The sequence below is a fragment of the Salmo trutta genome, chromosome 25 (assembly GCF_901001165.1).
Source record: "Salmo trutta chromosome 25, fSalTru1.1, whole genome shotgun sequence".
Classification (NCBI taxonomy): Eukaryota; Metazoa; Chordata; class Actinopteri; order Salmoniformes; family Salmonidae; genus Salmo; species Salmo trutta.
In genome coordinates this window covers 37721335-37865513 of record NC_042981.1, presented here as the reverse complement: position 1 = coordinate 37865513, position 144179 = coordinate 37721335, and the positions used below count along the sequence as shown (strand labels likewise).

General features: G+C 43.4%; 2 protein-coding genes and 1 long non-coding RNA gene across 12 annotated transcripts; 1 reads left to right on the top strand and 2 right to left on the bottom strand.

The window, feature by feature from the left end:
- Positions 1–29133: 29133 nt before the first annotated feature.
- On the top strand, positions 29134–109316 carry LOC115162520 (kinesin-like protein KIF13B). 6 transcript variants are annotated; one of them, XM_029713891.1, is made up of 40 exons: positions 29134–29305; positions 29819–30176; positions 36598–36691; positions 67701–67713; positions 68059–68119; positions 68628–68720; positions 69037–69217; positions 69926–70013; positions 70685–70819; positions 78983–79095; positions 79269–79380; positions 79598–79810; positions 80190–80300; positions 80525–80659; positions 82339–82469; positions 85491–85577; positions 85723–85916; positions 86126–86414; positions 86581–86743; positions 86871–87017; positions 90704–90853; positions 91255–91380; positions 92596–92769; positions 93154–93311; positions 93658–93790; positions 95646–95795; positions 96983–97012; positions 97117–97216; positions 97394–97520; positions 97669–97724; positions 97911–98035; positions 98207–98482; positions 98925–99077; positions 99367–99444; positions 99589–99639; positions 99805–99922; positions 101660–101760; positions 106485–106547; positions 106885–107584; positions 107818–109316. In XM_029713891.1, the coding sequence occupies exons 2-40, from the start codon at positions 30107–30109 to the stop codon at positions 108024–108026; spliced, it is 5508 nt and encodes a 1835-aa protein (XP_029569751.1). In that variant the 5' UTR covers positions 29134–29305; positions 29819–30106; the 3' UTR covers positions 108027–109316. The 6 variants fall into 6 exon arrangements, with proteins under 6 accessions (XP_029569751.1, XP_029569747.1, XP_029569752.1 ...); XM_029713887.1 differs by having other exon boundaries at positions 101627–101760; XM_029713889.1 differs by having other exon boundaries at positions 29145–29214; positions 101627–101760.
- Positions 109317–112718: 3402 nt separating this feature from the next.
- On the bottom strand, positions 112719–143694 carry LOC115162521 (homeobox-containing protein 1). Of its 5 annotated transcripts, none has more exons than XM_029713896.1 (10): positions 143468–143694; positions 125023–125607; positions 123181–123266; positions 122797–122907; positions 119400–119556; positions 119134–119216; positions 118939–119034; positions 118716–118813; positions 117986–118063; positions 112719–117516 (listed from the first exon to the last, which is right to left on the bottom strand). In XM_029713896.1, exons 2-10 carry the CDS (start codon positions 125604–125606, stop codon positions 117160–117162), a joined length of 1650 nt encoding a protein of 549 aa, XP_029569756.1. In that variant the 5' UTR covers position 125607; positions 143468–143694; the 3' UTR covers positions 112719–117159. The 5 variants fall into 5 exon arrangements, with proteins under 5 accessions (XP_029569756.1, XP_029569754.1, XP_029569755.1 ...); XM_029713894.1 differs by lacking the exon at positions 143468–143694 and adding an exon at positions 142131–142485; XM_029713895.1 differs by lacking the exon at positions 143468–143694 and adding an exon at positions 142131–142485 and having other exon boundaries at positions 118716–118810.
- LOC115162522 (uncharacterized) lies at positions 138194–138553 on the bottom strand. Its single transcript, XR_003869567.1, has 2 exons — positions 138400–138553; positions 138194–138302 (listed from the first exon to the last, which is right to left on the bottom strand). It is a non-coding gene; the product is annotated as an uncharacterized LOC115162522 (long non-coding RNA).
- Positions 143695–144179: the final 485 nt, after the last annotated feature.

The window sequence follows — 144179 nt, the reverse complement described above, 5'->3', positions numbered from 1 at the left end:
GAAGGTAGGCCTTGAAATACATCCACAGGTACACCTCCAATTGACTGAAATTATGTCAATTAGCCTATCAGAAGCTTCTAAAGCCATGACATAATTTTCTGGAATTTTCCAAGCTGTTTAAAGGCACAGTCAACTTCGTGTATGTAAACTTCTGACCCACTGGAATCGTGATACAGTGAATTATAAGTGAAATAATCTGTCTGTAAACAATTGTTGGAAAATTACTTATGTCATGCACAAAGTAGATGTCCTAGCTGACTTGCCAAAACTATAGTTTGTTAACAAGAAATTTGTGGAGTGGTTTAAAAGCGAGTTTTAATGACTCCAACCTAAGTGTATGTAAACTTCCGACTTCAACTGTATCTTGGCATGCATCATTCAGGACTAAGTTTAAATTGTGTGCAGCGCAATGGACATATATTGCACAATATATCAGGCAGTGGGGTCCATCCTACTCAGTGATAAAAAAATAAACAATTTTAGTGAAACATTCACAAGTTGTCCTTTTCAGATAAAACTATAGTAAATATATTCACATCACCAAATAACTGATTAAAACACACTGTTTTATAAATGAAGGTCTACGGTAGCCTCAACAGCATCTGTAGGGTAGCACCATGGTGTAGCTGGTGGACAGCTAGTTTCCGTCCTCCTCTGGGTACATTGACCTCTATACAAAATTGAGGAGGCTCATGGTTCTCACCCCCTTCCATAAACTTACAGAGTAATTATGACGACTTCCGGAGGATGTCCTCCAACCTATCAGAACTCTTGCATTATGAACTGACATGTTTTCCATCCAATCAAAAGATCAGAGAATGAATCTAGTACTGAAAGCATAAGCTACAGCTAGCTATCACTGCAGTAAATCAAATGTGGTGACTAGTTGACTCAAAGAGAGAGAAAGACAATAGTTGAACAGTTTTGAAACAAATTATTTCTTAAAAAATGTATTAGCAGCAGCAGAGAGAGATTTTGTGTTTTTTATTTTATTTCACTAACTTAGCTAGCTACTGCAGCTAATTTAGCCTACTCAACAACCTGACTCAATCAGAGAGTAATGGTATTTATCACAGCTAGCTGGCTAAGGTTATCCAACACTTCCAACTCAAGGTAAGCTTTCGGTTTTATTCATTTATTGCCACCGGGGCCCACCGGTGTAACTGCTTGCTGTACACTGTACTGCATGATTGTACACATGGATTGGATTGTGGGTTTACTAATGCATTTGTTCTACACTGAACAAAAACATAAATGCAACATGCAGTAATTTAAAAGATGTTACTGTGTTACAGTTCATATGAGGAAGTCAGTCAATTGAAATAAATAAATGAGGCCCTAATCTATGGATTTCACATGACTGGGCCTCACAATAGCCTCAGGATCTCATCACTGTATTTTTGTGCATTCAAATTGCCATCGATAAAATGCAATTGTGTTCATTGTCCGTAGCTTATGCCTGCCCATGCCATAACCCCAATGCCACAATAGGGCACTCTGTACCACGACGTTGACATCAGCAAACCGCTCGCCTAAACAACACCATCCACGTGTTCTGTGGTTGTGAGGCCGGTTGGACGTACTGCCAAATTCTCTAAAACGACGTTGGAGGCGGCTTATGGTAGAGAAATTAACATTAAATTATCTGGCAACAGCTCTGGTGGACATAAATGCAGTCAGCATGTCAATTGCACACTCCCTCAACACTTGAGACATCTGTGGCATTGTGTTGTGTGACAAAACACCACATTTTAGTGGCCTTTTATTGTCCCTAGCACAAGGTGCACATATGTGTAATAATCAGGCTTCTTGACATGTCACACCTGTCAGGTGGATGGATTATCTTGGCACAGGAGAAATGCTCACTAACAGGGAAGTAAACAAATTTGTGCACAAAATTTCAGCAAAATAAGCTTTTTGTGTGTATGGAAAATTTCTGGGATGTTTTATTTCAGCTCATGAAACACGGGACCAACACTTTACATGTTGCATTTATATTTTTGTTCAGTGTAGAAGCTATGTTGACTATGACGTTACTTTAGCTAATATGGTAACGACGATGTAGACTGTGTGTATGTCACGTATACTCCCTCTCCAGGCCTCTAGGTCATCAGGCTGCTGATTATCCCACACACCTGTCACATCGTCTCGCGCACCAGCGCCTCATGACACTCACCTGGACTCCATCACCTCCTTGATTATCCTCCCTATATCTGTCACTCCCCTTGGTTCCTTCCTCAGGTGTTATTGACTCTGTTTTCATGTTGGTGTGTTTTGTGTTAATTGTTGCATTTATTTATTACAACACTCAAGCCCTGAACTTGCTTCCCGACTCTCAGCGCACTCGTTACAGTGTAGCGGTTTGAAGGTTTGGCTTGGATAGGTGTTTTTGCCTGGTCACAGGCAGCTGTTGTGTGGTGCATTGAAGTCCACAAGTGAAGGGAAAATGTGAGAGGAGGAGAGCACGTAGACGTGATGATGCTGTTTGTATGGCTATTGTGAACGGTGTGTGCAGGTGATCAAGGGTGTATTCATTCAGCTGATTCTGTTGCAAAACGTTTCTTAAACGGGAGCAAATGGAAGGAACGGGGATGGACCTATCTGAATTTGTCCAATAGAAACTCTCGTTTTAGTTTCGACTAATGAATACACCCTAGATCAGCTCGATGCAGGCAAGTGTGTGTGCAAGGCGGTATTGGATGTGTTACTGTCTGTCACCTTGATTACTCCAATTTTGTCTCTCAACCTGTGCACCTTTATAGACTTTAATTTGTAGTCTAGGTTGTAGCAACCTCATGATGGGTATCAAGTAGTAGCCTAAACCTATCGATGCTGCATTGAACTGGGTGAATGGAATATGAATGACAGTCATCCAATTTCATGTAATAGAAATAAGGCCATGATCATTAAAATGTTTTATTGTCCTCCCTAAACTTCAACGGAAACACTTGTCAATACTTAGTATACAAAACAGTCTGGCCACAACCTGGGTCTACAGGCCATGATGAAAACATTTCCACACAAGAATGCAAGGCGACGCAGTCACATTCTGTAGCTACTAAAGAAAAAAGAGAAGCACAGACAAACTTATTTCTAATATAAAGAGACACAGAACGACGCAGCAAGGAATACTTCAAGATAATTATTAGGCTATTTGATGTGTACTTTTTATTGAAAAGTTTATAAATAGCAGCTTAATACTGTAGCGATATAGTAGGCTACTGTCACGATTGTGTGGAGAGACGGACCAAGGCGCAGCGTGATTAAAGTTCCACATCTTTATTTAGTGCCAACTTCCAAACAAAACAAGTAAACAATCAACGAACTGTGACATCAGAGGTCTCACGTGCACTAACTCAAAACAATATCCCACAAAACACAGGTGGGAAAAAACCTACCTAAATATGATCCCCAATTAGAGGCAACAATTACCACCTCTAATTGGGAACCATACCAAGCACACCAACATAGAAATAATAAACCTAGAACACCCCCTAGTCATGCCCTGACCTACTATACCATAGAGAACCAAGGGGCTTTCTATGGTCAGGGCGTGACAGCTACACTGCATAATGAAACAATCCCGAGTAAGCTAGTGTTTAGAGGGTGGACTGACTGTATTATTTGGCATTAATAGACTGGTTTTTATGCACCACAACTTTCTATCCCAGCTGGAAGAGCGCGCGAGGACGGCTCATGTCATGCAGGTTCAGGTAGGCCATAAAGCTCAGTTGTATATTTAAAAATATATATATATTGGTAACTGATTAGTATGCTGTTGCATCCCAAATACATTTTACAATCTGCATTGTTTGAATTTCCAACGTTAATTACTGAACAAGTAGTTACATTATTGCCGCCAGCCAGCAGTCTAAATGTCAGCATTGTGACACCCTTTGTATCTTTGAAACGTTAGACTTAAAATTAGAAAATTATGACCAAATAGGCCCAGCAATAAACATTTATCCATTAGCTGAAGCAATTTGAAAGGCATCGATTCGATTGGCAGCCGCATAGACGTGTCACAATTACAGCACCATGGACAACGATCGGTAGTCTATACTTTGTGAGTGGCTGTCTGGCACATTCGATTTTCTATTTTTATTTTAGGGAAGGGAGTGGGGGGTGAACTCCGACCTTGTGGGGGGTCCAGGGAAACTGCATTACGCTAGTGGTCAGGAGGGGAGAAGTCCTAAACTTCAAAACTTTAGCTTACCTCACTGTACTCACTACTGCCCTTGTTTGTTGTTATTGAATGGCAAGGACACACCCAAGAAACACCCATATAAAACCACACTCCCAAGACAACTCTCGTTTGGCTTCAGTCATGGCCGCTATCATATCTTAATGACCAAGCATTAAAATGAGGCCAGATCAGGTTCAAGTTCAGTCGCTCTTTAAGCTTAACAGTCCAAAAACATATGGTGAGGCCCTATAAACACGGCATCCATATTAGGAAGTCATCACACAAAACTCCCTGATGACTTCTTGATATGGAATGCCATAATCCTGGCTTTGGGCATCTTTCTCATTAGAGCTATCATTGCTACCAGGGAATAGGGCGAGGGCGTTGGAGCAAGACATGCTACACCTGTCGACACACAGAGACACCTGGCGACACAGATAACCACCCTCTCAGTTGGCCTAGCTTACCCCACTAATGGTGCACAGGTGGTGGGGGCAGAACGAGGGATGGGGAGGTGAGGAGTGGAGTGGAGTGGAGGAGGAAGAAGTGTGATAGAGGCCAGATTTGTTTTCCCAGTCATCTGAACAGATAGGGTTAAACTCTGCCACTCTGAGTTTGAAACAAATGTGCTTGATTTGATGAGAGCGTTGGACCACATTTGAATAAGGGGGGAATTCAGTATGTGCCCAGTATCTGGTAGTTCTCTCTGTCTCACTCACACATACACACACACACACACACACACACACACACACACACACACACACACACACACACACACACACACACACACACACACACACTCTCTGTCTCACTCACACACACACACACACACACACACACACACACACACAGTTCGTCCTTCCTTCCTGTCCTTATCGGAGCTACAGGAAGTGATTGCTCTCTTATCTCTGAGCGTTCCCTCGATAGCTGGGTGGCTGTCCGGCTCCTCACACATACAAACACGCACACACGCTCTTACAGGCACAGACCGGTTAGGAGGTACGGGGCCACACACAGTGCATGTGTGGAACAGCTTACCTGAGTTAGGCGAGCAGACAGTGTTTAACATGAAGTTAAATCTTTATTCTCCAAGCGTGAAGATTACCATGGGATGGCGGTGGACAGGAAGGGGGACGTGAGGCAGGAGATTTACAGTATGTCACAACAAAACTGGAGTGGGGCTGTGTTCAGAAGCAAGGAAACGTATCAAACTTTTAAATGATCTACCACGGGTGTCCTGGACTTTGGATTTCAATATTACATTCGTAATGACATTACGTAAGGTTTTTTCCCAGTTAAAGCTCCATTCTTTCTATCTTTTGTGTCTCTCTTTCTCTCTGTTTCCTGGTCTCTCTCTCGCTCTCCCCATCTTTCCCCCTCTCTTGCTGTTCTCCCCTTCCTTCTCTCTCTACGTCCATCTCTCTCTTAGAGCACGGCTCCCGTCTAAGTTGTGACGTGTGTGCAGGATATGGCAGGATGGCGAATCGATGGGGCAAGCTGGCGACTCAATACGAAAGATCAATCGGATGTCGATGCTGTCTTATCACAATCTGTCTCATCCTGCCACCCCTCGTCCCCGCACGTACGCAACATACACACACACTTTACAGTGAGCATGTTGAGTGTCACTCCTCATCCCAATACCACAAGACTGGCACCACACACACATCCCCTAAAAATAAACTGTCCCTCTTGCACCGTAGTGCGTGATTGGCTGATAACAAAGTAGGAGAAGGAGAGGAGCAATGCATGTGTGTTATCTGTGTTCCCTATGGAATCAGTTACTGTTACTAAACAGGCTACAACACAACTATATTCTTCCATTATGCTCAAGTCTCACAGGACAGCAACATCCAGGTGATGCCTAATTAGTTTGATCATTTTCACTCAATGCATGATTTGCTGTCTAATGACTGTCACTCAATGAGAAAATTCTCCAGTCGCTGTTGTCCTATTACAGATTACAGTGCCGTATTGGATCGAGTATTCTTTTGAAGGGCACTACCACTGTTTAGAACGACACTATGACACTGAAGTGAGGGAGAGACGGTGAGAATTGTGGAGAGGTTCGGAGACGGTGAATGGAAGAGAGGATGAGGGGAGGATAGAGGACGACAGAGAGAAAGAGTGCAAACCCTCCACGGTAAGGGAACTAATCAATGCAGTGTTATACTCACAAACAAAGGGACAATCTTTGTTTTCATTGAGGAGATTTTTTCACCACTTTTTTCCACATGATGAATATTAAAATACATCTCTCACAGCAGATGAAAAAGATGATCAGTATGTGTCTATTTTTTTCCATCTCCCCGGCCTCTAAACCCACAGGGGACCCCTCCGGGACAAATTGACCCACAATGCCATTCTGTGTGACCCGCGGGCAGCGGTGAGACAACAGATTCGATTCTCTTGCTTAAGTAATGACCCCCTACCCATAAACCCTCTCAATTCATCCGTCTTAATAGAACCCTGGGTAATGGGAGTCTATACGGTCATCGCTGGCTGCAGCCAAAGACCATAAAAGACTATCGTCTGCATCACACCGCTCTCAGTCTCGATCACCCAACATTTAGGATATTAGCCACTCTGAGGTAACTGAAGAAAATGGCTTCATTTTTTTTCTTCTTTCATATTGAAATGAAATGGAGCTGCAATCAGAAGTTGGGCCATGAATGGAATAGATATGGCGATTAGGATGGATGGAGGAAAGGGAGGAAAATAGAGGATGATGATGGAGAAAAGGGAGGAGGGAAGTTGCCGTCTAAGCTTTAAAGGCCCAGTGCAGTCAAAGACCTGATTTTCCTGTGTTTTATATACACTCAGTGACCTGTTTATTAGGTACACCCATCTACACTCATCTAAAAAGAAAAGGTTCCTGGAGTATCCTTTAGGGGTTCTTCAAATTGAAACTGTGGGGGAACCCCTTTAAGTACATTTTTGAACTACCGCCCCTCCCCATTACTATTATTATTAATAATACTAATAATATGCATAACAATAACACAATATTTTAGTTGTCAGTGTTGTGTTTATTATGATTTTAGTGGCAAAGCAGAATAAAAAAATCGAAATATGAGGTAAACTCCCAGCAGAGCCCCAAGTCCAATGGGTATATCCTCTGGTCTGTTGATGTTGATGTTCTCCGTATCCATAGCCAGAATAATTTTGCAGTGCAAGGTGATCGAACAGGTTTCCTGTTATATTCATCAGAGGTGTAGGAAGGGGAAGTCTGTGAATCCCAAAAATTAGTAATTATACAGATGATTAACAAAATATGCACACGACAGTATTCACACCTAGGTTTTTGTGGTAAATATGAATGAAAAGAAAACTGTTTTGATAATGGTTTTCATACACATACCTTGTCCATAATGAGGCTTATGGGATATTTATTGACGAGGTAAGAGAGGAAGATGGTAAATGTGATCTGCATAACATACCAATAACAATTGACATACATTTGTATGCCTCCTCGTCTGTATACCTGCAGACAGACATAAAAGTGAACAGTTCAGTCATCTGCACCCAATACAGCTAGCCTTCAACATATTCTTATAGCCTACATATTCTTACCTCTTTGTTGATTGATATCCATTGAATTGTGTCCATTTTCTGTTTTACAAAGATTTGCACAAATATGAAAAGATAGATACTATCATCATAAAACAATATCAATTTAGATCATACAAGGGACAAACCTTACCTTAAATTGAGGAGATCTTAAAATTGTCCAGTTTGTGCCTGCACCTGCTGTCCTTTCAAATTAAAATCAAAATGTTTCAGTTGGACAGTTAGGTTCCTGCAAGAACCCCCACCAACTAAGGAGGTTCCTCGATGAACCCCACCTCCTATGGGGTTATTGGAATAACCTTTTGGGGGAAATTTCCAGTGCCAAGAACCCTAAGATTATTCGAAGAATGTTTGAGGATCTCAGAAGAACCCTTGTGGAACCCCTAATTTTTAGAGTGTAGTACCGGGTTGGACCACCCCTTTGCCTCCATAACAGCCTGAATTCTTCAGGGCATGGATTCTACAAGGTGTGGCATTCAAATGTTGCTCAATTGGTATCAAGGGACCAATTGGATGGGGCCATGGAATTATCCTGACTCTGCCATCAGTAACCGGGATTCATCGGACAGGCAATGTTTTTCCATCACCTGGTCCCACTGGAGCCACTTCTTCTTGTTTTAGCTGATAGGAGTGGGACCCGGTGTGGTCATCTGCTGCAATAGCTCATCCGTGACAAGGACCGACGAGTTGTGCATTCCGAGATGCCGGTTCTGGTATGATCGTCGGTGGCACACACCACGCTCAAAGTCGCTTAAGTGACTCGTTTTGCACATTCTAAAGTTCATTCAAACAGTAACTGAATGCCTCGATTCCTGTCTGCCTGCTTTATATAGCAAGCTACGGCCACGTGACTCACTGTCTGTAGGAGTGAACCATTTGCGTGAACATGGAGTACCTAATAAATCTGAGTGTATATTTCAATACTATGAGGTTGGAATAATACTGTGAAATGGTGAAAGTGAATATAATGCCCTTTTAGTGTAAGAGCTGCTCGAAAAGACCACCTGAAATGTCTGCCTGTTCTGGTGGGATGGAGTTTTGGTCTGCCTTGGCGGTATATTAGTTAATAGACCAATAAAAAAGAGTTCCAAACCTCTCTGCCAATAACAGCTAGTTTTCAGTTTTCCCTTACCAATTGCTCTTTGCTAAGAAGCTATTTTCATTTATTTTATTTTTACCATTTTAATTGATTATAATTACAGTAAGGTGCTTAATTGTTACCCAGAATTGATTTGATATTGAGATAAAAACGGCTGCATTGGACCTTTAAATAGAGAATTAGGAACTGTGTCTGCGTGCTGCTTTTCAACATAGAGTTGAAGTCGGAAGTTTACAGACACTTAGGTTGGAGTCATTAAAACTCGTTTTACAACCACTCCACAAATTTCTTGTTAACAAACTATAGTTTTGGCAAGTCGGTTAGGACATCTACTTTGTGCATGACACAAGTAATTTTTCCAACAATTGTTTACAGACAGATTATTTCACTTATAATTCACTGCATCACAATTCCAGTGGGTCAGAAGTTTACGTACACCAAGTTGACTGTGCCTTTAAACAGCTTGGAAAAATGTCCTCTGGTCTGATGAAAACAAAAATTGAACTGTTTGGCCATAATGACCATCGTTATGTTTGGAGGAAAAAGGAGGAGGCTTGCAAGCCGAAGAACACCATCCCAACCGTGAAGCACAGGGGTGGCAGCATCATGTTGTGAGGGTGCTTTGCTGCAGGAGGGACTGGTGCATATCACAAAATAGATGGCATCAGGAAAATGATGTGGATATATTGAAGCAACATCTCAAGACATCAGTCAGGAAGTTAAAGCTTGGTCGCAAATGGGTCTTCCAAATGGACAATGACCCCAAGCATACTTCCAAAGTTGTGGCAAAATGGCTTAAGGACAACAAAGTCAAGGTATTGGAGTGGCCATCACAAAGCCCTGAACTCAACCCTACAGAAAATTTGTGGGCAGAACTGAAAAAGCGTGTGTGAGCAAGGAGGCCTACAAACCTGACTCAGTTACACCAGCTCTGTCAGGAGGAATGGGCCAAAATTCACCCAACTTGTGAGAAGCTTGTGGAAGGCTACCCAAAACGTTTGACCCAAGTTAAACAATTTAAAGGCAATGCTACCAAATACTAATTGAGTGTATGTAAACTTCTGACCCACTGGGAATGTGATGAAAGAAATAAAAGCTGAAATAAATCATTCTCTCTGCTATTATTCTGACATTTCACATTCTTAAAATAAAGTGGTGATCCTAACTGATCTAAGACAGGGAATTTTTACTTGGAATAAATATCAGGAATTGTGAAAAACTCAGTTTAAATGTATTTGGCTAAGGTGTATGTAAACTGTAAGTAACCCTCAAATAATGTAAAGTGCTTTGAGACCCATACAAAAATGCTAGACATCTACTCACTCTATCACAATGAACTCACACACACACACTCTTTTTGATTCTTCCCTCACCGTGAGAAGATGGGCATTCACCTCTGACTCTCCACGCTTCTGCTTCCAAAACACTAATCCAGTTTTTGGACAAAAGCATTTTGGGCCTGCATAACTCATTTTGACACACACAAACACATACATGCTCGCTTGCACGCACGCACGCACACACACACACACACACACACACACACACACACACACACACACACACACACACACACACACACACACACACACACACACACACACACACACACACACACACACACACACACACACACACACACACACACACACATATCTGTAGGGCGGCAGGTAGCCTGGCGGGTAAGAGCGTCGGGCCAGTAATTGAAAGATTGCTGGATCGAATCCTCGAGCTGACAAGGTAAAAATCTGTCGTTCTGCCCCTGAGCAAGGCAGTTAACCCACTGTTCCCGTGCGCCGATGACGTGGATGTCGATGAAGGCAGCACTCCGCACCTCTCTGATTCAGAGGGGTTGGGTTAAATGTGGAAGACACATTTCAGTTGAATGCATTCAGTTGCACAACTGACCAGGTATTCCCCTTTCTGTAATTGTAGTGGAACAAAATAGCACAGCATTGCACTGGATGAATGAGATTTCTCTTTAAATTATGCTCTCTCCTCTCCGTTTCTGTTTCGGGACCACAAATAGACTGCGGTTTCTATTTACTTCTCAAAGGTTAATCAAACCTTTGACCCAGTTACTTACCAATTACAAACCTGGTTTTCAAGGCCAACTCTACAGTGGGTATCATAATTATTCACCCCCTTTCTTTACTTTTCATTGTGTTACAAAGTGGGATTAAAATTGATTTTATTGTCATTTTTTTGTCAATGATCAAGACAAAATACAGTGCAATGTCATAGTAGAAGAAAAATTCTAACTTAAAAAAAAGATGAATTAAAAATAAAACACTAATGTACCTTGATTAGATAAGTATTCACCCCTGAGTCAATACATGTTACAAACACCTTTGGCAGCTATTACAGCTGTCCGTCTTCTTGGGTAAGTCTCTACGAGCTTTGAAGACCTGCATTGTTCAATATTTGCCCATTATTGTTTTAAAAATTCTTGCCACAGATTTAAGCAGAGTTAAGTCAAAACATTCACTATCTTCTTGGTAAGCAACTCCAATATAGATTTGTCCTTGTGTTGTAGGTTATGTTGCCTGCTGAAAGGTGAATTCCTCTCCCAGTGTCTGGTGTAAAGCAGGCTGAAGCAGGATTTATCCTGAAACACTCCTCAGTCTTTGCCGATATCAAGCATACCCATATCATGATGCAGCCACCACCATGCTTGAAAATAAGGAGGCAGTTACTCAGTGATCTGTTAGATTTGCCCTAAACAAAAGGCTTTAAGTTTAGCCCAGAAAGTCTATTCCTTTGCTCTGTTTTCTTGCATTATTACTTTAGTGCCTTGTTGCATACAGCATGTATGTTTTGGAATATATGTATCGTTATTCTATTCTTCTTTTCATTAGGTCATTATTGAGGAGTCACTACAATGTTGTTGATCCATCCTGAGTTTCCTCCCATCACAGCCATTGAATTCCGTAGCTGTTTTTAAATGACCAATGGCCTCATGGTGACATCCCTAAGCAGTTTCCTTCCTGTACTACAGCTCAGAAGGACTGTATATTTGATGCGTCTGGATGGTTTGATACATGACCCACAGTAAAATAATTAACTTGACCATGCTGAAAGAGATATTCAACGTCTGCTTTGTTATCGTTACCCGTATATCAATCACTGCCCGTCATTACGAGGCTTTTGAAGAGCTCCCTGCTCTTTATAGTTGAATCAGCGCTTGAACTTCAATACTTGACTGAAGGACCTTACATTCCCATATGTATGGGGGACAGAGGAAGGGTTAGTCATTCTAAAGTCATGTCAACCCCTATTATTTCACATTTCCATGTAACTTATTTATCAGGGCACAAGGCGGGACCCAGATGCAGACCCAGGACGCAGATGGTTGGAGTCTTAGATGTTTATTGATCCAAAAAGGGGTAGGCAAGAGAATGGTCGTGGACAGGCAAAAGGTCAAAACCAGTTCAGAGTCCAGGAGGTACAGAGTGGCAGGCAGGCTCGAGGTCAAGGCAGGCAAAATGGTCAAGCAGGCGGGTACAGAGTCTAGAAACAGGCAAGGGTCAAACCGTGAGGACTAGCAAAAAGAGAATAGACAAGGCAGGTGCACGGGAAACCACGCTGGTCGACTTGGACATACAAGACGAACTGGCACAGAGAGACAGGAAACACAGGGATAAATACACTGGGGAAAACAAGCGACACCTGGAGGGGGTGGAGACAATCACAAGAACAGGTGAAACAGATCAGGGTGTGACATTATGTGATTTGTTATGCCACATTTTACTCCTGAACTAATTTAGGCTTGCCTAAACAAAAGGGGTGAATACTTATGCAATGACAAGATTTTAGTTATTTTACACATTTGTAGAAAGTATTTATTTTCACTTTACAAAAAATTACAATTAAATCTATTTCAATCCCACTTTGTAATGCAACAAAATGTGAAAAAAATCCAAGGGGGGTGAATACTGATACCCACTTACCCACTGTATATGTGGTTCCCCATTTGATCTGAAGGTGCATCAGTTGAGGCTGAACGGTTCTTAAGTGGGAGAAAGTGGTTCTGCATTCACTGACCTTCACATGCTAAGAGGATAAAGATATCCAAAGAAAACCAGTAGTGGCAACATTTTTGCCTGATTCACATATGTAGGGATGCGCCAAGCCAAGCTTTACTGGGCTGGCCTGGTTCCGCATCCCACCATAGTTGCTGGAACCATGCACAGGGTTGAGGAGTAACGGATTACAAAAATCTAAGGGATTGCAAAAAACGGTAACAGTAATCCGTTACATTACCAGCAAAAACATTGTAATCAGATTACAGATGCTTTTGAAAAACTAGATGATTACTTCGAGGGTTACTTTTAAATTTAGAAAGGATGTTGGGGAAAAAAAATCTTGGACGCAAATGTAAGTTTGTTCCACCCGAGCGATTCTGAGCACAAATCAGAGACCACTATGATGACACACCAATGTGTTTGATGGATCGCGGGAAAAGAGCAGAAATAGGCTTTTGTAGACTACAGTCCAAGCTATGTCTTCCAATGGTGCGACTGCTGTCGGCATCCAAACGCTTGGAGGTAAGGATGACAGCAGTGGTGTAGTCTACGGCGATACGGATTTCAATTATTATTGACATCTACATAGCGCATTGATGTGAATCACACTGCTGCTCTCTCGTTTAACTATTTGCGCCTTACGGATTGTGGTTGTTGTGGATGGCTGTTCACAAATCTAAATGTGTATTTGAACCCAATAATGGTTGAATTCAAGAAGTTTAAGCTGCCTATCAATCATTGTTTTTGAAACCAGTGGACAGCCACTGAGAAATGCGCTCTTGCAGCATCTGCATAGTGCAGATCCCAGCCTATAGAATAAAACTGGGGCTTTTATTGCTCAATCTAATTAATGCTGATATTTTTTTTTAAATCCATGCATGTGTCCAGGCTTATGGACACATGCTCAAACTCGCACACTTTTGATAGACTTAAAAGGGCAAACTTTTTGGACATATATATATATCCATTGATTCTTGAAGAATATAACTTATAAATGCATCATGAGCTCTAAATATAAGCTTATTTTTCTCCAATGTTTGTAAACGTAGGGCGGCGCACAATTGGCCCAGCGGTGTCCGGGTTTGGCCGGTGTAGGCCGTTCTTGTAAATAAGAATTTGTTCTTAACCGACTTGCCTAGTTAAATAACAGTTGAAAGAAAAACACACAAAAAAAACATTGTAAATGTAAACAAACACTGTATAGCCTCATAACATGGTGAGAACAATAATGTTGATATCATGGAATCTTGCATCCATAGCTCTGTGTATTAATCTGAGAATGGTTATATTTCTCCAAGCCCATCCCTCAGTATTTTACCCCAAACATTTTTTTCATCTGTGGATTTGCCCTTTAAACAGCTGCATATTATCAAGATATCAAAGTGCAACCAACAAAAAGGTAAACAATAGGCCTATAGCAAATGCAGTATATGGCATTCATTTTTCACATGTAAATAGCACTTTTCAGTAGTGCTCAAAGCATGCCATTCCATGAGCACGGAATTTATTTTTCAACTCAAATCAATGAGCCCAATCAATTCTCCATGACAACAAAATCATAAACAACATAGTAGGGCTGGCTAAAAAGTCCTTAGCTTTGGGGTTATGCTCAGGTAAAACAATTTGGCTGATCTATACTTTCATATTTCCAAGTCCTTTTCTTGAAGTTTAATAAGGGGTATAACATTTATTGGAATGACTGGAATTCTGATAGACTTTGGTTTTTAATGTAAAAGTATAATTTAGTAGAAAGCGATGGGTTAGAAGAAGCCTACATAACCAACCCATAAAGGAAAATGTAACATCCATATATGGCCAGCTATGTAAACTTTCACATTGATTTATCCTGAAATAGATGTTGTTCAATTGGTAACATACATTTTTGTCTTCTTCTAATGCCTCTTAAGGGGAAAGTAATCTAAAAGTAACTGAAAGTAATTAAATTACGTTACTGAGCTTGGTTAATCCAAAAGTTACATTACTGATTACGATTTTGGACAGGTAACTAGTATTTGTAACGGATTACATTTAGAAAGTAACCTACCCAACCCTGACCGTACAGTGCTGAAAAATCATACAACATTTTCACCTGTGTGTTACCCACTGGGAGATAGCTATTCCTTATCCCACACCATGCTACTTTTGGGTCTGATTTGTAGCTGAATTTTGAGTAATATTGAAATCTCAGTCTGGCACCCCTACTCTTCTTTGCTCTCTGGACTGTCAAAGGAAAGATAAGGCTCATTCTTAAAATCAATCAACACTGCCCCTTTCTCTGTGCAGCTCACTCACACACACACAAAGACACACACACACACACACACGTCCGCTGCCATGCTTCCGTCTGATTAGTGGCCGGAACAATTACTCTAATCATGTCATCTTAACGAAGCAACTGATAAGTCGAGACTGTGCTGGCCTCCTAATCCAGGAGACCTTCGCCTACTCCCAATTTCAGCTGCTGTCATCACACACACACATAAGCGCACACACGTGGACAACTACGCACAAACAAGATACAAAATCATAGTACATACAGACACTTAGGATGTCCTGAGACTCCACGTCCACTCTAACTTGATAAGAAAAAACATCTACATAAGGGACAAATTCTGTCTAGTCATTTTGAGGGAGAAGAAGAGAGGGTCGTTCCACCGTAAAAAGCACAAGAAAGAGGAATAACACCCACCATCTCAAATTGTTCTGGAATTCTTTCTGTTGTTAGAAACAGACAAGATTAGCATTCCTGCAACATTATTCTGTTGAAATATGATTTCATCTCTGAGAAATTACGCTAATTGAGTGCATCCAAATTGACCATTTTAATTCATAGGATTCATATAATAATCAATAAATATAGTACCTGGCCTGCTGAAATGACCCGAGAGAGAGAAGGAGAGAGAGGTAAGCAGAGAGGGAGAGGTTGAGTCCGTGACACTGGAAAGGAGCCCGGGTTCAAAGCCCTTGCCCTTTGCCCAGGGAAACCCCTCGGCGCTTGGCTGCCCACATCACAGCCTCTCATTCCCAGTTCATGCCAGGGTGTCGCGGTTACCACCGGCTACAGCAGCCATAACATTTACATTAAATTAGCCAGCTTCAAAGACTGTCTGAGTCTCTACACACACCGTCTGTAAACACACACACACCCACACTGATGAGAGACATTTCAAACGTCTCATCTCTAATCAATCCCTCAGGTCACGGCGGCATTTTTGCGAGAAAGGGAGTTGAACCCTTCAACCACTGCAGCTACACAAAGCCACTGACTGTAGGTCTCTGTTAGTGGAGTTCCACAGACCAACTTTGTTTGGCAGAACTTCACTTTGGTTCAAAAGGCTTTTGTGAGTCATAAGCAGTGGAGGAGAGGATGGAGACACCTTATCGCAATAACACACACACCACTGCATTAACTTACTGCACAGCTCTGTCTGCCCTTGTAATTTCCGTCTATTAGTGGGTCTGTAGCGCTCTAAGCCGCTCGCGTTACACAATGAAAATGTCCTTCAACATATTACTCAACCGACAGCCTTTTGCTCTATGGTAGACCAGGGAACAAGGTAGCAGCAAGGACATTTATGAGCGAGAGCACGAGCGAGAGAGCGAGCGAGAGAGCGAGAGAGAGACTTATGTGAAGAAAAGAATCACTCATCTCAAATGTGTTGTTTGCGGACCTGAAGACACAAGCCTCCGCCATTGCTTCCACATGTCCAATCCCTTCAAATATGCCAACGCTGAATGGGCAAGGGCAAGAGGGGTTTTCTAAAGACTTAGGAGATCATGATTCAATAATTCAAACCTTTGTAAGATTATGGTAGTCCCCCGTATTGGTTATGGGAGTGTCTAGCACCTTCACACAAACATTTAATTTGAACTAATAAGAAGGATGACAGCAATAGTATTCTCTGAAGATGAAAGCAATATAATAGTGATGTTCTGATTCTGGTAGCATGGTGCCCTCTAGTGCAGACTTGTGTAGCACTACATCTTTTACTAACTAGTGGTAGTCCCAATGCGTTTTGACTAGAAGACAGAAGAGAGGAGGCGAATAATGAAGGAAATACAATTGAGATTCACCCGCTGGTTGCAATCTGATTCTCAACCGTCGCCCTTACATGTGCACTTGTTAATGACAGAGTTTCCACTCCAATCTATTCCTTTAAAATTAGTGAAGGGGTGCAAACTTCACTGTATGGTTATCACCAGCAGGTGTTGCCATACCACTGTAAAAGATTCCCTTCAACTGTATAATCATAAGCAGCAGTTCCCCCATGTCCAATTGTTTTGACACAATTGCATTAGTTTGCGAAGCTCTTTATCACTGAGCCATGCAGGTCAACTACCTGGTTGCACAAGGTCCCAGCGGTCCTTAGTCTCTGATATCCCAGACCTTGGAGCATTGTAAATGGCACAACGTCTGGGGAGGATGTTGGATTCTCTCTGTCATTTCAAAAGGGACAACAACAAAAAAACGTGTCCCGGAGAGAGTCCTCTTCAGACAGAAGAGCTCTCCCAACAAATCACGAGTTTGGGTAGGCGGGGGCTTAAAATGCTAAGGAGAATTGTGCTCATGTTTAGCTAGGACAGCAAGCGTATACCGCTGTGATGTTACCAGTGACGCGCTTCGCATTTCCGACTCTCTGTCCCAGCGACGTCTCAACTTGTACAGACGTGTTAAGAATGAGCACTGATAGGTTGCTTTCGGCAATGTGTCTGTCTTTGTCACGTCCTGGCCAGTATATAAGGTTAATTGTTTTGTAGTTTGGTCAAGGCGTGACAGAGGGTATTTGTTTTATGTGGTTCAGGGTGGGTGATTGTTCTGTGTTCAGCCCTAGGCTTTGCCAGACTGTTTGTTGTTCGTTCGTTTTCGTGTTTTGTTGTTTTGGAGTGTTCTTTTGATAGTTAAATAAAAGTCAAAATGAGCATACACGTACCTGCTGCATTTTGGTCCTCTTTCACCGACGACAACCGTGACAGAATCACCCACCACTCAAGGACCAAGCAGCAGAGGAGGGAGCAGACGGCGTTCGAGTTGGACTGGCGGGAGAAGTGGACTTGGGAAGAAATTCTGGACGGGGCCGGACCTTGGCATCAGGCTGGGGATTATCAGCGCCCGCAGTGGGAAATTGAGGCAGCCAAGGCGGAGAGGCGATGGTACGAGGCCAGAGACGCGCTGAGGGAGAAGCACGAGAGGCACCCCCAAGAATTTTTTTGGGGGGGGCACACGGGTAGTTTGGCTAGGCGAAGGAAGAGCCGGAAGCCAGCTACCCGTGGTTATATGGAGGAGCGTATGAGGTGGGGAGCGCCATGTTTTGCTGAGAAGCGCACTATCTCACCCATACGCACGCACAGTCCGGTGCGAGTTATTCCAGCCCCTCGCAGGTGCCGTGCTAGAGCGGGCATCCAGCCTGGTAGGAGGATGTCTGCGCAGCGCATCTGGTCGCCGGTACGCCTCCGAGGACCAGGCTACCCAACTCCCGCTCTACGCACGGCTACCATCAGGCCCCTGCACAGCCCAGTCTGCCCTGTACGAGCACTCCGCTCGTGCAGGGCTACTAGTTCCATCCAGCCAAGGCGGGTTGTGCAGGAGGTAAGATCTAGACCGGCTGTGCGCCTCCATAGCCCTGGGTTTCCAGCTCCTGTCTCTCGTGCGGACCCGGAAGTGCGTCCACCCAGTCCGACTCGTCCTGTTCCCGCTCCCCGCACTAAACGGCAAGTGCGTAAACCCAGCCTCGCCAGTCAACAGTCGTCGGAGCTGCCCGCCAGTCAACAGTCGTCGGAGCTGCCCGCCAGTCAACAGTCGTCGGAGCTGCCCGCCAGTCAACAGTCGTCGGAGCTGCCCGCCAGTCAACAGTCGTCGGAGCTGCCCGCCAGTCAACAGTCGTCGGAGCTGCCCGTCAGTCAACAGTCGTCGGAGCTGCCCGTCAGTCAACAGTCGTCGGAGCTGCCCGTCAGTCAACAGTCGTCGGAGCTGCCCGTCAGTCAACAGTCGCCGGAGTGGTCAGACTGCACTGAACTGCCGGAGTGGCCAGACTGCGCTGAACTGCCGGAGTGGCCAGACTGCGCTGAACTGCCGGAGTGGCCAGACTGCGCTGAACTGCCGGAGTGGCCAGACTGCGCTGAACTGCCGGAGTGGCCAGACTGCCCTGAACTGCCGGAGTGGCCAGACTGCCCTGAACTGCCGGAGTGGCCAGACTGCCCTGAACTGCCGGAGTGGCCAGACTGCCCAGACTGTCCCGAGTGGCCAGACTGCCCAGACTGTCCCGAGTTGCCAGACTGCCCAGACTGTCCCGAGTGGCCAGACTGCCCAGACTGTCCCGAGTGGCCAGACTGCCCAGGCTGTCCCGAGTGGCCAGACTGTCCTGAGTGGCCAGACTGCCCAGACTGTCCCGAGTTGCCAGACTGCCCAGACTGTCCCGAGTTGCCAGACTGCCCAGACTGTCCCGAGTTGCCAGACTGCCCAGACTGTCCCGAGTTGCCAGACTGCCCAGACTGTCCCGAGCTGCCAGACTGCCCAGACTGTCCCGAGCTGCCAGACTGCCCAGACTGTCCCGAGCTGCCAGACTGCCCAGACTGTCCCGAGCTGCCAGACTGCCCAGACTGTCCCGAGCTGCCAGACTGCCCAGACAGCCTGGAACGGCCTGAGCCGGAGCCACCTCCAAAAATAGGTGGGTTGGGGAGGGGGGGTGTAGCACAGTGCCGTCGTTGACGGCAGCCACCCTCCCTTCCCTCCCTTTAGTAAGGGGGAATTTTTCTTTTGGGTATTGTTTGGGGGTATTTTTTTTTTGTTAAGGTGCTTCCGGGGTAGCACCTTTAAGGGGGGGGTACTGTCACGTCCTGGCCAGTATATAAGGTTAATTGTTTTGTAGTTTGGTCAGGGCGTGACAGAGGGTATTTGTTTTATGTGGTTCAGGGTGGGTGATTGTTCTGTGTTCAGCCCTAGGCTTTGCCAGACTGTTTGTTGTTCGTTCGTTTTCGTGTTTTGTTGTTTTGGAGTGTTCTTTTGATAGTTAAATAAAAGTCAAAATGAGCATACACGTACCTGCTGCATTTTGGTCCTCTTTCACCGACGACAACCGTGACAGTCTAGAGCACAGGAGGCTGCTGAGGGGAGAACAGAGCTAATGTAATGGCATCAAATACCTGGAAACCATGTGTTTGATACCATTCCACTAATTCTGCTCCAGTAATTACCATGAGCCCGTTCTCCCCAATTAAGCAGCCACCAACCTCCTGTGGTCTAGAGAGACTAAACCCTTGTTCACACTGGCAGTTTGAAGTGACTAAAACCCTATGTTTTGGGAATTCTGATTTGAATTTGATCTTTATCCTGTCTGAACAGTCTGAACAGCCAAAAAGCACATGGAATCAGATATTTCAAGCAACATTTCAAACCACCTCCATAGGTGGTTTGAAATCAGATACAAAGCTGATTCCTGGCCATATCAAATCTGATTTATTTGCCCCTAAGTGTTTTTTTAGACTGTTATTTATCATATCTTGTTTCTTGCTACTGTAGTTACTCTGACAGCTTGACAAGAATATTTGGTAGCTAACTAGCTGAGTGAATGTACAAGCAAACAAAAAAACTAGATAGCTAGTTGACTGTTGTGATTAGCCAAAAAGGACTCGTTTTGAAAGTTGGATCAAAGCAACTGAGAAACTTCCATTCTAGGCATTACTGTCACCTGAGTTTGCTGCACAACGACTTCAGAGTGAGAGGAAGCAACAAGCACCACTACCAATCAGCCTCATTACCATGACAACTAGCATAGCCATGTCAGCAAATGACTGCTGTCTGAACACGAACAAATCTGATTTGGTCACTTGTAACTTTACGTGTGGACAGTCAGTATACCAAAATGGATTTGAAAACCAAAACCGATTTGAGCATTAAGGCCGTTCAGTGTGAACAGGACTTAAAGGGAAATGTCACTATTGCTCTATTTCACTGTATATGTCCATTAATATGTTATTAACATATCATATGTGTCATACAAATCGAGAATTTCCTCACTACACACAAATATGAGCGTTTCTGCACCTCACCGGTAGAAACAGCTATCTACATTTCCTGGTTGTAAGCAAACCAAAATATTGACAATTCATAGTGATTTCAGGAAGTAGTACCGCACGGTGAGGGTGGATCCAGTTGATGTGAATACTCCAGTCGTCACTAGTTACCATAGCCACAAAGTCATAAACCCCGCCCATTTCTACAATTTCTCTTCTTAAAGCTGCAATATGTAACTTCTTGGGCGACCTGACCAAATTCTTCACGTAGAAATATGTGATATAGATCTGTCATTCTCTTTGACACAAAGTCTAAGAAGCGGTAGATATTCTTCTTGGGTATGATGCTACAAGCTTGGCACACCTGTATTTGGGGAGTTTCTCCCATTCTTCTTTGCAGATCCTCTCAAGCTCTGTCAGGTTGGATTGGGAGCATCGCTGTACAGCTATTTCCTGGTCTCTCCAGAGATGTTCGATCGGGTTCAAGTCCGGGCCACTCAAGGACATTCAGAGACTTGTCCCGAAGCTACTCCTGCGTTGTCTTGGTTGTGTGCTTAAGGTCGTTGTCCTGTTAGAAGGTTACCCTTCGCCCCAGTCTGAGGTCCCGAGTGCTCTGGAGCAGGTTTTCATCAAGGATCTATCTGTACATTGCTCCGTTCATCTTTCCCTCGATCCTGACTAGTCTCCCAGTCCCTGATGCTAAAAAACATCCCCACAGTATGATGCTGCCATGCCATGCTTCACCGTAGGGATGGTATTGGCCAGGTGATGAGTGATGCCTGGTTTCCTGCAGATGTGACACGGCATTCAGGCCAAAGAGTTCAATCTGGTTTCACCAGACCAGAGAATCTTGTTTCTCATGGTCTGAGAGTCCTTTAGGTGCCTTTTGACAAACTCCAAGTGGGCTGTTATGTACCTTTTACTGAGGAGTGCTTCCGTCTACCATAAAGGCCTGATTGGTGGAGTGCTGCAGAGATGGTTGTCCTTCTGGAAGGTTCCCCCATCTCCAGTGAGGAACTATTGAGCTCTTTCAGAGTGACCATCGGGTTCTTGGTCACCTCCCTGACCAAGGCCCTTCTCCCCTGATTGCTCAGTTTGGCCAGACGGCCAGCTCTAGGAAGAGTCTTGGTGGTTCCAAACTCCCTCCATTTAAGAATGATGGAGGCCACAGTGTTCTTGGGGACCTTCAAAGCTGCAGACATTTTTTGGTACCCTTCCCCAGATCTGTGCCTTGACACAATCCTGTCTCGAAGCTCTAAGGACAGTTTTTTTTCGACCTCATGGCCTGGTTTTTGCTCTGACATGCACTGTCAACTGTGGGACCTTATATAGACAGGTGTGTGACTTTCCAAATCATGTCCAATCAATTGAATTTTCCGCAGGTGGACTCCAATCAAGTTTTAGACATATCTCAAGGATGATCAATGGAAACAGGACTCACCTGAGCTCCATTTCGAGTCTCATAGCAAAGGGTCTGAATACTTATGTAAATAAATGTTTTTTTTTCAATAAATTAGCAAAAATGTCTGAACCTGTTTTTGCTTTGTCATTATGGGGTATTTTGTGTAGATTGATGAGGAACATTTGTATTTAATCCATTTTAGAATAAGGCTGTCATGTAAAACAAAATGTGGAAAAAGTGAAGGGGTCTGAATACTTTTCGAATGCACCTTATATATTTTTCAACCATTTTCCTTCCAAAAAAAATTGAATCAGGAATAAGCAAAGGCTTTCATTTCTGGTCAAACAGATGTAAAAAGGGTTTTAAAAACATAATAACCAGAAAAAAGTTTTAAGGTATAAGAAATACATCAAAACACAATAACGTTGAAGAAAAACGTGGTCACAAAAAAACGGAGGTAGATTTTTGTGAAATTCTGTTACCAAACCTTGCATCTGCACAGTTCTTCCAGTGAATCTGTTTTTGTAAAATGTTCAGTGTAAATTGTAGGAAATAGTCCTTGTGCATAGAGTTAAACTTTGAAATCAATGGTTTTTGATTCATTTTTTCATTTTTTCACTTAAAAATCAAACGTCGCTGCTTGCTGGTCTCACAATTTTTCTCGCTGTCTCAACTCCTCTTCAGTGTATTCCGGCTCAAATAAAAAAGTCTATATGTTCCTATGTAAAAGAACATAAAAAAATGTTTTGTTGTCCAGCACTTCTTGGAAAGAGGAATCATCAGAAGCAGCCATTGTAATTATTTAGCAATCTCTAATAGACAGTGCACTAACATACCGTAGCTCCCATGAACCTGTAGAAACTAGTACTGCCTCCGTTTTGAAAAGAATGCCTTCGAGGGTGGGAACACAATTGGACAAGGAAGTAGGGCTCCCATCAGGCTGTAGTCTTTACAAAGCCAGAAAGAAAAACATCTACCTAGATATCCTGTAATGTCCTGGCAGATAGGAACAGGTCCAATGGCTCTGCAGTACTGAACAAGGACAACAATATCTTCTCGCTACTAGCGTAACCGTGCAATCGGCGAAAAATAAACGCTACAAAACATGACAACTCTATTTGTTTTTAGATCAGACAGCAGGCTCAATCAACCGATGATGTCATTGGTTTAACTCTCCGGGCGTGAAAATAAAAAAATACCACTATAGTGCATAATTAACTCTAAAACACCTTTCACCACTCAGAATTATGTAAAGAGGCTGGAAAAACTGTCTAGCAGTGAAGTTTCCCTTTAAGCGGTCCCAGCTGCCAGACTTTGGGATAATCTCAACTGCACACTCCTTGAATCTTCTCCTCGCCTTCTTCTCAAAACCCATTGGAAGAGACAGACAGATGTCCCTGCCATTGAGATTCTCCCCATGTGCTTTGCATTGAACCAGGAAGCACCAAAGGCCAGCAGCACAGGGTCCTTTAAAATATGATATTTTGGAACCTGACATAAATCTGTATTGATGAGTGATAGATGTGTTGTAAGGGGATCCCTCTTTTATAGGTCAGTTGATTCAGTCCTAATTAGGGTGCCAGCTGGTTATATTAAATTATTAACTGTTACGGTCATGGAATGGTGTTTTATGATCGACACTGGGGAATGGTGACAGCATTGTTTGGTTGGCAGCCAGCTCACACCGACTGAAGTTGGGTTGATTGGTAGACTGACTGAGTGACTGACAGAAAGATGCTATACAAAGGCAATCTCTGAATACTGAAAACAGTCAATAATTGGATTTGATGCAAGTGACATTAATAAAATAAAACCAGTAAAGATAGAGTAGAGGAATGTGGTGGCCAAATACAACATTAGAGCAGTGGAGGCTCCTCAAGGGAGGAAGGGGAAGAGCATCTTCCACAGTGAATTTCATAAAAATAGTGAAACATTAAAGTTATCATTTTCAGATAAAATTATATTAGATATATTCACGTCACCAAATAATTGATTAAAATACACTGTTTTGCAATTAAGGTCTACAGTAGCCTCAACAGCACTCTGTAGGGTAGTACCATGGTGTAGCCGGAGGACAGCAAGTTTCCATCCTCCTCTGGGTACATTGACTTCAATACAAAACCCAGGAGGCTTGTGGTTCTCACCCCCTTCCATAGACTTAGACATTCATTATGACAACTTCCAGAAGACGTCCTCCAACGTATCAGAGTTCTTGCAGCATGAAATAAAGTTGTCAACCCAATCAAAGGATCAGAGAAGGAATCTAGTACTGAAAACATAAGTTATAGTCAGCAAGTACTGCAGTGCATAAAATATAGTGAGTAGTTGACTCAAAGAAAAAGACAATTTCTTCAAAAATGAAGAAGAGAGAGAGCTATATTTTGTTGTATCTTTTTCACTTTCACTTTCTTAGCTAGCGAATGCAGCTAGCTAGTTTAGCCTACTCAAACACCAGGCTCAAACAGAGAGGGATGTTAGTTAGCTGGCTATGGCTATCCAACCCTGTAACTCTTCCAAGTCAAGGTAAGCTTTTGGTTTCATTAATTTATTGCCACGGGGCCCGCCGGTGTAACTGTTAAACTGCTTGCTGACTGTACACTGTACTGCATGATTGTAGCAGATTTACTAACGTGTTAGTTCTAGTAGGTATGTTGACTATGAAGTTAACTAATATGGTAACAACAATGTAGGCTGTGTGTAGTGGTTAGTGGTTATGATATGAAGGTTTGGCTTGGAAAGATTTTTTCTCCTGGTCAGAGACAGCTGATGTGTTGTGCACTGAAGTCCACAAATGAAGGGAAAAGGGGAGAAGAAGAGAGAGCGTAGATGCAACAAGGAATTATACAATGATCAGGGGTGTATTCATTCCGCCGATTCTGTTGAATAACGTTTCTTAAATGGAAGCAAACAGAATGAAAAGGGGATAAACATACTTTAATTTGTCCAATAGAAACTCTCGTTTGCAATCGTTGGAATATTGATTATACTCTAGATCAGCTAGATGCAGGCAAGAGTGTGCAAGGCAGTATTTAATGTGTCAATGTCTGTCACTTTGATTACTCAAATTTCTCACAACCTGTGCACCTACATTGTAAACTTTCATTCATAGGCTAGGATGTAGCAACCTCATGATGGGTACAGGGACAATTAGAGTATCATGTAGTAGCTTAAACCTATCGATGTTACATTGAGCTGGGTGAAAAGATTATGAATGACAGTCATCTAACATGCTGTAATAGAAATAAGGAAATGCTGATTTAAAAAAATTATAGTCTTCCATCATCTTAAACGGCACCGACCAACACTGCATTAGACCTACAGTTGAAGTCGGAAGTTTACATACACTTAGGTTGGAGTCATTAAAACTCGCTTTTCAACCACTCCACACATTTCTTGTTAACAAACTATAGTTTTGGCAAGTCGGTTAGGACATCTACTCATGCACAAGTAATTTTTCCAACAATTGTTTGCAGACAGATTATTTCACTTATAATTCACAGCATCACAATTCCAGTGGGTCAGAAGTTTACATACACTAAGTTGACTGTGCCTTTAAACAGCTTGGAAAATTCCAGAAAATGATGTCATGGCTTTAGAAGCTTCTGATAAGCTAATATACATAATTTCAGTCAATTGGAGGTGTACCTGTGGATGTATTTCAAGGCTTACCTTCAAAAAATTGTAGACTTCCACAAGTCTGGTTCATCCTTGGGAGCAATTTCCAAATGCCTGAAGGTACCACGTTCATCTGTACAAACAATAGTACGCATGTATAAACACCATGGGACCACACAGCCATCATACCGCTCAGGAAGGAGACGCGTTCTGTCTCCAAGAGATTAACGTACTTTGGTGCGAAAAGTGCAAATCAATCCCAGAACAACAGCAAAGGACCTTGTGAAGATGCTGGAGGAAACAGGTACAAAAGTATCTATATCCACAGTAAAACAAGTCCTACATCGACATAACCTGAAAGGCCGCACCGCAAGGAAGAAGCCACTGCTCCAAAACCGCCATAAAAAAAGCTAGCCTACGGTTTGCAACTGCACATGGGGACAAAGATCGTTCCTTTTTGAGAAATGTCCTCTGGTCTGATGAAACAAAAATAGAACTGTTTGGCCATAATGGCCATCGTTACGTTTGTAGGAAAAAGGGGGAGGCTTGCAAGCCGAAGAACACCATCCCAACCGTGAAGCACGGGGGTGGCAGCATCATGTTGTGGGGGTGCTTTGCTGCAAGAGGGACTGGTGCACTTCACAAAATAAGCAGGAAAATGATGTGGATAAATTGAAGCAACATCTCAAGACATCAGTCAGAAAGTTAAAGCTTGGTCGCAAATGGGTCTTCCAAATGAACAATGACCCCAAGCATACTTCCAAAGTTGTGTTAAAATGGCTTAAGGACAACAAAGTCAAGGTATTGGAGTGGCCATCACAAAGCCCTAACCTCAATCCTATAGAACATTTGTGGGCAGAACTGAAAAAGCGTGTGCGAGCAAGGAGGCCTACAAACCTGATTCAGTTTACACCAGCTCTGTCAGGAGGAATGGGCCAAAATTCACCCAACTTATTGTGGGAAGCTTGTGGAAGGCTACCTGAAACGTTTGACCCAAGTTAAACAAATTAAAGGCAATGCTACCAAATCCTAATTGAGTGTATGTAAACCTCTGACCCACTGGGAATATGATGAAAGAAATAAAAGCTGAAATAAATCATTCTCTCTACTATTATTCTGACATTTCACATTCTTAAAATAAAGTGGTGATCCTAACTGACCTAATACAGGGAATTTTTACTAGGATTAAACATCAGGAATTGTGAAAAACTCAGTTTAAATGTATTTGGCTAAGGTGTATGTAAACTTCCGATTTCAACTGTATATACTGTACAATGTACAAACAATACAGGGGACCATGTAGGCCTTTGCCAGAAGATACCGACCCTACCATTACGCTTTTTTACACTGAGCTGCACTGGGGTCGGAACGCAATCATGGTTACATTAAGACACTGTGGAGACAGCATGAGATATGAATCGGAAAACGTACCTCAATGCAGGGATGGGATATGCCACTGTACTCCAAATTTGACAATTATCCACATTGCTCCATTGAGAAGATTGAAATGCTGCTAGTTTTCCCGGAATACTACCCTTTCCCGGAAAACTAGCAGTATTTAATTCTCCTGGATGTACCAGTGTGGATAAAAGTACAATTTGGGGTACATCCCTGCATTGAGGTATCTTTTCCGACCCATAGCTCACACCGGCTCCAAGAAGCAGGGCTGCAACCTGGTCTCAGAGCATTTCTTATTATTCTGTGCGTAAATCTGGGATTTAGTTTGGTATGTGTTTGGTATAGTATGGTATGCATTAATTTGTGGATGTCAATCATCCATTTCGTATGATATGTTACGAATTACAATTCATATGATATGTTACGAATTTGCAAAAACGGAGTTAGGTTAAAGGGTTAAGGTTAGGGGAAGGGTTAGCTAAAAGGGTTAAGGTTAGGGTGAGGGTAAGGGTTAACTAACATGCTAAGTAATTGCAAAGTAGCTAAAAAGTATTATATAGTTGCTAATTAGTTGTCCATGATGAGACTCGAACATGCAACCTTTGGGTTGCTAGACATTCACGTTATACGGCTACCCATCCCCACATCCACCCTCCCTTCGTTTTGGACTTAAAAGGAAAAATCCACCCAAAACCACTCATTTGTTATAATTTACAGTGTTAGATAACACTTATATGTGAGAACAATATTTTTTGTGAAAACATTTTAAATGTTGTTGTTATAATAAGATTGGTAGCAAAATTTGGAAATATGTTGCAGCTCAAGTCGACCACAATGCAATGCTCTCTCTATGGGCTGGCTAGCTAACTAGCTAGCATATGTAGCTACACACAATAATACCAAAGTCAATATCAGCATGTGAAGTAGCTAGTTAGTTGTAAAATCACCTAAACAAACTGCACTATCAATTTAGGAGTCTAGAATTTCACCATGTTCAACCTGCAGATTGATGTACCTCAGAATGGAGTCTGACATTCACAACGGCACCATGCAATGCACCCTGGACTGAAGAGAAGACAACCTACCGCGTTATCACATAGGTAATTTTTTAAATCTGACATATAGGATAGACGTTTTCTTGATCTAAAAGTCATATTCCTATTACCTTCCAGTGTAGTGAGAGCGGCTTTATCTCAGTGCTACATCATACTGAATGACAATATCTCAGATACACATGAAAACATGAACTGACCCAGGGAATAGATAGAACAGCGCTCAGAGATGCACAAAACAATATAACATTCAAAATTGGTGAATCTTTACTTTAAGTAACCTTCTGTCTGATGTAACCATACCAAACATAACATACTGTATCATACTCATTTGAGTTTCCCGGATTTACGTTTACTATGTTACGTCTAGCCTATGAGACCAGTTTAAATCTTCCTCACACTCGAATTATTAGACTACCGAGTGTGAACAAACAGTGATGTTTTTCAAATCCATTGTGCCTGTGCGACGTGCGTACTGTAAACAGGGTTGTGTAGCCTACCTAAACACAACGTTTTGATGTGTTTGACCTTACTATTATGGCGAAGGACTCTTTCTGCCTTACTTTCTACAATGTGCTAGATTCTCAACGTTGCACTTTGAAATATAATGTATTTCACGTAAGATAAACAGTTACATTGTTTCAAGTAATAGATCAATCATGACCTGACTGTTTTCGAACAACAAAAAAATCACATCTCTGCAATGTTATGGCAGTGGAACTTCGTTCAGGCGTAATATAAGTTGTTCCCGACCTTCCCTGCCGGAAAGGGCGTGCACGAGGTTATCCCAGTTTGAGAGCTCGCGAACAGAATTAACGGAACACTGTGCTGACGGGGCTTTGCTCGCCGAACAGGTGGAACATTTGACAAAGATATACGAAATTGAAACCACATAGCACCATTCCGAAGATTGGATTTTAAAACACGGAGCAGCGTCGTTAGCCGGTAGATTGAGCCCCCGCACTTTCTTGTAAATCGCGAAGTTGAGTCCCCTAGACCCAGCCCGTTAGCTAGCTCATTTTGTCAGCCAATGCAAGGCAAGGGGTTTGGTCGCAAAGCAAATAGGTTATTTGCTTATTTAAACTATCTTGGTTGGTTTACACTTTAAATTGGATGATGTATGCGTGTCCATTAATCAATGTTTGCTGTCATTTGTTTGAATACAGAAAATGGTGTTAGCTAGCTAATGATATTTAGCTAGGTTAGCTCAAATCCAAGGTAGCTTCGACTATTCCATTTGCTCCATTAGCTTCGACTCCATTGCCAATTCATTAACTATTAATTGATATTGTTGAGCTGAGTCTTAAACGCTAATAATAGGTGAATGCCAAATGCACGTCTGCATCATAAAAACAACCGTTATGTTAGCACACTAAGTTAACGTTTGTCCTCTCTAGTCTTGTTTTTTTCTTGCTTGTTTTGCAGCATGTATTGATGCATTTTCTCTGTCTTTTACAGCTCAAGCCCCTCGGGACATACAGTAACCGGAGGATAGCTGTTTATTGAAGATTTGTTGAAGGAGAGAGAATTTTCCTCCCAGCAAGCCATTGTGCAATGATGGAAAATGCCATGTTTTAGGACGAACCCTTATAGCTAGCTGGCTGACCAGGCAGCTAGCAGCACATATCAAGGATTCTGGATGATTCTTCCACAAGAGTCCATTGGGCATCATTATTATCACCCGGAGAGCGCCTCTAATTTATCACCGAGACAGACGCACTGTCTGTCCGTCTGACAGTGGACACAATGGGCGACACCAGTCTGAACGACTCGAACGTGAAGGTCGCAGTCCGTGTTCGTCCTATGAACAGGAGAGGTAAGTAACATTAGCTGGGTTATCGCTATATTGACGACACGAAGCTTGACACTCGGCTCAGTTGCTGTGAAAAGGGCCTAATCGATAACCTCTTAGTGAATCAAAGCCCTGACCCTTGCCTGCCATGGGTCATTCCCTGGGGCAGTGTCTGTAGTAAACGCATTATTATCCATGTTTTCATGAACATGCAGTACCAAGTTTGGAGACACCTACTCATTCCATGGTTTTTCTTTTATTTCTTGACTATTTTCTACATTGTAGACATCAGCGCTATGAAATATCACACATGGAATCATGTAGTAACCAAAAAAGTGTTAAACAAATCTAAATAGATTTGATATTCTTCAAAGTAGCCACCCTTTGCCTTGATGACAGCTTTGCACACTCTTGGCATTCTCTCAACCAGCTACATGAGGTAGTCACCTGGAATGCTTTTCAATTAACAGGTGTGCCTTGTTAAAAGTTAATTTGCGGAATTTCTTTCCTTAATGCATTTGAGCCAATCAGTTGTGTTGTGACAAGGTAGGGGTGGTATACAGAAGATGGCCCTATTTGGTAAAAGACCAAGTCCATATTATGCCATGAACAGCTCAAATAAGCAAAGAGAAACAACAGTCCATTATTACTATAAGACATGAAGGTCAGTCAATACTGAAAATGTCAAGAACTTTGAACGTTTCTTCAAGTGCAGTCGCAAAAACCATCAAGCGCTATGATGAAACTGGCTCTCATGAGGACCACCACAGGAAAGGAAGACCCAGAGTTACCTCTGCTGCAGAGGATAAGTTCATTAGTTACCAGCCTCAGAAATTGCAGCCCAAATAAATGCTTCACAGAGATTATTTATTTTATTTATTTTTATTTCACCTTTATTTAACCAGGTAGGCTAGTTGAGAACAAGTTCTCATTTACAACTGTGACATGGCCAAGATAAAGCAAAGCAGTTCGACACACACAACAACAGAGTTACACATGGAATAAACAAACATACAGTAGAAAAAGTCTACATACAGTGTGTGCAAATGAGGTAAGATAAGGGAGGTAAGGAAATAACTAGGCCATGGTGGCGAAGTAATTACAATATAGCAATTAAACACTGGAGTGATAGATGTGCAGAAGATGAATGTGCAAGTAGAGATACTGGGGTGCAAAGGAGCAAGATAAATAAATACAGTATGGGGATGAGGTAGTTGGATGGGCTATTTACAGGTGGGCTATGTACAGGTGCAGGGATCTGTTAGGTGCTCTGACAGCTGGTGCTTAAAGTTAGTGAGGGAGATATGAGTCTCCAGCTTCAGTGATTTTTTTTTTTGCAGTTCGTTCCATTCATTGGCAGCAGAGAACTGGAAGGAAAGGCGGCCAAAGGAGGAATTGGCTTTGGGGGTGACCAGTGAGATATACCTGCTGGAGCGTGTGCTACGGGTGGGTGCTGCTATGGTGACCAGTGAGCTGAGATAAGGCGGGGCTTTACCTAGCAAAGTAACAGACGCATCTAAACATCAACTGTTTAGAGGATGTGTGAATCAGGCCTTCATGGTTGAATTGCTGCACAGAAACCACTTCTAAAAGACACCAATAAGAAGACTTGCTTGGGCCAAGAAACACGAGCAATGGACATTAGACCGGTGGAAATCTGTCCCTTGGTCTGATGAGTCAAATTTGAGATGTTTGGTTCCAACCGCCGTGTCTTTGTGAGACGCAGAGTAGGTGAACGGATCTCCGCATGTGTGGTTTCCACCGTGAAGCATGGGAGGTGTGGGTGTGATTTACTGGTGACACTGTCAGTGATTTATTTAGAATTCAAAGCACCCTTAACCAGCATTGCTACCACAGCATTCTGCAGCAATACGCCATCCCATCAGGTTTGGGCTTAGTGGGACTATAATTTGTTTTTCAACAGGACAATGACCCAACACACCTCTAGGCTGAGTGATGGAGTGCTGCATCAGATGACCTGGCCTCCACAATCACCTGACCTCAACCCAATTGAGATGGTTTGGGATTAGTTGGATCGCAGAGTGAAGGAAAAGCAGCCTACAAGTGTTCAGCATGTGTGGGAACTGCTTCAAGACTATAGGAAAAGCATTCCAGGTGAAGCTGGTTGAGAGAATACCAAGAGTGTGCTAAGCTGTCATCAAGGCAAAGGGTGGCTATTTTGAAGAATCTCAAGTCTAAAATATATTTAGATTTGTTTACACTTTTTCTTTGCTTACTATATGATAACATATGTGTTAGTCATAGTTTTGATGTCTTCACTATTATTCTACAATGTAGAAAATAGTACAAATAAAGAAAAACCCTTGAATGAGTAGGTGTGACCAAACTTTTGACTGATACTGTATATTAGAGATGTCTAGATATGACTTTTGCTTGATGATTTCAACAGCCAACAACATCCATTGACATTTTGCTTGATCAGGCCAGACTATTGGGTGGGATAGCATGGATTTGAAAATATTCCTGGCCTATAATACACAAACGAGCTGTCTATTCAAGAAGTTATGGATTTAGTGTTAAACGGTGTGATCGGTCTGAACAAATGTAGTCACCCTTTCATAACAAGCCGCAGTAATGAGTGCAGTGACATGCCTCCCATTAATGAATCTTTGCGCACACTCAAATGATTCATCCAATTATAATGCTGGCTATGAATGCCGCTTGGAGGGAAGAAAGGATATTTTAGCCGTGTGCCCCCAGTCGAATTTAGCCATGGGAGAACATGTCTGGAAGTACGAGAGTCTACTGAGGTGGAAAATACTGAGTCTAGCTACAATGTAGCGGGCCATGTCACGTGTTCCTTCTCACAGAGCTTAGAAATCGGTCACAAGACAGGGAATTTGACCAGCGCTCTTTCTCGTGCATCCTCCAATCATGCAATGAAACAACCCCAGGGCAGTATCCATTCGACACTGTTATATCCCGCACTACACCTGTCATATCCCGCACTACACCTGTCATTGTTAATTTTGATAGTAGCCTACTGTCTGCACATTTAATTGGATTCCCACCAAAACAGACCCAAGACTGAAGCTTCTCCTTTGAAGATGCACTGTAATACAGTCGTTAGTAACCACAAATCAGAACACAACTTACATTTCTGCTTCACACTGTTGATATAACTATACATTTGATTTCTAAGTTACTGACATCTCAAATGTATTATGGCAAGGGCTCATATTTATCTTGGGATCTAAATGTATCAGACTTAGTGCCGAGTGATTTAGTGTATTTTTATTTATTTTTTAGGCCGTTTTGGTTAGATTTTTACAAAATTATAAATATTTTTCTTTCAGTTTTCGATAATTTAAAACATATTACATCTATAATGAAATAAAAATTGTGAACATTCAATTGCCAAAACATTGAAAATATTCCATTGATGTCAATAGAAAAATGGAAAATGATTATGAAATAAAATATTTCAGTTGTGTATATTACTTTGTTTTTTTTATTTGATTACAGGCAGTAGTAGCCAGACAACCCTAAAACGTTATCTTTGTGCTCCCCATACTGTACTGTTTTTAGTCGTCCTATTTGGCTAGGCTAGCCTGCCTAAGTATGCTGCAGAGCTGTCTGACAATCATTTTACTAGTTCTTCAAAGTAGAGAAGGCATACTTTCACGAACTGTCTCAATCATTCACTCTTGTTGTGTTGTGTACATTCCTTTCTCATGCGGTCTGTGTGTCTAGCGTAGCAGCCGTAAAAGTGTATCCATCTCTATACGAGCCGGAAGAACAGGCTCAATGGATTGTCATTGTAGTCATTTACCACATATCTGCACTGAACTAGGGTCAATATTTGCTTAATGAAAACTACAAACTCCCTTCAGCCCAGCGTCCCACATAGTTCTTGACTTGATTCCTCTCAGGAATAATTTGATTTCCCTCTAGAGAAACGGCACGTTGGGCTCACCAAAAAAACGACATGGAATTCAAGTAATTGATCCGACGTTGTCAATCATTTTCTTTTTAGGATATAAAACAACTAACATTTCTGTTAATCGCTCAGCGCTAGTCAGACTCGGAGCTGTTCTGGCTGTGGTGGACAAAGGCAGGAAGGGAGTCAGTCTGAAAGGACTATTTGCTAGCGTTGCATAACTGACCATGTTCTCATGGCCGTAGAAGAGTTATTGGTGGGAGGCCAGGTCTTCGAAGAACGACCCCATCGGCTCCAGCCCAGTCACATCATATACACTGCCTTTCCATTTCCACGTTGATGTCATGCCTATTGTACCACCAACTAAGCCCGGTGCTGTTTCACTTACTGCACGGAAGAAAGCTAATTTGCCAATGGAAAATGAGCTGCTACTGGAAAGAATCTGATGAAAGACGAGAGAATACTAGGATATTACCGTCACTTCTCCTTTGCATTTCACTTAAGATGTATATCTTTTTTCCTCTGTTCATTTCCTTCAAGAAAAAGCAGATCTAATGCTATTACCGAAAGTCACAGAATAGTCAACTGGTCAGAACATTAGCAGGTGTATGACCACACACTGGTCTGTACTACCAGTCTGGTATGCAAGGTTGCTGGAGCTTACTCACTCACACACACACACACACACACACACACACACACACACAACAGGCGAACTGGTTGATCCATACCAGTGGCAGTGAAACGGTGTGATGGCGCTCAAACCCGTGTGATGATGACACACACACACACACAGCGTGCCCAATAAAGACACTCAGTGACTCAGTTCAGGGAAAAACGGGGCTGTGACACTGGCAAGGCACTCAAGATCACGTCTTGTTATTTGGGATTGGACTGAAGCCTAAGTCCTTGGATTCCTTCACCAGCACTGACTCTTAAACCCAATTTGACCCCAACAAGTATACACATTCGTTACCTCTTTGCTTCGGTGGTTACTGGTCACCAGTGCATGAGGGGAAGGATGGATGGAGGGAGGAAGGGACTAGGGAGGAAGCCCGTGCTTCCTCTGAGGGAGAAGGGTTGCAGCCAGCCGGGATTACTCACCCGACGGTCCCTCCCACCCCCTCTGTGCCCCAGCCTCCATAGGGTATTGCTACCTCTCCATGCAACTCCCCTATGCAAAAAAACCTTCTATGCAGTTTGCATTGACATGGCCATGGATCATGTTCAGGAGGAAGCAATGGAAGAAAATGGACAAACTGTGAGGGACTACTATCTGGACGTGTCCAATAGAAACACTCAAGGTTTTAAAACCCTTTTCCGTTGTGTGTCCTAATGAACATAATGCCGGACTAGCCTTTCCTCTGGACACACTTTTATAGTTTCATGGATGTGTTTGAAATTGAATGTGTGTGGTTGTTTACATACCCAAACAGAACATTCACTACTGTGTGAGTTTGTCTTGTCGACTGGCCTCTTTGTTTGTGCGCATTCCTGTCAATGCTAAAAATGTGAGATTGTAAATATTGGACCCCAAGGGTCAAGAGCGAACACAGGGTTTTGAAAATAATGAACTGGTTGTTTGGTTAGTAATAATAATAATTATTATTATTATTATAACGTCTATAAGAATGCAGTCAGTGAGGAATAATTCTCTAGACACAGTACAGTAAGTACAGAGGAAATCTAGGCTAAATCATAATACCGTCATAATATCATAATAAGTGTGTTTTGTTCCCTAGCACAATTTTGAAAGGAGCAAACTGACAGTGTGGAAAGGGGACGAGCCCACATTTAGGCCAGCAGTACAGATGGAGAGCCCAATAATTAATGCTGCTATTATTAGGCTTCCATATGGCAGCGCTGTGCTGCACTAGCTACAATGTGCTAACTAACAGGGCAGCCAAAAATAATAGCACACCCATTGTGCTCACAGAGCAGTTTTGGAATTCAGCAAATTATATTTAATGGGTTTTCTATGATGGAGAAAAAAAAAAGTTCTCACTTTCCAGTTTTCATAAAGTAACATTTACATGTTCATTCATCAGACACTTTTACAGTGAATGTGACTCACAAGTGACTTAATGCAATATAGGCCTGCTACATTATCTGTTAGTAGCCTTTGTGTGACCCTTGCAGGAATGATGAGGGCATTTGTGTGAGGAGGACTAATGGTTTTAGACACTTTGTTCTACAGTTATCAATTGAGTTACAGCTCACCTCCAAGATAAAAGGCAACAAGCCTGGGCCGATGCCTACCCAGTACCCACCAATCACTTAACAAAAGCTTATTTTTCTTGGCAGAACCCTATGTTATACATTGCCTATATGTGCATCTCTATGTCTTCACACTACTTAAATGCTTTCAAAGTTGACGATGACCCTGTTGATGTAATGTGACTGCATTAAACTCTGTCTTGGCCTGGGGCAAGTAAAACAGTGTACAGGTATTCTCCTTTCTAGTCCCATGATTATGTACCTACCCTGCACCTGGAAGTTATTAGTTATTCTGAACCTTTTCTATTTCATCTCTCCCTCTCACAGAAAAGGACCTGAACACAAAATGTATTGTGGATATGGAAGGCAACCAGACCATCCTTCACCCAGGTGGTGGAAACCTGGGCAAGGGAGACTCCAGGTTGGTGTGTGTGTTTCTGTGTGTGCCCATGGCAATCAGTTTCAGCTGTTGAAAGAGTTTGAGTCCAGTAAAGGGATTTGGAGAATGTCGCATGTCTGTGTTTGCGTGTCGACAGTCTGTGTCACCTGCTGAGTGAACAATGATTTGGGGGGGGGTTGAACAGTCTGTGTTTGTTTGTGTGGAGAGAGTGTGTCTCTGTGAGTATATGTCAGTAGACAGCCCAGGCAGCCTGCTGCTCCTCTCCTCATCCTTCCGTGTGTTGGAGCATAACTCTCCTCCGGCTGACTTCCTCTCTTTATCTCAACCCTTCCGTTGCCCCGACAATGCAGGGGGAGGTCACGGCGGGGTCAACGCCTTGCGACCATGGAACCCCATTACATTTGGAGAAGCTAGGGAATGAGGAAAAAGAAAAGAAAGAAAAAAAGCATGTTTGCTTTAGCATCTGTCGGCCGTAAAGATCCTCGGCTAACTTTTATGGGGGTAAACAAGGGAAGCGCTATCATTTCTCTCTTTCTCTGCCTCTTTTCTTTATTTCCTTTTTTATTTTCCTTCGGATGACAATGGTGTGAGCGTTGGTGGGTGGACCAGGTTTTAAACTTGGAGGAGAAAGACGGAGCTGGCTGCTGCCCTCACACTGCAGACACTTTAATGGTGGAGCTGGGTTCGTGTTGTGGGACCTGCTGCTGGGATGAAGAGATGAATGGAGTAGAGGCCCTCCTCGCTCACTCCCATAGAGCCTCTACAGACTCCCAGGGCCCCAGATGCCTCCAATGGCACGAGTTCACATGACTGCCCAGTGTTTTACCTAGTTTATCTTTGGTGGAGTGGGTGGGTGGGGGTCTCGGGAATCCAGATAACATATTTATTTTTTTATATATTTTTTTACCCCATTTTCTCCCCAATTTCGTGGTTTCCAATTGTCTCATCACCTCAACTCCTGTACGGACTCGGGAGAGGCGAAAGTCGAGAGCCGTGCGTCCTCCGAAATACAACCCAACCAAGCTGCGCTGCTTCTTGACACAATGCCCACTTAACCCAGCCGCACCAATATGTCGGAGGAAACACCGTACACCTGGCGACCATGTCAGCGTGCACTTCGCCTGGCCTTCTACAGGAGTCGCTGGTGCGCGATGGGACAAGGATATCCCTACCGGCCAAACACTCCTCTAACCCGGATGACGCTGGGCCAATTGTGCGCCGCCCCATGGGTCTCTCGGTCGCGGCTGGCTGCGACAGAGCTTGAACCCAGAATCTCTAGTGGCACAGCTAGTACTGCAGAGCCTTAGACCACTGCGCCACTCAGGCGGCCCAACGGAATTCAACAATATTCAAAAATGTATTGAATTAACTAGGAAATCAACTAAATGTATTATTTTGCCCAAGATTATCAAAAGACATGAACAAAGTGTGTCATTGATTTGTATTTTCCTTTCTGAACTTTCAACTCTCTGAAGCAAAGGCACGGTAATTACCAGCGTTGGTCTACCAATTTGTGTAACCGTTAGCAATGATGGTAACGACAACCGTCTTCTGGTAGATGAAAAGGCTTTCCCCAAAATCTTCTCAATTAAATGTTAACTACAAAATAGCCTATGCCTACCTGGCAGAATATCATTGTGATAATTTGCATAAATCCAGTGGCAATTGTTTAGCAAACTCTGCAATCATATGCGTGCTACAGAAACGCTGCTAACCAAACAAGTTGCTGGTGCCACTTGAATTAAAGCGTATCTACACCCCAAAATGAAAACTTCTTAGATTTTTCCCAGACCTCAAAAGTGGCCTCCTGATGTGGTTTAAGCATTGTTGTGTACTTAGAACATCAAATGTCATTGTTTTTCTGTTAAAGCTGATTTATGGTGACTTGTTGTGTATATGCAAGCAGCCTCTTCTGTCTTACAGAGACTGGACTCTGTTTATCATGCATGCTTGCGCTGGATTACAAATGCCAAGTCACTCACCCACCATTGCACCTTGTACCAAATGGTGGTTTGGACCTCACTTTATATGCGCAGAAAGCTACATTTGTATGTGTTCATCTACAAAGCCTTTTTGGGTAAACTCCCTCTTTACATCTCTATTCTAGTCTCCTTCACCATCAGCAGTTACCATATTCGGTCTGCTAGGTGGTTGCTACTTAGTCCCAAGGACATTTACAGTGTATTCAGACCCCTTGACTTTTTACATATTTTGTTAAGTTACAGCCTGATTTTAAAATGGATTATTGTTTTTTTCCCTCATCAATCTACACACAATACCCCATAATGACAAAGTAAAAGCAGGTTTAGAAATGTTTGCAATTTCACCTTTCCCAGATCTGTGCCTCGACACAATCCTGTCTCGGAGCTCTACGGACAATTCCTTTGACCTCGTGGCTTGGTTTTTGCTCTGACATGCACTGTTGGCTGTAGGACCTTTATATAAACAGGTGTGCGCCTTTTCCAAATCATTTCCAATCAATTGAATTTACCACAGGTGGACTCCAACCAAGTTGTAGAAACATCTCAAGGATGATCAATGGAAACAGGATGCACCTGAGCTCAATTTCGAGTCTCAGCAAAGGGTCTGAATACTTATGTAAATAACGTATTTCTTTTTTTTCTTCTTAAAACCTGTTTGCTTTATCATGATGGGGAATTGTCTATATTTATGAGGAAGAAAAGTATTGAATCAATTTTAGAATAAGACTGTGGAAAAAGTCATGCGGTCTGAATACTTTCCGAATGCAATGTACAGTATTAGGCAAGACTGTTTTCTCGTCTTGTGCACCAGAGGCATGGAATAGTCTACATTCCATGCTTTATCTACATATGTTAGTGCCACTGAATGAATTAAAAATGTTGATTGGAGACTGTAACAGAGGAGTGTAAATGTTTTTTTTTTTTTTAAATGCTGGATCATATTGTTAAATTGTATATTTTTTTAATTCTGTAATGTATTGATTGTTTCTGCTGCCTTGGCCAGGTCTCCCTTAAAATAGAGGCTCTGGTTCTCAATGGGCTTTTCCTGGTTAAATAAAATTAAACGTTTTGGGCGTCTTGACCAAATTCACATAGAAATGTGAGTGATAGATCTGTTAGTCTAATTGAAAGGAAGTCTAAGAAGCGGTAGATCTATTCTATGTGCGGTGTTTCTATGCTTCCCATTCTTAAGTTTTGTTTTTGTGTCTTTTACTTTCAATTTTGTACACCAGCTTCAAACAGCAGAAAATACATTTCACAGCGGTTTAGATGGTGCAATGATTATTTACACTATTGCTTGTTTTGTCAAACTTAAATTAGGCAAACTTTTTGAGTTTTAGCAACCAGGAAATGGCAGAGCGATTTCTGCATATTGCAACTTCAAAATGTGTGATCTTAACCCTTGAAAAACAATTGAACGGAATTTTGGGGAAAACAAAACAGATATTTTATAGGGCCTATAATATCCATCCACTCCCCTGTCTTTTTCCTGCGTGCCAGCATGTGGAGGGTGGGACTGTGTTGCCTGTCTGACAGATAGGGAGAGAGCAAGATCAGTCTATTGAATGTGTGTATATATATGTGACTAGTGGGACGTTTAACTGCTAATGTTTTGTCTCTGCTCCCGTGTCTTGTTAAAGTTTAATGGCCGATTTCGGTTCTCCCTATGTGTTCTTTCCTCTAGCGATAGTTAGAATCAGGGATAGCCCTCTGTCGTGTCGATGCATGTTGGACCTCCTGTGTTGGCTGATCTGCTGTATCATGATTCATGAGTGGAAAATGATAATGTCAGATAGGGCCTGTCTAATGAATGTTCAATAGGCCTACAGTACATTGACACTCCCTGAATGTCCCTGGCTGGAACTGACTATGCTCCACCTCCATTGAGACAAACTGGCCACGCTCAGACTGTACAAGGACTGCCTATCTAGCACTACCTTCAACAACCTTCAATAGATGAAGACCACCATACATGCACACTGGCCAGACACACACACACACACACACACACACACACACACACACACACACACTAGGGCTGTGACGGTCATGGAATTTTGGATGACTGTAATTGGCCAGCCAAATGACTGAGGTCTCTGTAATAACCATTTTGAATAGCCCCCCCCAAAATTATTCAAATATATACAGTGCATTTGGAAATTAGTCAGACCCTTTTTCCACATTTGTTGTTACATTACAGCTTTATTCTAAAATGTGTTAATTCGTTTTTTTCCTCATCAATCTTAACACAATTCCCCATAACCTGACAGCTTGGGAGAACCTTCCCAAAGGACAACCATCTCTGCAGCACTCCACCAATCAGGGCTTTATGATAGTGGCCAGAAGGAAGCCATTCCTCAGAAAAAAGCACATGACAGCCCGCTTCATCTTTGCTAAAAGGGACCTAAAGACTCTTAGACCATGAGAAACAAGATTCTCTGGTCTGATGAAACCAAGATTGAACTCTTTGGCCTGAATGCCAAGTGTCACGTCTGGAGGAAACCTGGCACCATCCCTACGGTGAAGCATGGTGGTGGTGGCAGCATCATGCTGTGGGGATGTTTTTCAGCGGCAGGGACTGGGAGACTAGTCAGGATTCAGGGAAAGATGAACGGAGCAAATTACAGAGAGATCATTGGTAAAAACCTACTCCAGAGCGCTCAGGACCTCTGACTGGGGCGAAGGTTCACCTTCCAGAAGGACAATGACCTTAAGCACACAGCCAAGACAACGCAGGAGTGGCTTTGGGACAAGTCTCTGAATGTCCTTGAGTGGTCCAGCCAGACCCTGGACTTGAACCCGATCGTACATGTCTGGAGAGACCTGAAAATATCTGTGCAGCGACGCTCCCCATCCAACCTGACAGCGCTTGAGAGGATCTGCAGAGAGGAATGGGAGAAACTCACCAAATAAAGGTGTGCTAAGCTTGTAGCGTCATACTCAAGGCTGTAATTGCTGCCAAAGGTGCTTCACAAAGTACTGAGTAAAGGGTTTGAGTACTTAGGTGAATGTAATTTCTGTTTTTTTTTTTTAGCAAATTTGCAAAAATGTATAAAAATCTGTTTTTGCTTTGTCATTATGGGGTGTTGTGTGTAGATTTGAGGGGGGGGAGGGCAATTTAATCCATTTTAGAATAAGGCTGTAAAGTAACAATGTGGAAAAAGTCAAGGGGTCTGAATACTTTCTGAGTGTGTGTATGTGTGTATGTGTGTATGTATGTGTATATATATACTACCGTTCAAAAGGTTGGGGTCACTTAGAAATGTCCTTGTTTTTGAAAGAAAAGCAACAGTTTTTGTCCATTAAAGTAACATCAAATTGATCAGAAATACAGTGTAGACATTTAATCTTTTACATTACTATTGTAGCTGGAAACGGCTGATTTGAAATGTTTTATTTTTTGAATGGAATATCTACTAATCTAATATCATCAGTTCTCCCAAATGGCCTTGTACGAGATTTTCAGTTTTTTGGCAATTTCTCGCATGGAATAGCTTTTATTTCTCAGAACAAGAATAGACTGATGAGTTTCAGAAGAAAGTTCTTTATTTCTAGCTATTTTGAGCCTGTAATCCAACCCACAAATGCTGATGCTCCAGATACTCAACTAGTTTAAAGAACCTGTTTTTTTTATTGCTTCTTTAATTAGCACAACAGTTTTCAGCTGTGCTAACATAATTGCAAAAGGGTTTTCTAATGATCAATTAGCCTTTTTAAAATGATAAACTTGTATTAGCTAACACAACGTGCCAATGGAACACAGGAGTGATTATTGCTGATAATGGGCCTCTGTATGCCTATGTAGATATTCCATAAAAAATCAGCTGTTTCCAATAGTCATTTACAACATTAATAATGTCAACACTGTATTTCTGATGTTATTTTAATGGACAAAGAATTTGCTTTTCTTTCAAAAACAAGGACCTTTCTATGTGACCCCAAACGTGTGTGTTTGTTTTCTATGCATATTTGATATTTTCCTCCACTCCTGGCTGTATGTACTGCCATAGAAATAGAATGAATAGAACGTCAATGATTGCATAATGGTGTGCATAGTGTACCTATAGGGGCAAAGCAGTAAAAGCAGGAAGTAAAATCACAATGTGTATCCATCAATATGTGCTGTGATTAGTTGATTCAACTCAACTGATTTTTTTAATATATATTTTTGTTTTGTTTGCACCTTGTCTGAGAAAAGCGCTCTACAAATTGAGTTATTACAAAAATTACATTCCAATGCATCAGTCACATCAGTTAACTAATTTGAATGAACATTCTACATTACCATGGAAATTATTGCATCACAATACCAGGGCGCCATTGTGAGTGTACCCATCAGTTTACAACTCAAATTTCCACGGTTAGAGGTTCCAAGCCCATTCTATTCATTGTTTGCTATGACACCTTGTCTGTTTCAGCAAGGGGCAACAAAGTTTCATGACGTTAGCCCTTTGATGCGTACAAGGACACATTTGTTGGGTGGTCCCTGCAGCGTATGATCACAAATGTGATTGGCACAGTAGCAACAGAACATATGATGCAACAAACGCATCTAAACATCATTGTTGTCTGAACTTTATTCCTCAATTTCACCTTTTATTGTGAAAGATAAATGCGATCATCATCCAAACAACACGGAACACATCCACAGCTAAACTCAATCCATAAACCAGTCTAAATAACAGGTTGCGCTGACAAATACTGAACATAAGTTAGCGACTTAGATTTGTTTACAATGTACCACATCTCAGGTGAGAAATCAAATCAAAATGAAATGTTATTGGCCACATAGACGTGTTTAGCAGATGTTATTGCGGGTGTAGCGAAATGCTTGTGCTTCTAGTTCTGACAATGCAGCAATATCTAATTAGTAATATCTAACAATTTCACAACATATACCCAATACACACAGGAATGGAATTAAGAATATATAAATATATGGACGAGCAAAGACAGAGCGGCGTAGACAAAGATACAGTGGAATAGTATAGAATACAGTATATACATATGAGATGAGCAATGCCAGATATGTAAACATTACATTTACATTATCAAAGTGACCAATGATTTCAAGTCTGTGCATATAGGCAGCAGCCTCTGTGATAGCGATGGCTATTTAACAGTCTGATGCCTTGAGATAGAAGCAGTTTTTCAGAGTCTCTCAGTCCCAGCTTTGATGCACCTGTACTGATCTCACCTTCTGGATCATAGCGGGGTGAATAGGCAGTGGCTCCGGTGGTTGTTGTCCTCTGATCTTTTTGGCCTTCCTGTGACATCTGGTGCTGTAGGTCAAATCAAATAAATCTAACTTTATTTGTCACATGTGCCGAATACGACAAGTGTAGACTTTACTGTGAAATGCTTACTTACAAGCCCTTAACCAACAGTGCAGTTCAAGAAGAAGAAAATATTTACCAAGTAGACTAAAATAAAAAGTAACACAATAAGAATAACAATAACGAGGCTATATACAGGGGGCACCGGTACTGAGTCAGTGTGCGGGGGTACAGGCTAGTTGAGGTAATCTGTACATGTAGGTGGGGGCGAAGTGATCTATGAATAGATAACAAACAAACAGCGAGTAGCAGCAGTGTACAAAAGGTGGGTGTCAGTGTAAATTGTCCTGTAGCGCTTTTATGAATTGCTGAACAGTCTTACGGCTTGGGGTTAGAAGCTGTTGAGGAGCCTTTTGCATCATCTGTGGACCTATTGGGTCGGTATGCAAATTGAAGTGGGTCTAGGGTGGCAGGTAAGGTAGAGGTCATAGGATGCTTAACTAGTCTCTCAAAGCACTTCATGATGACAGAGGTGAGTGCTACAGGGCGATAGTCATTTAGTTCAGTTACCTTTGCATTCTTGGGTACAGGAACAATGGTGGCCATCTTGAAGCATGTGGGGACAGCAGACTGGGATAGGGAGAGATTGAATATGTCCGTAAACACACCGGCCAGCTGGTCTGCGCATGCTCTGAGGACGCGGCTAGGGTTGCCGTCTGGGCCGGCAGCCTTGTGAGGGTTAACACGTTTAAATGTCTTACTCATGTCTGCCACGGAGAAGGAGAGCCCACAGTCCTTGGTAGCGGGCAGCGTCGTTGGCACTGTGTTATCCTCAAAGAGGGCAAAGAAGGTGTTTAGCTTGTCCGGAAGCAAGATGTCGGTGTCTGCGACCTGGCTAGTTTTCCTTTTGCAGTCCGTAGTTGTCTGTAGACCCTGCCACATAAGTCTCGTGTCTGAGCCGTTGAATTGCGACTCAACTTTGTCTTTATACTGACATTTTGCCTGTTTGATTGCCTTGCGGAGGGAATGACCACTCTGTTTGTATTCTGCCATATTCCCAGTCACCTTGCCATGTTTAAATGCGGTGGTTAGCGCTTTCAGCTTTGCGTGAATGCGGCCATCAATCCACGGTTTCTGGTTAGGTTTTGATAGTCACAGTGGGTACAACATCTCCTATACACTTCCTGATATAGGCAGTTACCGTTTCAGTATATTCGTCAATATTATTCCCGGAAGCTACCTGGAACATATCCCAATCCGCGTGATCAAAACAATCTTGCGTAGATTCCGATTGGTCATTAGAAAACCCTTTTGCAATTATGTTAGCACAGCTGATAACTGTTGTGCTAATAGTCCTGAATGAGTTTGTGCCTATAGGAAGTGAGGAGCAAAATGGAGTCATGGTCAGATTTGCTGACCATAAGAAAGGAGGGCAGGGGAGGGCCTTGTATGCATCCTGGAAGTTGTAGTAACAGTGGTCTAGTGTTTTACAGCGCAAGTACTACAGTCGATATGCTGATAGAATTTAGGCATCATTTTCTTAAAATTTGCTTAACTTCTCAGGGCTACGTGGGACCTGCAGGACACACTATTCAACAGCCAGTGAAATAGCATGGCGCGAAATACAAAACAGCAAAAATCTCATTTAATTTTCTCAAACAATCAACTATTTTACACCATTGTAAAGATAAGACTCTCGTTAATCTAACCACATTGTCCGATTTCAAAAAGGCTTTACGGCGAAAGCATAAAATTAGATTATGTTAGGACATAAACTTCACAAGAAAAACCACACAGCCATTTTCCAAGCAAGGACATGCATCACAAAAAACAAAAATACAGCTAAAATATTCACGAACCTTTGATGATCTTCATCAGATGGCACTCATAGGACTTCATGTTATACAATACATGTATGTTTTGCTCGATAAAGTTCATATTTATATCCAAAAACAGCATTTTACATTGGCGTGTGATGTTCAGAAATGTTTTGCCTCCCAAAACCTCCGGTGAATGAGCACATCAATTTACAAAACTACTCATCATAAACGTTGATAAAATTTACAACAGTTATTGAAAGAATTATAGATACACTACTCCTTGACGCAACCGCTTTGTCAGATTTCAAAATAACTTTATGGAGAAAGCACATTGTTCAATATTCTGAGTACATAGCTCAGCCATCGAAGCAAGCTATACAGCTACCTGCCAAGTTCTGGCATCAACAAAACTCTGAATTAGTATTATAAATATTCTCTTACCTTTGCTGATCTTCGTCAGAATGCACTCCGAGGACTCCTACTTCCACAAGAAATGTTAGTTTTGTTCAGAATACTCCATATTTATGTCCAAATACCTCCGTTTTGTTCGGGCGTTCAGATCACTATCCAAAGGCATAACGCGCGAGCGCAGTACCAGAGAGAAGTCAAATAGTTCCACTATCGTTTGTAGAAACATGTCAAACGTTGTTTACAATCAATCCTTAGGGTATTTTTAACATAAAACGTCGATAATATTCCAACCGGACAATAGCGTATTCATTCAAGAAGAAAAAGGAGGGCGCGCTGGCGGGCTCGCGCATCACCAAGTCCTTTGTCCATAGGCAGTCCACTCATTGACTGAGCTGCTATTTTCTGCCCAGTAACAGGAGAAGGATGAAAACACTTTCTAAAGGCTGTTGACGGCCAATGGAAGCCTTAGGAAGTGCAACGTGACCCCACAGACACTGTAGTTTCGATAGGGATTCAAAAGAAGAACTACAATTCTCAGATTTCCCACTTCCTGGTTGGATTTTTCTCAGGTTTTTGCCTGCCATATGAGTTCTGTTATACTCACAGACATCATTCAAACAGTTTTAGAAACTTCAGAGTGTTTTCTATCCAAATCTACTAATAATATGCAAATATTTGACTCTAGGCCCGAGTATTAGGCAGTTTACTCTGGGCACACCTTTCATCCGAAAATGAAAATACTGCCCCCTATTCCTTAAAAGGTTAAAATCTCCAGCTACAATAAATGCAACCTCCAGGATATATGGTTTCCAGTTTGCATAAAGTCCAGTGAAGTTCCTTGAGGGCCGTCGTGGTATCGGCTTGAGGGGGGATATACATGGCTGTGACTATAATCAAGAGAATGCTCTTGGGAGATTATACGGTCGGCATTTGATTTGAGGTATTCTAGGTCGAGTGAAAAAAAAGGACTTGAGTTCCTGTATGTTATCACAATTACACCATCAGTCGTAAATTATGAAACACACACCCTCGCCCTTCTTCCCGGAGAGATGTTTATTCCTGCCAGCGCGATGAACTGAGAATCCAGATGGCTGGACTGACTCCGACAGTATATCCCGAGAGAGCCATGTTTCCATGAAACAGAGTATGTTACAATCCCTGATGTCTCTCTGGAAAGAAACCCTGAACATTATCGAGTAATATACTCGGAAGCGGTGGGTGGTGTGGGCGCCTCAGACTAAAAGACCGTTCTGATTCCCTCTTTTCCGCCGGCGTTGTTTTGGGTTGGCCTCTGGAATCAGTTCAATTTCCCTGGGTGGTGTGAACAAAGGATCCGCTTCGGGAAAGTCTTAATTCCTGGTCGTAGTGCTAGTGAGTTACCGCCGCTCTGATATCCAATAGTTCTTCCCGGCTGTATGTAATAACACAATGTTCTGGGCTAATAATGTAAGAAATAAAAAAACTGAACACTGCAAAGTTTCCTAAGAACTAGAAGCGAGGCAGCCTTCTCTGTCGGCGCCATCTTAAATGTAATATAGTTTAGAAAAGAGATGCGTGTCAGCTAAGCTAATAACAGCTGAATTCTTTATGATGGCAGCCATGTCTGTTTGTTTGACTTGGCGAAAACTCCCTAATCCCAGAATGCCATTCACTATAAGACGCAAATAATCAAAGTCAAAGATGGCTGCGCCAATATGAACTTAGCCACTTTTCAGCATATTACAAATCTTCAATGTACTTGTTAGTATATACAAGAACAGGAGCACATGACTTGACAAGTCATTTACTGTTTTTGACAAATCACAAACAAATAAAATGTTATCACCTTACAGATCATCACACCAAATACAAGCCTACTGCCTAAACATGGATGAAACCGTTTGTGGTGGGGTTCATTTCATTTGTGGGAGGTTTTCAAGTCCATGGGGGGTGGAAATGGGGGAAGGTATCGTGAGGAGATATGATATAGGAGATATTACTATGATGGGGGATTTATCAAAAAATGGGGGGCAAACTCAGGGGGAAAAACGAGCTTCAACTGGGAAAAGTAATTTTGAACGGTCATCCAACTTGGAATTCCAACTCGGGAACTCGGGCCTCTTTCTAGAGCGCCGACTTTCCAACCTGAAGATCACTGACGTCATGATTTGACCTAGTATTTTTCAGAGTTCACAGTTGTCTTGAAAGCACCCTAAGTCAGTCGAGTGAACTATACCTTGTTATAACATCTTTTGTCTGACGTGACAACCAAAAAGCATTGTAGGACATCAATAAACATGGCGCTACACATAGTCGGCAAATAGCTTTGCATTAGCTCATCATAATCAGTACAACCTTCAAAAAGTATCTTACACAGGTGTCTATTACAATCTATGCAAGAATCGGAATGCATTATGTCACCAGTACTTGAATATGTGAATAAAACAGTAAATACATTATGGTCCGGGCCTCCCGAATGGCGCTTAGGTCTAAGGCACTGCATCGCAGTGCTTGAGGTGTCACTACAGATCCGGGTTCGATCCCAGGCTGTGTCGCAGCAGGCTGCGACCGGGAGACCCATGAGGCGGTGCACAATTGGCCCAGCGTCGTCCAGGTTAGGGGAGGGTTTAGCAAGCTGGGATGACCTTGTCCCATCGCCCTCTAGCGACTACTTGTGGCGGGCCGGGCGCATGCATGCTGACTTCAGTCAGCAGTTGTATGGGGTTACCGCCGACACATTGGTGCGGCTGGCTTCTGGATTAAGTGAGCATTGTGTCAAGAAGCAGTGAGGCTTGGCAGGGTCGTGTTTCGGAGGACGCATTGCTCTTGACCTTCACCTCTCCGGAGTCCATACGGGAGTTGAAGCGATCAGACAAGACTGTAACTACCACTTGGATATCACGAAATTTGGGAGAAAAAGGGGTAAAAACAAACATAAATTGTCTGCAACAGTGAAATGGGCTACTTATGTGAAACAGCCTATAGATAATTAGCAGACAGCGTGTCTTGGTTTCAGGGCACTGCGGGTTAACTGTCCTGTTGTGTAACAATCACATTTTGGAACAGTGAGTGCATTCTGACATCACGTATAAAAAAAACGCTGGGGCAACCGTTAGAGATATTTGGAACACACACGTGAAAATGGTTAAGAGTCCATATTATCGCATAAACAGTTTATGACGATTATTTTATTTTCATGATGGTCTTCATCCATAGCCGTCGGTTATACAATAATTGTGCCAGCCCTAACACATAGCAGCGAGGCCAGAGGACCACTGATGGGAGGGTGACTGTTGATCCAATATGGCCGACCAGCTGCACACCGTGTCATAAATGACTCCGAGACAGACAGGCTGCTGACGACGTGCTGGCACCACTGCTCTAGACTCATCTCTCTCTTTCTGTTCTGATAACAAGATTGGCTGACTGTCTATTGTTGAACACCTGTCTGGGTGGATGGCTGGCTGGCTCACTCATATCCTGCCGGCGTTGGAGTTTGCATTGTGTGTGTGTGTGTGTGTGTGTGTGTGTGTGTGTGTGTAGTTTGCATAGTGACGTAAGGTTTTATTTGCGTAAGTGTCAGAGTTCAATGTTTACTCGTTCAATCAGACCTTGGCTCAAACTCTTAAGATGTCATTCTTCTTATTATACAAGTTGTTTATTGCACATGGGACAAACGTAGCTCTGTATGGAAAAATATCCAGAAGTATTTTTGGTATTTTATTAGGATCCCCATTAGCTGTTGCGAAAGTAGCAGCTACTCTTCCTGGGGTCCAAACAAAACATGAAACATGACATAATACTGAACATTCCAAATCAAATCAAAGTTTATTTGTCACGTGCGCCGAATATAACAGGTGTACAGTGAAATGTTCACCTTACAGTGAAATGCTTACTTAAAGGCTCTAACCAATAGTGCAAAAAAGGTATTAGGTGAACAATGGGTAAGTAAAGAAATAAAACATCAGTAAAAAGACAGACTATATACAGTAGCGAGGCTATAAAAGCAGCGAGGCTACATACAGACACCGGTTAGTCAGGCTGATTGAGGTAGTATGTACATGTAGATATGGTTAAAGTGACTATGCATATATGATGAACAGAGAGTAGCAGTAGCGTAAAAGCGGGTTTGGCGGTGGTGGTTGGCGGGACACAATGCAGATAGCCCAGTTAGCCAATGTGCGGGAGCACTGGTTGGTCGGCCCAATTGAGGTAGTATGCACATGAATGTATAGTTAAAGTGACTATGCATATATGATAAACAGAGAGTAGCAGCAGCGTAAAAAGAGGGGTTGGGGGGGCACACAATGCAGCCATTTGATTACCTGTTTAGGAGTCTTATGGCTTGGGGGTTAAAACTGTTGAGAAGCCTTTTTGTCCTAGACTTGGCACTCCGGTACCGCTTGCCATGCGGTAGTAGAGAGAACAGTCTATGACTGGGGTGGCTGGGGTCTTTGACAATTTTTAGGGCCTCCTGGATGGCAGGCAGCTTAGCCCCAGTGATGTACTGGGCCGTACGCGCTACCCTCTGTAGTGCCTTGCGGTCAGAGGCCGAGCAATTGCCGTACCAGGCAGTGATGCAACCGGTCAGGATGCTCTCGATGTTGCAGCTGTAGAACCTTTTGAGGATCTCAGGACCCATGCCAAATCTTTTTAGTTTCCTGAGGGGGAATAGGCTTTGTCGTGCCCTCTTCACGACTGTCTTGGTGTGTTTGGACCATTCTAGTTTGTTGTTGATGTGGACACCAAGGAACTTGAAGCTCTCAACCTGCTCCACTACAGCCCCGTCGATGAGAATGGGGGCGTGCTCGGTCCTCCTTTTCCTGTAGTCCACAATCATCTCCTTAGTCTTGGTTACGTTGAGGGATAGGCTGTTATTCTAGCACCACCCGGCCAGGTCTCTGACCTCCTCCCTATAGGCTGTCTCGTCGTTGTCGGTGATCAGGCCTACCACTGTTGGGTCGTCTGCAAACTTAATGATGGTGTTGGAGTCGTGCCTGGCCATACAGTCATGGGTGAACAGGGAGTACAGGAGGGGACTGAGCAACCACCCCTGGGGGGCTCCAGTGTTGAGGATCAGCGTGGCAGATGTGTTGCTAAGTCCAGGATCCAGTTGCAGAGGGAGGTGTTTAGTCCCCGGATCCTCAGCTTAGTGATGAGCTTTGAGGGTACTATGGTGTTGAACGCTGAGCTGTAGTCAATGAATAGCATTCTCCCATAGGTGTTCCTTTTGTCCAGGTGGAAAAGGGCAGTGTGGAGTGCAATAGAGATTGCATCATCTGTGGATCTGTTTGGGCGGTATGCTAATTTATATACAAGGACAGAACTAATCAATTTTTAAAAAGGCTTACATATCAATACACACAAACAGTCAAGGTCAAATAGGGGAGAGGCGTTGTGCCGTGAGGTGTTGCTTTATCTGTTATCTGGCCTCATTGTGTTAGCCAACACAATGATGTCCCCATATTGAAGCGTTGTTCACATAAGTCCTCTTTTTAATTGTATGTAGTAGGATTAATCTAAAAGCACAGTTTAGGCACAATTTTTGGAAACTATTGTAAACATTAACTCGCTTGGCCTCTCCTGAGTGGGTGAGATTTAAAGTTAATGATCTCCTCAAAGGCCTAGTCCATTGACCCCTGACCGCTGCTTGTTATTTACAGTAGTATTATGATCAGCCACCCAAGACAGGCGGGCCCCACTCTGTTGTTTGTCACGCACATTCATTCATTTAGAATGTGTCTGCTCTGCTGTAGCTGTGGGATTACTATTTAGGTCAATAGTACAGTACAGTCTCCTCAGCCCCCTTCCTGACTTCAGTCCCCATATAGCCCTCCTTAACCCTTCTCCCCGGTCCTCCATCCTCATCCCTATCTGATGCTTCCTCAAACTGCCCTATCCTTTCTCTACCCCTCCCCAGTTAGACCGCTGCGCCACTCGGGAGCCTAAGGCACTGCATCTCAGTGCTAGAGGCGTCACTACAGACCCTGGTTCGATTCCAGGCTGTATCACAACCGGCCGTGATTGGGAGTCCCGTAGGGCGGCGCACAATTGGCCCAGCGTCGTTAGGGTTTGGCCGGGGTAGGCAGTCATTGTAAATAAGAATTTGTTCTTAACTGACTTGCCTAGTTAAATAAAGGAGAATGAAAAAATACCCAATCCTCCTCCCCACTCCCTAGTGCTCCTCGCCCTCCCCAGCCTTGTCCCCCCTAACCCTTACCTCCAGTAGGCTGTAGCACAGGCTAAACCTCATCCCTCTCCATACTCACAGCACAGAAGGGGAGCGAGCGGCCAGCGATGCGCATCCACGCGTAAACTCATTTTTTAAACGATGCTGATCGCAACAGAGAGAACCAGAGGACGAAAGAGAGAAGAGAGCAGGCGTGCGCAGGGTCTCCTGACTACCTCGCATTCTCCTCTCATTGGCCGGCATGCTGCGTCACGTGACACGATGTGTGACTGCGGTGTGGGACAGGGACACTCGCAGTCCTCTGGGGTCTAACCCCCCCTCCCCCCCAAACTTAGCGCTGGTTCCCAGCCCCTGACTTGCTGTGACATGTGTCAGTGTGCCGGATGTCAACTTCTCAGCGAGCTGGTTATGGCTGTGGGGAGGGAGGGTTCTATTCTCTGGCCTGTGCCATGCAGAGTGGTTCAACACTCGTTGAGCTCTTGGAAGAAATTGGGCAAGAAAGACTCAGTAGCAATGCATTGGGGAGGGTTGGTTAGCTTGAGCTGTGCTGTGGTTTTTTACTGACTCACTGCACTATACAGTGTTTCACTGAACTCTTGGAAGAAATTGGGCGAGTGGAAATACTGGGCTTGGCTGTGGGTTTTCTCTCACTCATGTGCACACGTGGCGTAAGTGTGTGTGTGTGTGTGTGTGTGTGTGTGTAAAATGAGGGTATACATGGTAACGGGACACGTATTCGTACCGAACCGTTCGCTACGGGGACCTCGGTTCGGCTCCGCACTGTGAACCCGAATGAATGAATGAATGAATGAATGAATGAATAAATAAATAAATAGATATGCTAGTGTTGTTGTTGATGAGTAATCGTGTGTTTTCATTTAAGAAAATACAAAGTGTTCTTGATTGTGCTCTCATAAGCCATTATATGACTCTGGATCATATTGTATATTGAATCAGGAATAGCAACACTTTGTATTTTCTTTAATAAACAAAAGAACTACAGTAACTGTTAGCATTTAATTTTCCCGCTGTACAGAAACTGAACCGTGATTCCAAAACCACTATACGTACCGAACCGTGTGTTTTGGTGAACCAATACACCCTTAATACAAGGCATGGCTCCTGGTCTGGAAGACATGAGACCAGTGTGAAATGCATAGCTGGAGATGAAAGGAAGGGACCTGATGGAAAACACAGGAAACATTTTTAAGAGACATGTTCAAAGCCTCCCCTACCTTCTTACACTCCAGTTAGGCCCAGTCCTAACTGGAGTGTAAATCACACTGTGATGTAGCTCTCTTTTATAGGAAAATGCCATGAATGTTCGAGTCACTGGGGAAATAGGCCAATGTCAGTTTGTTCTACGTAGCCTAGTGTCAGTCAAAGGACGTGTCCCAATACCTGCTGTCAGAGTTTTGGGTGTTTTTAATAAACAGCTGAAGAAGTGCAACTTAAGCATTTTCAATGGAAGAATGTTCATGGATTAAGGGAAACGGGTGTCTGTGTGTTTTACTGCTGTTGGGCATATCACAAAGTGATATGCCACTCTTAACTCCCACTCAGCGTGTGTGTTTTTAGATTGTTGACAGACAATCATTTGCTTCAATTATGTTTGTTTTTCCCTTTAGTGTTTGTGTGTGTGTGTGTGTGTGTGTGTGTGTGTGTGTGTGTGTGTGTGTGTGTGTGTGTGTGTGTGTGCCGCTTTGAGCGTGTGTGTGTGTTAGGTCTGGTACACTTACTGTATAACCGTGTAACTGACAGTTATGTATGAAGACTGGCATGAAAAAAATAACTCATAACCATAAAAAAATACATATTTATTATTATGACTTTTTTGGTGGAAAGAAAAGCTGAGTGAAGACGGAACGGCCGGGCATTCGTGCGGGTGAGCCCGTTTCTGCTGTAACATGGACTCTACAACGTGATGAAACTTTTTTTTTTTTTACTTCTGGCTGAAACAAGTAAGGTGTTGTAGTAAACGAGTTGGGTTGTCTAGGCAACGCCCCCCTCCCTGCAGCAGCAGCAGCACATGCAGTCAGGAGCGGAGGAGAGGAAAATGTGTCTTTTAAAAATTAAACAAACGGTTATTCAAACGGTTATTACTGTAACCACAGTCATTTGGCTGACCAATAACCGGCATTCAAAATTCCATGACTGTCAAAGCCCTAGGTGTGTGTGTGTGTGTTTGTGTGTGTGTGTGTGTGTGTGTGTGTGTGTGTGTGTGTGTGTGTGTGTGTGTGTGTGTGTGTGCGCACGCGTCTAGCCTATGCCTTCAGGTTGTTTTTCCTGTAGTGCTCATCATATCTGGTTCCATCCTGCCTGGTCTGACAGGTGCCATAGAGGGATGAGTGAAATAGAGGAGAAGAGATGGAGGTTGATGTTTTGAGCCTTCGGCGCTATGGAGGAGGAGAGAAGTGGCGGGATGAGGGGTAGATATGCAGGGGTCGCGTTAGAGTTGATTAATCGTCATTTTCAAAACAGACCATCAGAAAAATCTGCGTTTTTAAAACATTTCATTCACGTTTTATATTGAAAGTCAAGTGTTTTTTTTGCTTCAACAGAGTCATCAGGGACGTGCAACTATAGTTATCCTTCACAGAAAATACATTGGTGCAACACATTCGGCAGAATATAGCTTCATTTTCATCCGATGACAACAGAAGTGCAACGCTATTTGGCTGGAAGCCACACAATTAAATGAGCTTTTGCATGGCCATCAGCCTTCCCTGTAGCTCAGTTGGTAGAGCATGGTGTTTGCAACGCCAGGGTTGTGGGTTTGATTCCCACGGGGGGCCAGCACAGAAAAAAAATGTATGAAATGTATGCATTCATTACTGTAAGTCGCTCTGGATAAGAGCGTCTGCTAAATGACTAAAATGTAAATGTAAAATGTATATTAATGTTTATCATAGAAATAATGTAGCCAGCTAGATTTTGGAACATTGCTGGGGGGACTTTCTTCCATTCAGCCGCGAGGATTAGTGAAGTCGGGCAATAATGTTGGGTGATTTAGGCTTGGCTCGCAGTCGGCATTCCAATTCATCCCAAGGGGGTTCGAGGGGTTGAGGTCAGGGCTCTGTGCAGGCCAGTCAAGTTCTTCCACACTAATCTCTAAAGTATGTGGACACCGGTTCAAATTAGTGGATTCATCTATTTCAGCCACTCCCGTTGCTGACCGGTGTATAAAGTCGAGCACACAGCCATGCAATCTCCATAGACAAACATTGACAGTAGAATAGCCTTACTGAAGAGCTCAGTGACTTTCAACGTGGCACCGTCATAGGATGCCACCTTTCCAACAAGTCAGTTCGTCAAATTTCTGCCCTGCTAGAGCTGCCCCGGTCAACTGTAAGTGCTGTTATTGTGAAGTGGAAAAATCGTCTATCCTCGGTTGCAACACTCACTACCGAGTTCCAAACTGCCTCTGAAATATTTGACCAAATAGGGTTATCTTCTGTATACCAACCCTACCTTGTCACAACACAACTGATTGGCTCAAATGCATTAAGAAGGAAAGAAAATCCAGAAATGAACTTTTAATAAGGCACACCTGTTAATTGAAATGCATTCCAGGTGACTACCTCATGAAGCTGGTTGAGAGAATGCCAAGAGTGCAAAGCTGTCATCAAGGCAAAGGGTGGCTACTTTGAAGAATCTCAAATATAATATATATTTTGATTTGTTTTTAACCTTTTTTTGGTTACTAAATGATTCCATATGTGTTATGTCATAGTGTTGATGTCATTACTATTATTCTACAATGTAGAAAATAGTAAAAATAAAGACAATTCCTGGAATGAGTAGCTGTGTCCAAACTTTTGACTGGTACTGTATATAGTGTAGCTAGCTAGCTAGGCTAATTGAGCATGCACTTTCTTCCTGCCCTGCAAATACAAATATCAGCACCTCCATTTAGATTATTAAATAGCAGCCTACATGTTGGCTCTTGGTCGTTGTACCATTTGCAGTACTTGTCATTTAACTTTTAATTCTATCATTTTAATATCAACTGTTGTTTAGATAATCTCTTAATTTGCTTTGGCACACATGGAGGCTCTATGACTGTAGTGGCGCTTTGGTGACTTGTGATTGGCCGACAACAACAAGCTACACGCACCACTCTGGGCTTTTTTTTTGTTTAGCAGTGGAGAACATACTATTAACGTTTTATCCACAACTCTCTCTCCATCACTGTTGTTATTGACTGTGAAGCCAAAATGTTCCCAAACTGGAGATTTAAACAATGATTGAGTATCCTCCAATTCTGGTTTTATCGATCCCACCATTCGCCATCTACAGAGTTCCCGGCTGCACTTCACAAAAGGATCATTTAAAATCCGGCAGTTAAGATTCAATTTTTTTACGGAATAGCCTACAATGTTTTTTCAGATCAGATTTACTCACGAGGCAACGGCATACAACGCAGTGCGGTGTAGCATCCACTAGAACTATGCTAATTTGTTTGGCTTCAGTCGAGCAGAGCCTTTCAGATTTACTGTATTTAATCTCACAAACCTAATTAAGAAATGGCAACGCTGACTTTTTGACTGCCAGTAAAAAAAATGTTTTGTGGTTTATGGTGCAGCCTTTTAGATGGAATTGGGTAGTGAGAGATTCATGACACACTGTTGTGGTATGTTTTGTGGCCGCGGTGTGTGTAGCCTCTAGATTACTTTGAGGCTTTAGCAGTGATATACAACTCTAGGCCCAAGGCCAGTCGTCCGAAGATTCTTCCGATAGTCCTATTACTACAGCTGTACAATCTAAACTATCACGTACTGGAATAAATCCTAGAGGATTACATTCAACTCCCATGTCTTCCACCCTGTGGCTGTCTCGGTGGTATGTAGCCAGGCCTATATAAACTGTGTGTGTGTGTGTGCGCGTGTGTGCAATGTTGTGTGTTGGGGAATGCCAGCCCAGCAGCTGCTGTGAAAGCAGAGCCCCATCCCAAATTGAGGATAAAAAAAACACTGACAGTTTTACAGTGACAGGAGGAAATCTATTGGCCTGAATGACAGGAAACAAAGCACTGCACAGGAGAGTAAAGAGGATTCCTCCTGCCTCCAGTAGTCGATGCCTGGCTTCATTTACACCAGTCCAGTATTTGGGTTAATTGAGGCATGAATTGCATTTAACAGCCCGGCCAATAAACTCCCACACATAGTTTTGAGGTATAGTTCAAATCAGAGTTATATATATTTTTTTTTATGTTGTAGTTTTTAATTTTTTTCACATATCAAACAAACAAAAATTCCTAAACAAAACCTTCTGTCCATGCAAGTCATTTGTTTATTAGACAAAAATGCTGGTGTTAAATCCATCTATGATTATCATGAAGCATCACTTGTCTGTCCCAATTGTCATATTACTTTTGCTTTGGTCTTCCAACAGCGTGTGGGAATAGCCACTCTAACGGCTACGTGAATAGGCTTTATTCAGTAGCCTGTATCCCCGATATAGCCCCGTCTCCCCTAATCTGCATCAGATGCGTTCATAAATGCGCTGCTACTCACAGAATGTTTCAGAGATATCAAGTTATGATGCTGTGTGCATTTCATCAAATGCTCGCAGTCAAACAACCAATAATACTGTGCGACTCTGTTTCTTTTTTTTTGGTCCGGCCTGTTTTCTCACCTGTAACGTACCGCACTACCGTACAAATTGAATCCACTCTTTTTGAGTGAACCACTGTACGTTGTTGTGTAGTGTGCTCCCAAGTGAGGAGTCCAAATGAACCGAATTAAGGGGTAAACACACCAGAGTTCAGAAAAAAAACGCTCCAAACCAATTCGGTGTGAAAGCCCACAAAGTGAGTGCATTGCCTTGACTCCCGTTGGAGTAGAAGGTCAGTGGAGAACGATCTCAATGGGTTTTGAGAAGGAGGCGAGGACGCAAGGAATCATGGAAATGTAATTGAGATTCTCCCTGTGAATGGTAGGTCTTTTGTGACACGACAATCCTCTGTTTTAGTTTCCCGAGTTTGATTGTAAGACATTTCTTTTCTAAGAATTTTCTAGTACAGGATCAAGGAAGTTGGCTTGATCCATTTGCTTACAGTACCAGTCAAATGTCTGGACACATACTCATTTTATTTTTTACAATTTTCAACATTTTAGAATAAGAGTGAAGATACCAAAACTATTAAATAACACATATAGAATCATGTAGTAACCAAAAAAGTGTAAAACAAATCAAAATATATTTTAGATTCTTCAAAGTAGCCACCCTTTCTTTGCCTTGATGACAGCTTTGCACACTCTTGGCATTCTCTCAACCAGCTTCATGAGGTAGTCACCTGGAATGCATTTCAATTAACAGGTGTGCCTTGTTAAAAGTTAATTTGGGGAATTTCTTTCCTTAATGCATTTGAGCCAATCAGTTGTGTTGTGACAAGGTAGGGTTGGTATACAGAAGATAGCCCTATTTGGTAAAAGACCAAGTCCTTATTATGGCAAGAACAGCTAAAATAAGCAAAGGGAAACGACAGTCCATCATTACTTTAAGACATGAAGGTCAGTCAATATGGAACATTTCAAGCGCTATGATGAAGCTGACCCTCATGAGGACCGCCACAGGAAAGGAAGAACCAGAGTTACCTCTGCTGCAGAGGATAAGTTCATTAGAGTTACCAGCCTCAGAAATTGCAGCCCAAATAAATGCTTCACAGAGTTCAAGTAACAGACACATCTCAACATCAACTGTTAAGAGGAGACTGCGTGAATCAAGCCTTCATGGTTGAATTGCTGCAAAGAATCCACTACAAAAGGACACCAATAAGAAGAAAACTTGCTTGGGCCAAGAAACACGAGCAATGGATATTAGACCGGTGGAAATCTGTCCTTTGGTCTGATGAGTCCAAATGTGTGATTTTTGGTTCCAACCTCCGTCTTTGAGACGCAGAGTAGATGAACGGATGATCTCTGCATGTGTGGGTTCCCACCGTGAAGCATGGAGGAGGTGTGATGGTGTGGGGGTGCTTTGCCGGTGACACTGTCAGTGATTTATTTTGAATTCAAGGTACAATTAACCAGCATGGCTACCACAGCATTCTGCAGCGATAAGCCATCCCATCTGGTTTGCGCTTAGTGGGACTATCATTTGTTTTTCAACAGGACAATGACCCAACACACCTCTAGGCTGAGTGATGGCTATTTGACCAAGAAGGAGAGCGATGGAGTGCTGCATCAGATGACCTGGCCTCCACAATCACCCGACCTCAACCCAATTGAGATGGTTTGGGATGAATTGGACCGCAGAGTGAAGTAAAAGCAGCCAACAAGTGCTCAGCATATGTGGGAACTCCTTCAAGACTGTTGGAAAAGCATTCCAGGTGAAGCTGGTTGAGAAAATGCCAAGAGTGTGCTAAGCTGTCATCAAGGCAAAGGGTGGCTACTTTGAAGAATCTAAAATATATTTGAATTTGTTTAACACTTTTTTGTTACTACATGATTCCATATGTGTTATTTCATAGTTTTGATGTCTTCACTATTATTCTACAATGTAGAAAATAGTAAAAAACAAAGAAAAACCATTGAATTAGTAGGTATGTCGAAACTTTTGAGTGGTACTGTATGTCTAGCCTACGTGGTTGTCACGGCTCTGCCAATGGGAGTAAACAAACACACACACACAGCTACTTGGATGGAACCATTAACAATGATTTCCCAGCCCGTATCAGACAACCTTTTTTTCCACCCCACATGTCATCATCCATAAGGCCATAATGTTTTATGGGTGCAGGTGGTGTGCCTTGCTGGCATGCTGCTAAGCTGGCAGAGCAGATGTCCTATATCCTCAGTATCCAGACTCGGGCAGGCTGAGACAACATGTCAGTCTGCTGCTGCTGTAACAGCTTGCTGGAGCCAGGCCTGGCTGGGAGGTGTGAATACCAGGGGATGAGATGAGCAAGCTAGTGGGGCGAGGGTAGGTTGGTGGTGGAGTGGAGGGTGGTGGGGTGAGGGCTGGGAAGCAGCTGCCAAATACTTCCACTTTCCGACCATCCATCCATCCATCGCCCACGCCTTCCTCCCTCCCTCCGTGGCTATCAGAGTTAAGCCCAGGGTTGGAGCAAAAACCTACTCTCCAGGAACAGGGTTTGAAAGCCCTGATACGGTCTCTTTATAGAATTCACCTGAACCTAGTCCTGTCTAGTGTTTCCCCTACCTAACCATCCACATAGGCGTGGTAGTCCACCTTACTGTATAATGTTTTTAGGCTCTGGTCATGTGTTGGTGTTGTGGGTTGGTCTGATAAGAACAGATCAGGGCATTGGGCTAGAGGGAGCAGTCACTGTGCTGGGACAAGGTCAAAGTAACTCTAGCCAGGCTACATTGTTTAGGAAGGGAGTTGGCAGGGCCAACGGGGGATGTGTCTGTGTTTGTTGAAGAAGTAGGACCCTATAAAATCTGCTTTGTGGAAAACGTGGACTGAATCACGGAATCTAGACATAAAAACAGAATTCAACAATATTCAAAAATGTATTGAACTTAATTGGAAATCAACCAAATGTATTGAACTTATTAGAAAATGCATACATTTGCCCAAGTTATTCATAAGACATTAACAAAATGCATCAGTGGTTTGTATTTTCCTTCAACTTTCTGAAATGGTATAGGAATGCTCCTGTCTGTGATGGTCCGTGCCTATGTCTACACTTTGTGGAGCCGTTAGCAATAATGCTAATGATAACCGTCTGCTGGTAGATAGAAGGGGGCTTTCCCAAATACCTTCTAAATGAAATGTTAACTACAAAGTAAAGGTCGACTTGGTATGGCATGGCCGATTAATGGCCGGTTAATTAGGGCCGATTTCAAGTTTTCATAACAATCGGTAATCTGCATTTTTGGACGCCGATTACATTGCACTCCACGAGGAGACTGCGTGTTCCATGAGTGCAGCAAGGAGCCAAAGTAAGTTGCTAGCTAGCATTCAACTTATCTTGTAAAAAACAATCAATCTTAACATAATCACTAGTTAACTGCACATGGTTTATGATATTACTAGTTTATCTAGCTTGTCCTACATTGCATATAATCAATGCGGTGCCTGTTCATTTATCATCGAATCATAGCCTACTTTGCCAAACGGGTGATGATTTAACAAGCGCATTCGCGAAAAAAAGCACTGTCATTGCACCAATGTGTACCTAACCATTAACATCAATGCCTTTCTTAAAATCAATACACAAGTATATTTTTTTAAACCTGCATATTTAGTTAATATTGCCTGCTAATATGAATTTCTTTTAACTAGGGAAATTGTGTCACTTCTCTTGCGTTCTGTGCAAGCCGAGTCAGGGTATATGCAGCAGTTTGGGCTGCCTGGCTCGTTGCGAACTGTGTGAAGACCATTTCTTCCTAACAAAGACTGTACTTAATTTGCCAGAATTTTACATAATTATGACATAACATTGAAGGTTGTGCAATGTAACAGCAATATTTAGACATAAGGATGCCACCCGTTAGATAAATATGGAACAGTTCCGTATTTCACTGAAAGAATAAACGTTTTGTTTTCGAAATGATAGTGTCTGGATTTGACCATATTAATGACCTAAGGCTCATATTTCTGTGTGTTTATTATATTATACTTAAGGACCTGCCTTACAACAGGCCTACAAGCCCTAAGTCCAGCCTCTTTCAGCCTATTGCGGACAGTCTGAGCACTGATGGAGGGATTGTGCGTTTCTGTTGTAACTCGGGCAGTTGTTGTTGTCATCCTGTACCTGTCCCGCAGGTGTGATGTTCAGATGTACCGATCCTGTGCAGGTGTTGTTACACGTGGTCTGCCACTGCGAGGACGATCAGCTGTCCGCACTGTCTCCTCTCCCTGTAGCGTTGTCTTAGGCGTCTCACAGTACGGACGTTGCAATTTATTGCCCTGGCCACATCTGCAGTCCTCATGCCTCCTTGCAGTATGCCTAAGCCACGTTCACGCAGATGAGCAGGGACCCTGGGCATCTTTCTTTTGGTGTTTTTCAGAGTCAGTAGAAAGGCCTCTTTAGTGTCCTAAGTTTTCATAACTGTGACCTTAATTGCCTACCGTCTGTAAGCTGTTAGTGTCTTAACGACCATTCCACAGGTGCATGTTCATTAATTGTTTATGGTTCATTGAAGCATGGAAACAGTGTTTAAACCCTTTAGAATGAAGATCTGTTTAGTTGTTTGGATTTTTATGAATTATCTTTGAAGGACAGGGTCCTGAAAAAGGGACGTTTCTCTTTTTGCAGAGTTTATTAGACAGCAAGGTGCTTGAGCCAGGAGGGGATTCTTGCTGTTACCAATCAAAACTTGATTTTGGAATAAGCTAACCACTTGGCTAAAAAGCCTTTACTGAAGTTGCAAGCCAAGAAATTGCAAGAAACAGCACTCCATTGCTTTTGATTGCTGATAGATAGGTCTAGTGCACGGTTCGGACTATGTCTGCCTGGTGCCCGAACTGCCTATACTGTGCCCCTCCCCTCTCTCTCTGTTTTTCGCTAGCATTGCACCTGGTAGTACAGGTGCAATGCTTAACTATATGAAAGGGAGAAACCTTGAGACCCACACTGTTGCTAGCAGCAGCACAGCTGCATTGTGAATTCACATGGAATTGTCTGAATTTTTCTTATAGTTTGAACGGAAAATTCAACATTAACATAAATTGTCTATTTTTCACATCCCTAGTCAGCATAGCTTCCGATAGATGCACTGGTCTTGATCCTGAACTCTGATTGGCTATGCTGGTCCAGTCCCTGAAGCCTGATTTGGCTATGCTGGCCCAGTCACTAAAGCATGATTGGCTATCCTGGTCCCATCCTAGAGGTCCATGTCCACCACCCAGCACTGTCTACTCCTGGGCCTGTGAGATGGAGGCCCACCCCCCTGACATGTTAGCTAGTACCCCAGGGGTCTACAATCCTCCCTGCAGTTTCTGGAGATGTGACACTCACACACACACCTACACACACATGCACTCTCTGCCTGTGGCGCTGTTTGTTATACAGTTGAGCTGATCCCTCACGACAAGCCCAGCCCCAGGTTACTGGAACAGCCTGAGGTCGTATTTATTCCTATCTCTCTCTCTGTCTTTGTGCTAGCCAGCTCTCCTCTGTTGTCACTAACATTGCCGCATATGCTCCAGCGGGTCTCTCGTGTGTGTGTGTGTGTGTGTGTGTGTGTGTGTGTGTGTGTGTGTGTGTGTGACTCCATGTCATGATGTGTGCTCTCGCACGTGGCGATTTTTCAGATATGAACTGTGTGTGTACTGTTGCTGTGTAATCTATTATTAAACTAATTTACTAATGGACAACCAGTGTGTGGGACCTTCAAAGGACACACAAAATGTCTGAAAGAGTGTGTGTGCAAATACGTGGGTCATGCATGCTCTCTGATGGGAGCCAGTGTGTTTGTGTAAGAGAGTAACATCCCCAGCATTTTGTGAATGCAGTGTAGAAACGGAGTGTCTCCTTGTCTTTCTCCCACGGCCTGTGTGTTGGAGTGTAATGTTTATATAGGTCATTGTGTTCATGCAGTGCTGTGTAAAGCTTCTGCTCAGCCACAGGGTAGATAAGGGAGTCCTTAAATGCATATTTACCCTGCTGCTCGGCTCGACTCTCCCTCTCTTGTCATTATGTGAATCTCCCTTTCTCTCTCCCCCCTTTCCCTTTCCCTCTCTCTCTCCCTTTCCCTCTCTTTCTCCCTCTATCCCTATCTCCCCCTCCTCCATCCTCTCCTCTGCCATTGAGTGATGCTTTCTCTGTTTGTGTTCAGGTCCACTGAACAAAGTCCAACTGATGACACGGACCAAGAGAGGGGCTTTGTGTCCCATAGACCCTCCCTCTCTCACTCTCTCTCGGTTTTGCTCGCATAGGGAGCCGGTAGCCAGGACCCCCCCCCCCCCCCCTCCCATGATGTAACCCAGGGGGTTGGAAACAGTAATGAAACATTGTCATAAACAAGGGTTTATCAACTCCAGGCCTCGGCAGCCACAGGGTTGAACATTTTAGAGAGAGAGAGTGTGAAAGACTGAGAGAAGGGGAGAGGGAGCAGGAAGAGTGGAAGCTAGCGTGCATTCCTGTGAGTAGGTTCATGTTAGCTTTATTACCCATGCATCCTGTCTCAAACAGCAAAACAACGCTAATATGAATACTAACTACTGTATCCTCCATTATCTGTAGCTCATCATTGAGATAGACCAGCAGTCTTTCTTTTCTTGACTTATCTATTGATGATCACATCACTGATAGTAGGATGTAATCTGAATACACATCGTTATACTCAAACTATGCTTCTTAAGATCACAAAGTGGGCCTCTTAAAATGAGCAGGGTTACTGACGGAGAATAATCTCAAAGCCCTCACCAAACTGTGTGTACCCTTGACTAGAGGTCGACCGATTATGATTTTTCAACGCCGATACCGATTATTGGAGGGCCCAAAAAAAAGCCGCTGCCGATTAATCGGCCGATATTTTTCCCCATTTATTTGTAATAATGACAATTACAACAATACTGAATGAACACTTATTTTAACTTAATATAATACATCAATAAAATCAATTTAGCCTCAAATAAATAATGAAACCTGTTCAATTTGGTTTAAATAATGCAAAAACAAAATGTTGGAGAAGAAAGTAAAAGTGCAATATGTGCCATGTAAGAAAGCTAACGTTTAAGTTCCTTGCTCAGAACATGAGAACATATGAAAGCTGGTGGTTCCTTTTAACATGAGTCTTCAATATTCCCAGGTAAGAAGTTTTAGGTTGTAGTTATTATAGGAATTATAGGACTATTTCTCTCTATACGATTTGTATTTGATATACCTTTGACTATTGGATGTTCTTATAGGCACTTTAGTATTGCCAGTGTAACAGTATAGCTTCTGTCCCTCCCCCCTTTGTTTTGGAGGTTAACCCCCCCCCCCCAGATAATTTTTATGTAGAAAGACTGGGAAGTCAAGTTCTTGTGACTTTTCTTTTTAAAAGGACATTCTACTCCAAAATGTATGAAAATAAAATTAAGCTGACACCATCAAAAATATAATTTCCACCTCCAGAAATCAGTCCAATAACATATTGGTGAAATTATTTGTTCAAATTATTTTCACATACAGTGCAATCGGAAAGTATTCAGACCCCTTGACTTTTTCCACATTTTGTTACGTTACAGCCTTATTCTAATGTTGATTAAATTAAACATTTTCCTCAATCTACACACAACCCCATAATGACAAATCTAAATTTTCGCACATTTATATATATATATATATAAAAAAAAATGATACCTTATATACATAAGTATTCAGACCCTTTGCTATGAGACTCGAAATTGAGCTCAGGTGAGTCCTGTTTCCATTGACAGTCCTTGAGATGTTTCTCGAACTTGATTGGAGTCCACCTGTGGTAAATTCAATTGATTGGACATGATTTGGAAAGGCACACACCTGTCTATATAAAGTCCCACAGTTGACAGTGCATGTCAGAGCAAAAACCAAGCCATGAGGTCGAAGGAATTGTCCGTAAAGCTCAGAGACAGGATTGTGTCAAGGCACAGATCTGGGGAAGGGTACCAGAAAATGTCTGCTGCGCTGGCCTCCCGGCCAAACTGAGCAGTCGGCGGAGAAGGGCCTTGGTCAGGGAGGTGACCAAGAACCCGAGGGTCACTCTGACAGAGCTCCAGAGTTCATCTGTGGAGATGGTTGTCCTTCTGGAAGGTTCTCCCATCTTTGCAGCACTCCACCAATCAGGCCTTTTATTATAGAGTGGCCAGACGAAAGCCACTCCTCAGTAAAAGGCACATTAAAGCCCGCTTGGAGTTTGCCAAAAGGCACCTAAAGGACTCTGACCATGAGACAAGATTCTCTGATCTGATGAAACCAAGATTGAACTCTTTGGCCTGAATGTCAAGCATCACGTCTGGAGGAAACCTGGCACTGCTCATCACCTGATGGCATCCCTAAGTCTAAATATTCCTGTTACATTGCACAACCTTCAATGTTATGTCATAATTATGTACAATTCTGGCAAATTAGTTCGCAACGAGCCAGGCAGCCCAAACTGTTGCATATACCCTGACTCTGCGTGCAATGAACGCAAGAGAAATTACACAATTTCACCTGGTTAATATTGCCTGCCAACCTGGATTTCTTTTAGCTAAATATGCAGGTTTAAAAATAAATACTTCTGTGTATTGATTTTAAGAAAGGCATTGATGTTTATGGTTAGGTACAGTCGTGCAACAATTGTGCTTTTTTCGCAAATGCGCTTTTGTTAAATCATCCCCCGTTTGGCGAAGTCAGCAGTTTTTGTTAGGAAGAAATAGTCTTCACAGTTCGCAACGAGCCAGGCGGCCCAAACTGCTGCATATACCCTGACTCTGTTGCAAGAGAAGTGACACATTTTCCCTAGTTAAAAGAAATTGATGTTAGCAGGCAATATTAACTAAATATGCAGGTTTAAAAATATATACTTGTGTATTGATTTTAAGAAAGGCATTGATGTTTATGGTTTGAGCAACGTGTACCTAAGCGATTATATGCAACGCAGGACAGGCTAGATTAACTAGTAATATCATCAACCATGTGTAGTTAACTAGTGATTATGATTGATTGTTTTTATAAGATAAGTTTAATGCTAGCTAGCAACTTACCTTGGCTTCTTACTGCATTCGCGTAACAGGCAGGCTCCTCGTGGAGTGCAATGTAAAGCAGGTGGTTAGAGCGTTGGACTAGTTAACCGTAAGGTTGCAAGATTGAATCCCCGAGCTGACAAGGTAAAAATCTGTTGTTCTGCCCCTGAACAAGGCAGTTAACCCACCGTTCCTAGGCCGTCATTGAAAATAAGAATGTGTTCTTAACTGACTTGCCTAGTTAAATAAAGGTCTAAAAGAAATAAAATCGGCCAAATCGGCATCCAAAAATACCGATTTCTGATTGTTATGAAAACTTGAAATCGGCCCTAATTAATTGGCCATTCCGATTAATCAGTCGACCTCTAACCTTGACGCAGTGCCAGAAGAATTTGTTTTTGGACCTGTCTCAGAAAATCCTGTTACAGTGTGTGATTGTCTGTCTCGGTGTACACTACAGTACATCAGAGCCAGTGTCCACAAAGTACCTCAGAGTAGGAGTACTGATATAGGATCAGGTTTTCTGTTTGGATCATAATTAATAATATTATATGGACATGGAGGACCTGATCCTAGATCAGCACTCCTACTCAGACTCTTTGTGAATACGGGTCCAGTATGTCCTGGTGTTTGTTTACATGGTGTCTGAGACATGATGCTTGAGTCTAAATGTCTCCCTTTTCTTTCTTTCTTTCTTTCTTTCTCTCTTTCTTTCTCTCCCTCTACCCATGTGGCCATCCTGTGACCTCGTGTGAACTTCACCAGGAATCAGACCAAGGTAAGTCCAGTACTGTGACTGGCTGCTATTACTATTGATTGTGTTAATGTTTGGTTGGCAATGCTGTCAATGTCTCTGTGTTTACATTCTAGCTACTCTGTATTCATGTGTTTTATAAAGCAATCATTGTACTTTTATGTTGACATGTACACACCCTGTTAATTTGTATGGCATGTTTATCATTGCCAGTGCTCGACAAGAAACACCCAACGGGCAAAACTGGTTGAAATGACACCATAACAATGCCATTTCAACTGATCATTCCAATATGTTTTGCCCGCTAAATAACAGCTGTTTTAAATCAGTTCTAAACTGTTTTGTTTCCTTCTATGTCTCGTCCCTCAGACCTTTGCCTACGACTACTGCTTCTGGTCCATGGACGAGTCGGAAAAGGACAAGTTTGCAGGTCAGTTTTCATTTTCCTCACGTTAACCCCTCCTCCTCACTTCCCTTCCTTCCCTCTTCTTCCTCCACCTCGTGTATCTACAGGTATCCCTGTGAGCACAAAATGTTGAAAGGACATTGAAACAGTGTATTTTTGGTTGAAAAGACGTTGAAACTGTCTTTTCAACATCTTTTGCTCAATGGGATAGGTCTGTTCAGGTGGGCTTTAGGTATTATTTTCAAACATATGTCTCTACAGGGACTAAGGAATTAGGATCCCACCTGAATTCTCTGTCGTTTACTCGCTTGGATGAATCTGTAGGTGAATGTTTCTCGCACTGTTCATGGCTACGGTCTGAAGGTCCTATTTTAAATGAACATGCATAGCTTGTAGCTTATTTTGGAATTGTCTGTGTGCTCCTGATCATTTTCTAAATCACCCCTAAAGGGATCAATGAAGTTGCTTTTGTACTGTTTTATATTGTATAATAATGTGTGGTGTTGTAACGTTGCCTGGTGGTTGTCTCCAGGTCAGGACGTGGTGTTCCAGTGCCTTGGGGAGAGTCTTTTGCACAACGCTTTCCAGGGCTACAATGCCTGCATCTTCGCCTATGGACAGACGGGTATGTTATTACATTATGGGAGAATCTGAATTGCGTTTCCTTTATTCCTTGCGGCCTCTCTCCTCGCCTCCTTCTCCAAACCCATTGGATGAGGTCAGAAGGTCACCATCTCATCCAATGGGTAAGGAGGAGGCGAGGAATCAAGGAAATGCAATTGAGTTTTTCCCTATGACATATGCTATGATTCTAATGGCTGTTCTGATTAGCATGTAACATATCCTTAGGGGTTCATCTGTCACCTCCCTGCTATGCTCTCCCATTGGCTGTCTCCTCACATCCGTGCTCACCCATTGGCTGTATGTGTGTGTCCCTCCAGGTTCGGGGAAGTCGTACACAATGATGGGTTCGGTGGACTCTCCAGGTCTGATCCCGCGGCTGTGCAGTTCTCTGTTTGACCGGACCCTGTTGGAGCAGAGGGAGGGGGAAGGCTTCACCATAGAGGTCTCCTATATGGAGATATACAACGAGAAGGTCCGCGACCTCCTTGACCCCAAAGGGTATGACCTTTAACCTCCACATGACCACTTGTTTTAGTTAATTGTTTGAATATACTACATTTTGTCTGTGGCCCCATTTTCAAATCATTTAAACACGCTTCCTCACTTGATGTAGTCACTAATAACTCAATTGTTCCATGACATACTGGTAGCTTTCGCCTATCCAGTATGTTTCCAAACATGCTTCGGAGCAGGGCCCCAATGGTTTTGCACACATTTGCACCTGTTTGTCTGCTCACAGTTTCTATGGCTCCCTGCTTGACCCCAAAGGTTAGGACCCTGTCACCTCTGACCCCGGCTAAAACAATCAATAGAATAGCAGAGCTGCGTGCCACAGGAGTGGGAGGTCCGACATCTGACGGCCATATGGAGTCAGTCTGCCACATTATACAGATGCTAGAACTTGGCCTAATGATATACCACTTGTATTGATCTGGCTATTGCTGATTCTATTTGGAGAACTGTTGCTTTTACACAGAACGTTGGAGAGTGTATTGGGATACATCTCAAATAGAACACTATTTGAGATTAATTCATTTACAAATAAATGAATACTTTTTTTATTCATTTACAAATAAAAAATGATAGAAATGTATAAATGCATTCATTTATTTATATTATTTTTAGATAAGAGCATGGAAGCATGATGACTGTGGATTTCTTCCATAGTAAACCACATTCATATCTGTCATTCCCCCTTCCCCCCAGGAGCAGACAGGCTCTGAGAGTGAGGGAACACAAGGTGTTGGGGCCGTATGTGGACGGCCTGTCTCGTCTGGCTGTGGCCAGCTACAAGGTACACCACAATATCACTGCTGTACCACTACCACCACTAGTAGACCGACTACTGATATGACCATGCTACTGATGATACAAGCTTTATTCAATATTCATAAGCGACAGAATTGATACGATGATATGGTATCTCCATGAGATATTTATGGTCTGGGTTGGAGAGTAGAGAGGGGTGTGTCAGCTGAGAGGTTTGCTAGCTGTTCTCACATCAGTGGTGGTGTACCATGCTGGGGCGTTCATGCTCCCAGGGGATTTTATTAGGTCAGGATGTCTGATGAAGACCTAATGGTCGAAACGTAACGATAAAATCACTTGGGAGCATGAACAGCGGTGTGTGGAGTTCACTGAAAACTCGAGCACCTGCAAAAAAAAAAGTACCTGGATGCACGGCTGTTCTTCAGCTTTTGTAAATGTGTCATGCTGCCCTGCCCAAGAGGGATGGTTTCTCTGGAAACAATATACAAGTATTTATTTGTTTACTAATGAATTATTTATAGCATCTCCCTTCCTCTCTCTGTTCTCCATCCTTCCTTTCTCTCCTGCCTTCTTCCGTCCCCCGTTTGTCTTCTCACTCTCTCTCTCCTTACATCTCTCACTGTCCTTCCATCCTCTCCGATACCCCCCCTCCTCTTCTTCCTCCCTCCATCCACCCCTCTCCGATCTCTCCTATAGGACATCGAGTCGCTGATGTCAGAGGGGAATAAGTCTCGTACGGTGGCCGCCACCAACATGAACGAGGAGAGCAGCAGATCTCACGCAGTCTTCAACATCATCCTCACACACACACTCAAAGACCTGCAGTCTGGGGTAAGACATGCTGACACACACAGGAACAGACACACACACACACACTGACATACACAAACATGGAAACACACATGGACACAGAGACACAAACCCTCCATCTGAGGGTTAAGGGGGGGGGGTCCCTTCCCCCTTTGTTTTGGAGGTTAACGCCCCCAGATAATTTTTATGTAGAAAGACTGGGAAGTCAAGTTCTTGTGACTTTTTAAAAGGACATTCTACTCCAGAATTTATGAAAATAAAATTAAGCTGACATCATCTAAAATATAATTTCCACCTCCAGAAATGAGTCCAATAACATATTGGTAAAATTATTTGTTCAAATTATTTTAACATGCAGTGCATTTTGAAAGTATTCAGACCCCTTGACTTTTTCCACATTTTGTTACATTACAGCCTTATTCTAATGTTAATTAAATTAAACATTTTCCTCAATCTACACACAACCCCATAATGACAAATCTACATTTTTGCACATTTATATATATATAAAAAAAATGATACCTTATATACATAAGTATTCAGACCCTTTGCTATGAGACTCAAAATTGAGCTCAGGTGCATTCTGTTTCCATTGACAATCCTTGAGATGTTTCTAGAACTTGATTGGAGTCCACCTGTGGTAAATTCAATTGATTGGACATGATTTGGAAAGGCACACAGCTGTCTATATAAGGTCCCACAGTTGACAGTGCATGTCAGAGCAAAAACCAAGCCATGAGGTCGAAGGAATTGTCCGTAGAGCTCAGAGACAGGATTGTGTCAAGGCACAGATTTGAGGAAGGGTACCAGAAAATGTCTGCAGCATTGAAGATCCCCAAGAGCACTGTGGCCTCCATCATTCTTAAATGGAAGACGTTTGGAACCACCAAGACTCTTCCTAGCGCTGGCCGCCCGGCCAAACTGAGCAATCGGCGGAGAAGGGCCTTGGTCAGGGAGGTGACCAAGAACCCGAGGGTCACTCTGACAGAACTCCAGAGTTCATCTGTGGAAATGGTTGGGAAGGTTCTCCCATCTTTGCAGCACTCCACCAATCAGGCCTTTTATTATAGAGTGGCCAGGTGAAAGCCACTCCTCAGTTAAAGGCACATTAAAGCCCGGTTGGAGTTTGCCAAAAGGCACCCAAGGAATCTGACCATGAGACAAGATTCTCTGATCTGATGAAACCAAGATTGGATTCTTTGGCCTGAATGCCAAGCATCACGTCTGGAGGAAACCAGGCACTGCTCATCACCTGGCCAATACCATTCCTACTGTGAAGCATGGTGGGGGCAGCATCATGCTGTGGGGATGTTTTTCAGTGGCAGGGACTGGGAGACTCGTCAGGATCGAGGGAAAGATGAACAGAGCAAAGTACAGAGAGATCCTTGATGAAAACCTGTTTCAGAGCACTCAGGACCTCAGACTGGGGGTGAAGGTTCACCTTCTAACAGGACAACGACCCTAAGCACACAGCCAAGATAACACAGATGTAGCTTCGGGACAAGTCTCTGAATGTCCTTAAGTGGCCCAGCTAGAGCCCGGGCTTGACCCCAATCAAACATCTCTGGAGAGACCTGAAAATAGCTGTGCAGCGACGCTCCCCATCCAACCTGACAGAGTTTGAGAGGATCTAGAGAGACGAATGGGAGAAACTCCCCAAATGCAGGTGTGCCTAGCTTGCTGCGTCACACCCAAGAAGACTCGAGGCTGTAATCGCTGCCAAAGGTGCTTCAACAATGTACTGAGTAAAGGGTCTGAATACTTATGTAAATGTGATATTTCAGTTTTGTATTTTTAATACATTTGCAAACATTTATAAAAACCTGATTTTTGCTTCATCATTATGGGGTGTTGTGTTTAGATTGAGGAATATATATATTTTTGCATCCATTTTAGAATAAGGCTGTAACGTAACAAAATGTAGAAAAGGTGAAGGTATGTGAACATTTTGCGAATGCACTGTAGTGGACCATGCTTATAGCCTATGCATCGTCTACATCAGGGCTGCCCAACCCTCACCCTGGAGATCTACTCTCCTGTAGGTTTTCAGTCCAACCCTAATTTAGCATATCTGATTCAGCGAGTTAAGGTCTTGTTGGCCTGAACCCACAGGATGGTAGATCTCCAGGAAGAGGGTTGGGCAGCCCTGGTCTATATCATGTGTCAACCTCATTCCACGGAAGGTCAAGTGTCTGCGGGTTTTCTCTCCTCCCTCACTAATTAGTAAAGAACTCCCCTCACCTGGTTGTCGTAATTGAACGGAACAACCAAAAACCTGCAGACACTAGGCCCTCCATGGAATGGGTTTGACACCCCTGGTCCATATTATCAGGTATGCTATTAGCATTATCACCTGTAGCCCAACTGATGCAGCATAGTATCTATAAATAGGCTGAAGCATGGGGTTGCCTATTTGCATTTACCCTAATGTGCTAATCATTAGCTAGATCCCAAATGTGATCTTTTAACTAGTTATGCATTTTATGTCCCCAAGAAATTACAAACACAATGAGTATAATGTAGGCCTACCTGTTAAGATAGTTTTGGGTAATCCGCCACCAGGGGCAATACGCCCCCTGTCTGTACTTCTCACCGAAACCACTTCATGTCACACATTTTCCCACAACACTTTCCCTGGTTACCACTACTCTTGCTCAACTAAAAATGTAATCTGGCTAATCACAATTTCTTAAGTCACTCCAAAAAAAAGCTTCAGGGTGGTGTTTTATCCCAAGTTACCCTACAATTGACCCGTGTAACATCCAGCCCCACTCTTCCCTATGCGATAAGGTGCTTAACCATGCTGCTGCTTAAAACTCTGGGTTTTAAATGGTGCAGTTCACACATATTTAGGAGTTGAGAAATAAATCAAGTAGGAATGGAAAGCTGGGACCCCCCCCTCTTTTTAACATTAACCATTACAACTGCTGTTTTCCCTGCGATTGCGTTATGAATTATTGTGCGTTGACCGCGTGTCAGAATGCATGTTCCCTCCCTATGGCACTCGCAACTTGAATGCGTCCTGTGAGGAATATTTCTCCCGCATCGAACGCACAACAACAAGTCGACTAAGTAAATGTATAAACTATTCTACTATGGGGTTGTCTGATTTTTCTATTAGTTACTCGTTTTGTTTGCAGAGGGAAAGTAAATGTTCCAGATTTTTTGGGCGTGGTGGCAATGGTTTTGCCGTGGCGCTGCGACTGCTGTAATGCTTTTGTCGTTATCTAAAATTCTCTCATCCTCTCACTCTACTTCAGTGTTACTCACAATTTTCTGTAAGGGGGCAACTTTGGGTTGAGACAATCATCTTTCATTTGTTGTACTTTTTCTTCCAATATTATTTACATTTTACATTACATTTTAGTCATTTTGCAGACGCTCTTATCCAGAGCGACTTACAGTAGTGAATGCATACATTTCATTTCATGCATTTTATATATATATATATTTTTTGTACTGGCCCCCCGTGGGAATCGAACCCACAACCCTGGCATTGCAAACACCATGCTCTACCAACTGAGCCACAGGGAAGACAATTGAGAGCAATAGAGCACATGCAATTGATGATACAGCACATCACAAATATATACACATACACACACATCAAATAGGCTACATCACATGCATAAGACCCATATTAAGGGTTACCACAGTAGTTGGATGAGCGAAAATGTCTTTTCTGCTCCTTGACTGAATTCTAAATGTATAGTATGTTGCAATCCAGGTGTGCATTGGTCAGTCTCTCTGTTTTGTGTTTTCACAATGTTCATTGTTGAAAATGTTGCTTCACAGGAATAAGCGCTGACAAAAAATGTCACCTTTTGCACACACTGCTTCAGAAGCGGATACTCTGTGTCTGACACAAGGCTCCAGAAATGGGTAACACCTGATCTTAGTTCACCTTACAATGAATGTGTCATTTGCCTGCAGCTCCACTATCTCACTCTCTATTCCAGCACGGTCAGGACAGAGGGCTGTGATGACTGGGGGTCAGAGATGACACTGGCACATGAAAGGGGTTCTCAATGAAGTTGAAAAAACTCCTTGTACTCCATGATATCCTTGACTCAAACTCCAACTCTTCCAACACACAAATGCCTCATAGCTAAAATGTTTTAGTATGTCTGGGTTGGATGTGGTGACCGCTCTGAGTTTTGGGAAATTAACTGTCAGGTATGAACAGTGTGGCGATTTATTTTGAAATGCTTTGACCACATGCAGTATTTTGCCCAGAGTTTTAGCTTTCCCTTGGAGCTGGAGATTCACCGTGTTCAGGTGGCAGGTGATGTCAGTTAAAATAGCCCGCTTTAAATATCCACTGTGGATCATCCAGCTCTGTCTCCACTCTCCCCTTGCTTGCAACAAATTCACAGATTTCAGGGAAAATATCCACTGTGGATCATCCAGCTGTCTCCACTCTCCCCTTGCTTGCAACAAATTCACAGATTTCAGGGAAAATATCCACTGTGGATCATCCAGCTCTGTCTCCACTCTCCCCTTGCTTGCAACAAATTCACAGATTTGAGGGAGAGAGAAATTTTTCCAAAGCTGCCACGATACAGCCATCTCACCTCATTGTGAAATATCAAGTTTTGTATTCTGTCTGGTATTCCTCCAGCAACTTGCGGAATTAGCGGTGATTCAGTGCCTTAATAATAATGTTAACCACGCGCACGACTTGCTGCATCACATTCTGTAAATCAGTCTTTGAGTTTAGCCACAAGTGCCTCCTGATAAATGATACAACGAAACGTTACAAATTCTGGAATATACTCTCATCAGGCCGATGAGTGCCTTTTCCTTCCCTCGCATGTTTGGGGTGCCGTCAGTGCGCACAGATGCCAGATTTGACCTGTCAATATTATTATCAGCAACAAATGTAACGAGGGCTTTCAGAATATCATCTCCTCGTGTGTTTGTCCCAGAAGGGGTAGTAAACATAGGTGCCTCTCTGAACGACTCGTTTTGAGGGAAGCGGACCCAAACACATGATTGGGCAACGGCATTTTGAACACGGCGCCGCGGATATGTCAGTAATCAGTTGCTTACGGATGTCCTCTATGCGTCTTGTTATGGTCTAGTCAGAGTTGCAGTCTCGTAATTTGCTTTAAAAATAGCTTCCTTGTTTGTGAAATCAGCATACAATATTTCGGCGGAGGCCAAAAACCAGTCTTTGACTATCTCCGCGTCTGTGAAGGCCTTGTTTCTCGCGAGCATCCAAGCAATCTTATGTTTTCTCTGCAACAGTGCTACATCTGTCCGCTATTTGCTGGCCTTTGAGTTACGCTATTTTGTTGTTTCTGAGGTTGCTTTATGGCAGATATGTTTTGTCAAAGTGGGCATGGTGTGACTGGAAATGTCGCTCTAAATTTGCTCGTTTAAAACAAGACAAAGTGAGCTAGACCCATTTTGCAGTATAAAAAAAAGCCTGTCAATTTCTCTTGGAACTTTGTGCTCTTCTTGAATCGACCGTAGCCATCTTCTCTTAGCCACCGACGCTACGTTTGCTAGCTGCATTTCCCCGACGCCATGTTCCTGATTTTCCTGGTTCTCTGGTGGTTGTTCGTTCAAAGCTCTCACGTTGTTCTCCAGCTCTTTCCTCTCATCTTCGTTGTCAATCATTTTCTGTTTATTTATTTATTTGTTACAATAAATCAATCCATGACCAGACTGCAAAATGAGCTAGTAGCAAACTGATATGTGTCGGTCGCTGTAGCTGAGCAGTTGCGTTCTATTTCGGCCTTTCTGTTCAACAGTTGTGCTGTACTGCCATGTATCTGCCGTCCAGGGAATAATATATATATTCAATGAAGTGGTTCAGGCCTACATTGAATTGAAATTGTATTATGAATGGAAAAGCACAGCGATGCGGGCCGCGCAATGAGTACCACTGCTCTACTTAAGCACTTTCTATCTGGGGCACTATGTGTGTAGGCTACGTTTACACAGGCAGCCCAATTCTGATCTTTTTTTCACGGATTGGTCTTTTAACTAATCAGATCAGCTATGGAAAAAGACCAATTAGTGGAAAAAAATATTCGAATTGGGCTGCCTGTGTAAACGCAGCCTAAGAGTGTCCCAGAGAGACTCTCCTGTCAGTGAGCCTCAGTTTCCGCTGTTCAGGAACTAGCTAGTGATGTTAGCCTCCAAGAAAACCTTTTAAATAATTAATGAGCTGCTCTCTCTCTGTTTGGATGTCAGCTGATCTGCTGCTGTGTCAGCCTGCTCCTTTCTTATCCCAACAACACCTGGTCGCTCAGCCAACCCTGTATGTGTGTGTGCCTGACAGTGTATTTACATGCTCGTGTGTGATATAATCACCCAACCCTGGTCTTCTGGCAGAATGTATTAAGCACACAGATTTGAATAATGCAGGAGTGGTTAACAGTTGATTCTAGTCCAGGTCAAATAAGGCTGTGTTCAAGTCAATGATCTAAAGTGTTGCCCATTGTTGCAGACTGACCATTTGATACCTTGTTGGTTGTGTTCCTGAACGCAGCCCCAGGTGCACATGCTGGAATGGAAACAAAGCTAAATATAGACTGAGCCGGATCATTGAAACTGACACACAAATTAAGTCTGTCCACGCTTCAACACACACACACACACACACACACACAGTTTTGTACTGCTATCCTTGTGGGGACCAAAGAATTGATTCCAGTCCAAAATCCTATTTTCCTTAACCTAAGTCTAACCTTAAGCCTAACCTTAACCCCTAACCCTAAAACTATACCTAGCTCCTAAACCTAACCCCTAGGCCTAAAATAGCATTTTTCCTTGTGGGGACCGGCAAAATGTCCCCACTTTTCCTTGTTTTACTATCCTTGTGAGGACTTCTGGTACCCACAAGGATAGTTGAAGAAAAACACACACACACAGTGAGAGAAAGAGAGATCGAGAATCATTGGACCTCCTTTTTCTGCTGTTGATGATATGCTTTATCCTCCCTTTACTGATGGTTTGCATATCTCCATGGAAATTCAGTTCAATGCAAATTCACAGGGGCCTGTTGACAGTGCGTGTAATCTAAGCCTGTGTGTCTGAGATGAGAGAGGGAAGTTTAGTATAGCATCTTTATAAAAGGGTGATAAAGCAATAACTAAATCATAGGAAAGAACAAAATATTTCCTGTGGAATCCAGTTGGTGAAAACAGTTTGAGGTACCAGCCAAATACTTGGAATCCTTTTTAACCTAGGTTCACCCCAGTTCATGCAGTCTTTTTCCTTTCTGTTCTCTCTCTTTTCTCTCTCTCTGGGGACAAGAGCGGTCTTTGTTTTCACAACACACTGTAGTCTCTGCCTGCTCTATTCCCACTCAGCACAACTCTGTACATAATTCACCCCCACTGCCCTTTGGCTCTCTCTACCCTCCCCGCTCTCTCTCATTTCTCGCTCAACTCATTCACTCACCCCATCTCACATTTTCACAAACTTTCATTCTCCCTCACTCTCACTCTTTTTATACACCTTTCTCTTACATTCTCGCTCTTACATTCTTTCCGTCCTGCATTCCTGCATTCTCTCTGTTCTTCCACTGTCTTAAATTATCTCTCCTTCCCAGAATGCTTTCCTCTTTATTTCTCTCCTTCCTCCCCATCCTCTCCCACCCCTCCCTCCCACCCCTCCTTTCTCATCTGTCAATTATCTCTCCGTCTCCCAGTCAAGCTTCAGTCCTTAATGCACACATACCTTATTTAAGATAGAGACCCCATTACGCACGCACGCACACACATACATCACCCCCCCCCCCTTATGTTAGTGCAAGGAAACATGGTTGTATACTGCATGGGAAATGTTTTGTCAATTTCACTGAAATCTGTCAATAAGTTTACATCCCAAATAAGCACTGCGTGCTGGACCGGAGTCCTTCTAGCATGTATGTTATGATGTTATTTTAATTGAAAGAAAATCTGCTAAAATGACTTCTATCCGTTCTCACTCACTCCCTTTCGTTTTCCCCTTCTCACTCCCTCCTTCCTCTCTCTCTCTCTCACCCTTAAACCTACCACCTCCCACCTCCCTCCCTCTGTCTCCCCCCTCTTCTATCTCTCTCCTTCCCCATCCTTACCTGTTCCTCTCCCCATCACCTTCCCCCTTCTCTCTCTCCCCTTTTAACCTCCCCCTCACACCCGCCTCCCCCTTGTTCTCTCTCTCTCTCCCTCCCTATCCTCTCTATAGACGAGTGGTGAGAAGGTGAGTAAGCTGAGTCTGGTGGACCTGGCTGGCAGTGAGAGAGCTGCTAAGACTGGAGCTACTGGTGAGAGGATGAAGGAGGGCAGCAACATCAACAAGTACGTCACTGAAAACACACACACACACACAGCTCCAAGTGTTCTAGTTCCCAAATGAAAAAATGATACACACTTTACACCCAGAAAACATTCCATCGCTTATGATAGCGGGCCGGTGTGTGTTTTACAATATTTTCCCTGACGGAGGGTGTGTTCTCTGTGTGTCTCTGCAGGTCTCTGACCACTCTAGGCCTGGTCATATCTGCTCTGGCAGAACAGGGGTGTGGGAAGAACAAGACCAAGTTTGTCCCCTACAGAGACTCTGTACTAACGTGGCTGCTTAAGGTAAGACGCACACACATCTTCTCTTTTTCCCTGCTCTTAATATAACTTCTCTCGTCCTACTTTCCCCCTCTCGCTCCCATATCTTTGTTGTTTCCTTTAATTAGTTGAACACTTCTGCCCCAGAATCATATTAAGATTTGGTCCCGGCAACCTTTTGTCTTTCTTTCATTCTCCCTCTCTTACTAACACTCCTTTCTCTTCCTCCCCCTGTCACCAGGACAGCCTGGGCGGCAACAGCCGCACAGCCATGGTGGCCACGGTGAGCCCGGCGGCCGACAACTACGACGAGACACTGTCCACGCTGCGCTACGCCGACCGGGCCAAGAGCATCGTCAACCACGCCGTCGTCAACGAAGACCCCAACGCACGCATCATCAGGGAGCTCCGCGAGGAGGTGGAGAAACTACGGGACCAGCTGACACAGGCAGAGGTGAGGGGTGGAGGGGAGAGAGAAGGGGAAAAGGGAGGGAGAGGAGGAAATGGGGATAAAGAGAGGATATGGGGGGGAAGGGAAGAAAGGCGGGGAGAGCAGAGATGAAGGGGGAAGAGGGAGATCAACTGAGACAGGCGAAGGTAAGGAGGGATGGGAGGAGAGGGCCCACACCAGCTGGCAAAACTGGTTGGGTTCTGTTTGGAAATTGCATCTGGAAAATGAAGGCTTCATCATGTGTAGCAGAGAGAATTTGGTTATATGAAGACTTTTTTTCAACCGAAACATCCGTTTACAAATGACATCACCACATCTTGTCTGCTGGGAGACAGGGAGAGGGAACACAAATAAGAGTGTGTTTTTCTTGTCTCCTGGCCAGTCTATGAAGGCCCCAGAGCTGAAGGAAAGGCTGGAGGAGTCTGAGAAACTCATCCAAGAGATGACCGTCACCTGGGAGGAGAAACTACGCAAGACGGAGGAGATCGCACAGGTACACACACACTTGTACTTTCTGTCCTGGGTCGTGCTCACTAGGCACAAAAAAGAAAACGGTCTGAAACTGAGTGAAACAGGGACTTTCTAAAATTGTACAATTAGACACGCTTCTTTTTTTGTTTTTATGTTGCACAACATTTTGAAATGTTTTGCTTCTGTGTGCCCTTATTAAAACAACCAGTATGGATGCATTGTTTCCCTGTGTTGTGTGTCCTGTAGGAGCGTCAGAAACAGTTGGAATCCCTGGGCATCTCTCTCCAGTCGTCTGGCATCAGAGTGGGAGAAGACAAGTGTTTTCTAGTCAACCTCAATGCTGACCCCGCTCTCAATGAGTTGCTGGTCTACTACCTGAAGGTACACACACACACACTACTGGAGCAAGGGTCACCCGCAATTGCTAATAACCCATCCACATGACTAAATGTGATAAAGTGAAAATCTGAGACCCGTACCTGACCCTAACCCACACTTGGGCTCCCGAGTGGCGCAGCGGTCTAAGGCACTGTATCTCATTGCTAGAGGCGTCACTACAGACCCTGGTTTGATTCCAGGCTGTATCACAACCGGCCGTGATTGGGAGTCCCGTAGGGCGGCGCACAATTGGCCCAGCGTCGTCCAGGTTTGGCCGGGGTAGGCAGTCATTGTAAATAAGAATTTGTTCTTAACTGACTTGCCTAGTTAAATAAAGGTTAAATAAAATAACACGCTAATATAGAAAATGCGCTGTAGGCTACAGTCAGACAGCGGAAAGATTTTTTGACAGGGTGCAGGATTTTTTGTTGTTGCCTGATTTAGATATATTTCTGCTTATTTCCGACATTTTGGTAGGCTATTTGTTAGTCATCTTGTCTATAATTAGATACACAAGGCTTCTCTTCTGTCATTATGTCGCCATAGAAGACTAAATAAACCCTTGCTCACCAGAATGTCATAAATGATAAAATGAACACTTCACTCTAGTTGACATTGGTAAAGTTTTCTCTGTCATCTCTGCTTCTTTCGTGGAGCAATGACATTTAGGGACCGGGGAGAAAATGCAATAAAAAAACGGAAAACATTTTCTGTACAAAATTTCAAAATGAAAGCTGAGAAGAAAACGACTCATCAGCTTGGATGCATATTTTATGTGGTTGAAATACTATCAGCTTTTATGATGCTAATGAAGATACCACCTCTACAGAGGTGTGCATTTGGATAACTGTGCATTTGCATTCTCTCAAGATGATGAAAGAAATAAATCACATTTCTCCACTCGTTTTAGAGTAAAAATGTAAACTAAATGTTGTAATTTTACTGCAAGGACTGCTCAATTCTGCAGGAGTAAATATTATATTAGGCTATGTGACAGGTTATAGACCTACAGTCAGTGTCCAGATTTCAGTTTCCATTTAACACTCTACTGTAAGTCTCTCTGGATAAGAGCGTCTGCTAAATGACTCAAATGTAAAATGTAGGCTACAGTTCCCTTGACCTGCCATAGGCCTATTTGAAGTCCCCGTCTTGTGACTGCCAAATTTGTATAGCGCTTCAGTCATCACACATCACATAGCCGGCACTGCTATCATCCTCTTTTACCACATCACCAAAACTTTTCCAAACATTAATTTTCTGCCCCTCCCTTCTCTTCATTTTCAACTCTCCATTTCGCGACCCTCTTATTGAATTAAACTCCGACATTGCCGTTTGTGCCTCCGTGGATCGACTAACTTTTTCTGCTCGTTCCCGAAAGCTTTTGGCAGTTGGCGTGTGGGCTGATTGGCACATGTACAGTTAGGTTCTAAAGCTTAGGCTTACGCACTGATGCCAGATAGCCTAAAATAATGAACGAAAAACTTCAACGTAGCCTATAGATATAAATTGCACAATAATTATATATTTCTGGATATTTTATGGTGTTGTATTCTTTTTATTCAACCTGCCCGCCACCCACCCGCCGTTGACCCACACAATATTTCATGACCCTAAACCCTCATCAATAACACACACACACACACACACACACCATTGTAACATGGTATTGTTGTGTACTGTAGGAGCACACTAAGGTTGGTTCAGCAGACTCTCAGGACATCCAGCTGTGTGGGATGGGTATTCAGGCTGAACACTGCATCATTAACATCACAACTGACCAATGGGTGGTCCTCACTCCCCACAGGAACTCACGGTACGTATAGAACACTCCTCTTCATCTCAACCATCATCCTCCTCGTCAGTATAATCCACAACGGGGCAAACCTGGATGAGGTGACGCCTTTCCAGAACCAAAATCTGGTTTTAAAAAATGTCCTTGTTACCAATTTTGCCCGCTAGCACCAGCTCACACCGCAGAAAATGTCACAGTACACCAGCAGTCATCATCTCAATGCACACCATCGAAATCGTCATTCTTGACATCATCATTATTGCGACACATCTCTAGCCAGAGATGTGGACTTGATTCACATGTCTTGGACTCGAGTCTGACTTGAGTCACAAATTTGATGACTTGAGACTCGACTTGATAGAAAATAAAATGACTTGATTTTGACTTGCGGCCTCAAGACTTGGGACATGACTTTGACTTGAGACTGAAATTATCTGGCCAGGATTTGTAACGTTTTGTCGCTCATTTTGTGGCACCGAGTTTCAGTGGATTAGGCTACTCTCCACGCAGCCAGAGACCATATCACACTTGCAACAACAAAAAAGATTGGCTAGTGAAACGCACAGGCCTACGGCATTGCACACAATTTTGTTTAAAAAACATCTGTTTCAGAACCAATAAATTGCACGTCTTGACTGTTGACCAATGACCAGTCATCAGCAGTGGCACGCAAAGGTGGGTCATATATCCAGATTAGTAACCCAGAAAGAGCTTGTTTAATTTTCTCCGGTATTGCCTGGCAAAAACAGAGTAGCCTGCCTACCTACATTGGCAATAAAAAGTATGTGAACCCTTTGGAATTACCAGGATTTGTGCATAAATTGGCCATAAAATTTGATCCGATCTTCATCGAAGTCACAACAATAGACAAACACAGTCTGCTTAAACTAATAACACACAAACAATTATACGTTTTCATGTCTTTATTGAACACACCGTATAAACATTCACAGTGCAGGGTGGAAAAAGTACCACCACTATACCTCAGTGGTGGTACTGGCTATATGTCTAAAGATAGCTGGAACATCACACTACCTTGAACACTTAGCTATTAATGGCGAATTAATTACGATATTTGTGAGGAAGAAAAAAGCTACAGACCATGCTTTCCATCCGATCCTGCAACCTCCGCTGCATACAGGTAGACTGTATGATCCTGCTTGGTCTGGACTCCAGAGAAGTGACAATGTGACATGATATCCCTAGTTGATGTTGACTTCTAACATGAATGATTTTCAGCTCAAAATGCAGTTGTAAAACGTAGTTTATTTCTGTATCTTGCATTTTGAAAATGCATCACCGTTTATGGCTGTAATGACGGGCTACATTTGCATTGCGATTGTGCGCACGTGTTCACCATGTGCGTGCGCGGGGGTCGCAAGCTTTGAACCACTCCTTTGGGGGGGGGGGGGTCAAAAAGTTTGAGAAACACGAAGCTAGTGAACAGAGCGCTGATTTGCTGTACAGCTATAGGATCGGGTGCAGCGCAAACGTCAACTTGTAGGGAGAGAGGATTTCCATAAATATGCAGCTCCAAAAATGGTTTGGTGATCAAAAATATTAACTCTTTACTTTGCCAGCTCAACAGCAATGGGGCATCAATCAACAATTACTAGGATATGCCTACTGTTCTTTTGGTATCCCAGAGTTGCTTAAAATTGATAATTGACTTATGAAGCTTGCATTTAGAATTATGTTTTTAAAATGTATTATTACATAATCAAAATGTGTTTTAGACAAAATAATGAATACGGCTGTCTGGTGGCCTCAATAAATAGACAAAGATTTGGTGGCCTTGGGACTATAAGGTTCTATCTGCACAAAGCAAAGTTCTGAGATTTTGAACATGAAAGTTTTCACATCCCAGATCTCAGAACTGTTTTGTAGTGAATTCTTCATCCATAACCCATTAAGGTCCTCACTTACCTAAAGTATCAGCATCCTGAGACATTTGTAAATCCATTTTTGTAGGGGGTTGCAATCCCAGATAGAACCTTATGGATCTGAAATGTCAAGGTGCTATCTGGCACTTCTGAATTAGACAATGTTCAGTTTTTAAGAATATTTTACCAGGATAGTCAGAACACATCAAATACATTAAGACATGTATTATGGTCATTAGACAAACTATTGTCATCGCTGAACAACGATGTGACAACATCATTTATTTTAAGATTTCTGACAGTGTTTTTTTTTGCTCGCGTGCCATTATTGCTGGCTAGACTAGCTAGACCATACTTAGAGGGAGTTGGCAAAGATGTGTTCTGATTGGTCCGTCTGTATTTATTCAGTCATGTGATTGGATTGCAGATATAACCTTATAGTTCAAATGGGTTTATGCAGATAGAACTTTCTAGTTTTTCATTCTTTTTTTTTTAACAAAACATTTATTTTTCAAAAATCTAACTTCACAGATATACGAAGAACCATCTGTCTGGGCGATGGTTTGTCTATTATTTGTGACTAAGTCATTTTTTACAAAAATGTCAGATGGAACCTTAATAGTCCTAAGGTCTCGATTTGTAGATTATTTAAAAAAAATAAAATTACTTGACTTGAAAAAACTTGACTCAACTTGACTCGCTCTTAGAAATGCACGACTTGGACTTGACTCGAGACTCGACCCGTTCTACTTGTGACTCAACTTGAGACTTGCTTGTGATTCAAATAATAGTGACTTGGTCCCACCTCTCTCTAGCCTCTAGTCACCCACTCTATGACTGCACAAACACACACACACCTCTAGCCTCAAGTCTGATCTCCTGCTTTCAGATGATGGTGATGTCATGTTGCCTCAAGGCCCCGTAAGAATTGAATGAAGTAACTGGATCATGAATTAATTATTATTAGATCTTTTTTTGCCAGGATAGTCCACTCAGTAACATTTGGCAATGTTTTCCAGGGAGTCCTTGGTTCCATAGAATCAATAAAAACAACAGTAAATATGTTCTTACGCATTTTATTATGTCGCTTTTGCTGAATGTGTCTTATGTCATGGTTACACGTTGTTTTTATATTGTGGAACTTGTTGTTACGTTACAGAACGTGTGTGAACGGCTCTCCTTGCACCAGCCCGCAGCGGCTCCACCACGGAGACCGCATCCTGTGGGGCAACAACCACTTCTTCAGGTCTGTCTGTGACCCGACAGTTCTGACTACTGTGAATCACAATGTCTCGCTCAACTACTGGTCCTCGTTTTGGAAAGAGTAGGACTGAAACCATTCCCTTTCTCTTTCCTCCCATCCCTCTCTTCCCCTCCTCTCTCCCCCACAGGATCAACTTGCCTAAGCGGCGGTCGCGGGGTGGCGGTGAGGAAGAGGAGGGTGAGGGGGGCCCGATGAAGAACAGTAGCAGTAGTGAACAGCTGGAGGGGGACGGAGACACCAACAGTGAGGGGTCCTCCGAGGTCTCTTTCTCCTACGAGTTCGCCCAGACAGAGGTCATGATGAAGGCCCTGGGCAACAATGGTGAGTACACACACACACACTCACACACAGGTCATTGTAAACAACAATGAGAATGGAGGGAAAGGAGAAATATAAACGCCCTCAGAAACAAATGTGTCGATAATCACTGATTGACTACGCAACTACTGCCGTCACATCGCAATCACGATTGGTTGCTCATCCAAAAACCCCGTTCCTGATTGACTCTCGCCCCTGTCCGTCACCTTCAGACCCCATGCAGGCGGTGCTCCAGTCCCTAGAGAGGCAGCACGAGGAGGAGAAACGCTCGGCGCTGGAGAGACAGAGGCTGATGTATGAACAGGAGCTGCAACAGCTGAGGAGACGGCTCCACCCGGACAGACAGTCTGTAGGACAGGCTGGCACGGCCCCCAGCCAATCACAGGGCCAGGCCGACAGGCCGGGACAGCCCCACTACCGCAGCCTGGAGAGACTCAGCATGGGAGGCATGTCCAACTCACCTAGTGCACAGAGCAGGCTGAGGCAGTGGAGCGAGGAGAGGTGAGTGGTGGGGGAGGGAGGGTGGGAATGTCTGTAAATGAGTGTTATTGTCAGTGATATTGACCGTTGTGGTGGTGATGTTAGTCTCCATTCTGTAGAGGTAGTGTTGACGTGTGTGTGTGTGTGTGTGTGTGTGATTTGAAAATGATGATGCTCTCCCCCTCAGAGAGGCAGTGTTGACCCGGAGCCTACGTAAGCTGAGGGAGCAGATAGTGAGAGCTAACCTGCTGGTGCAGGAGGCTGGCTTCATAGCAGAGGAGCTGGACAAACGCACCGAGTACAGAGTCACCTTGCAGATACCTGCTGCTAACCTCAATGCCAACCGCAAGGTACACACACATGAGCATTAACACACACACCTGGTACTATGTATATCTTCTCTCTCACACTCACTCTCACACTCACATAAACACACATCTAACCCCCAGCCCCCTCGCTGTTTCTCCCTCCTCATAGCGTGATGCAGTGCTGAGTGAGCCTGCGGTGCAGGTGAGGCGTAAGGGGAAAGGGAAACAGATCTGGGCTCTGGAGAAGATGGAGAACAGAATGGTGGACATGAGAGAACTGTACCAGGAGTGGAAGGACTACGACGACGACAACCCTGTGAGTTCAAATGACTCGTGTGTGTGTGTGTGTGTGTGTGTGTGTGTGTGTGTGTGTGTGTGTGTGTGTGTGTGTGTGTGTGTGTGTGTGTGTGTGTGTGTGTGTGTGTGGTCATGAGTGTGTTCGCGTTCTTAGGAAACTGCAGTATTTAGTTTTTTTTATGTATTATTTCTTACACTGTTACCCCAGGAAATCTTAAGTCTTATTACATACAGCCAGGAGGAACTATTGGATATAGGAGCAACGTCAACTTACCAACATTATGACCAGGAATACGACTTTCCCGAAGCGGATCCTCTGTTTGGTCCACCACCCAGAACAATGGATCGGATCTCAGCAGGTGACCCAAAACAACGGCGCCGCAGAAGGAGCGGTCTTCTGGTCAGGCTCCGTAGACGGGCACATCGCCCACCGCTCCCGAGTATACTACTCGCCCATGTCCAGTCTCTTGACAACAAGGTAGACGAAATCCGAGCAAGGGTTGCCTTCCAGAGAGACATCAGAGATTGTAACATTCTCTGTTTCACGGAAACATGGCTCACTTGGGATACGTTAGAGTCGGTACAGCCACCTGGTTTCTTCACGCATCGCGCCGACAGAAACAAACATCTCTCTGGTAAGAAGAAGGGCGGGGGTGTATGGCTTATGATTAACGACTCATGGTGTAATCATAACAACATACAAGAACTCAAGTCCTTTTGTTCCCCTGATCTAGAATTCCTTACAATCAAATGCCGACCGCATTATCTACCAAGAGAATTCTCTTCGATTATAATCACAGTCGTGTATATCCCCCCCAAGCAGACACCTCGACGGCCCTGAAAGAACTTCATTGTACTCTATGTAAACTGGAAACCACATATCCTGAGGCTGCATTTATTGTAGCTGGGGATTTTAACAAAGCTAATCTGAAAACAAGGCTCCTTAAATTTTATCAGCATATCGAATGCGCGACCCGGGCTGGCAAAATTCTGGATGATCCGCGATGCACACAAAGCCCTCCCTCGCCCTCCTTTCGGCAAATCTGACCACGACTCTATATTGTTGCTTCCAGCCTATAGACAGAAACTAAAACAAGAAACGCCCGTGCTCAGGTCTGTTCAACGCTGGTCCGTCCAATCTGATTCCACGCTTCAAGATTGCTTTGATCACGTGGACTGGGATATGTTCCGGATAGCGTCGAACAACAACATTGATGTATACGCTGATTCGGTGAGCAAGTTTATTAGCAAGTGCATCGATGATGTTGTACCCACGGCGACTATTAAAACCTTCCCCAACCAGAAACCGTGGATTGATGGCAGCATTCGCGCAAAACTGAAAGCGCGAACCACTGCTTTTAATCAGAGCAAGGTGACCGGAAACATGACCGAATACAAACAGTGTAGCTATTCCCTCCGCAAGGCAATCAAACAAGCTAAGCGTCAGTATAGAGACAAAGTAGAGTCACAATTCAAAGGCTCAGACACAAGAGGTATGTGGCAGGGTCTAGGGTCAATCACGGACTACAAAAAGAAAACCAGCCCCGTGGCCGACCCCGATGTCTTCTTGCTCCCAGACAAACTAAACAACTTCTTTGCTCGCTTTGAGGACAATACAGTGCCACCGACACGGCCCGCTACCAAAACCTGCGGGCTCTCCTTCACCGCAGCCAACATGAGTAAAACATTTAAATGTGTTAACCCTCGCAAGGCTGCCGGTCCAGACGGCATCCCTAGCCGCGTCCTTAGAGCATGCGCAGACCAGCTGGCTGGTGTGTTTTTGGACATATTCAATCAATCCATATCCCAGTCTGCTGTTCCCACATGCTTCAAGAGGGCCACTATTGTTCCTGTTCCCAAGAAAGCTAAGGTAACTGAGCTAAACGACTATCGCCCTGTAGCACTCACTTCCGTCATCATGAAGTGCTTTGAGAGACTAGTCAAGGATCATATCACCTCCACCCTACCTGACACCCTAGACCCACTCCAATTTGCTTACCGCCCTAATAGGTCCACAGACAACGCAATCGCAATCACACTGCACACTGCCCTAACCCATCTGGACAAGAGGAATACCTATGTAAGAATGCTGTTCATTGACTACAGCTCAGCATTTAACACCATAGTACCCTCCAAACTCGTCATTAAGCTCGAGACCCTGGGTCTCGACCCCGCCCTGTGCAACTGGGTCCTGTACTTTCTGACGGGATGCCCCCAGGTGGTGAGGGTAGGAAACAACATCTCCACCCCACTGATCCTCAACACTGGGGCCCCACAAGGGTGCGTTCTCAGCCCTCTCCTGTACTCCTTGTTCACCCATGACTGCGTAGCCATGCACGCCTCCAACTCAATCATCAAGTTTGCAGACGACACTACAGTGGTAAGCTTGATTACCAACAATGACGAGACGGCCTACAGGGAGGAGCTGAGGGCCCTCGGAGTGTGTTGTCAGGAAAATAACCTCACACTCAACGTCAACAAAACAAAGGAGTTGATCGTGGACTTCAGGAAACAGCAGAGGGAGCACCCCCTTATCCACATCGATGGGACAGTAGTGGAGAAGGTGGAACGTTTTAAGTTCCCTCGGCGTACACATCACGGACAAACTGAAATGGTCCAGCCACACAGACAGCGTGGTGAAGAAGGCGCAACAGCGCCTCTTCAACCTCAGGAGGCTGAAGAAATTTGGCTTGTCACCAAAATCAACGACAAACTTTTACAGATGCACAATCGAGAGCATCCTGTCGGGCTGTATCACTGCCTGGTATGGCAACTGCTCCGCCCACAACCGTAAGGCTCTCCAGAGGGTAGTGAGGTCTGCACAACGCATCACCGGGGGCAAACTACCTGCCCTCCAGGACATCTACACCACCCGATGTGACAGGAAGGCAAAAAAGATCATCAAGGACAACAACCACCCGAGCCACTGCCTGTTCACCCTGCTATCATCCAGAAGGCGAGGTCAGTACAGGTGGATCAAAGCTGGGACCGAGAGACTGAAAAACAGCTTCTATCTCAAGGCCATCAGACTGTTAAACAGCCGTCACTAACATTGAGTGGCTGCTGCCAACATACTGACTCAAATCTCTAGCCACTTTAATAATATAAAATTGGATGTAATAAATGTATCACTTGTCACTTTATTCAGTGCCACTTTATATAATGTTTACATACCCTACATTACTCATCTCATATGTATATACTGTAGTCTATACCATTTGCTGCATTTTGCCTATGCCGTTCAGCCATCGCTCATCCATATATTTATATGTACATATTCTTATTCATTCCTTTACACTTGTGTGTGTAAAAGGTAGTTGTTGTGAAATTGTTAGATTACTTGTTAGATATTACTGCATGGTCGGAACTAGAAGCACAAGAATTTCGCTACACCCGCAATAACATCTGCTAACCATGTGTATGTGACCAATAAAATTTGATTTGATTTGTGTGTTCGTGGTAAACCTTCAAGCCAGGCCAGTGTCAGTGTTGATGGAGTGTGTGGTGGGGAGAGAACTTGGACTACAACGAAGATGAACCCTGAGAGACAAATCATTGTTTTCGACAACGTGATATCCAAATGGAGTGCATTTAGTAGTAATTGTTTCTAGGCCATTCAGATATACACAAGTGCTATGTGAAGTGGAAGGGCTCTATTTGGGATCGCTCATTTCTCTCCCCTCTCTCTCGCTCTGTCATCTGCAGGTGATGCGTTCCTACTTTAAGCGTGCCGACCCGTTCTTTGACGAGCAGGAGAATCACAGTCTGATAGGCGTGGCCAACGTCTTCCTGTCCTGTCTGTTCTACGACGTCAAGCTGCAGTACGCAGTACCCATCATCAACCAGAAGGGGGAGGTAGAGAGGCTTTAAGTGCTACATAACACCAGGGTCGTGTTCATTAGGCACAGTGTAACGAAGTGTTTTTGCAACGGAATTCGAAAATGAGCATTTCTCATTGGACAAGTCAAGGTAGTTCCTCCTTGTTTCAGTCCGTTTATTCCGTTAGTCGCCGAATGAATACGACCCTGTTTCTCAACTAGTGATGTCCAACTCTTGTGTTCCAGCCCAGCAGCAGTAACCTGATAAAACAAATAGTTGTCTAGCTTGATGACTGCCCTGAGTCGATTGTTTGAAGGAACAAGGCGTCTTGGTGTTGTGCTTAAACGAAGCCTCATATTGTGGAACAGTGACGATGCAGCACAGAAAACTCCCCGTGTTATGAAATGATTTCTCCCGTGCCGTTGGTTTTCTTGTAGGTGGTTGGGAGGTTACACGTTGAGGTGGTGAGAGTGGCGGGGGGGGTTGAGGACAGCATGGCTGGAGGAGAGGACAACGAGGCCAGCCCTGATGGAGAGGTGCAAGAGAGGAAACTGGTCTGCATGGTGAGTCTATTTCGGATAGGGAGACACTCGTACACACACGCAGAAAAGTCCCTATTTTTATATGGCTCTTCTGGCTCTCAATAAAGGGAAAGCAATATCAGACCTGCTAACATGCACGAGTTTTCCGTACCAACTACGCAATTCTCTGTCCATGTAAGCAGGTACGAGATCCGAGTTAAAAGTATGCAGAAATGAATAGGGCCTGATTTAGTTTTTTTAAATGTTTTTTTTAAACATTTTAATAAAAATAAATCGACAGAGTAAATCTTAACATCCCGATTCTCGAGCTGCGACACACAGACATGTAAGGATTGTGGAAAGGTAAACACTAATGGTTTCAAGCTAACGTTAGCGAACATAAGATGGACATTCAGTGGGCTCTAAAGTGACAGCAGTTCACTCACATTTCCTACTGAAAGAAATGAAACGCAAATACAAAAAATAACCGGTCTCATTTGTGCGAGTGTGATATACATCTAATTCTGCGTTCCATTAGTTGTAATTTCCACGTAACATTACGAGGATCACGCAACCTGATTATGATCCACATCACAAAAAGCTCCCTCAGTACAGACATGCTGAGTGCCCTCGTTACCTAGTAGGTTTCAACGATTGCCAGGGGAACTGTTTGCCACAGAGAAGTCTACCCTGATGCTCTGCTGCGTAAGGCTAAATCTGCTAGCTACCAGGCAAATCTGTCTCCAGAAGATTTGTTCTCACACACTGTTTCCTATCATAGCTTTTTCCTTTGTATTATGGGTAACATGTTTATTTGATACTGATGCTCTTCTTCAAACATTTGTTCTTATCATATCATAGTTTAAAATTGTTTTATTATGGATAAGACGTTTGTACATTTTGTACCTAAATAAATAACTTTTATTATTTGTTTATTGGATTTTTTAAATTTTATTAAAGGCCCTTTGTGTGTTCTTTGTCATTACAATTTTGTTAGTGACTTTTACCATATGTGTAAATGGAATGCTGTCAAGAAAGATAGCACTCCAACCTTTTATAGACTAGATTTGGTACAATTTTATAATTGCGATCAGACTCACAAACAGCCTGCGCGCGAGTTGAATCTCCAATTTGCCGCGCGCGTCTGGTACTCTAAAAAGTTGGACAAGGTTGGCAGGTCTGCAATATCATTTGCTTGTTCTCTCTTGAATCCTATTTAATCAACCCCCCCCCCCCCCCCCCTTTCCTCTCCTCCAGATCAAGATCCTGCAGGCGACAGGTCTCCCCCAGTACCTGTCCAATTATGTGTTCTGCCAGTACTCGTTCTGGGACCAGGCGGAACCCGTCATCGTGGCCCCAGAGGTGGACCCCTCCGCCTCGTCCCCCAGCAGCAAGGAACCGCACTGCATGGTGGTTTTCGACAGCTGCAAGGTATGACATTCAATTAAAAGTACTTGTATTGCCAAAGCAACAATGTTGAACAGTCCAACAGGACATAAAAGACATTTACATTTCAGTCATGTTGCAGATAGCTTATGTAGCTCAGGATGAAACAGGTAGCCTGGTTAAACTAGTGGTGAACGCAGCATTCAGTCTGGTTTAACCCCAACCCTTCCTATCTCCTTACAGCATGTGTATCGTTCTGCCATAGTGTGTTAATGTAATGCTAACTTATCTATGTTCTTTCAGTGGTGTTCTATGCTATTATTTCTGCCCTTTCAAATGCTGTTTTTCTTTCCCTCTATCTCTCTCTCTCTTTATATATATCTCTCTCTCTTTATATCTCTCTCTCTCATTTATATATATATATATTAGGAGCTAGGTGTGGCAGTAACAGAAGAGTTTATAGAGTATCTGACAGAGGGGGCATTGGCCATCGAGGTGTACGGACACAGACAAGCAGACTCCGGCAGGAACCCTGCCCTCTGGGACCTCAGCATTATACAGGCCAAGACACGCACACTACGGGACAGGTACACACACACTACGGGACATGTACACACACACACCCAAGGTATGGGTATATGGTACACTGTACGGGGTCAGCTATACACACACACACACAGGACAGGTACACAGTACAGACACACTACACCCACACATAGTGGCTACAAGACAGGTACGCATACTACGGGACAAGTACACACACACACACACACACACACACACACACACACACACACACACACACACACACACACACACACACAGAGTGATACAGCACAAAGTGACACCAACACATATACCAGAGGTTCCATTACTACAAAATAGCAACCTTGTAAATTACATATTATGTCCTGTGTCTGTCTCCACCTGCAGGTGGAGTGAGGTAACCCGTCGTCTGGAGATGTGGATCCAGGTGTTGGAGATCAACGAGAACGGAGACTTCATGCCTGTAGAGGTCATACCTGCCAGAGACGTACGCACCGGAGGCATTTTCCAACTACGACAGGTAGGTGTTATCTGTGTGTGCGCAATTTCTCCTCATTTTCTCCTGCCAATGTAATGGTGTAATTTAGTTAATATCTATTCAAAACCCCATCTAAAACAAGATAATTTTTTTCCCCCTGTCAACGCAATTTTAAGTAAATATCTTTATTTTTCTGTTTAATCAGCAATTCCAAGTTGTTCTTACCTCAGAAAATAGCATTTCATACAGTGCCTTCAGAAATTATTCACACCCCTTGACATCTTCCAAATGTTGTTGTGTTATAGACTGAATTTAAAATGGATTAAATTGAAAAAATGTTGTCACTCGCCAACCCCATAATGTCAAAGTGGAATTAAGTTGTACGTTTTTTATTTTATTTTTACAATTAATTAAAAATGAAAAGCTGACATGTCTTGAATCAGTAAGTATTCACAAGCCCTTTGTTATAGCAAACTTAAAAAAGTTCAGGTAAAGATTTGCTTATCAAGTCAAATAATCAATTGCAAAAAAAACACTATTGCACTCTGTGCACTAATAGTGTTTATCATGATTTTTGAATGACTGCCTAATCTCTGCACCCCAGTTGAGCAGTGAATTTCAAACCGATTCAAAGACCAGGGAGGTTTTCCCAATGCTTCGCAAAGAAGAGCACCTATTGGTAGATGGGTAAATATTTAAAAAAGCAGACATGAAATATCCCTTTGAAAATGGTGAAGTTATTTAATTACACTTTGGATGGTGTATCAATTCACTCAGTCACTACAAAGATACAGACATCCTTCCTAACTCACCTAATTGACAGAGTGAAAATAAGGAAGACTGTACAGAATAAAAATATTCCAAAACATGTGTCCTGTTTGCAACAGGGCACTAAAGTAATACTGCAAAAAATGTTGCAAAGCAATTCACTTTTTGTCTGAATACAAAGTGTTATGTTTGGGGCAAATCCAATATAACACATTGCTGAGTACCACTCTCCATATTTTCAAGCATACTGGTGGCTGCATCATGTTATGGGTATGCTTATAATCGTTAAGGACTGGGGAGTTTTTCAGGATTAAAAAGAAACGTAATGGAGCTAGGAACAGGCAAAATCCTAGAGAATAACCTGGTTCAGTCTGCTTTCCACCAGACACTGAAAGATGAATTCACCTTTCAGCAGGACAATAACCTAAAACACAAGGCCAAATATACACTGGAATTGCTTACCAAGAAGAGGGTGAATGTTCCTGAGTGGCCGAGTTAGTTCTGACTTAAATCTACTTGAAAATCTATGGCAAGACCTGAAAATAGTTGTCTAGCAATGATCAACAACCAATTTGACAGAGCTTAAAGAATTTTGAAAATAATTATGGGGAAATGTTGCACAATCAAGGTGGGGAAAGCTCTTAGAGACTTACCCAGAAAGACTCACAGCTGTAATCGCTGCTTCTACAAAGTATTGACTCAGGGGTGTGAATACATCATGTAAATGAGATATTTCTGTATTTTATTTTCAATAAATTTGCTAACCTTTTTGAAAACATGTTGGGGTATTGTGTGTAGATGGGTAAGAAAATAAAATATTTAATCCATTTTGAATTCAGGCTGTAACAACAAAATGTGCAATAAGGCACTGTACATCTACCATTGAAATGGACAAGCAACTTTCTCCCCACTGTTCTATATTCTGTTGATGCCATGAGTGTCACTCAGGGCCAGTCCAAAGGCATGTCATGGAAAGGGGCTTACCAAAAAAAATGGCCAAAAGGACTAATTTGAGGTAGAAAGGAGCTCACTTTAATCCATTGTACAGGATGGGAACAGGTGACTGACGTTACAACTTCATATCTAATCTCTTCTTCCCTCTATCCCTCTCCTTCACCCCCACCCACAGGGCCAGTCAAGGCGTCTGCAGGTGGAGGTGAGGTCCGTGCAGGATAGCGGCACCATGCCCCTGATAGCTGAGGTGCTGCTGGCCGTGTCAGTGGGCTGTGTGGAGATCAGACAGACCCACCAGGCCAAGGCCAGCAACGAACCCATACAGGTAACACACGAACACACATACATACAGTACCGATCAAAAGTTTGGACACAATTACTCATTCCAGGGTTTTATTTATTTTTTACTATTTTCTACATTGCAGAATAATAGTAAAGACAAAGAGAAACGACAGACCATCATTACTTTAAGACATGAAGGTCAGTCAATCCGGAAAATTTCTAATAGTTTGAAAGCTTCTTCAAGTGCAGTCGCAAAAACAATCAAGATCTATGATGAAACTGGCTCTCATGAGGACCGCCACAGGAAAGGAAGACCCAGAGTTACCTCTGCTGCAGAGGATAAGTTCATTATAGTTACCAGCCTCAGAAATTGCAGCCCATTTAAACGCTTCACAGTGTTCAAGTAACAGACACATCTCAACATCAACTGTTCAGAGACTGTGTGAATCAGCCCTTCATGGTCGAATTGCTGCAAAGAAACCACTACTAAAGGACACTAATAATAAGAAGAAAGAAATAACAAGAAACACGAGCAATGGATATTAGACTGGTGGAAATCTGTCCTTTGGTCTGATGATTCCAAATGTGATTTTTTTTTGGTTCCAACCGCCACAGCATTCTGCAGCGATACTCCATCCCATCTGGTTTGCGCTTAGTGGGACTATCATTTGTTTTTCAACAGGAAAATGACCCAATGCACCTCCAGTCTGTGTAAGGGCTATTTGACCAAGAAGAGTGATGGAGTGCTGCAACAAATGACCTGAACTACACAATCACCCGACCTCAACCCAATTGAGATGGTTTGGGATGAGTTGGACCGCAGAGTGAAGAAAAAGTGACAAACAAGTGCTCAGCATATGTGGGAACTCCTTCAAGACTGTTGGAAAAGCATTCCAGGTGAAGCTGATTGAGAGAATGCCAAGAGTGTGCAAAGCTGTCATAAAGGGTGACTACTTTGAAGAATCTAAAATCTATTTTGATTTGTTTCGCACTTTTTTGGTTACTACATGATTCGATATGTGTTATTTCATAGTTCTGATGTCTTCACTATTAATTCTACAATGTAGAAAATAGTAACAAATAAATAAAATCCTTGAATGAGTAGCTGTGTCCAAACTTTTGAGTGGTACTGTATACACATACATTACTATACTGGAAGAAAGAAATGGCTGCCATTTACGAAAGTGTTTTGGACTAATACTATTGTGTATTTTGTTGTTTGTCTCACAGGTGGAGGGCGATGAGATGGACAGCTATCAGGTAAATAACATTAGATTATCTCTACTGAGAGACAGATAGCGGGACGACTCAATGATGGCTTCTGGTGCTCTGTCTGATTGGTTGGTATGTGTTCTGTCCAATAGGAGCGTGATCTGGAGCGTCTGCGTCACCAGTGGCTGACGGCTCTCACCAAGAGACAGGAGTACCTGGACCAACACCTTCAGACCTTGGTCAGCAAGCCAGGTAACACACACACAACAGTCAATGTGTAGTGGAGGAAGTACTGTATAAGTTTGGGCGGCAGGTCAAAGGGCACAGGAAATGAGGAAGTGGTGGCAGAAAACACCTTCCTCTGATTGCCTACACATCTGTGTGGCATTGAGGAAGAAAGACATTGACATTGTTGCGCTCCCTCAACAGAAAAGACCGAGGAGGATATGGAGAGGGAGGCCCAGCTTTTGGAATGGCGTCTGACTCTGACCGAGGAGAGGAACGCGGTAATGGTGCCTTCAGCCGGCAGCGGCATCCCCGGAGCTCCCGCAGAGTGGTGAGAGAGACAGGGAGTGTGTGTGAGTGTGCGCGTTTGCAAGAGAGATGGATATAGATGGAGATGTAGAAGGATCAAACAGTTTTCCTATGGGAAATGTCCATATTATTCAACAAGTGTCTTTGGTCATGTTTCTTTGTTTCTCCAGGGTCCCCCTACCTGGAATGGAGACCCATACCCCTGTGCTTTTCCTGGACCTTAGTGGTAAGTTCTTTCTCTACTCTTCTTTTCTTCGTTCTCTCTCTTCTGACTGTTCTAGAGTAACATTACCTCAATCATTGAAAACATCACTTTCATTCATCTAGCACCGCGTGTCTTTCACTTACCCTCTCTTTTCTCGTTCTCTCTCTCTCTCTCCCTCTTGCTCTCTCCCCCCCTCGCTCTCTCTAGCGGATGATTTCAGTTCTCAGGAGGCATTGGAGGTCCCGGAGGCAGGCGGTTGGGACGCCACTCTGAGCGGAGAGGATGAGGACGACTTCTTCGACCTGCAGATCGTCAAACACTATGATGGAGAGGTAGACACCGGGTCCTATTCATTATGGCACACCGTGTCATTTTTTTTGCAACGGAAAACCAAAAACGTTTTTCATTGGGAAAGTCCAAGTAAGCCCTCTCTGTTTGTCGGCTCTCAACCATATGATCCCTGATGAACACAACCCTGCTCCTCCCCATCCCCTCTCCACTAGGTAAAAGCTGAGGCGTCATGGGACTCCACAGTGCACGAGTGTCCCCAGCTGAGCCGCGGCGGAGCGTGGCCAGAGCAGAGGGTGTATCTGACGGTGCGCTGCGTGGTGCAGCTCAGCCATCCGGCAGACATGCAGCTGGTGCTGAGGAAACGGATCTGCGTCAACCTGAACCCGGGCAGACAGGGCTTCGCCCAGAACCTCCTGAAGAGGATGTCCACGCGCTCCACCATCCCCGGCTGCGGGGTCACCTTCGAGGTGGTCTCCAACATCCCCGGGGTGAGCCATACACGAGGGACACAGGAAATGTTGTGATTTATAATCAGTTACCATGGCTCTTTTTTTGTACTAACTTACTACAATCACTATAGCTCTCAGCTGTTTAAAAATCTGTGCTCTCCTCGCTTTCTCCTTCATTGCACGGAGCTAATGATGCCCTTGGCTTCCACCATATTGTTTTCCTCTGTCAAGTAATGTATTTTAATACCGTATAATAACAATCTATGCCATTTAGCCATGTGTGCGTACATCTTACGAAGGGGTGGTCCCGGGAATCGAACCCACACTTCTGGTGTTGCAAGCACCATGCTCTACCAACTGAGCCGACCAGTGCCGATGAAGGGGAGGAGATTAGGAGTGGACAAATATTTTAGCAATTGAGGTCCTGCGTCTTTTTGGCAGCTCTACTAACTCCCCGGTCTCTCTCTCCCGTCTCTCTCAGGACGCCCAGGGTTCAGAGGACAGGGAGATGTTGGCTCGTCTAGCTGCCAGCGCCGAGAACCCCAAGTCGGCCGACAACGAGGCGGCCATCGAGAAATACCTCCGCAGTGTCCTGGCTGTGGAGAACATCCTCACTCTGGACCGACTACGACAGGTCACTACACACTTACACACTGAGGATGGACTGTGTTCAATGTCTGGGTTGAGTTTGACATTTTTTTTCAGTGCTAAATAGTTGAATTTGCACATTTCAAGTACTTGTATTCAATTATTAGTAAACCAATAGAATCCTTGAATGGAGTACTCGAGCCCATCCCCACTACACACTAGGACCATCTACATAACACTTAACATTTCTGTTGGTCCATCGCAGGACAATTCAGTACTGTTGCTGCTATTGCATCTTCCTGGTTTTGACTGTGTTTTATCGTGTGTGTGTATAGGAGGTGGCGGTGAAGGAGCACCTGGCAGGCAAAGGGAAAGGCAACAGACGCAGTCTCAGCTCCCCCAGTGTACACAGGGTAAATGGCACATTCTCTCTACAAAAGTCATGTCTGTTGGGGTACTGGGTCCTTGCTATATTGATTTATTTAATAGGTTTAGGCAGCAGATGTCTGCCTAATTACATTTTTTTCTTCCTTCCTTCCTCTCTTTCTCTTGTTCAGCTCTCTGGCAGCAGACAGGACCTGTCCTCTACCTGCAATCTGGAAAACAAGGTGATTATACAACCCTGTTGGAGCTATACAACTGTTAGTGTTCAAAGTGAACAACTCCAGAGCCCAAAGTACATGGATTAATCCCCACATCTTTTAATTCTCTCTCCCCCTCCGCCCGTTCTCTCGCTCTCTTTCTGCTGTTCTTTTCTCTCTTCTCTCCTCCAGAGTCGCTGGGAGAGCCAGCAGGACATCTTCATCACCTCGCCCCAGTTCAGCCGGACTCTGCCTCGCCCCTCCCCCCCCACCACGCCCCCACAGAACCAGAGCCAGGACTCAGAGCAAGGTAAGGCCCTGACTCCTCCCTCTACACCACTGCCCTACCCTCCCCTCCCCTCTCGCCCCTCTCCTCTCTGTCTTTCTCCCCCTGAGACTGCTCTGTTAACTGGCTGACTCTACCTCAGTCTTGACATTCACTCTCTCTTTTTCTCTGTTCTCCTGTCATCCTTCTCTTTTTCTGTGCAGTAGACCTCTGGTGTGATTCCGTCTCTGTCCTGTGTTTTAATTAGTGCGTGTGTTCGTGCCAGGGTTTCTTTGAATCGGTAATGCAGTGGCTCTGCAAATGTGGAGCGGATATTCTCCACTGCTGGCCGGATCTCCAGGCGACCATCGCATGAGCCTGAAACCACAGACTGGCCAAAATCGTGTTTCTAAAAATGAATTCAAAGGCAGTCATTTTTTGTTCATTTGTATTTAATTCTAAGTAAGTCACAGCCTATATGCGCAATTTACAGACTATAATGATTTAATACAACTAAATGTTGTTAAAATGCTGAGAGCTTTATCTCCCTACCAGCCTGTTTATATCTTGTATATCTTTGTATATCTTGGAAGGCTTGAAGTAATTGAAATAATATAGCCTAAATAATTCATTAGGCTCCCTGTTTGGCTCCTGGCCTATTTAGAGTGGTTATATGCTGTTTAATATGACATGTAACTTATTTGAAATTATGTACACTTCTTACATTCACCTCTTCGTGTTTATTCCAATCATTTTCATTCAAATCCATATGGTTTGGTTTCAATACTTCAAAACCAAATGGAAGGTCCAAGTAGTCACAAAAATAGATGGGTGGTTAAATTGTGATTTTAATGGATGGAGCGAATTTGGAGCTGCAGTTTTTTTCCAGTGATTGTGCGGTGTTTTTTCGCCAGAACGCTCCATGAGCGATGAGAAGGATTTCCAACTGCTCAACTCTGCTCACATGCTCTGCTCCCAAGTGGATGGGCCTATGGCCCTCCCAGGGCCACCCATGGCTGTGCCCCTGCCTGATCATGTGAAATCCATAGATTAGGGCCTAATGAATTTATTTAAATGGATGATTTCCCTAATATGATCTGTAATTCAGGAAAAAAAAATGAAATTGTTGCATGTTGCTTTATATATTTTATTTCAGTATAGGTACCTACGTGTCCTAATGGGTTACGCACCCAATGCATATGGGTCCGATAAATTTGTCAAATGGCCGGTGAATTCAAATCTTCACGGTCACGTTGTCTGACACCACATTTTCCTAACAGAAACCCTGGTGTGTGCATGTACCTGTGTTACATACAGTAGTACCATTTCCTGTTTTTTTTTCTTTGTTTGATTTCACTCTCTCAGCGATGTCATTTTAATGGCTGTGTTGCCAATGAGAATTAATCATTCAGATTCATTTGCAATCTTCATGATTATAATACAGGGATTATAATATGTAAGTACGTGGCAAAATCATCTTTATTTTATTATGTTCAGTTATTTTAATTAATTCTTTGTCATCTCTCTGACCTGGTCCAGCCATGTTTTATTTTTTTTTGTCATTTCCTGGGCTTGCTTTTCAACTTCCTGTCTTAATCTCTCGCACCTCCCCTACCTTCCAAACCTTCTCCTGCCCTTCCTCTTTTCCTCCGGTTCATCCTACTGCTCCTCCCTTTCTTCTCCTCCCCTATCTTTTCTTCCTGCGCCTCACCCTCTCTTTTCCTCCTCCCTCACCGGTTCTCCCCTCAGGTCGTTCAGGGCTTGCTGCCTCTTATCTTTCAGTCAAAGCCCTGGTGCCGCAGATGCCCAAGCTACTCAAGTCCCTGTTCCCTGCCCGCGAGGACAAGAAGGAGCCTCTGCGCCCCTCGCCCCACTCCCTACAGGTAGGGCTCACACACACCCCACTGACCTTAGGTAACCAAGTGACCTTTGGACTATCACCAATGGTCACCCCCCCACAGCTGATTCAAATCATCAAAGCTTGATGATGATGAGTTAGTTATTTGGTATAACGTGCACCCAGGTGGCGTGGGGGGGGGGGGGGAGCTAGGACCGAGTTTGGGAACCCCTGTTGTAACCCCACTGAAGCCTTTCCCATTTTCTGTGATTCCCCCAAAATAAACCAAACCATGTTTCTAGCCACAACACCAATCAGTAACTGGGAGCCCAGAGAAAATGTATGGTTGATGTGGGTCTATACTCCACTGTAGTTCAGTCTCCTCATCCTCTGACTCCCAAATGAGTGCTCAAATCCATGCCTTCTTTTCAATGTAGCCTATTTTTCCTTTTCTTTTTTTCTCTCCCCATAATATGACATGATGATTTGCTCAATTCATCCATCAGGCCTTTTACCAGGTGCTGCTATCACAATAAGGCCTATCATTATCTGCATTTGAGTGGAATGGAGTAAAGTGGCGATGGTTTTTAGCGCATTCGGAGGAAGTTGTGTCTAAACTAGTGAATGTTACATTCAGCTTCCAGCAGAGCTGACAAAACACACTCTTGTATTACTAGTTATAAGACCTACTCTCAGAGAGACACTGCTCGATACACTGTGCAGCGCTGAAATGATTCCCACCTGCCACTTGGGATTTAGAGTTGTTTTCCACAGTGAGAGACAGGCACACCTGGGGTGGTGAAGCTGGGGGTAGAGCGATCTGGAGCTGTCTATTGGGATTATGGTCATTATTGCACTGTGATGCAATGGCATCTAAAAGCCGACCAATCATCTCAAAACAAACTCTTGGGAAAAAAAGCTGTTTGACCATATACAATGCTATGTCTCTGTGAGCAAATTAACAACAGACTTTCAGTATGCTTATAGAGAAGAGCACTAAACATGCACTGCACTGACACAAATGGCTGAAAAAAGACTTCAGTGCAGCCTTTCATATTATTGACCATAATCTGTTATTAGAAACATTTCTGTGTTATGGCTTTATATCCTTGGTTGAGAGCTATCTATCCAATAGAACACAGTGGGTTTTCTTTCAATGTAAGCTTCTGTAAAGTGTGGTATTCCGCAAGGCAGCTCTCTTGGCCCTTTACTGTTCTCTATTTTTACTAATGACCCATCGCCAGTCCAGCGTTTTCTTCTTGAACCATTCCAGGGTGCTTCTGTGTGTTTTAGGGTTTGTTGTCCTACTGGAAGACAACCTTCAACAGAGAGAGTTTTTTTTGTTGCAGTCAGTTTTGGAATGGGTGGGTAGTAATAAACTAGTCCTGAACATATCTGAAACTAAAAGCATTGTATTTGGTACAAGTCACTCCCTAAGTTCTAGAGTTGAATCTTGTAATAAGTGACGTGGCTGTTGAGGAGAATACACTTCTTGGTTTCACCTTAGACTGTACATTTGTAAATTGTGATGGTCAAGGCATATTGATTAAATTGTTGTAAAGATGGGAGAAGACTGTCTGTGATTAAAAGATTTTCAGCATTTTTAACACCACAGTTGACCAAACAAGTCCTGCCAGCTCAAGTGTTATCTAATCTTGACTTCTGCCCAGTGATTTGGTCAAGTGCTGCAAAGAATGACATTGAAAAGCTACAGCTGGCCCAGAACAGAGCAGCACATCTTGCCTTTCAATGTCAGTCTCTCTTGGCTCAAAGTAGAGGAGAGATTGACTGCATCAATTCTTGTATGAAAAATTGTGTTGAAGATACCAAATTGTCTGTATATAGCTCTGACAGACATGCCACCAGGGGTCTCAAGGCAACGCACAGTGTTATATAGAGCCATAATCCAGGCTTCTTACCATGTGGACTGGCTGTGCCACTATATCAAAAATAAATAAAATAAAAAATACTTTATTTGTTATCATTTAAGAACAGGCACCACACCCTAATAGAGTAAATTATTTTGCGCTAGATTGCAAGAAATGGCAGTTACACATGTTCAAAAACGCTAAAATCTCAGAGCCAGTAGTTCTGAAAGTGGTCCCCGAAAATTGCGTACTACATCACATATATGCAGATATGATATCTGTGCACCCTGTCATTGCTCTCTCTCTCTGGCTCTACTTTGTGTTTCTTGCTACCTGTCACTCAATTGGCGAGGGGTTGAATATCATTGGCTGGAACATGAAATGGCCCACGTGGGGGGGAATGTAGGGAAAATGGCGCAGCACAGCTTCCAGAAAACAGTCTTTCAAACTAGGGATTTCGTAGCTAATTGAGGTAAAACAGTCATTCTACTCAGATTATGGATGTATGAAGTACACATTGACACATCCAGCCCTAAGCGGGAAATTTGAAACATACTAGTCGTCAAAGTACCAGAGCATGTCTTTAAGGCGTATGTACACTTTATATACAAAAGTATGTGGACACCCCTTCAAATTAGTGGATTTTGCTATTTCAGCCACACCCGTTGCTGACAGGTGTATAATATTGAGCAAACAGCCATGCAATCTCCATAGACAAACATTGGAATGGCCTTACTAAAGAGCTCAGTTACTTTCAACATGGCACCGTCATAGGATGCCACCTTTCCAACAAGTCAGTTTGTCAAATAGCTGCCCCTGTCAACTGTAAGTGTTGTTATTGTGAAGTGGAAATGTCTAGGAGCAACATCGGCTCAGCCGTGAAATGGTAGGCCACACAAGCTCACAGAACGTGGGACCGTCAAGTGCTGCTTTTCAATGTAAGGTTATACCTGTTATATTCGGAACATGTGACAAACACAATTTTATTTGATTTTCTGAATTGCGTAGTGCATAAAAATTGTCTGTCCTCGGTTTCAACACTCACTACCGAGTTCCAAACTGCCTCTGGAAGCAATAACTATTAGTCGGGAGCTTTTTGAAATGGGTTTCCATGGCCGAGTAGCCGCACACAAACCTAAGATCCCCATGCCCAATGCCAAGTGTCAGCTTGAGTGGTGTAAAGCTCACTGCCATTGAACTCTGGAGCAGTGGAAGCGCATTCTCTGGAGTGATGAATCATGCTTCACCATCTGGCAGTCCAACGGATGAATCTGGGTTTGGCAGATGCCAGGAGAACGCTACCTGCCCGAATGCATAATGCCAACTGTAAAGTTTGGTGGAGGAGGAATAATGGTCTGGGGCTGTTTTTAATGGTCGGACTAGGTCCGTTAGTTCCAGTGAAGGGAACTCTTAACGCTACAGCATACAATGACATTCTAGACGATTCTGTGCCAGGCCTAATTACCCAACATCAGTGCCCGACCTCACTAATGCTCTTGTGGCTGAATGGAAGCTGGTCCCCGCAGCAATATTCCAACATCTAGTGGAAAGCCTTCCCAGAAGATTGGAGGCTGTTATAGCAGCAAAAGGGAGACCCAACTCCATATGAATGCCCATCATTTTGGAATTAGATTTTTGAAGAGCAGCTGTCCACATACTTTTGATCATGTAGTGTAATGTGCAGTAATGTATGTTTGCGTGTAAGTCTGCTTGTCTATGTTATTGTTTTTAAATATATGTCAATTCTAAAGTATTTTTGTTTGTAATGTCTTTTTCGTGGTGTCGGACCCCAGGAAGACAAGCTGTCGCTAATGGCGATCCCAATAAAAATCTAAAAGTAAGCTTCAATGGAGGTAAAACGTGAATGGTTTAACACAGAAGGCGAACTACTACTCCCTACATCTCTCCAAGAATTTGGTTCTTTCCCCATCTTCTCGAGCTGTCTAGTGTTATAATGGCGCCTCGTAAGCATTGCTCTAAGGCAGGGGTGTCAAACTCATTCCATGGGGGGCCCTAGTGTCTGCTGGTTTTCGGCTTGTCCTTTCAATTAAAACCTAGACAACCAGGTGAGGGGAGTTCCTTACAAGGGGGAAGCGAAAACCCGCAGAGACTCGGCCCTTCCGTCGAATAAGTTTCACCCACGTGCTCTAAGGTAGTGCAGGGTTTCCCAAACTCGGTCCTGCACATTTTAGTTTTTTGTCCAGCTGATTCAAATAACCAACTCATCATCAAGCTTTGATTATCTGAATCAGGTGTGTAGTGCTGGGGCAAAAACCAAAACGTGCACCCAGGGAGGGCCCCAGGACCGAGTTTGGGAAACCCTGAGGTAGAGGAACAAAAAAACAGTTGGACAGAAAACAATTGTACATCTCTTTCCAAGAATGCCTTTTTTTTAATTTCTTTTTTTTAAACCTGGAAGCAATTGTCTAAGTGGATGAACAACATGAGCGGTTTACATAGCGAAGTGATTTCTTACATCTCTTGTCTGTAAAGTAGTTGATGGGTTGCTTATTTAATACCATGTCTATAGCCTATATAGTAAAGTCTAAAGTCGCTGAACACTATGTTGGTTTGGCCCAGCCAAGCTTGCTGTTTAATTTCCATATAGACTAGACGTATTTCCAATGCAGTAAGATGTAGCAATGCCATGGTTCCACTTCCTTCAATGCTGCATTTGTTAGTCACGCTTTAAAGACAGATAACGCCACAATGGATTAAAAAAATATTCTGTATGGATTAAAACCATTTTTGTGAAGAGCCGAATATAATCGGCTGAGCTTTTTGGCTTTTTATATTAAACTCTTAGTTATGTATAATGTGAAAGAATACTTATGTATTTCATTGAAGTGTTTCTTCTTTCCCATTGAACATAGTTGTGTTTCTCTCTCTCTCTCCCTGGCAGCACATGCCTCGTATCATCATGCAGACGACAGGGCCTGAAGACAGCAGGATCCGGATAGAACCGGTAAGTTCCAGTCCAGTTGTAGTTAGTTGTTTAGAGATCAGTCTAGTTTGAGTTAGTTAGAGATTTACAACAACTCTTCAGGCTGAGACAGTGTATTGACCATATAAATAGAGTGAATGAATTCTATTTCTGTGGTATTGACTGTAATATGAAGCTATGGTTGGTAGTAAGCTAGTGGATCTGAGGATCTCATTACGAGGATGACGGTGGTGGTCGTCGAGGTGGTAACGATAGGCAGGCAGTATGATGTCATGGTTTGCTCCGGTCAGTCTTGAGTTGGGTTGAATAATTCTTAAATCCCTGTCTTTGAGGTGTGATTGCCGTCAATTCCCCGTAGGTTGCTATGGTAGTGAGGACAGCCCTGATCCCGGCCCTGACCAATGACAGGTGGTCGGAGTCCCCTGAAGCCACTCCTGTTCCGTCCTCCCAGCATGACCCGCATGACTACCCCCTCAGCCCCATCAGCGAGGCCTCCAGTGGCTACTTCTCCACTAGCGTTTCCACGGCAACCCTGTCCGAGGTTTCTGCCGGCGGCGACCACCCCACCACCCCCCTCCGTCCGTCCTCCTCCCTCACCCTCCAAGAGGCAGGGGTGAGGCTGAAGGGGAGTAATGCTCCCGAAACTACATTACCCAGACCCCAGCCGCAGCAGCGAGCTGACCGGAACGGTGTTACTGCTGCATCTCTTCAGTACGAAAACAAAATGGCCACCACCGGTCCCGGCTCCAACGTCAACAGCGTGGTGACGGGCAACAAGCCCTTCTCAGTGCAGAGGGTGTGCACGTCGGACCTGAAGTCGTTGCAGGAGCGTGTCCTGGGGGACGAGGAGGGAGGAAGAGGAGGCCAAGGGAGTCTGGAGAGGTTGGAGATCATCCTGGACGATGAGGACGGCGGTCGCGACTTCGTGTTGCCTGATTGGCTGAGAGAGGGGGCGTGCGTGACGGTGGGAGCCAATAAGGGCGGGACGGTGCGCTACGTGGGCAACACGAAGTTCGCAGAGGGCGTGTGGGTCGGGGTGGAGCTCGACTCGCCCTCAGGTGTGTGTTTACTGTTCACAAAGGAATCGCATGACTTAACATAATGACACCATAAGCAATGGAATCTAAGGAAGTAACCTGAAAATGTAGAGGGCCCTGTCCTTGTCCGCATACACATCAAAGTAGGCAGTGCTTAGTTTAGGAAATTCAAAGTACTAAAACTCTCTTCCTTGTCTAACTCCCCTTATTCCCTCCTCTACCTTCCTCTTTCTCCTGCCTTCCCCTCTCTCCAGGTAAGAACGATGGCTCCGTAGGCGGGCACCACTACTTCCGCTGTAACCCTGGTTACGGCGTCCTGGTGCGTCCCGACCGAGTGCTCAGACGGGACCGTTCCACCAAATGGAACCCGGAGAATCGGCGCAGTGGCGAGTTCTACCAACCCGTTCTACGGGGAGAGTCCACTAACAGGAGAGGGGAGAACCGCAAGTCCTGGAGCAGTTGAACTGGAGAGAAACAGGCCTGGCTGGGAGAGACTTTTATTCCTCACACCACTTTGTCTCCTGGCTCGGATCAACGAGAAAACCCTCACATTCTTTTTTATCCTCTTTCTAAGCCTCCGTCTCACTCAGACTCCTATCAATTTCCTTCTAACTATGCAATACTACCACATCTAATGTAACAACGGTCCCTGTCCCCTATCCACCATCCACCCACAGCTTGGCAACACTACTTCAGTACTGTGCCCTCTCCTGGCCAAGAGATGCTAGGCTGGGTTTCTGTGTAGCACTTTGTGACATCTGCTGATATAAAAAGGGCTTTATGAATATATTTGATTGATACAGGCTGATCCTGTGTTGGCTTGACTGGCCATGCCTCTGTCTCACTACAGGGAAACACCCATAGGGATCTGTCTGGATTCATTTCAATAGGAAAGATTTTTACTCAACCTGCTCCTGGTGCGCTGTCTCCCTATCTGGATGCAGCACTGGTGGCGCCCCCTGTGGCATGGATTGGGCACAGCACCTGAATGGTTCCACAGCACCTGAAGTGTGACTATACAGTGTGCTGCTGTCTGTATGAAGTGACGCACAGGGCAACCAATGGAGAATGTTTCTTCTCGGGCCAAGGTTCAGGATCCATAGTGATGACATTACTTTTTCTGATGTCATCAAACTGGTCACCTCGAGAATCCTTCTGAACGAATGAGGCTCTATTCTACCAGACTTGGACTGGAACCCCCGACCCCTCTTTTTCAATGGAACTGTCCATTTTACACACACCCCTCTTTTTCAATGGAACTGTCCCTTTTTACTAAATGACTAAAAAGTGACTATATCCGTTGCCCACATGTGGAGTCATTTATCTGAAATGATCGATTCTTCCAGAATGTGCCTTCATGATGAGTTTATTTTTCGTTGTAATATATTTCTTAGTGGTTTATTAGATTTTCACCCTCTGAGCTTTGATGAGAATGCCTTGTGTAAGTGTAAGGTGATCTCAGGGACTGCAGAGTGGACATGAACGTCTATGTGGGTGCGCCTGTGTGTGTTAGAAGTTTGGCCCTTAAAGGCTGAATTTACCCATGGCAATGTTGTACAGTGGACAAATAATTGTGTGTGTGTGTGCATGTTTTCGGCTAATCTGATAGGGGAAGCAGCGTCGTTATGATGGCGTGGTTTCTGCAACAGTCATTGGTTTTAAATTGTACGTGGAGAAGTAGGTTGAAAGATGATTCCATTATGAGGAGAAGCCCGGTGTGCAAAATTGGTTAAAAATACATATTCTCAACAACTAAATAGATGTTTTTCAATGTCTTGCTCATAGGGAGGAGATTTTGCACAGTAGAGGTTTATCCCTAGTTTGGTGGTGACTCTAGTGATCTGTGTTAGGCACCCATTTTGCTATGGTTTTAGAACTGTTAGAGGAAGTAGCAGTGGCATATATATGTATGGTGTGTGTGCTGGACTGGACCGCTGGTGTTGTGTAACGTCGTATCAATGTGTTAACGTCATGTGACGTGTGGCGCGGAAGTTGGATGGAAGCTGGTCTTTGATTTGTGTTTGGACAAAAATCAATCTTCTACGCATGCGCTCACCTGTTATTTTTAGACACAGATCTGTAATGGGGTCTGAAATGTACATACTGACTCAATGACTTCGGGAGATGTCTTTTTTATATATATATAGTTTCAAAGTTTTAGGGGCAAATTTGTTTGAATGCAAATTCCAGGTTGAGAGTTGAAGGATGTGTAATGAGGGACACTATGGAATTTTAATTTATGTTTAATTGATCCCTAGTAAATCATTTTTATTAGACAGAAGTTTCATTAAAATAAGCTGTGTGCTCTCACCTAGTGAGCTGAGTCACAAGCTCTGACAGGACTCAATGTGCGTTAAAGGGATACTTCACCCAAATTCCAACATTGACACATTGGTTTCCTCACCCTGTAAGCAGTCTATGGACAAGGTATGACAGCAATCCATGCTTTGGTTTAGTTTCCCTGGCACTGTTTCCACATGTTAGCATTTGGGGCACAAATCCCATTCAAGTCATGGGACCGATATTAGCATTCTTCGCACATGTCTGAATCATCAGTATCTATGATTGATTGTGAAACTCAATAAAGTCACTTATAAAATGTTTTGTACATGATGCGCAACAAACGCTCATATCGATCCCAGGACTTGAATGGGATTTGTGCCACAAATGCTGACATGTGGAAACGGTGCAAGGGAAACTAAACCAAAGCATGGATTGCTGTCATACCTTGTTTCCTCACCCTGTAAGTAGTCTATGAACAATGTCATTTTGTAATGACTATACCTTTAACACTAGTCCATTCAGCAAGCATGGCGTGTAGTCACAACATAAATGAAGGATCTGTAAGATATACCTTTGCCCCAACGCTATGCCATTTCTTTAAGAAAGGTCTACATTTGCTATGATATATAGATATATATTGTAATGGTTGACATATGCCTTTATCATGTGAAAAAGACTAAGCCTTTTAAATTATACTGGAAAAAGTTGTTGATTGCACAAGTAATTCTATGAGGAACGATGCTGCTATAGCAACTGTAAATTGATCTGACCATTGGTATTATAGTCCTTATCGGGAGTTCATCTTGATTATAGTCTTGATCTTTAGCCTTAAACACCACTTGAGATGGGACAGAGTAAAGAGGAGTTGTCAGTGGGCCGATGACTGGCCAGTTGGGAGATATAGTCTAGTAGATGGGATGAGCAAGTGTTTTATTTGTCATGGTTGCCTTAAGTACTTTACCCGATTCGCTCAGACCCATTACGTCGCTGTTAGCGGAGCTAGGGTGTTTTTTAAAGTTGTTTGTCATGGTTGAGTTGGTGTCGAGCCTTTAACCGAGTGATCATCGTTGTGCTAATATAAGGGATGGAATTGAGTTTGAGGGTATGTGCGTGTGTCGTACAGTAGATGTGTTTATATGAAGCTTGAGAGCAGGAAGGTTGCGTTTAGACAGGCAGCCCAATTCTAATCTTTTTTCCCCCAATCAGATCAGCTCTGAAAAACGAAAAAGTTCAGAATTGGGCTGCCTGTGTAAACGCAGCCATAGTGTATCGGATGGATTTGGCCTCGGTTTTGTCGTGTCCACGCTTCTTTGCACAGAGACCGAAAAGTGGTTAAGATCACTAAAGGCTTATCTAGTTCTTTATTTCCGTGCCTCGCTCTTTCTTTCTCTCATACTCTTTCTCATCAGGAAGTCAGAGACACACATTTCATTATTCAGAAGCTTTTACCGGTTTGTATTTCCAACTGTTAGCTCTTTAACGAGATGTGGAGTTTCCTAGTTCAGACTAGCATGTGGCATAAGTACTTAATTTCATCATCATATGACCATTTATGCTTGTGACTGTACGCGCTCAGAACCACGTTTTCTATTGAGTTTGACTATACTTGATTAAGGATATATCCATACAGTTACCGTATCATTCCACAGAAGGCATGCTCTATGATTTAAAGAATAAGCAAGGCCCAAGGGGGGGGGGGTTTCAAGAGTATATTTGTTTATCTTCTTTTCCAATATATACATATACTATATATCACTATCTATGGCAACACAGGCTCAGAGCAATATGACACCTGCCTTTACGTGGCCTTCAGTCTACAAGTTATCTTCACGTCAGTCTGTCTGTCCCTCTCTGGGTTTAATAACTAAAAACCTCCATCTTCGGCTTTCTCCAGACTACCAAGTCTGGCAAAGGCGAGACTCCATAACTAGAAAGCCTCAAACTCCAGCCATGGAGAAACCTGTGTACTATTAGACTGTTCCTTCACACTACACGTGGCTTGTCCATAGCCAGCAGTGGACCACATCAGACAAACTGCCACTGTACAAAGTCGGGTGCTGGCTTATGTGCCAATGGAAGCTCATGTCAGTAGAGGATTCTAAATGGGGAACTTGTCTGTTTTTCCCCAACACAGACATCAACTAGAGTAGAGCCTCTTTACCCCCCCCCCAACTCTCACCGGCCACGTTCCATTTCTGTGCTGAGCTTCCATCTCTCAGGTGTTCAACACTAAAGCGGTAGGAGGAAGGGGCAGAAATGGAATTTGGCCGGATCTTCAGACTGTTTGTGCAACTCTTCTTCTACAACGGTTGCTTCTGAAATGGCACCCTATGGTATTATATTCCTGTAGTGCATAGAGAATAGGGTGCCATTTTAGACACAATGACTGACCTGAGACCAGCTCTGGTTTGTGCCTCGTCCTGGAGTCTTGAGTTATCAATGATTTGCGTATCTGATTCTGTTCTGCCTGTTGTCGTGAAGTGTATTATTTTACTATATCTGTGGGAGCGAATGTGTGTAGGCATGTATGTATGTATATATAAAGACTTAAAAATCTGAGCACAAGTTTGGATTTTGATTTAATTTAATTCTCTGCTGAAATCCAAAGAATAATCATGTATTATAATGCATTTATCATTTTCTTTTTTATTGTCTGGACAATTATCTCCCTGTAAAGGAAAGAATAAAAAAAATGAATTGATTTACAGATTTGTATCATCCGCAGGTTTTTTTTTACGAGACTGCGTAATCTTCCATCATTAAGGGCAGAATGCTAATTTGAGCTCCTGATGTCAATTGCAGTTTGTGCAGATTTGGGCCAATTGATACACATCTTGAGAGCTAGACTTTAGTTGCTCACAAAACACAGACCCATTGTTCATCTTTCTTTATTCTTTAGTAGGTACAATACTAAAATAAACAAGTTAACAAAATGTTTTTCAAACAAATGCAACAAAAGGCATATAGATTTCTACATATTAATTACAGAACAGTCTACTGTCCAAAAAAGGCACTAAATTCTGAAATAGAAGGTAACAAGGACTCGTTTAACTATTTCAATCTGATACAACAGTGATTTCAATCATTTATATTCATTTCATCTTCTAGAATATGTGTTATTTCATGTATTCACATTATGTATGAATGAGGACTGGCAATAGCTGTTCGCTCGCAGTTTCAAAGGCAAAGCCCCTCCCACAGAGGTTAATGGTCATTATTGAGTAGCAGTCCTTTAGCAAATACGTTTTCACCTGGTTTTGTATACAGTACCAATTTAATTTGTAGATTTGACAGATTCATCAAATTCTGGGTGATGCCAAAGAACCAAATCTTGTGCTAGCTCGCTACTTGATATGGCGTTAACAATTGTTAAACAGTCTCGAGAGACTAGTAAAGAGCTCAGAAACCGGAAGGATAAGTTTTGCCTTTGACTGAGTACAGTAGGGTAATGAAAAACACGGTAGTTTGGGGCCGACTCAGACCCGAGTTATGCGTGCATAAATGTAACTTTATTCCCCCTATTCTACACTGTCCAATATTTAATGGCTTGAACAACTGAATATGGCAACTTTCAGGATGAATATTTACAACTATTTTTGATTCACCAACCTATTTCATGCTTAAAGGCTCTCCAAACCGGTTTTATTATTTATAAATACTTTCCTAACCCTAAATAATACACAAGATCAGAGTATTTTTAAATCTACCAATTGGTCCTGAAAATGAGATTAATATACAGTATTTACATGGCCTTTCATTGATCCATATTCTAGTGCAGAGATGGGCAACTTCAGTCCTCGGGGGCCGGAGTGGTGTCACTTTTTGCCCATGCCTAACAAACACAACAAGCTGAATAAACTAATTGCATTCTAAACTGAAGATCTTGATTATTGGAGTCAGGTGTGTTAAGTGTCACACCAATCATGCCCCCCAAGGACTGGAGTTGCTCATCCCTGTTCTAGTGAGTCTGTCAAATTTAAAGTTATGGCTTTAGATAAATGTACTGAAAACTCCAAGAGAAAATCAGCTGGCCAGAAAGTGGGAGGGTTTTCAGCAGTTGAGTTAAATGTATTCAGCGTGCACAAGGCCACGCCTGAAAAGCCCTTTATGCACCTGCATAAAAGGTAAGTCTAAATACCAACTACTGAGAAGTGCTTAGGAAAGGCGTACATTTACTAAGTCTGAATCGGGCCCACTGCATACCAAAATGGAAAAACAAAAAACACAAACATGATTTCAAAAAGAAAAAAACTAAGCATTTAATGATTAATCTCATACTATACATTTCTGCTTGGCAGAGTTTTACACATGGAAAGATTTAAGTAACAAATCGAAAATAAAATAGTTTTTTTTTCTGCCTCTGTCTTTAGAATAGTCTTATCTTGTAAGATACGTTTGATACAGAACAAAGCACTAGGTGTTAGTGGAACCTCGGAAGCAGCAGAAACAGGTCAGCTTGGCTGTCATTTAATATATATTGGACTACTTAAAGGGACAGTTCACCCAAACATCAATGTGAGTAATCTCTGCAACTTGGTCAGCTAACAGTATGTCACGAGACACTAACGTTTGCCAAACATCTCAATACCTCAGAGACAGGGGTTGGAACCAATTATTTATTAGTTTAATTCTGGACAGAACCATATTTTTTGTTGCGTTCCTCTGTTCCCACAGAGGTTTGAACGGGAAAAAATGTTACTTTTGTGTCGTTCCTTTCTTTTTTAAACTTCTGAAATCGAGTGGGGGGGGGGGATGGCTTGAAGCGCTGGGCATCCTATGACATGCATTATCTGAATTAGGCCCACAGAATTATACATGTGGAGGAGTGGCATCTATGGAGGAACTTTTCATTTCAAAAAGTTGGCTTAATGTTGGACCAGAGCTAGCTAACAAGCTTGTGTGTGAAGAGTGGCACCAGAATTAAAATAAAAACACATCTTACCTTTTTTTGTAGTTAATAAATCCAATGTGAAACGTGATAACTAGCATTGAAAATGTTAATCCATTCTTCTGTAATTACAAATCGCTCTCCCTAATTTCCGAATCACGCTTGTAACGTCAGTAGGCTACAGTAAACAATACTTCGGATGGGAAGGGGCAGGTAGCCTACACGCACACTGGCAAAGATTTCCAGCTGGCAGGGAGGCAGACACCGGAATAAGTTTCTTAATGACAGAGTGAGTGCTTTGCATAGGCGGTTTGTTGCGCGACAGAAAAAAAGAACGGAACGAAAAATAACGTCATTAGCCGGATCCCATGGTTTTCAAATAACAGTATAGATCACTTTCGTTCTGATTCTGTTTGTTGTTTCTGTTCCCTGAACTGGTTCCAAGCCCTGCTCAGAAGTGGTCTAACAATAAGCTGGGACCATATGATTTCCATCATAACAGGAACCTAGACAACAAAATCACGTTCGAGTCTGGTCAACTTGAATTTGAACTACCCCTTTAAGGTAAAAAAACAAACAAAAAAACAACAAGGTTATTCATCTACATAACTTACTTCACATTAAAAGCAGCGACCTGGGAGTGGGGGAAACTAGCTTATAGGGAAAGGTAGATGGGGGGGGGGGGGGTGTTTGTGGAATCACCAAACAAACCCTAACCCTTGACCCCTTACCTTTTGAACCTGTGTCAGCCAACAGATCAGTCTCTCTTCCTCCTATTGCTTGCCTGGTCTGTCAATCACTCAGGACGACCAATAAGCTACGAAGGCAGGAAACTCAAGCCCCATGGTAGCTACTCCCATAAAGTGACTTATTTTTAAAAGAGAAAATACAACGTAAAAGCAAGTATCTTGGATAACAGCTTGTGTTGAAGACGTCATGGCATATAAAGGATAGAAAAAGAAGTTGCATTACTCCCAGTACTAAGAACAATAGGGACAACAGGCAGCTGGCACCTTAAATGGAGAGGATGGGCTCATAATAATGGCTGGAACGGAATGGTTTCAAACACATTGTCCATGAGTTTGATACCTTTCCATTTACTCCGTTCCAGCCATTATTATGAGCCTTCCTTCCCTCAGCAGCCTCCTGTGACAGGGACATTTCCAATGCACCCTTGGTTGGCAATCTTAAAATAGTAACGCATTTTCTCTCTCTATGACACCTTCATTTAAGGGAACAGACTAAGCTACGGTTAAAAGCTAAAAACAAATGGTTTGGGTACAGCTTCAGTATGCTTATAGTTACCCCCATAACAACCACGTATGGCCCCTTTCACTAGCTTGCACCATTCCTCTCTCTCAAGCAATAATATAATGAATGTCTGATTTTCACTTGCTTTACACCTATCCAGGTTAGGTAGTGCTACAACAAGGGGATACATTTATACATTTTAGGGATTACAGAGGCCTGTTGAGAATCCTCACCTCGCTCTCCCTTATACGGCGAAGTTGGAGACAAATGAAATGGGACAGACAGATGAGAGGGAAAAGGGAGGGGTGAACACAGTGTAAGAGGCAAAGCGAAAGAGAAGAGCATACTTAGAAAGAGAATATGTCTGGGTGAGGTGGAGAAGAAAGATGGAGTGAGCGAGGAGTCAAGGAATCAAATAGCATATTGTGCACGTTGGGGGAGAAGGTGCCAAAATCAGAATGCCAAGGCAGGAGCCCTCCATGCTTAGAGGGAGGTGTCCAGGGTTCCATAATAACCTATTCGGATTCTTTAGACTCACACAGACAAGAGCATAATATACCGTACATACACTGTATGACTGTTTCATAGACAACTTTAGGGCCAGGCCTCCCAACACAATACCTCAAGAACAGTCTACAGGGGTTAGGAAATAGGGAGGTAGAGGTAAGGGGAGGCCTGTTACCTAAGCTTTGACAGTCTCTAAGCCTATGCATTACTTTTGGTCATCATTTACAGTATAATGTTCCAACAAGCTCTACTTGCTCCCAACACATATTTTCCTACTCTACTATAGCCTCATCCTCATGTGCACTCACTCTTGTAATCTCGCACGCACACACAAACATATGCTGCGTTCATAACCAAGTGGGAAGGTGGTATTTACCATATACGACTGACTGGTAGTTGCTAATGGGAAACCCGTCTATCATTCCTGAACTCTGAATTCGATAACAGCATTTTCGGCAGTTAAATGCAACAACAAAACATTGCTTTTTATAGTTATATATATGAATGTTTTTTGAACACTAATTTGTTTACAAGCATTATAGCTGTACGTTTCTCAACGAGTTCAAAGCGCATGAATGCATCGAACACGTTTTTATGACTTCACAACTGGTAATTACCACCTTCCCATTTGATTATGAACACAGAATTACACCTTTCTCTCTCATCCCTAGTCGTCCAGCACCTCTGTTTTGATGTCACTTCCTGTCCCGCCCAGGGCCAATCCTCCCCCCGCCTGCGTTGCCAGGGCGAGGATGCTGTGATTGACGGCCGCCATCTCCACGGCGAGGGCGATGGGATCCTGGTGCTCCAGGGCATTGCTGTGATTGGTGGAGTCATCATCCTGGGGGGAGGGGGGAGACCAGGACACACCTGTCAGTCTGGAACCTTCCATCCCCACCCCCTGAGCGAGACCCCACCCAGAGAGCAAGGAGCGGCCAATCAGAGAGCTAGCCCTCTGGGCGGCCAAGCCCCCCCTGCCCGAGCCGGGCCAAGCCGCCAGCCAGCTGGGCAGCAGGGTGGGCACCTGCAACCGCAAGAGGGGGAGGAGTCAGGGGTCGTGTTTACACATCATATTAGTCTAAAGCTGTGGTCTTCAACCCTGAGACAACTGCAGGGCGCATTTACTAAGCAAAACCACGGGCTGCATTACAATTGGTTCACGGACCATATTTGGCCCACCCTTGAGTTTGAGACCCCTGACCTACACACTGACCTGAAGGAAATGGATAGGTAAAAGCAAAGTCTACGATGTTGCTTTCCACTATCCTGTGTTTTCAGATCGAGAATCCGCTTCAGACTTATTGAGATGCACCCTTGTTCGGTTACGGAGGTCAACTGGTTAGCATGGACAAATACATGAACGTTATTCTGCGTTCTTTCCCCCTACTTCTTGGTTAGCTACCCATCTCAGAGATTTGGTATAGAGAAAAAGTTCTGTACCAAATATGGAGTACAGTATGGATATGTAATGCAATACAACGTCTCATACATACCTGTGTGGGAGAGGACAGGTCTAGTCGACTGAAGGGTCTGGTAACAGCTCTCTTCTCAAACAGAGGGACTTCACAGCCCTGTAGGAAAACAAGAGGCAATATGTTAAACCACCCGTATGAAGGCAGAATGGTCTTGACTACAAGATACAAACTGGATGAGATTAGGGCCTAGATTTAATCAGATCAAGCGTGAACTGGCGATAGCCGACACCCACATAGCTGATGTTTTGGCGATGTCGAAGGTGTAACTGCTTTGGCGCTGTCTAATTGGTGCGCAGCTGCTCTTGATCATTGTCACGAAGCCACTCACGTTAGAAGTTCAGAACGAGAAAGTCTATCCTATATAGAAATAATGATGCTCAAATTGAAAAATCATTAAACAAAATAATGAGGATTTCTATCAGCCTAACCTCGGTGTAGTAGATTGCATCTCATATTCTAGTGTTTGAACTGGGATTTTTCTTAATGCGTGCGTGCAGTCAATGACAATGTCCGCTTTAAGTATAGTGCCAAGAGTCGCTAGTGGATTTGACCGGTCTAACGCATTTCCACCTCTAACACCGCAAAAACGACCGCTGTAGACGTCGGCTAAACCATTTCACATTCTCAGGGATGATCTCTCTCATGTGTATGATAGAGCACCCCTATGAAAAAGGTAGAATGTCTTGGCTGTCAGATGCAACAGGATATGCAGAGAACTGGACCATTCCACCTGGTTAGGGGTGGTTACCTGGTCAGGGAAGTCATTCCCCTCAATGTCATCGCCGTTGGAGTGTCCTCCAGGACTCTGGACGTCGATCCCATGGCTCTCCAGGATTGCTGCTTCTTCTTCGAAAAAATACAAACGTCTCCATAACATATCTGAGCCGTACGCTCGCACACTCTCATACACACTCACTCACTCACTCACTCACGCCCCCCCCCCCCCCCCCCCGAGGGGTCGTAAACGTTACCTATGTTGGCGCGTCTCTTGATCTCCTTGCGGCGGTTGGCAAACCAGTTGTAGACCTTCAGAGATGTGACTTTCTCCAGATCAGACAGCTTCTTCCCTGCACACACACCATACTCAACTGTCCTTACTCCATAATGAATATTCAACATAAGTGTCCTCTTTTGTTTCTCCATGTTTTCCTCCTGCTGGTTCTTACCTGGTTTCTGGATGACAGCGTTGCAGGCGTTAGCGATCTCCTCTCTTTTAGCTTCATCAGGGTACTGGTTGTCATTGAAGTAACTGGAAAGTAACACAAATAACCATAACATAATTTATCAGGCAACATTCACAAGTGTAACGGCAAATTTGCTGCTTTCCCCAATCTCTCAGCCTTTATCACGATAATAACAACTCACCAAATCTCCCTCCCTCCTCAACTCTCTCTCCATCACTTCCCTTTCTCTCTCTCTGTCTCTTCCTCACCTCTCCATCACAGCCAGACATTCTTTCCTCCAGGTGAAGCGACTGCCTCGGCGCAGGCGGAAGCTCCCGGGGGTGGAGCTTACAGGGGGCGGAGTCTGCCGCCACTCAACCACATCCTCCAGAGACATGGGGGCGGGCCGCATCGTCAGAGTGGCACCTGTAGATACAACCGTGATGTCACCATGGAGACAACCCTCATGAAACCGAGATCGTATCAAGTGAACATCAGACATCTACTATTTGGAGAGTGCTCTCCTTTAGTTGTTGATTGAGTGCATTTTATTAAAAAAAGGATTCAGCACCTTATTTCATAGAAGAATTAAGAGAGTGTTATATTGCGACTGTGTGGTGTGCATGTATGGAAATTAGGACTCATTCATACAAAGAGCGGTAGTGTTTTTGGCATAGATCAATAGCACTATCCTAATGAACAATGACGGCTGTAACCCTTATATACGACCTATAGCTGTAACACACATCCAGCATTCTGATTAGAAATGTACAGATGTAGGGAGAGGTGGATTGGGACTGCGTCCATATGAAGATGTTGAAACTCATAACAGTCAATGGATGTTTTAAAAGACTAACATCCTAAATGCTACTTGTGCTTCCTGGGACTAGAACCTACGTCTTTTTCTGACTCCATTGTATTTTACTCACACCTATACATGCTTTTGATTGGAACTAAAATAATGTTTTATTCTGCTGTCTAGATCAGGGATGGGCAACTTTGATGGGGGCCGCAAAAAAACTATAAAAATTTCAGTTTTACAGCAAATTTCCTGCAATTCTACACATTCTGCCATAGGGTGGAGGCAAATGTTTGCCGTTTTTAATATGATGACAGATGATCAATGGCCCCGCCCCGGTCGGTATATTCGACAATGCATAAGTTTACCTGAGCGCTAGACTAATTTACCAATCTAAAAACATTTAGCTGACATGGGCTAATTGAGTGACTGCTGATGCACAACCAGATTTAGAAATAGCACCTTGTATATTCTATTATTCTAACTCTCAACAGTAAGTTGAGACCCCGACTGAGTTCCTAAAATAAAAGAAGGCCTTTATTTTTATTTTTTTCGTGAAATTGGTCCGCGGGCCTACAAAAGGGGGGCCCGCCAGTTGCCTTTCCCTGATTGAGAGATGTAGTCAACATAGATCAACAGTTTTCCAAATCTGGGCCTGGAGTTCCACACCACTGCTGGTTTTCAGTCTTGCCCTTTAACCAGGGACTGATTCAGACCGTCGAGTGGATTCTTGGGACAATCAAAATCAATCAATTAACGACTAGAGGGGGAAAAAAACACTCTGCAGAGCTGGAGGCCCGGATGGGAATAGCCCTGCTGTATGTAGCTAATACAGTAGTGGTCTATAGGTGCTGTGACATACACAGTCCACCACGGCTCATCACTACACCCTCCCCTCCACACAGACAGAGAGGTGAGGCCGGTGTAATTTCACAAGTTTGCTTTTTATTTAAAAAAAATCAGTTTTTCACCATGGTTATACAGTCACACACCAGTACTCTTTAAGGCTTAGCTATAGTCATCATAATAACATATTAAATGAGGTTTAATACAGCGCTTAAAGCACTTTACATTTCTACTCAATTGTCTTAGCGACGTCGTAGCGATACAACTACAAGTACTACTACTACTCATTATACACCAGCCAATAATGAGTATTTGAGTATTTGAATATTTGCGGCTGTGATAGCTTATTGGCTGCTGTGCCCAGAGGGTAGGGAGGGACACAGAAAATGGGAAGTGACACATCTGGACACAGGACGGAGTCATAGACAGACAATGTGGTTGTAGGGGCAGAAACAGGTTGCAGGGGGGTTGGAAATGTGACGTAACAGCTCAGAGAATTGGGCGGGGCAAGTACTGAATGGAACATTTCGGGGGAGAGGCTTCAATACGGCGTGGGGCGTGTCTGCAGAATAGCTACAGTGTCTTAAAAGCATTCATACCCTTTGGATTTTTTCACATTTTTGGTGATAAAGTGGAATTAAAATGGATTTCATTGCAATTTTTTGTCAACAACCACAAAATACTCTAACGTCAATGACATTTTAAAGATTGAGCGAAATGAAATAACTAAAATATAGTCGCTGCATAAGTATTCAGCACCCGGAGTCAAGACATGTTAGAAACAGCTTTCACAGCGATTACTGCCATGGGTCTTTTGGGTAATTCTCAAAGAGCTTTACACACCTGGATTTGGTAGTTTTATCCCATTATTGTTTTCATAATTCTTCGAGCTCTGTCAAGATGTTGGGGATCATGGCTAGAAAGCATTTTTCAAGTCTTTCCGCCATTTTAGGTCAAAACTTTAACTCGGCCACTCAGGAACATTCCTGGTCTTCTTGGTAAGCAACTCCAGTGTAGATTTGACCTTGTGCCATTGGTTATTGTCCTGCTGAAAGGTGAATTCCTCTCCCAGACTGAAGCAGGTTTTCCTCTAGGAGTTTGCCTGTACTAAGCTCCATCCCATTTCTTTTTTTTTACCCTGAAAAACTTCAGTATTTGCCGATGTGAAACACACCCACACCATGATGCCGCCACCAACCACCATGCTTGAAAATAAGGAGGGAGTTACTCAGTGATGTGGTGTTGGATTTGCCCCAAACATAAGGCTGTGCATTTAGACCAAAAAGTGTTTTCCGTTTCCATGTTTTTTTTTTGTTGCAGTATTACTTTAGTGCCTTGTTGCATGCTTTGAAATATTTGTATTCTGTATATTTGTATTCTTCTGTCATTTAAGTCATTAGTTTAGGCTTGTCCAAACAAAGGGCCTGAATACTTATGCAACGACTATATTGTAGTTCTCATTTTTATTATTGTTGACAAAAACTAACAATTAAATACATGTTAATCCCACTTTGTAACACAATAAAATGCAAAGAAATCCAAAGGGTCTGAATACCTTTGCAAAGCACTGTATGCCCATTGAAACTGAAGGGGCACAAGACAGCATGTGGGCAGTGTAGTCACACGGAGTGACTACAAATAAACACACTCAGATTTGGCATGAGTGCCCCCTAGAAAAGTGCATTGCATTGGGCCAAAATAACAGTTCAGGGATACATAGGGTGGATTTGGAAGGGCCATCGCTATTTTTAACCCGAGAACGTCAACAAATAGTTCATAGACTCACCCCATCAGCTCTCATCATATAACCCCTCTAGTTTGGGCAGGGTATTAGAGAGTCCTCTAATAATGAATGGAACGAGTAGAACAACTGAAGAGGGACTGGACAGGTGGGAGGAGGCTGAGAGTGGGGGGGTCGGGGGGGCACAGAAGGGGGTCTGCCAGGGGGTGGAGGAGGTGGAGGGCATGGTGGGACCGGGTGGGGGGCTGGGCATGGGGGTGGGGGTGGTGGTGGGCATTACCGGGGGTGGTCTTCTCCAACTGGTACCAGCGGTAGAAGGCCCTCTTCTTCTGTTCACTGAGGTCCGAGCCCTGCTGGAGCAGCCAGTGGGAGATACGACTCTGACTGATACCTGGAGGGAGGGGGAGCAAGGGGGGGAAAATGGAGAGAGGAAGTGAGAGAGAGACAGATAAAGAGAGCGAGACAGAGAGCAAGAGAGAGGATGGCCCAGAGAGAGAGAGAGCACAGAAAGCGGGATTCATTAACTTGCCACTGCATATATACAGTGGATGAAGTACTTGCGGTTTCTCATTACATCCACACAAACACTAGTGACCCCAGTTCCACTCCCACAGTCAAGTGCCATATGTAGTATGCGGTATTAGCCACAAGGGGGCATACTGACCTGTGACTTGAGCCACCACGGCCTGAGAGATGCGCCTGTTCCCCAGGAACACCTTGATCTCCTCCTTGATTATGGCACTGTCCCTTCTGGAGGGAGAGAGAGGGGGAGAGGTGGTGAGTGTGAGGGAGGAGCGAGAGAGAGAGAGGTGGTGAGTGTGAGGAAGGAAAGAGAGAAAACAAAGAGCATTGTTCCCTTTTGCTAGGAAGATCGAACGAGAGGACGGTTCAAGGAAAAGAGAGAGGACGTGTGAAGAAGTGAGAGAGAGATGTCTGTGGAAAGAGCGAGAGAAATGGAGAGGAAGAGAGGAAGAAGATAAGCCATGGATAGAGGGAGATATGATCAGCAAGTACAATGGCGTTGGAGAGAAAGCAAAGAGACAATCAAAAGGGAAATATTTATTTTACCTTCATATAACTAGTTAAGAACAAATTCTTATTTACAATGACGGCCTACCCCGGCCAAACCCGGATGATGCTGGGCCAATTGTGCGCCGCCCTATGGGACTCCCAATCGCAGCCGGATGTGATACAGCCTGGATTCCAACCAGGGACTGTAGTGACGCCACTTGAACTGAGATGCAGTGTCTTAGACCACTGCGCCACTCGGGAGCCCAATATGAGGGGTTGAGGAAAAGCAAGGAGAATAGGGGTGATGGCAGAGAAAATGTGTGTGTGTGTGTGTGTGTGTGTGTGTGACCAAGTGCCGGCTGTATGTGTGATTGTCAGACGGAAAGAGTGAATGTGACAAAAGCAGAGAGCGAGAAAGTGAGAGCGAGACGGAGAGAGATAGCGAGACAGAAGGAGAGAGAGCAGTTCTCATAGATGTGATGGAGCGTCTGCTGAACACTGGAGACACACACACACACACACAGTCTTTCTGTCGATACACTGCCTTCTCATTTACATTTATATTGATTCCCCTTCATGGAGAACGTGAGGGAGAATCAGGCAGCACTGAGCTGCCAGAAATCCACTGTTACTTTTCTCTCCCTCCATTTCATTTCATTTTCCTCACTCCATCTAATCAATACTGCCTTTATCCCTGGGCACACACTATAAAAGAGCAGCTGCAGGGTTGACAGGACACGTGTGTGTGTGTGTGTATATATATATGAGATCCCATATTTTATGTAGCAAACCAGGTAACGTTACCTGCATATATTCCATTATTCAATTCATAGTTGATATCTTTCCAACCACTTCAACCCAAACTGTCAATTTAATAACATAGTGTGGTCATGTGTTTTTGGACAGGCATTGGTTAATTGATAACTGACTGGCCTCCCACCAATTTGGCCCGCTAATTATGTGCAGGTGGTTAAAGGTGCGTGAGGAGCGTTTGTGTCTTTTAGACCTCTCGGTTTGACATTTATCTTTGTTTTTAGCCATTTTAACTCTGCCTGTTTCAAGTCTGTATTTATTATAGTTATGGAAAATAAAAGTCATGTTTTTTTTTTAAGTAAATCCCATTCTAGTGATGAACTTTTTCATGCGAAAAGCATCAGCCTGCTTCGTCACTGTGCGTCTGATTATGGCGTCTGTGTTTATAGACAGCTGTTATTAGACTCAGGCCTGGGGGTCTAGCTCAAAGCAAACGCATGCAAGACCGACATGTTCAGGTAGTACGAAAGGTCATTAGTTTGGCTACCATTTTGTGCCTATTGACTACCATCTAAATCGGTTCAGATAATGCTGTGTTCGCGTGCTTCCTATTGGTTGATTCTGGTACTTTCAAGTGAGAAACTCTTGAGTTCAATGAGTTTCCAAGTCGGAAATGTCAGAGTTTCCTAATTTCCCGACTAGCACGTGAACGAGGCATAAGACTCAGGTTACTCCTCCTCACCTCATGAGTTCCTCCACTTTGTCGTCCACGTCTAGTTCCTCCTCGCTGGCCTCAAACCCGTAGCCTCTCCCAGTCACGCCACCACTAACCGCACTAACACCGATAGGAAACCGTGGTGGAGACAGCTTTCCGTTCGTCATGGCGACAATCTCTCCGCCGCCACCAACCCCACACCCGTTCTGAGCCGCCGCTGCCAAAGCAACAGGGGCAGAAACAACCGCCGGAGGGGGCGGCGACATATCATAGTTGTTGCTAGGTGACGGCGACAGACCACTCCCGCCACTCCCATTCGCCCGGTAACCAGTCTGTGTGGCGGCCGTGGACGTGGACGAGGACGCCACGACGTTATTGGACGAGGAAGATGACGTCATGTTAGCATTGCTATTGGACGTCGGTCCCTGACCGACAGGCTGGGGCTGCGTCTGGGGTCGGCGTCCAAACTTGTGTCCGTGCTGGCGGTCCAGTCTGTCCAGGGTATCCAGGGCGTGGAGGATCTCTGGCTTGGTCATCCCAGTCCTCCTCAGCCGTTGGAGCAGGTCAATCTGCTCGATGGTGAAGCGAGGCTCATCTGTGAACTGAGACATCCTGGACAGAGAGAAGAGGAGAGAGAGGGGAGTTGACATGGAGCGAGAGAGAGGGGAACGGTTAGATGGGGTGGATGAAGGGAGGAGGGAGAGAAGAGTTTAGATGAGACAAACGGGGATGGATGGAGAGATGGGGAGCTGTCGCTGTATTGTACATGACCCTGTCCAGAGAACAACTGCTAGCCCCTTAGACACTGGTACAGATCAAACAGAATTGCATAACACCGCTTATGTCTATGACCTAACCCATTATTATAACCCATTACTATGAGGGAGACCATGGCAGCTCTTACGAAAGATTACGCTGAGACACGTATGCACTCAGAATCACACAAAAACATCCTCCAGCTTACAAAGAAGTACACACACACAAACGGAAATTCCCGAAGAACCGCACTGTGCCGCACACACCTTATCTCCTCATCAGCGGCATGCTTAGAGAAGACTGGCTCAGCAGCTGCAGCCCAGATATGAAATGGATTATTCCATCAACCTCTTAGAGGGCTTTTAGAGAGAGAGAGAGAGAGAGCGAGCGAGCGAGCGAGGGGGAGAATGAGGAAAAGGACATGAGGTAGGAGAGTGAGAAGAGAGAGGGATATATGTGGAAAGGGATGGGACATATGGATAGACTTAGATAGATAGTGCAAAAGGGGGGAGGGTAAGAGAGATGGAAATAGAGAGAGAGAGAGAGAGAGCAGACCGCATGTGTGTGTGAGAGAGAAAGAGCTGACAGAGAACGCATGCATGAGAGAGAGAGTTGAAAGATTGAAGGGAGAAAGGGAGGGAGGAGGGGTTAAGAGAGAGTGCGACTTGGGAAAAACGCCAAGAAAATGTTCCATCCTAAGCGGCCAACCTCCATATTTTCCCTTTGAAGAAGGCGGGGATGAGTCATAGGACAGTGTATAGGATATCACACAGACAGACATCAGCCCTCAGACAAACTTACATACAGTACTGTACACACACACACACACACACAAAGAGAGCAGTACAGTAAAAAATAAAACAGGCAGACAGACAGACAGGGTCAAAAAGAGTAGAGGACACACACACACACACACACACACACACACACACACACGCTAGTCTCTAGACCTAGTGACTGAAGGCTGGTAGAGAAGGAGGTGCCATAGTCAGAATGCATATTGCACAAAGCACACTAGTGATCTCATCAACTGAAAACAAGAGGGCGTATAGCCTATATGTTGTTATTATTATGTAGAGCCTTAAAACAATGCAACGCCGCCTAGCCTTCTTGACATAGACAGTACCCAGAACCATTACTGTATCAAAAGCCAGTCTCTGCGCAGAGCAGACAAAAAAAAATGTATACAAAATAAAAAGCCCTATAGGCCCTGGTCAAAAGTAGTGTACTTTATAGCAAATAGGGTGCCATTTGGGATGCTTACTTTGAGACATTGGCTAAATCAGAGGAATCAGAGTCAGAGGAAGGATACATTAACAGCTCGTGATCTTCATTTCACACTACATTCTCCTCTACAATGTCCTGGTGTGGTCACATGAAGGCTGCTGCACACATTCCACAATATGATTCCAAATCTGCCGTCCTTAAAAAAAGCTCTCTGGAATATATGAGGCATACCTCCCCCTCTGCTTCTCTTATCTCCCTCTCAAACTATACAGTGCATTCGGAGAGTATTCAGACCCCTTCCCTTTTTCCACATTTTGTTACGTTAGGCTATTGTCCCCCCTCAATCTACATACAATTTTACCCACTAAGTTGACTGAGAACACATTCTCATTTACAGCAACGACCTGGGGAATAGTTACGGGGAGAGGAGATGAATGAGCCAATTGTAAGCTGGGGATGATTAGGTGGCCATGATGTTATGAAGGCCAGATTGGGAATTTAGCCAGGACACCAGGGGTTAACACCCCTACTCTTACAATAAGTACCATGGGATCTTTAGTGACCACAGAGAGTCAGGACACCAGGGGTTAACACCCCTACTCTTACAATAAGTGCCATGGGATCTTTAGTGACCACAGAGAGTCAGGACACCCGTTTAACATCCCATTCAAAAGACAGCACCCTACACAGGGCAATGTCCCCAATCACTGCCCTGGGGCATTGGGATATTGTTTTAGACCAGAGGAAAGAGTGCCTCCTACTGGCCTTCCAACACCACTTCCAGCAGCATCTGGTCTCCCATCCAGGGACTGACCAGGACCAACCCTGCTTAGCTTCAGAAGCAAGCCAGCAGTGGGATGCAGGGTGGTATGCTGCAATACCCCATAATGACAAAGCCAAAACAGGTTTAGACTTTCTTTTTTTCTTAAGTATTCAGACCCTTCACTCAGTACTTTGTTGAAGCACCTTGGCAGTGATTACAGCCTTGAGTATGATGCTACAAGCTTGGCACACCTGTATTTGGGGAGTTTTTACATTATTCTCTGCAGATCCTCTCAAGCTCTGTCAGGTTGGATGGGGAGCGTCGCTGCACAGATATTTTCAGGTCTCTCCAGAGATGTTCGATCGGGTTGAAGTCCGGGCTCTGGCTGGGCCACTCAAGGACATTCAGAGACCTGTCCTAAAGCCACTCCTGCGTTGTCTTGGCTGTGTGCTTTGGGTCATTGTCCTGTTGGAAGGTGAACCTTCTCCCCCAGCCTGAGGTCATGAGTGCTTTGGAGCAGGTTTTAATTAAGGATCTCTATACTTTGCTCCATTCATCTTTCCCTCGATCCTGACTAGTCTCCCAGTCCCCGCCCCTGAAAAACATCCCCACAGCATGATGCTGCCACCACCATGCTTCATCGTAGGGATGGTGCCAGGTTTCCTCCAGACGTAACGCTTGGCATTCAGGCCAAAGGGTTCAATCTTGGATTCATCAGACCAGAGAATAATGTTTCTCAAAGTCAGAGTCCAAGCGGGCTGTCACGTGTCTTTTACTGAGGAGTGGCTTCCTTCTGGCCACTACCATAAAGGCCTGATTGGTGGAGTGCTGCAGTGATGGTTGTCCTTCTGGAAGGTTCTCCCAACTCCACAGAGGAACTCTTGAGCTAAGTCAGTGACCCTCGGGTTCTTGGTCACCTCCCTGACCAAGGCCCTTCTCCCCCGATTCCTCAGTTTGGCCAGGCAGCCACCTTCTAGGAAGAGTCTTGGTGGTTCCAAACTTCTTCCATTTAAGAATGATGAAGGCCACTGTGTTCTTGGGGATCTTCAATGCTGCGGAACGTTTTTGGTACCCTTCCCCAGATCTGTGCCTCGACACAATTCCTTCGACCTTTGCTCTGACATGCACTGTCAACTGTGGGACCTTATATAGAGACTTGTGTGCCTTTCCAAATCATGTCCAATCAATTGAATTCACCACAAGAGTACTCCAATCAAGTTGTAGAAACATCTCAAGGATGATCAATGGAAACAGGATGCACCTGAGCTCAATTTCAAGTCTCATAGCAAAGGGTCTGAATACTTATGTAAATAAAGTATCTGTTTTAAATGTTATAGTACAATTGCAAACATTTCTAAAAACCTGTTTTTCGCTTTGTCATTATGAGTGTGTGTAGATTTTTTATTTATTTTTTTAAACATAATCAATGTAATCCATTTTAGAATAAGGCTGTAACGTGGATGTGGAAAAAGGGAAGGGGTCTGAATACTTTCAAAATGAACTGTAGGCTTAGGCTAGGTCCCAACACTAAAGTCTAGGGAAAAATAGTACATTTTTGCTCTAGCCCAGTGAAAACATGCCTGATTTGACTAATAATCAACTAGGCTAATCAAGGGCTTGACTAGTTGAATCAGGTGAGCCAGCTAGGTGAGGACAGGAACAAAAAAAGGTGCCCAGGACCTTGACTTAGAGCAAGGCTTCCCAAGCCTCTTCCTGGACATCTACCAAAACCATGTCTTATAGTCTGTAATATAAACCCTGGGTGGGAGTCAAAGTGCTGCTCCTTTCGTTAAGTAAAACAAGTTTCTCCACAAATCCTCCTCCTCCTTGACCTTCCTGTCTTCCTCTGGTGCAGAGGGGAGGACAGAGGTTTAATACTGCTGACTAAACTAGCACTGGTCAATGCTCTTTATACAGTAGATCACTGCTCAGCAGAAAGGCTGCAGGGAAAAAGGGCTGGGTGGATGGACGGATAGAGAGAGAGAGAAGTGCAAGAGAACTTTATGCACACACGACTATGCCCTGAGAGCCTCATGGCTTTTAAAAGTTTCAGTGTCCAGGCGTGTCAGATTTGACTCAAGCAGGAAAAACAAACTCTCAAAACATACACTGAGTGTGTTTGGGTCTGAGTGACTAGTTAAAACAAGTGGACGCAACTAATAGCATATTACAATTGTGAAACCACTGTACTATATTTGTGCTGTAAACTGCAACGCCAGGGAAATGATCGTCCTTAGGAGCAAAATAACAGATGATTTTTCCATGCCTAATCAACCATTCCAAGCTTGTAACCTGTGTAGTTGAATCCTTAGGGCCCCTAAAAAAAAAAAAAGTTAGGAGCCAGGAAGCAATATATTTACCCAGGTGCAGAACGAAGCAGCCAGTTAGTAGCTTCACAGCAAACTTTCCCTGACTCCCTTTGCCTAGAAATGTTTTTGGATTACTAGGTGTCTGATGAAAAAGTGGATACTGGTAAATGTGGGTGTCTGTGCTTCTGCTTTTGTTTTGGGAACACTGACTGGTACACTAGTCTGGCAACACAGAGCCTACACGGGGAAATCGAATGGGTAACCTGTATAATGATCTACAAATTAGGACTAGAGGAAACATTCGCATGCAAGCAATTCCATGGTAACGGAATTACCCTTTGACTCATGTTTCACTTTAAAATGTGTGCCAAAATAAAAATAAAAACATTGATTTCAAAAGTTTAGCAAACCATTATAAACATAAGCAATGGTCTCTGGAGAAGTGGATAAACTCTATGGCCCGACCGGTGATGGCACCCTGTCTGAAGAATTCTATGAGAAACAGTGACACACTCCGAATGACCTAAAATGATAAATCCCATATTGGTCTTTCACAGTCAGGAAACCCAAGCGGTACTGTGCAAGTAGGCTAATAGTAGGCCTACTATTGAAACAAATAAATGAGGCTGTCAACTGAGTCAGAAATATTAAGGTTTTCGCTCTCAAAGTCAAGCTTGAATAGACAAACAACAAAAGTGGATGTTCCGATTCCATAACAATGCTTAAAATCACATCAGGAGACCACTTTTAGGGTTTGGGGAAAAACCCAAGAATGCAGCGCATGGAGTTTCCCCAGGTAGGCATTGGCTACTTTGTAGCTAGTTAACATTCAATTTAATAGGTTTTTGGGAAAGCCTTTCATTCTAACAGAAGAGTCAGACCTATCATTAGCGTCGCTATATTTCTTTTGTTCTCTAAAATTGTTTGAAACCTGGATGTTTTACTTCATATTCTGAGACATGTCTTGCCTGGATCACAGTAGTCTATCGCCAAAATCACCCCATAGAAACATGGGGGCAATTATTTTATAAAGACTTCCTCATATGCGTTCTCATGTTCTATTTTTTTTCTTGTAGCTTTCTTTCATTGTTTAGCAGCCAAAGGCCTTATTCCTAATCATAGCAACCCATGATACAACAACTATCTTTAGATCGCCCCTCTTTCTAAATTTTTTACAGATATTTCCATCCCTGTCCATGAAAGCGCTCGCATGTGCTGTGCACATTTTAGAATGAGTTTTCCTGCAAATTGCATTTTTGGAGCATTCGCGCATAGGCCTACTCCTGTGTGCATATTGCTGAATAAGTAGTAGTTCGACATTTTATGCTAAACATTCTGATCTGTTCCGTCAACATTGTTAATTTATACGGCTTAAGGAAGTGGGCATAATGCGTATACCCGCCACTACACGACTTACTCTATGTGTAACAGTATAGCTTCCGTCCCTCTCCTCGCCCCAACCTGGGCTCGAACCAGGGACCCTCTGCGCACATCAACCACTGACAACCCACGAAGCATCGTCACCCATCGCGCCACAAAAGCCACGGCCCTTGCAGCGCAAGGGGAACAACTACTTAAGGTCTCAGAGCGAGTGATGTCACAGATTGAAACGCTATTAGCGCGCACCGCCGCTAACTAGCTAGCCATTTCACATCGGTTACATATGCACAAGGACTACGTTGAACAATTTACACAGAACGTTTCACAAAAACACATTTACTGGAAGACCTGTGCAGATGCAAAGTTTAGTAAAAGAATTACAGTAAAATCTCCAAGTTTTTTTTTTATATAGATGACAACTTTATAAAAACGATGCGCACTCTTCAATGGGGCAGAAGTCTGAGTTGTTGTGATTCTGGATGGCCAGATAGCTAGCAACAATGACAAGAAACTGAATTTTGGGGAATCGTAAGTGATTTGTTTCAGCTAGTTTCATCTTGTTCTTGATACCATGTCTTGTTTTGAGGTGTTGACTGATTTCATGTCAATGCTTATATGGCTCAAATTGGCTAGCTAACCAACAACTGTAATGATGTATTTGAGACAACAAGTGCTCATTGTGCAAATGTATTTGTTTCCAATAAACATTGGAGACTAAATATAGTTTACATGTTGTCAACAATCTAAGCCAACCCTGTCTGTTTTGACACAAACTCAGAAAAGAAAAGTCCCTTTTTCAGGACCCCGTCTTTCAAAAATAATTTGTAAAAATCCAAACAAAATCCAAATAACTTCACAGATCTTCATTGTAAAGGGTTTAAACACTGTTTCCCATGTTTGTTCAATGAACCATAAACAATTGTGGAACAGTCATTAAGACACTAACAGCTTACAGACGGTAGGCAATTAAGGTCACAGTTATGAAAACTTAGGACACTAAAGAGGCCTTTCTACGGACTCTGAAAAAACACCAAAAGAAAGATGCCCAGGGTCCCTGCTCATCTGCGGGAACGTGCCTTAGGCATGCTGCAAGGAGGCAGGAGGACTGCAGATGTGGCCAGGGCAATAAATTGCAATGTCTGTACTCTGAGACGCCTAAGACAGCGCTACAGGGAGACAGGACGGACAGCTGATCGTCCTCGCAGTGGCAGACCACGTGTAACAACATCCGCACAGGATCAGTACATGCGAACATCACACCTGCAGGACAGGTACAGGATGGCAACAACAACTGCCCGAGTTACACCAGGAACGCACAATCCCTCCATCAGTGCTCAGACTGTCCTCAATAGGCTGAGAGAGACTGGACTGAAGGCATGTAGGCCTGATGTAAGGCAGGTCCTCACCAGACATCACCAGCAACAACGTCGCCTATGGGCACAAACCCACCATCGCTGAACCAGACAGGACTTGCAAAAAAAAAAAAAAAAAAAAAAAAAGAAGTGCTCTGCACTGACGAGTCGCGGTTTTGTCTCACCAGGGGTGGTCAGATTCGTGTTCATCCTCAAAGGAATGAGCGTTACACCGAGGCCTGTACTCTGGAGCGGGATTGATTTGGAGGTGGAGGGTCCGTCATGGTCTGGGGCGTCACAGCATCATCGGACTGAGCTTGTTGTCATTGCAGACAATCTCAGTGCTGTGCGTTACAGGGAAGACATCCTCCTCCCTCATGTGGTACCCTTCCTGCTGGCTCATCCTGACATGACCCTCCAGCATGACAATGCCACCAGCCATACTACTCATTCTGTACGTGATTTCCTGCAAGACAGGAATGTCAGTGTTCTGCCATGGCCAGCGAAGAGCCCGGATATCAATCCCATTGAGCACGTCTGGGACCTCTTGGATCGGAGGGTGAGGGCTAGGGCCATTCCCCCCAGAAATGTCCGGGAACTTGCAGGTGCCTTGGTGGAAGAGTGGGGTAGCATCTCACAGCAAGCACTGGCAAATCTGGTGCAGTCCATGAGGAAATGAACTGCAGTACTTAATGCAGCTGGTGGCCACACCAGATACTTACTGTTACTTTTGAAAGTTTGGACATCACAGTACACTTCTGTACAGTACATCATACTGTACTGCATACTCTACTCATGTGCTCTACTTCTCTTTACTGTAATGTTCTCTACTGTACTGTCCAAACTCAGATTTGGTCCAGACAGGGCGGACTGACAAAATGTCAACGTTCATGGACGCCCAGTGCTCAGTGGGTGAGGATGCTTGTTACAGTAAATGGAAAAGAGGGTACGTAATAGGTGTGCGAGAGGAAGGAGAATCAGTATATCAAATAGTTGTGAGCTAAACATAACAGTATGCTAGTGGAAAGGAGGACAGTAGCAGGTGACTCAATGGTGGTTTGTTAAGACTAGGATTTTAAATTGTAGCCAGTTCAATTGCGGTAATTCCGTTAACGATTTGGTAACTGAATTACGACTTTTAATCACTTAATAATACATAAACTTTATCAGTAAATACACTAGCTTATTTGGTAGGTCTACCTATACTTGTTTCTTCTGTGAACTTTCATTATCCTCCCTCATGAGAGAGAGAAATTAGAAAATATCTTAAACATATGGGTTTTTGGAAACGAATAGGCACATTTTTAGGATGGAAAATGGTTGAAAAATGTACAGTTGAAGTCCGAAGTTTACATACCTTAGCCAAATACATTTAAACTCAATTTTTCACAATTCCTGACATTTAAACCGAGTAAAAATTCCCTGTCTTAGGTCAGTTAGGATCACCACTTTATTTTAAGAATGTGAAATGTCAGAATAATAGTAGAGAGAATGATTTATTTCAGCTTTTATTTCTTTCATCACATTCCCAGTGGGTCAGAAGTTTACATACACTCAATTAGTATTTGGTAGCATTGCCTTTAAATTGTTTAACTTGGGTCAAACGTTACGGGTAGCCTTCCACAAGCTTCCCACAATAAGTTGGATGAATTTTGGCCCATTCCTCCTCACAGAGCTGGTGTAACTGAGTCAGGTTTGTAGGCCTCCTTGCTCACACACCCTTTTACAGTTCTGCCCACACAATTTTCTATAGGATTGAGGTCAGGGCTTTGTGATGGCCACTCGAATACTTTGACTTTGTTGTCCTTAAGCCATTTTGCCACAACTTTGGAAGTATGCTTGGGGTCATTGTCCATTTGGAAGACCCATTTGCGACCAAGCTTTAACTTTATGACTGATGTCTTGAGATGTTGCTTCAATATATCCACATAATTTTCCTACCTCATGATGCCATCTATTTTGTGAAGTGCACCAGTCACTCCTGCAGCAAAGCACCCCCACAACATGATGCTGCCACCCCCGAGCTTCATGGTTGGGATGGTGTTCTTATGCTTGCAACCCTCCCCCTTTTTCCTCCAAACATAATGGTCATTATGGCCAAACAGTTACATTTTTGTTTCATCAGTCCAGAGGACATTTCTCCAAAAAGTACAATCTTTGTCCCCATGTGCAGTTGCAAACCGTAGTCTGGCTTTTTTTAATGGCGGTTTTGGAGCAGTGGCTTCTTCCTTGCTGAGAGGCCTTTCAGGTTATGTCGATATAGGACTCGTTTTACTGTGGATACAGATACTTTTGTACCCGTTTCCTCCAGCATCTTCACAAGTTCCTTTGCTATTGTTCTGGGATTGATTTGCACTTTTCGCACCAAAGTACGTTCATCTCTAGGAGACAGAACGCGTCTCCTTTCTGAGCGGTATGACGGCTGCGTTGTCCCATGGTGTTTATAGTTGGGTACTATTGTTTGTACAGATGAACGTGGTACCTTCAGGCGTTTGGAAATTGCTCCCAAGGATGAACCAGACTTGTGGAGGTCTACAATTGTTTTTCTGAAGTCTTGGCTGATTTCTTTTGATTTTTCCCATGATGTCAAGCAAAGAAGCACTGAGTTTGAAGGTAGGCCTTGAAATACATCCACAGGTACATCTCCAATTGACTCAAATGATGTCAATTAGCCTATCAGAAGCTTCTAAAGCCATGATATCATTTTCTGGAATTTTCCAAGCTGTTTAAAAGGCACAGTCAACTTAGTGTATGTAAACTTCTGACCCACCTGAATTGTGATACAGTGAATTTTAAGTGAAATAATCTGTCTGTAAATAATTATTGGAAAAATTACTTGTGTCATGCATAAAAGTAGATGTCCTAACCGACTTGCCAAATCTATAGTTTGTTAACAAGAAATTTGTAGAGTGGTTGAAAAACGAGTTTTAATGACTCCAACCTAAGTGTATGTAAACTTCCGACTTCAACTGTATATATGCCTTAATAACAAAACAAAAAAAGACTTTTAGCTTTCATTTGACATGCTCCTATGAACTTCACATGTTGGAGCTCCTGGGTCTTTTAGATGGAAATGCCCATGCTTAACTAGGGAGACTAAGTGAAAGTGGCTTATTCAACATTGACCAGAGTTGGAGGGGTTACTGTTATCCAAAGCCAAGTGATTGTTTCAATCGATAGTCAGGTTTCCATCCAAATGGCGACAGCTTTTCATGCAAATATTTTTTTTTAAATCTGCATAAAACAATATGGGCATCTTCCCATCAGAGATGTTTCCTGCAAACTGACAAATAACTTTTGCGGTTAAAATTCCCATGTATTGAATAAAAAATTCAAGTTAAATTGGTTTCCATCGCGTTTTCAACTCTACTGATTGTTGTGTCACAAAACCTGTTGCGTTTTATAGCAAAATGTGCCCACTCTGGTCTTGGCACATGCGCTCTAGCCAACAGCTCGCAGGAAGTGCGGGTAGGCTACCTACATGAGATTATTATAAAGACTGAGCTAGATTATTTTTATTTGTCAGATGCAGTGGAGGCTGGTGGGAGGAGCTATAGGAGGATGGGCTCCGTTCCATCAATTCCAGTCCAGTCATTACAATGAGCCCCTCCTCCTATAGCTCCTCTCACCAGCCGCCACTGGTCAAATGGCAGTCAAGCATCATGATCATGTCACCAGAATAAAACCCTTGATATTTATTGAAAATGTGCATCAGGTTCATCACCGGGCACTTTCACCACCCTGTGAAGTTCATACAGTGGAGGCTGCTGAGGGGAGGACGTCTCATAATAATGGCTGGAACGGAGCAAATGGAATGGTATCAACATGGAAACCATGTGTTTGATCCCATTCCTCTCCTGCTATTTTCACGAGCCCGTTAAGGTGCCACCAACCTCCTGTGAGTTCGTCATAACTTATTTCATCTGTAGTCTAAAACAGCAAGCTTTCCTGAGTCGTAGTGGGAAACCACACAACATATTGCGTGACTCCGAAGTTCACTTCTATATGATGGGTATTATCCCAATATCTTTTTAGACCTATACTTGCCTCCTATAAGACCCTATGAGTTGTGAACCGTACATGATACAGACAACATCGTGGTGTCATTATACTCCTTATAGTTTGCTTTAATGTATGGAGTGTCTAGATTCTGAAATAAAAATATTTCACATTACTTTGTTCAACATTGCAAATATGAATCTCAAAACTACCCGTTTAGATTTTGTTCATTTTTAGACATATTGTTTAAAACAATATACTCCACAAGTACATCGCATTTACAGAGTGGGCTCTCCGCTACATGATAAATTAATGATTGATCATGTAGCAGTAATGATAAATTGTATGAGCACCACCACCAGAGTGAATGGGAAAATGGATTCAAGGGAACTCCTCCTGCTGGTGATTTGCTGAATGTGTAATCTTAAAAGGAGGGCTTGGATTGAAATTTACATGTCATGAACCAATGTATAAAATCATATTTTCAAATGTACCAGAGAGCCCACTCTGGATGTGATGTACTTGTAGAGTATATTGTTTTAAATAATATGTCTAAAAATTAACAAATTCAAAACATTTTTTTTAAAGTATCATTTTGGGTGATTGTCTTTAAGGGTGCGTTCGTAAATTCACTCTGTAGTGAGTGTGCTCAGAGTGCATTCGTGAGTGTCATTAGATTGTCCGTTCGTAAATTCAGAGCGTTTCGCTCTCGGAGCGTTCAGAGCGCACACTGGACGCTCTGGCCGAGGAGTAGGGTTGATCCGATCATTCTGACCTCCCAACAGCAGTCAAGCACGCAACCGAACTTGATTGCTACTTCCAGACACAAATGAGAGAACACCTAACTCTGAACATTTTACTCGCCCTAGCACCACTGTTTAGGCTGTTTTCATATTATCTAGAGCGTTGGTGAATGCAACTGTGCTGCTGGCAACAATTTCAATGTTTTTATGCCGACGTTTACTGGATGCCAGTATTATTCAAAATGGGTGTTGCGCGTTCGGGAATTCCTCAGTTATTTTGTGCTCTGGCACAGACGAGAGTGCTCTGAAATCGGAGTAGATAGCCAGTGTGAATTTACGAACACAGTCCAAGTCTCCAGTGGGTGATGAAGTCCCTTCCATCTATGTAATGTATTACGTTATGGACAGGTGCAGTGAGGTGGAAGGAGGGGTGGAGTGCATGACACTCCATCCTGGATATGACAGAGTTTGCCTCAACAAGTACAGTACAGACAGATGTGAGATGCAGGAGGATGGCACTCTTCCCATACCACTCCAGGAGGATGCTTTGCATTGGTCAGTAGCCTACAGAGGAATATGAGAAGAGTGCAATTGCTGAACTTAAGTAGATATTCTAAACAAAGTGTTTTGATATTTCAAGTGTAACAGTAACAATAATAACAAAAGATAAAAAGTACTAGTATAATTTTAATGCTGAGTGCAAGGTCTCTCCCAATTCACACATCAGAATCAACCTGTCTTTGAGTCAGAGGATTCGAAAAGCATCTCTTCTACCCATCTGTAAAAAAAAAAGAGGAAGAGTTGATGAGTGGCACATATATTAAAAAGGGTGATATTACTAAACACTTGTGATGTACCGTCTTATTAGTAATCACCTTTTGTCCCTTCGGAGGTGTTTGCCAACGCCTGATGGGCATGGCAGCGTAGAACAGCTCCAGGCCCCTCTTGTCACAAATACCGGTCATGAAGGAGGCCGACTTCGGCTTCCTCATGGCATTCGGAAAGTATTCAGACCCCTTCACTTTTTCCACATTGTTACGTTACAGCCTTATTCTAAAATTGATTCAATAAAACATCTTTCATCAATCTACACACAATACCCCATAATGACAAAGCTAACAGGTTTTTAGAAAGCTCTACAAATTGATAAAAATATATTTTTTTAAATAAATAAAGTATTCAAACCCTTTGCTATGAGACTATGCATCCTGTTTCCATTGATCAACCTTGAGATGTTTCTACAACTTGATTGGAGTACACCTGTAGTAAATTCAATTGATTGGACATGATTTGGAAAGGCACACACCTGTCTATACAAGGTCCCACAGTTGAAAGTGGATGTCAGAGCACTTGGTGGAACCACCAAGACTCTTCCTAAAGCTGGCCGCCCGACCAAACTGAGCAATTGGGGGAGAAGGGCCTTGGTCAGGGAGATGACAAAGAACCCGTGGGTAACTCTGACAGAGCTCAAGAGTTCCTCTGTGGAGATGGGGGAACCTTCCAGAAGGACAGCCATCTCTGCAGCACTCCACCAATCAGACCTTTATGGTAGAGTGGCCGGACGGAAGCCACTCCTCAGTAAAAAGGCACACGACAGCCCACTTGGAGTTTGCCAAAAGGCACCTAAAGGACTCAGACCACGAGAAACAAGATTCTCTAGTCTGATGAAACCAAGATTGAACTCTTTGGCCTGAATGCCAAGCGTCACGTCTGGAGAAAACCAGGCACCGCTCATCATCTGGCCAATACCATCCATACGGTGAAGCATCATGGTGGCAGCATCATGCTGTGGGGATGTTTTTCAGGGGCGGGGACTGGAAGACTAGTCAGAATCGAGGGAAAGATGAATGGAGCAAAGTACAGAGATCCTTAATTAAAACCTGCTCCAAAGCACTCATGACCTCAGACTGGGGTACAACGACCCTAAGCACACAGCCAAGACAACACAGGAGTGGCTTTGGGACAAATTTCTGAATAATCTTGAGTGGCCCAGTCAGAGCCCAGACTTGAACCCTATCAAACATCTCTGGAGACCTGAAAATAGCTGTGCAGCGACGCTCCCCATCCAACCTGACAGAGCTTGAGAGGATCTGCAGAGAAGAATGGGAGAAACTCCCCAAATACAGGTGTGCCAAGCTTGTAGCGTCATACCCAAGAAGAATCAAGGCTGTAATCGCTGCCAAAGCTACTTCAACAAAGTACTGAGTAAAGGGTCTGAATACCTATGTCAATGTGATATCAGTTTTTTTTTTTATACATTTGCAAAAATGGCTAAACCTGTTTTTTGTGTGTAGATTGACAAGGGGGAAAATGTAATCCATTTTCGAATAAGGCTGTGATGTAACAAAATGTGGAAAGAGTGAAGGAGTCTAAATACTTTCCAAATGCACTGTATATCCAACACAGCTCCTATATCACTGAGGGAGAGAGGGAAAGACATTCACCATACAGTCATGGAAGCCAACAGAAAATACACAATTCAACATAGCCAATCAGAGATCCTGATTCACAGCTAAATCACAAGGGACACGTGCCAGCATGGTATTACTCACTCGGCCCAGGAGTAGTCCAATTGGCACAGTGTGGATGGGGGCACCTCCTTACAACATACAAGACATAGATATACACACACAGCAATGATTACATTATCAATGGTGGTTAGGTGAATTCCAGGAGAGATCGTGTTTTGACCATTGACCAAATCAAATGTGACCAACCTGATTCAAGTGTCCTCCATTACTCTGAAGTGAGACTGGTGTCTAACAGCTTCTGATATGGTAGAAGGGTTCCTAGATGTTGCTGAACAACAAATCCACCAGGTTTTGTACGTAGCCTGTGAATGAAATAAAATATAACCCAATAAACATAGCGAGAAAAATTACTTTCTCTAGTTTGGAATTAATTTATATGCTAATAGAGGGACTAACTACAACAATAGATTCAGCCCGGTGACGCTGTACGCCGTTACTATGCAACCAGCTGTGTACGTTGCTGAATGCTTCCTGATAACGTTTTGCTATTCACTGCCAGAGCCGTAGTTATATTTGTAGTAGACTAGTACCATAATTTATTTTTTCCTTAGAAAATATGTGATAAACTTTTATGATCACAGTCATGTTTTGGGTTAGCAGACAAAGCCCCCAAATGCTAGCTAGCTACCTAATTTGCAAATCCGGGTAAGTTATATCTTTGTCCGAGTTTAAATGAGTTGGCTATCTAGCTAACATTAGTTAGCCAGTTCGTGTTGAAACATTGACAGTAAGCTGGCTAAATATTATTAGCTAGAAAGCTAGTATCCAAGTGCCTGCCCTGTATTGACTTAAGTTTTAGCAAATAATAAATGTCAATGGGCTACAATTAGCTGTTAGCGAGGTAAGCTAAGGCCAGCTATGCACATCGTCCTCTGAGATGCCACATTACACGTTAGCTTGATGTATTTAGCTAGCTACAGTATCATTCCCCTTTCATCTGTGGCATCATAGCTAGCCTGGCTCGCTAGCATGATCAAATAATGTTGTATAACCAAAAGTAGCTGCTAGCTAGTACCAGCTATATACTTAGCTAAAGTACTCACCAACACCAGTGGTTTGACGGTTGACAGGCAGCGGAAGATAAACTGTCGCAAGTAATCCATTCCTGGCAATATTGTTGAAATGCATTGGAAGTTTGCATCAACTTTATGGAAGCCCATTTTCACTCCTATTTGCGAGAAAAATGCGCTTGCGTTGCACCCATATGCAGACTTGACAACAAATGTCCACATGGCATCTGGGGACATAGCACAACATGTCTCTGGGCAATTGGCAGTTGTGTAAAGTCCTTAAGTATAAATACTTTAAATTACTACTTAAGTAGTTTGTTTGGGGTATCTGTACTTTACTATTTATATGTTGACAACTTTTACTTCCCAACATTCCTAAAGAAAATGATGTACTTTTTACTCCATACATTTTCCCTGGCACCCAAAAGTACTCATTACATTTGGAATGCATAGCAGGACAGGAAAATGGTCCAATTCAATTGACCAAAAGTATCCTATTTACACTTTGTAGTCAATTTTGGCCCCAGAATTAATGATTCTGACTCATATTGATGCCACATAGGCCAATTTAAAACCAGACATATTGCTTCTATGAGACAGTTTACTTTTAAATGTTGAATAAATTAATGTGAAAATGTGTTTCATAATCTAGACGTTCTCCATATGTTAGAAGACACTAAGTATAATGACACCAAGATGTTGTCCAACCATGATTGTGTTCTGACCCCAGTGCAGCTCAATGTAAACAAGGGTAACGTGTAGGCTTACACTGGCGTGACGTTTTGATAACCATGCAAATCTCTCGGACAAGATGACTTATCAATATATTCGGCTCTACTTACTTTCAGATTTTAAAATGCTAATAAGCATCAAAGTAGACATGCAAAACTACAAATCCCTGCAAGCTCCAGCACATCACTCTCGCTGACACCTTTGTTAATAGGTATTGTGTCAATTTAAAACTTTCACAGGACAGATCACAGAATTGTCAATTTAAAGAAATGTAGCCAATTTCTTTCTAACTACATTTAGCTAACATTAGATAGCTAATTCAGAGATTCTTACCTTTGCCTCGATTCAGCAGTCTCGTCCAGGTCATCATGGCATTTGTAGTCCTTTATGATAGCCATATTAGCAGCTAATTTGCATTGCATTTTTGGGGGGTAAATACAGGCAAATATATTTATAAAAAGTCACTTTGTCCTGGAGAGCTTTACACAGTTATCAAAACATCACGCCAGGGTAAGCCTACACGAAACACAGCTCTTATTTTAAGTGTTTCTAAAATCCCCTATGGATAAAATGAATGGTGGGAAAACATTTGGAACCGTTTCCCTTTTTTACCGCTAAGTTTATGGGTATTATGACCTATACTGTGGTACTATATAGCCGCATTAAAAACAACTGGAAACTCAAAAAAAATGCGAGGTCAAATCAGTGATCTTCAGGTCCGAGTTCCCGAGTTGGAATTCCAAGTTGGATGACTGTTAATATACATTTTTCCCAGTCGGAGGTCGTTTTTAAAAAAAATTGTTTTTTAAAGAGTTCCCAGTTGTTTTAAAAGCACTTAAATCGGAAGTTTGAGATTTCCAAGTTCCCAGTTGTTTTGAATGCGGCATATTTCGGAGTTGTTTTGAACCCAGCATCATTTTATGACGTGTGACTCAAATGACGTCACCCCCGTAACATTCACATTGGAATCAAAACAGTGGAACGCCAATGCATCATACGGCGCGGGCGTACCACTTAAAATAAAATAACCCAAAACCAGTCCAGACAACTATGCAAAAACTATCCGTATGTGTTTATAACCTGTAGCTAACAGCAAGCAAACGCCTCAGGGGTCTGACTGTTTGCAAAGTGTGTGGTGACAGGAGGGGTGGTGTTCAATCACGGTCCAGCTCTAGATTTTAGGCTAACGTTACTGAGCTCATCCTTTGCAAGTAACTCTGCATGACCTAACCAATTGAGTATGGCATTGGCTGTGCTCTTACTTTATGATAATGATCTAGTTACAGTATAGCCAGGAAATAGATACATGGCAGGGTAAAGGCACCCACAAACGTATTGTTGCTAACTAGTAATCTAAGCAGTTGAGTGTGGTAGCAATGGTTGTTCAATGACAATAGCTACAGTACAGGGCATCTAGCTAGCTAGTTGGCGTGACAAATATATACATCTGGCTTGTTGGCTACCAATCTTTACAACCTGTACAGACCAAGCAGACTTTTCCAACGACTTCATAAAACACTGATCTGGCATTAGCTATAAATCCTTTAAGTGACTAGCTTAGCTAGCTAATAAAGTTAGCTTGCTGACTAGCATTGGGACCAGTGCCAAGGAGTGCGGGCGAGTCTGCAGAAATGCAAGCTATGCTAACTACTTAGCATTACAAGTCTTACCTTGATCTTTGTATCTAGGTCCCCCGTCCTCCACAGCATTTAATAAACCGGTGTTTAGTTGGTCCTCGTGACAAGTCCTCTTCTATATCCCCGACACGGAACATGCACCAGCCGGTTTTCACAATGCCATCCGTCCTCCTCTAGCTTGCTAATTTGATTTCATTTCGTGGCGAGACTGATTCGCCTTTGTCTGACTGACAGTGGCCATATTGACATTAATAGCGAGCGCACTGAGGTTCTCTGGGATTCGTAGTTTTGGAAATTCCTATTGCAGGAACGTCTCAGAAACATACGATCTTGAATGCACCCTTGATAAACTCTTTCTTTGTATTTGACCGCCGCCTGGCGGATTTGTTGTCTAATAATCCAATCAAACTTTTTCAGTGATAGAGATGTTGCTTTCCACAAAGTTCTAAAAGTTATCCACTTCAGTTTTTTTCACAGACCCAAATTAGACCACAATCAACTGCTTTTGGACACTAATAATGTATTCTCATCTAAGGTGTGTGTGTGGACGTGTTTAACTATACTTGTGGGGTCCAGAAGTCCCCACAAGGTCAAATGCTATTTCTAGGGGGTTAAGGTTAGAATTAGTGTTAGGGTTAGGAGCTAGGGTTAGTTTTAGGGTTAGGAGCTAGGGTTAGGTTTAGGGTTAATGTTAGGTTTTTGGGTTAAGGTTAGGGAGAATAGGATTTTGAATGTGACTGAATTG

Coding starts and splice junctions, on each gene's coding strand:
- LOC115162520 (XM_029713887.1), top strand. CDS start 30,107: ATGGGCGACACCAGTCTGAACGACTCGAACGTGAAGGTCGCAGTCCGT. Junction 97,725..97,910: donor GCTTTTCCTGGACCTTAGTG/GTAAGTTCTTTC, acceptor CGCTCTCTCTAG/CGGATGATTTCAGTTCTCAG. Junction 101,761..106,484: donor CCTCGCCCCACTCCCTACAG/GTAGGGCTCACA, acceptor TCTCCCTGGCAG/CACATGCCTCGTATCATCAT.
- LOC115162521 (XM_029713894.1), bottom strand. CDS start 142,219: ATGCAATGCAAATTAGCTGCTAATATGGCTATCATAAAGGACTACAAA. Junction 122,908..123,180: donor CGTGGTGGCTCAAGTCACAG/GTCAGTATGCCC, acceptor CCCTCCCTCCAG/GTATCAGTCAGAGTCGTATC. Junction 118,814..118,938: donor CAAGAGACGCGCCAACATAG/GTAACGTTTACG, acceptor ATTTTTTCGAAG/AAGAAGCAGCAATCCTGGAG.